The sequence below is a fragment of the Lemur catta genome, chromosome 6 (assembly GCF_020740605.2).
Source record: "Lemur catta isolate mLemCat1 chromosome 6, mLemCat1.pri, whole genome shotgun sequence".
In the NCBI taxonomy this organism is placed as follows: Eukaryota; Metazoa; Chordata; class Mammalia; order Primates; family Lemuridae; genus Lemur; species Lemur catta.
In genome coordinates this window covers 100,704-243,675 of record NC_059133.1, presented here as the reverse complement: position 1 = coordinate 243,675, position 142,972 = coordinate 100,704, and the positions used below count along the sequence as shown (strand labels likewise).

Genomic DNA, 142,972 nt, shown 5'->3' with positions numbered 1-142,972 from the left:
GTGGTAATTGGCTGGCCGCAGGGCAGACAGCTGACCCTCGACATCAGAAGGCGCCGAGTACAAGCAGTAGGCTCACAGCAGGCCAACAGCCCCCCAGGTGCCCAGGGCTGCGAGCTGGCCCAATGCCTGCCAGCTTCAAGATGCTCAGGCCCCTGGAGAGGAAGCTACGTATGCTATGGTGCCAGCCTGGCCAAGCAGGGTCCTGGCGGGAAGCAGCAGAGGTGTTGAGGAGCAAGGGGAAGTGGCCACTGGGACGTTCCAAAGTCCTGCCAAGGACACCGGCAGGAGGCAGTGGGGAGCTGTGCGGGTTGCAGGCAGGGGTGCCACGAGGCAGAGGAAGCTGGCACAGCTGGCAACTTTCAAGCTGCATCGCAAAAGGCCACCAGCAGCGGTCCCAGTGGGGACTCAGTGTCCCTGGCCTTGAGCAAGGATTCTCGGCGGTGGCTCCCCAGTGTCCCAGGCGGCCGGAAGATTGGCCCTTTGATGCGCGGGAGCTGGGCAGCCTCTGCCAGGCACCGCGACCATGCAGCCCACTGCCGAGCGAGCGAGGTCCGTGCCCTCGGGGCTCCTGTAGCTCCCGTGCAGCCCGGGCAGGGATGAGCTGCAGCCTGAGCGGGAGGTCTGGGGAGGGGGCAGGGCGGGGCGGGGCGGGCCCGCGGGTGTGGACAGCTGGGGGAAGGTCTGCTGGACGCGCGCATGCTGGGAACAGAAGTTCTCTAAAAAGGAGTCTGAAGGAAACAGACTCATTCCAGAGACCCCGCCTTCCGTGTGATAGGGTGGCCATTCCAGAGAGCACAGGGAAGGCTCAGGTCACACAGCGGAAGTTCCCGCCCAGGCTCCGGTCAGGTTCATTATAAGAATGAGGGGTTCACTGGCTTGGTCTGATTGGTCAGTGTGGTTGAGTCCTGATTGGTCAGTGAGGCTGAGTTTGGTTGGTCAATGCAGCTGAGTCCTGATTTGTCCATGCAGCTGAGTCCAGATTGGTCAATGCAGCTGCATCTGATTGGTCAGTGTGGCTACGTCCTGATTGGTCAGTGCAGCTGAGTCCTTATTGGTCAGTGAGGCTGAGCCTGATTGGCCAAGCAGCTGAGTTTGATAGGTCAGTGAGGTTACTTCTTGATTGGTCAGTGCAGCTGAGTCCTGATTGGTCAGTGTGGCTGAGTCTGATTGGTCAGACTGAGTTCAGATTGGTCAATGTCGCTGAATCTGATTGGTCGGTGTGGCTGAGTCCCGATTGGTCAGTGCAGCTGAGTCCTGATTGGTCAGTGCAGCTGGCTCTGATTGGGCAGTGTGGCTGAGTCCTGATTGGTCAATGCGGCTGAACCTGATTGGTCAGTGTGGCTGAGTCCTGATTGGTCAGTGCAGCTGAGTCTGATTGGACAGTGAGGCTGAGTCCTGATTGGTCAGTGCAGCTGAGTCTGATTGGACAGTGAGGCTGAGTCCTGATTGGCCAATGCAGCTGAGTTTGATTGGTCAGTGAGGCTACTTCCTGTTTGGTCAGTGCAGCTGAGTCCTGATAGGTCAGTGTGGAAGAGTCTGATTGGTCAGTGAGACTGAGTCCTGATTGGTCAATGTGGCTGAATCTGATTGGTCGATGTGGCTGAGTCATGATTGGTCAGTGCAGCTGAGTCCGGATTGGACAGTGCAGCTGACTCTGATTGGTCATTGAGGCTCAGTCCTGATTGGTCAGAGCAGCTGACTATGATTGGTCAGTGAGGCTGAGTTGTGATTGGTCAGTGAGGCTTAGTCCCGATTGGTCAATGTGGCTAAGTCTGATTGGTCAATTCGGCTGTGTCTGATTGGTCAGTGAGCTACTTCCTGATTGGTCAGTGCAGCTGAGTCCTGATTGGTCAGTGTGGCTGAGTCTGATTGGTCAGTGAAACTGAGTCCTGATTGGTCAATGTGGCTGAATCTGATTGGTTGGTGTGACTGAGTCCTGATTGGTCCATGTGGCTGAGTCCTGATTGGTCAGTGTGGCTGAGTCCTGATTGGTCAATGTGGCTGAGTCCTGATTGGTCAGTGCGGCTGAACCTGATTGGTCAATGCAGCTGACTCCTGATTGGTCAGTTCAGCTGAATCTGATTGGTCAGTGCAGCTGAGTTTGATTGGTGTGGCTGAGTCCTGATTTGTCAGTGCAGAGTCCTGATTGGTCACTGTGGCTGTGTTTGATTGGTCAATGCAGCTGAGTCCTGATTTGTCCATGCAGCTGAGTCCTGATTGGCCAATGCAGCTGCCTCTGATTGGTCAGTGTGGCTTACTTGTAATTGCTCAATGCAGCTGAGTCTGATTGGTCAGTGTGGCTGAGTCCTATTTGTCAATGCAGCTGAGTCTGATTGGTTAACGTAGTTGAGTGTCATTGGTCAGTGTGGCTGAGTCTGATTGGTCAGTGGAGCAGAGTTCTAATTGCTTAATGCAGGTTAGCTCCAGACGTGCTAAAGCTGATCTGAGGCTCAGGTTTCTGGGGAACTCCGGGTGCGGGTGCGACCTGCAGTCAGCAACGGCCTCGGGCTCCATGTTAAATTCAGACCCGGCGACTGCTCGGGATCCGTCTTGAAGGGTGGGCTTTCAGGTACACATTTGTCCGCATTCTGCCTCTGAGCCGGAGCCGTCCGGGGCAGTGGCTGCAGCCGGCCCGGTCCCCCTAGTCCACGCGGGACCCCAGCGGCAGCGCAGGGGCCGGGCAGCGCCACGAGCCGTGTGCCTGGGAAGCGCCCAAGCGCCTGTGAAATCCCGATCGGTTCCGGGTCGCGTGGGCTGCAGGTCTGGCTGCGGAGAGTCGGCCGGCGGCGTCTGGGGCCTTCCGCAGACGCCTGTGAGAATGGCTGAGGCAGGGTGGGGAGGACGCCCAGCCCAGCCCGGATGCGAGGAGGCTCCTTAGGGCCCGAGGGATGGGGCACGGACGGGACCTGGAAACAGCTGAGAACGGGAAATTGAGTGCAGTGCCTCGGGCCGGGCCGGGAGGCTTTGTGAAGACGCGTCTGTCAGAGCGTCGCCGCTGCAAGATCTTAGGTTTCTCCCGTGACCCAGGTGCGTCGGGGGTGCGGGCAGCGGTGGCGACGCCACCTGCGCAGCGGGGCTGGTCTGACGCACGCAGCGGCTGGGCTGTGACGACCCGCGAGGGCATCTGGGGACCGCCGCTGCGCCCCGGTGCCTTCGGCGGCTCTGTTCACCGCACGGGAAAGGTTTCTGACCACACGGTCATCCCAAGCAGAACCTCGTCCAACGCAGGACGGCAGAAACCTTCCCCATCTTGCTCCTTCACTGGGGTCGACTCCTGGGGTGAATCGCCTCCTCGGAAGTGTACACAACTGTCATCTTCACAACCTGAGGGTCATCGTCGGTGTTGGATTTTGCCCAGGCTCCCGCGTGGCTCTTCCGGAGCAGGGTGGGTAGTGGTGGCGAGGCTAAATGAATGGATGGGAATTTGGGTAAAAGCCATTGTGTGGCAAAGTCTCGTGGTGAAAATAACTCAAGCATTATTTCCCCTAGTTGGGAGAAGGACGTATGGGCCTGGTAGGTTTTTAAGAAGTCCCTGTCCAGGAGATGTATGGGGGCTGATGGGACAAGCAAAAGGCCACGGCTGTCACGAGGGGTCCTAGTTGCAGGACAGGTAGAGATTTAGGAATGGTCCTAGATTCGTTGGCCACTCCAACCATCTAGATGAACTCAGAACCCCAGGGAGGGCACAGAGACAGTGTGCCAGGGCTGAGGATAGACAGCGTAGCCCCAGGGTCACCCACATCTCCAATCGTCATATCTAACTCCTCTCCGATATTAATATTTAATTCTCTTAGTTAGTTAATCTGGGTAGGGGTCGTGTTCCATGAATGTCCCTGGAGTATCCCTGCTTTGCTGGTGGGAGAGGTCCTGGGGACTTTAGCAGGATTTAGCTGTAGCCAAACATTGGAGGAATTCAGGGGATTTCGGATCCATTCCAGGCCACAGGTAGATAACAAGGACTGGAACACAGTGCACAGGGCTTCAGTCTACTAGCAGGTGTGCTTTAGTTTTACTTAGAAGCATGATTTTCTCTGTCCACGTTGATCATATAGGAATTTCAGATTCATTATACAAATGAGGGATTCACTGGTTTGGTCTGATTGGTCAGTGTGGCTTACTTCTAATTGCTCAATGCAGCTGTGTCTGATTGGTTAGTGTGGCTGAGTCCTGATTGGTCAATGCAGCTGAGTCTGATGGGACAGTGAGGCTCAGTCCTGACTGGTCAGTGCAGCTGAGTTTGATTGGTCAGTGAGGCTACTTCCTGATTGGTCAGTGCAGCTGAGTCCTGATAGGTCGGTGCAGCTGAGTCTGATTGGTCAGTGAGACTGAGTCCTGATTGGTCAATGTGGCTGAGTCCTGATTGGTCAGTGCGGCTGAGTCCTCATTGGTCAGTGTGGCTGAGTCCTCATTGGTCAGTGTGCCTGAACCTGATTGGTCCATGTGGCTGAATCTCATTGGTTGGTGTGGCTGAGTCATGATTGGTAAGTGCAGCTGAGTCTGATTGGTCAGTGCGGCTGAACCTGATTGGTCAATGCAGCTGAGTCCCGATTGTTCAGTGCAGTTGCGTCCTGATTGGTCAATGTTGCTGAGTCTGATTGGTCAGTGCGGCTCAGTCCTGATTGGTCAGGACTGCCAAAGATGCTAAAGATGTTAAAAGGTTTGAAGTACTTCACTAAACAGAGTCATAGGTCACTAACAGACTCAGATAACTTTTGTTTCTTTGAAATAAGAAGTCAAAAGTATATGAGTCTAAACTCTTATTCAATTAATGTTCAATTACTGTTTTAGAATTCTCTTATTTGGTTAATATCTATATATTCAATGAATATTCATGATTTAACTTCACTTAGTAAAACCCTAAGGGTATATTTACTTAAAATATTTGAGAAACCTCCCCAAGTAAACATATTACAAAATGTAACCATTATCAAAAATTTATTTCCAAAGGTTTTTCATAGCCACATCTACCCAATTTATTCATTCTTAACAATTATGCTTGGAAAATTTCATGAGACATCAGAAAAATATAGACATCATCCCAGGCTAAATTTTCATGCCAAGAAAGCATCATAAAAGTAAGAACCTTAAATATATGCATATTTAGCTGAAGACCTAGCCGTTCCCATCAAACCAATATTAGACCAGTCTCATCTGCCAAAAGATTACTAAGTCCTGTCCATTTGAAAAGCATCTGGGCTTATTTGCGTACCCTAGACGATATACAAAGAGACCTTTGTAGACAGTCCCATTTGTTTAAGCTGTCATTTCTCCCCATCCAATTATCTTGATATCCTTGTTTAAAATTGATTGAGCATAAATGAAAGGTTTAAGTCTGGACCTCTATTCTGTTCCACTTGTCTGTAGGTCCATCTTTATGTCAGCATCACACTGTCTTTATTGCCATAGCTTTGTAGTAAAATTGAATGTCTGGTTGTGTAAGTTCTTCAATTTTGTTCTCTTTCAAAATTGTTTTGGCTGGCATATTGTCTAGATGCTCTGAATTTCCATACACATGTTAGGATCAGCTTGTCATTTCCACTAAAAAAAGGCGCTGCCAGGGTTCAGTGAGGATCCTGGTTAGTCTGTAGATCAGTTTAGGGGAAAACTGCTTCTAACAATATTTTTTTGAAATCTGTGAATACTGTAGCTCTTTCCATTTAATAGACTGTCGTCAACTTCTCTTAGCCATGGTTTACACCTTTCATGATTGGTCGGTGCAGCTGAGTCTGGATTGATCAGTGCAGCTGAGTCCGGATTGGTCAGTGATGCTGCGTCCCGATTGGTCAATGAAGCTGGGTCTTGATTGGTCAGTGCAGTTGTGTCCAGATTGGTCAGTGCGGCTGAATTCTGATTGGTCAGTGCAGCTGAGTCCTGATTGGTCAGCGCAGTTGTGTCCTGATTGGACAGTGTAGCTGAGTTCTGATTGGTCAGTGCAGCTGAGTCCTGATTGGTCAGTGCAGCTGAGTCTTGATTGGTCAATACAGCTGAGTCCTGATTGGTCAGTGCAGTTGTGTTCTGATTGGTCAGTGCGGGTGAGTTCTGATTGGTCAGTACAGCTGAGTCCTGATTGGTCAGGGCAGTTGTGTTCTGATTGGTCAGTGCAGTTGTGTCCTGATTGGTCAGTGCGGCTGAGTTCTGATTGGTCAGTGCAGCTGAGAGCTGATTGGTCAATAAGACTGAGTTCTGATTGGTCAGTGCAGCTGTGTCCTGATTGGTCAATACGGCTGAGTGTGATTGGTGAGTTCAGCTGAGTCCTGATTGGTCGGTGCAGAAGTGTCCTGATTGGTCAGTGCTGCTGAGTTCTGATTGGTCAGTGCAGCTGAGTCCCCCTGATTGGTCAGTGCAGCTGAGTCCTGACTGGTCAGTGCAGCTGAGTCCTGATTGGTCAGTGCAATTGTGTCCTGATTGGTCAGTGTGGCCGAATTCTGATTGGTCAGTGCAGCTGAGACCTGATTGGTCGGTGCAGTTGTGTCCTGATTGGTCAGTGAGGCTGAGTTCTGATTGGTCAGTGGAGGTGAGTCCTGATTGGTCAGTAAGGCTGAGTTCTGATTGGTCAGTGCTCCCGCATCCTGATTGGTCGATACGGTTGAGTCTGATTGGTCAGTGCAGCTGAGTTCTGATTGGTCAGTGCAGCTGAGTTCTGATTGGTCAGTGGAGTTGTCTCCTGATTGGTCAGTGTGGCTGAGTTCTGATTGGTCAGTGTAGCTGAGGCCTGATTGGTCATTACAGCTGAGTCTTATTTTTCAGTGCAGCCGAGTCCTGATTGGTCGGTGCAGCTGAGTCTGATTGGACAGTGCAGTTGTGTCCCGATTGGTCAGTGCAGCTGGGGAAACATGCTGTCCCAGCCAGGCAGGGACCTGACCAGAGCCACAGCCGTGTCCTGCGACCCTGTCCCTTCTCTCCCAGGGCAGGGCCTGCCCCAAGGCTAAAACCCGGGTCCGAGATGTGGGTGACGTTGAGGTCTGCTGAGGGACTTGGGAAGCCTCGCTCTGCAGAGGGAAACCTTCATCCTTTGTCGAGAGAAGAGAAGATTCTACCTGTTGGGCTGGCCTGAACCGCACAGGTGTGTGTGCTGAGTCATAGCGGGGAGGGGGCTGCTCCTGCCGTTGCGGGGTTGGCTCAGATGGAGACGCCGTGCCAGCCCGACGGGGCCCACCCTGCTTACGGGGGACTGGGGGAGACACCGGGTTGCATCCCTGACCGGGCGTGCACTGGGCAGACAGGCTGGAGACGGTCCCCAGGAAGGAGCCTACGTCCCCGCCCTCCCACCAGCCAGTGCAGTGTGGCAGCGGCTGCCCTCATCCTGGGGTAGGTTTGGGAATCTGCCCTGAGCCACGGACCTAGTGGGGTGGGGGCTGGGCAGACAGCAGCGCACCCGTCTGCACCCGGCCAGGCGCTGGGGTGGGGCCTGGCGCGCGCTGGGCCTGGGAGGAGCACCTGGTGCCCGGCAGGGGCCACCACACCCACCTCCTCCGCCTTCCACGGCCCGCCAGGCCACAGGGCCACCTGAAGCCTTAAACGGGGAGGAGGGAAAGGCCCCGCCTCCCACTTTCCAGCGCTGCCTGGGCTTTCCCAGGTGGGCCTGGCGCCCCCAGCTGCACGTCCGGCTCTGGGACCCTCTGCCCGCGGCCCGGGGCGGGGCGCCTTGGCAGGAGCTCCCGAGACCCCGCACCCCTTCCAGGGGGCCGTGGGGCCCAGCGCACCCCCAGCCCTGGCAGGGAAAGGCCGCGGGGCTGAAGGCTCCGCTCCCGGGGACCCCTCAGGCCTTCTCCCCATGTTTCGCCGGAGGCCCGACCTCCTGGTTCCGCCTCCCGTCCCATCCCCCACCTGCCTGTCCACCCCCTCCCCTCCCATCCCCCACCTGCCCCTCCACACGCCAGACCCCCGCCTCCCCGGCGCCCCCCCTTCCCTGCCCCTCTCAGTCCTCTCCCCATCCCGGTCCTCCCGCCCCGCCCCGCCCTTGCCCGCTGTCCGGCTGCGCCCCCGTGTGGCCGCGGGGGGAAGAGCGGAGCCGCGGCGCCGGGCTGGGGGGGTGGGGACGGACGGGAGGGGCGTGGCCAGGCTGAGGGGGCGGGGGCGGGGGCGGGGCCGGGCTGACGGGAGAGGAGTGGCGGCGGGGCCGGTGCGGACAGGGGAGGGGAGAGGGGTCGGGGCCGGCGCACCCCGCGGTCCCGAGCGGGCCAAGCCTGACACTCCCCGCGAGCAGCATCGTGACGGGCGTCGTAATGAGTCGCTGAACGTGGCTGGCGGAAACAGATCATGCAGCGCGTGCTCGTGGTCCGCGGGGACAGCGCTAACACGCACTAGCTATTCTGGTCGTCCTCGTGGGGAAACTGAGGCACACAAACCAGTGAAAAGGCCAAAGCGGGCCTGGGACTCAAACCCTGGACAGCACAAACCAGAGCTGTGCCCGAGGCCTCACCCAGCCCTCGCCTGACCCTCGTCTGGCCTGAATGTCAGCTTAGACCCACCTAAATGTGACAGAGCAGTAACTACTCTTGACGACTGAACTGACGGACGCTTTGAATGTCAAAGTCTCAGGTAAGAGTAAAGGCAGACACGTTTTTAAATGCAATTACTATTAGTTTAGCCAAGGTTGAGGGGACTCAAAGTGGTGAGCAAGTTCCTGATTTTAGGTAAATTTCCTAGTGATGGGGGCTCAGCCTGCTCAGGGTCAGCCAAGTCCACCCAGAGCTTGAGACTGAGCCCGGGCTTTGGGTGGCTTGCACGGGTCTGGCGAGAGCTTCGATCACAGCTTCTGTCGCTGCTGGGGACAAGAGCCAGTGCAGCCCTAACTGCCCACGTGTGTGCCCGTTGCAGGGCTGGAGTCAGGGCCAGGTTGGTGCCCCTGTGCCCTGCGGATGGGATCCGTGCTGGCCCTGCGGTCCTTCAGGTGGGGAGGCAGGCACTGGCCTGGGACAGTGCCCTTCCCTCCCGGGAACATGCAGCCCTCCGTGGTTGGCCGAGGCTGCTCCATTTGCAGCCGTTCGGTGAGGGGGCAGAGGCCAAATAAGTCCTTGCGGGGAGCGGGGTGGGCAGAGCTTTGGCCTGATCCCTGCCCCAGGCTGGCTGGAGGTCCCTTGCCTAAGAGAACTGAGGGTCACACCCCCTGGGCCAGAGGCCTGGCTGCAGAGGAGGTGCAGGGATTTCCTTCCCCGGGCTGCTTGGGGCCCGGAGACTTTGCACCTCTGTGCAGGAGACCAACAGGGGCTGGGACTCGGGCGCCCGCAGCCTGCTTCCCTGGTCTTGGAGCAGCGTCTCCATCTGTTATGGCAACTGTCCCAGTTTGCCCGGGACCTTTGCTGCTAAACTGGGGGCTTTCCCCTCTTCCCCCAAGTTCTGCAACACGCTTAGAAGCAGCTACTTACTCGCCTCCGACACTTGACCACAGATGTAACTGTAGGTGACAATTTTAGTATTTTGCCACTATTTGCCAGTCCTGTGGGCAATGAGCACCCAGGACCTCGGGAAGCAGGGTGTGAATGCCCTGCAGGTCGGAGCAGAGAACCTATTCCGGACACCCAGAGATGATTCAGAGAGCCTGTGCCTGGGGTCCTGCCCCAGGAGCAGCCCTGGGTCTGTCCAGGTGCAGTCAGGGAGCGCAGTGAGGGCTGTGGATGTGGGGTTGGCAGAGGACTTCCGCCCACAGGGTGGGGCAACTGCAGCCTTTACAGAAGGCTGGGGTTGCTGGGGTCACCAAGTACTAACCAGGCCTGACCCTGCTTAGTGTCCGAGATCAGCCAAGACCGGGCGCAATCAGGGTGGTACCGCCGTAGACAAGGAAGAAAAGGTGGTGCAGAGCTGGGGAGAGTGAGGGCACCCTGGGGCCCACATCTGAGAGCAAAAGGACATCACCGCTCTTCTGCCCGAGGTGGCCTTGGTGGGGGCAAGTGGAAAATGACTTTTTCACGCCCAGTTCTAACCCAAGCTCGTTTCCAGACCCAGAGCCCACCCAGGGAAGGGGGACCAGGGTCCCGCAGCAGTTTCTGCAAGGAGAGCGCGGGGTGACTGGCAGACCCCGCCCCTGGCTCACCTGCGGACCCCCGTGGGCCCTGGGCGAGTCTCTCTGCAGGAGAGCGGTGGGAGGGGTGCAGCTCTGCCGTGGGGGCTCCTCTCACGGGTAGTTTTTAAAATAGCAAATGGGCCATGAGCACGGGCACCCACGCCGCCTCCCCACGCCTGAAGGACCTGCCACCCCTTCTCAAGGCCCTGGCAGCCTCCTGGTGGGGGTGACACAGTCTTAATAATGTATCGGGGTGTTGGGGGGGGCAGGGGATGGAGGTATGACTACATGATGAGTACCAGGCGCACTGTCTGGAGAATGAGAACGGACGCGCTTGGGACTCTGACTCGGGGGCATGGGCGGGACATGGACAGTGTATATGACCTAAACTTATGTACCCCCATGATGAGCTGAAATAAAAAAAAGAAAAAGAGAGAGAGAAAAAAAATAATAATGTATCGGGGTGTTGACAGCCTGCTGTCTGGTCCCCCAAGTAAAAGGAGTTTGGAAATGAGATGCCTTCCCCCGATTGTCTGACCCTGTCGTCCTGGAGACTTATGGCAGACCGTGTCCCGCAGTCCCAGGAGTCCCCATCATGTGCTCGGTGACGTTGGAAGGATGACTCGCCTGTTCACCTCTGGCGTCATGTGTCTGCTCCTTTCCTGCGCAGCCTCGGTGACATAGGGACGAAGGTCAGGGTATGGCAGGACCCTCCCGAGGCCTCCCCAGAGCCCGGCTGGCTGCTGATGCCTCAGCCAGGTGCGCAGAGGCCACCCTGGCCGGCGGCACTGCGGGTCCCTTCCCCTCCCGGGGAGCAGGGGGGCGCCCTCCACACCATGATGGGGGTCCGGGCAGACGGGAGCGAGGGCTGGACAGAGCCCCTGGACGGTGCAGTTGTGTCCTGATTAGTCAGTGCAGCTGAGTTCTGATTGGTCAGTGCAGCTGAGTCCTGACAGGTCAGTGCAGTTGTGCCCTGATTGGTCAGTGAGGCTGATTTCTGATTGGTCAGTGAAGATGTGTCCTGATTGGTCAGTGTGGCTGAGTTCTGATTGGTCAGTGCAGCTGAGTCCTGATTGGTCAATACAGCTGCGTACTGATTGGTCAGGGCAGTTGTGTCCTGATTGGTCAGTGCGGCTGAATTCTGATTGGTCAGTGCAGCTGAGTCCTGATTGGTCAGTGCAGCTGAGTCCTGATTGGTCAGTGCAATTGTGTCCTGATTGGTCAGTGTGTCCGAATTCTGATTGGTCAGTGCAGCTGAGTCCTGATTGGTCGGTGCAGTTGTGTCCTGATTGGTCAGTGAGGCTGAGTTCTGATTGGTCAGTGCAGGTGAGTCCTGATTGGTCAGCGCTGCTGAGTCCTGATTGGTCAGTGGAGTTGTGTCCTGATTGGTCAGTGTGGCTGAATTCTGATTGGTCAGTGAAGCTGAGTCCTGATTGGTCGGTGCAGAAGTGTCCTGATTGGTCAGTGCAGCCGAGTTCTGATTGGTCAGTGCAGCTGAGTCCTGATTGGTCAGTAAGATTGAGTCCTGATTGGTCAGTGCTCCTGCATCCTGATTGGTTGATACGGTTGAGTCTGATTGGTCAGTGCAGCTGAGTTCTGATTGGTCAGTGCAGCTGAGTTCTGATTGGTCAGTGCTGCTGCGTCCTGATTGGTCTGTGGAGTTGTGTCCTGATTGGTCAGTGTGGCTGAGTTCTGATTGGTCAGTGTAGCTGAGGCCTGATTGGTCATTACAGCTGAGTCTTATTTTTCAGTGCAGCCGAGTCCTGATTGGTCGGTGCAGCTGAGTCTGATTCGACAGTGCAGTTGTCTCCCGATTGGTCAGTGCGGCTGAGTTCTGACTGGTCAGTGCAGCTGGGGAAACATGCTGTCCCAGCCAGGCAGGGACCTGACCAGAGCCACAGCCGTGTCCTGCGACCCTGTCCCTTCTCTCCCAGGGCAGGGCCTGCCCCAAGGCTAAAACCCGGGTCCGAGATGTGGGTGACCTTGAGGTCTGCTGAGGGACTTGGGAAGCCTCGCTCTGCAGAGGGAAACCTTCATCCTTTGTCGAGAGAAGAGAAGATTCTACCTGTTGGGCTGGCCTGAACCGCACAGGTGTGTGTGCTGAGTCATAGCGCGGAGGGGGCTGCTCCTGCCGTTGCGGGGTTGGCTCAGATGGAGACGCCGTGCCAGCCCGACGGGGCCCACCCTGCTTACGGGGGACTGGGGGAGACACCGGGTTGCATCCCTGACCGGGCGTGCACTGGGCAGACAGGCTGGAGACGGTCCCCAGGAAAGAGTCTACGTCCCCGCCCTCCCACCAGCCAGTGCAGTGTGGCAGCAGCTGCCCTCATCCTGGGGTAGGTTTGGGAATCTGCCCTGAGCCACGGACCTAGTGGGGTGGGGGCTGGGCAGACAGCAGCGCACCCGTCTGCACCCGGCCAGGCGCTGGGGTGGGGCCTGGCTCGCGCTGGGCCTGGGAGGAGCACCTGGTGCCCGGCAGGGGCCACCACACCCACCTCCTCCGCCTTCCACGGCCCGCCAGGCCACAGGGCCACCTGAAGCCTTAAACGGGGAGGAGGGAAAGGCCCCGCCTCCCACTTTCCAGCGCTGCCTGGGCTTTCCCAGGTGGGCCTGGCGCCCCCAGCTGCACGTCCGGCTCTGGGACCCTCTGCCCGCGGCCCGGGGCGGGGCGCCTTGGCAGGAGCTCCCGAGACACCGCACCTCTTCCAGGGGGCCGTGGGGCCCAGCGCACCCCCAGCCCTGGCAGGGAAAGGCCGCGGGGCTGAAGGCTCCGCTCCCGGGGACCCCTCAGGCCTTCTCCCCATGTTTCGCCGGAGGCCCGACCTCCTGGGCCCGCCTCCCGTCCCATCCCCCACCTGCCCGTCCACCCCCTCCCCTCCCATCCCCCACCTGCCCCTCCACACGCCAGACCCCCGCCTCCCCGGCGCCCCCCCTTCCCTGCCCCTCTCAGTCCTCTCCCCATCCCGGTCCTCCCGCCCCGCCCCGCCCTTGCCCGCTGTCCGGCTGCGCCCCCGTGTGGCCGCGGGGGGAAGAGCGGAGCCGCGGCGCCGGGCTGGGGGGGTGGGGACGGACGGGAGGGGCGGGGCCGGGCTGAGGGGGCGGGGGCGGGGGCGGGGCCGGGCTGACGGGAGAGGAGTGGCGGCGGGGCCGGGGCGGACAGGGGAGGGGAGAGGGGTCGGGGCCGGCGCACCCCGCGGTCCCGGGCGGGCCAAGCCTGACACTCCCCGCGAGCAGCATCGTGACGGGCGTCGTAATGAGTCGCTGAACGTGGCTGGTGGAAACAGATCATGCAGCGGGTGCTCGTGGTCCGCGGGGACAGCGCTAACACGCACTAGCTATTCTGGTCGTCCTCGTGGGGAAACTGAGGCACACAAACCAGTGAAAAGGCCAAAGCGGGCCTGGGACTCAAACCCTGGACAGCACAAACCAGAGCTGTGCCCGAGGCCTCACCCAGCCCTCGCCTGACCCTCGTCTGGCCTGAATGTCAGCTTAGACCCACCTAAATGTGACAGAGCAGTAACTACTCTTGACGACTGAACTGACGGACGCTTTGAATGTCAAAGTCTCAGGTAAGAGTAAAGGCAGACACGTTTTTAAATGCAATTACTATTAGTTTAGCCAAGGTTGAGGGGACTCAAAGTGGTGAGCAAGTTCCTGATTTTAGGTAAATTTCCTAGTGATGGGGCTCAGCCTGCTCAGGGTCAGCCAAGTCCACCCAGAGCTTGAGACTGAGCCCGGGCTTTGGGTGGCTTGCACGGGTCTGGCGAGAGCTTCGATCACAGCTTCTGTCGCTGCTGGGGACAAGAGCCAGTGCAGCCCTAACTGCCCACGTGTGTGCCCGTTGCAGGGCTGGAGTCAGGGCCAGGTTGGTGCCCCTGTACCCTGCGGATGGGATCCGTGCTGGCCCTGCGGTCCTTCAGGTGGGGAGGCAGGCACTGGCCTGGGACAGTGCCCTTCCCTCCCGGGAACATGCAGCCCTCCGTGGTTGGCCGAGGCTGCTCCATTTGCAGCCGTTCGGTGAGGGGGCAGAGGCCAAATAAGTCCTTGCGGGGAGCGGGGTGGGCAGAGCTTTGGCCTGATCCCTGCCCCAGGCTGGCTGGAGGTCCCTTGCCTAAGAGAACTGAGGGTCACACCCCCTGGGCCAGAGGCCTGGCTGCAGAGGAGGGGCAGGGATTTCCTTCCCCGGGCTGCTTGGGGCCCGGAGACTTTGCACCTCTGTGCAGGAGACCAACAGGGGCTGGGACTCGGGCGCCCGCAGCCTGCTTCCCTGGTCTTGGAGCAGCGTCTCCATCTGTTATGGCAACTGTCCCAGTTTGCCCGGGACCTTTGCTGCTAAACTGGGGGCTTTCCCCTCTTCCCCCAAGTTCTGCAACACGCTTAGAAGCAGCTACTTACTCGCCTCCGACACTTGACCACAGATGTAACTGTAGGTGACAATTTTAGTATTTTGCCACTATTTGCCAGTCCTGTGGGCAATGAGCACCCAGGACCTCGGGAAGCAGGGTGTGAATGCCCTGCAGGTCGGAGCAGAGAACCTATTCCGGACACCCAGAGATGATTCAGAGAGCCTGTGCCTGGGGTCCTGCCCCAGGAGCAGCCCTGGGTCTGTCCAGGTGCAGTCAGGGAGCGCAGTGAGGGCTGTGGATGTGGGGTTGGCAGAGGACTTCCGCCCACAGGGTGGGGCAACTGCAGCCTTTACAGAAGGCTGGGGTTGCTGGGGTGACCAAGTACTAACCAGGCCTGACCCTGCTTAGCGTCCGAGATCAGCCAAGACCAGGCGCGTTCAGGGTGGTACCGCCGTAGACAAGGAAGAAAAGGTGGTGCAGAGCTGGGGAGAGTGAGGGCACCCTGGGGCCCACATCTGAGAGCAAAAGGACGTCACCGCTCTTCTGCCCGAGGTGGCCTTGGTGGGGGCAAGTGGAAAATGACTTTTTCACGCCCAGTTCTAACCCAAGCTCGTTTCCAGACCCAGAGCCCACCCAGGGAAGGGGGACCAGGGTCCCGCAGCAGTTTCTGCAAGGAGAGCGCGGGGTGACTGGCAGACCCCGCCCCTGGCTCACCTGCGGACCCCCGTGGGCCCTGGGCGAGTCTCTCTGCAGGAGAGCGGTGGGAGGGGTGCAGCTCTGCCGTGGGGGCTCCTCTCACGGGTAGTTTTTAAAATAGCAAATGGGCCATGAGCACGGGCACCCACGCCGCCTCCCCACGCCTGAAGGACCTGCCACCCCTTCTCAAGGCCCTGGCAGCCTCCTGGTGGGGGTGACACAGTCTTCATAATGTATCGGGGTGTTGGGGGGGGAGGGGATGGAGGTATGACTACATGATGAGTACCAGGCGCACTGTCTGGAGAATGAGAACGGACGCGCTTGGGACTCTGACTCGGGGGCATGGGCGGGACATGGACAGTGTATATGACCTAAACTTATGTACTCCCATGATGAGCTGAAATAAAAAAAAGAAAAAGAGAGAGAAAAAAAATAATAATGTATCGGGGTGTTGACAGCCTGCTGTCTGGTCCCCCAAGTAAAAGGAGTTTGGAAATGAGATGCCTTCCCCCGATTGTCTGACCCTGTCATCCTGGAGACTTATGGCAGACCGTGTCCCGCAGTCCCAGGAGTCCCCATCATGTGCTCGGTGACGTTGGAAGGATGACTCGCCTGTTCACCTCTGGCGTCATGTGTCTGCTCCTTTCCTGCGCAGCCTCGGTGACATAGGGACGAAGGTCAGGGTATGGCAGGACCCTCCCGAGGCCTCCCCAGAGCCCGGCTGGCTGCTGATGCCTCAGCCAGGTGCGCAGAGGCCACCCTGGCCGGCGGCACTGTGGGTCCCTTCCCCTCCCGGGGAGCAGGGGGGCGCCCTCCACACCATGATGGGGGTCCGGGCAGACGGGAGCGAGGGCTGGACAGAGCCCCTGGACGGTGCAGTTGTGTCCTGATTAGTCAGTGCCGCTGAGTTCTGATTTGTGAGTGCAGCTGAGTCCTGACAGGTCAGTGCAGTTGTGCCCTGATTGGTCAGTGAGGCTGATTTCTGATTGGTCAGTGAAGCTGTGTCCTGATTGGTCAGTGTGGCTGAGTTCTGATTGGTCAGTGCAGCTGAGTCCTGATTGGTCAATACAGCTGCGTACTGATTGGTCAGGGCAGTTGTGTCCTGATTGGTCCGTGCGGCTGAATTCTGCTTGGTCAGTGAAGCTGAGTCCTGATTGGTCGGTGCAGAAGTGTCCTGATTGGTCAGTGCAGCCGAGTTCTGATTGGTCAGTGCAGCTGAGTCCTGATTGGCCAGTACAGCTGAGTTCTGATTGGTCAGTGCAGCTGAGTCCTGATTGGTCAGTGCAGCTGAGTCCTGATTGGTCAGTGCAATTGGGTCCTGATTGGTCAGTGTGGCCGAATTCTGATTGGTCAGTGCAGCTGAGTCCTGATTGGTCGGTGCAGTTGTGTCCTGATTGGTCAGTGAGGCTGAGTTCTGATTGGTCAGTGCAGGTGAGTCCTGATTGGTCAGCGCTGCTGAGTCCTGATTGGTCAGTGGAGTTGTGTCCTGATTGGTCAGTGTGGCTGAATTCTGATTGGTCAGTGAAGCTGAGTCCTGATTGGTCTGTGCAGAAGTGTCCTGATTGGTCAGTGCAGCCGAGTTCTGATTGGTCAGTGCAGCTGAGTCCTGATTGGTCAGTGCAGCTGAGTCCTGATTGGTCAGTGCAATGGTGTCCTGATTGGTCAGTGTGGCTGAATTCTGATTGGTCAGTGCAGCTGAGTCCTGATTGGTCAGTGCAATTGTGTCCTGATTGGTCAGTGTGGCTGAATTCTGATTGGTCAGTGCAGCTGAGTCCTGATTGGTCGGTGCAGTTGTGTCCTGATTGGTCAGTGAGGCTAAGTTCTGATTGGTCAGTGCAGGTGAGTCCTGATTGGTCAGCGCTGCTGAGTCCTGATTGGTCAGTAAGGCTGAGTTCTGATTGGTCAGTGCTCCTGCATCCTGATTGGTCGATACGGTTGAGTCTGATTGGTCAGTGCAGCTGCGTTCTGATTGGTCAGTGCAGCTGAGTTCTGATTGGTCAGTGCTGCTGCGTCCTGATTGGTCAGTGGAGTTGTGTCCTGATTGGTCAGTGTGGCTGAGTTCTGATTGGTCAGTGTAGCTGAGGCCTGATTGGTCATTACAGCTGAGTCTTATTTTTCAGTGCAGCCGAGTCCTGATTGGTCGGTGCAGCTGAGTCTGATTGGACAGTGCAGTTGTGTCCCGATTGGTCAGTGCGGCTTAGTTCTGACTGGTCAGTGCAGCTGGGGAAACATGCTGTCCCAGCCAGGCAGGGACCTGACCAGAGCCACAGCCGTGTCCTGCGACCCTGTCCCTTCTCTCCCAGGGCAGGGCCTGCCCCAAGGCTAAAACCCGGGTCCGAGATGTGGGTGACCTTGAGGTCTGCTGAGGGACTTGGGAAGCCTCGCTCTGCAGAGGGAAACCTTCATCCTTTGTCGAGAGAAGAGAAGATTCTACCTGTTGGGCTGGCCTGAACCGCACAGGTGTGTGTGCTGAGTCATAGCGCGGAGGGGGCTGCTCCTGCCGTTGCGGGGTTGGCTCAGATGGAGATGCCGTGCCAGCCCGATGGGGCCCACCCTGCTTACGGGGCACTGGGGGAGACACCGGGTTGCATCCCTCACCGGGCGTGCCCTGGGCAGACAGGCTGGAGACGGTCCCCAGGAAAGAGCCTACGTCCCCGCCCTCCCACCAGCCAGTGCAGTGTGGCAGCGGCTGCCCTCATCCTGGGGTAGGTTTGGGAATCTGCCCTGAGCCACGGACCTAGTGGGGTGGGGGCTGGGCAGACAGCAGCGCACCCGTCTGCACCCGGCCAGGCGCTGGGGTGGGGCCTGGCGCGCGCTGGGCCTGGGAGGAGCACCTGGTGCCCGGCAGGGGCCACCACACCCACCTCCTCCGCCTTCCACGGCCCGCCAGGCCACAGGGCCACCTGAAGCCTTAAACACGGAGGAGGGAAAGGCCCCGCCTCCCACTTTCCAGCGCTGCCTGGGCTTTCCCAGGTGGGCCTGGCGCCCCCAGCTGCGCGTCCGGCTCTGGGACCCTCTGCCCGCGGCCCGGGGCGGGGCGCCTTGGCAGGAGCTCCCGAGACCCCGCACCCCTTCCAGGGGGCCGTGGGGCCCAGCGCACCCCCAGCCCTGGCAGGGAAAGGCCGCGGGGCTGAAGGCTCCGCTCCCGGGGACCCCTCAGGCCTTCTCCCCATGTTTCGCCGGAGGCCCGACCTCCTGGGCCCGCCTCCCGCCCCATCCCCCACCTGCCCGTCCACCCCCTCCCCTCCCATCCCCCACCTGCCCCTCCACACGCCAGACCCCCGCCTCCCCGGCGCCCCCCCTTCCCTGCCCCTCTCAGTCCTCTCCCCATCCCGTCCTCCCGCCCCGCCCCGCCCCGCCCTTGCCCGCTGTCCGGCTGCGCCCCCGTGTGGCCGCGGGGGGACGAGCGGAGCCGCGGCGCCGGGCTGGGGGGGTGGGGACGGACGGGAGGGGCGGGGCCGGGCTGAGGGGGCGGGGGCGGGGCCGGGCGGACAGGGGAGGGGAGAGGGGTCGGGGCCAGCGCACCCCGCGGTCCCGAGCGGGCCAAGCCTGACACTCCCGGCGAGCAGCATCGTGACGGGCGTCGTAATGAGTCGCTGAACGTGGCTGGCGGAAACAGATCATGCAGCGCGTGCTCGTGGTCCGCGGGGACAGCGCTAACACGCACTAGCTATTCTGGTCGTCCTCGTGGGGAAACTGAGGCACACAAACCAGTGAAAAGGCCAAAGCGGGCCTGGGACTCAAACCCTGGACAGCACAAACCAGAGCTGTGCCCGAGGCCTCACCCAGCCCTCGCCTGACCCTCGTCTGGCCTGAATGTCAGCTTAGACCCACCTAAATGTGACACAGCAGTAACTACACTTGACGACTGAACTGACGGACGCTTTGAATGTCAAAGTCTCAGGTAAGAGTAAAGGCAGACACGTTTTTAAATGCAATTACCATTAGTTTAGCCAAGGTTGAGGGGACTCAAAGTGGTGAGCAAGTTCCTGATTTTAGGTAAATTTCCTAGTGACGGGGCTCAGCCTGCTCAGGGTCAGCCAAGTCCACCCAGAGCTTGAGACTGAGCCCGGGCTTTGGGTGGCTTGCACGGGTCTGGCGAGAGCTTCGATCACAGCTTCTGTCGCTGCTGGGGACAAGAGCCAGTGCAGCCCTAACTGCCCACGTGTGTGCCCGTTGCAGGGCTGGAGTCAGGGCCAGGTTGGTGCCCCTGTACCCTGCGGATGGGATCCGTGCTGGCCCTGCGGTCCTTCAGGTGGGGAGGCAGGCACTGGCCTGGGACAGTGCCCTTCCCTCCCGGGAACATGCAGCCCTCCGTGGTTGGCCGAGGCTGCTCCATTTGCAGCCGTTCGGTGAGGGGGCAGAGGCCAAATAAGTCCTTGCGGGGAGCGGGGTGGGCAGAGCTTTGGCCTGATCCCTGCCCCAGGCTGGCTGGAGGTCCCTTGCCTAAGAGAACTGAGGGTCACACCCCCTGGGCCAGAGGCCTGGCTGCAGAGGAGGGGCAGGGATTTCCTTCCCCGGGCTGCTTGGGGCCCGGAGACTTTGCACCTCTGTGCAGGAGACCAACAGGGGCTGGGACTCGGGCGCCCGCAGCCTGCTTCCCTGGTCTTGGAGCAGCGTCTCCATCTGTTATGGCAACTGTCCCAGTTTGCCCGGGACCTTTGCTGCTAAACTGGGGGCTTTCCCCTCTTCCCCCAAGTTCTGCAACACGCTTAGAAGCAGCTACTTACTCGCCTCCGACACTTGACCACAGATGTAACTGTAGGTGACAATTTTAGTATTTTGCCACTATTTGCCAGTCCTGTGGGCAATGAGCACCCAGGACCTCGGGAAGCAGGGTGTGAATGCCCTGCAGGTCGGAGCAGAGAACCTATTCCGGACACCCAGAGATGATTCAGAGAGCCTGTGCCTGGGGTCCTGCCCCAGGAGCAGCCCTGGGTCTGTCCAGGTGCAGTCAGGGAGCGCAGTGAGGGCTGTGGATGTGGGGTTGGCAGAGGACTTCCGCCCACAGGGTGGGGCAACTGCAGCCTTTACAGAAGGCTGGGGTTGCTGGGGTCACCAAGTACTAACCAGGCCTGACCCTGCTTAGCGTCCGAGATCAGCCAAGACCAGGCGCGTTCAGGGTGGTACCGCCGTAGACAAGGAAGAAAAGGTGGTGCAGAGCTGGGGAGAGTGAGGGCACCCTGGGGCCCACATCTGAGAGCAAAAGGATGTCACCGCTCTTCTGCCCGAGGTGGCCTTGGTGGGGGCAAGTGGAAAATGACTTTTTCACGCCCAGTTCTAACCCAAGCTCGTTTCCAGACCCAGAGCCCACCCAGGGAAGGGGGACCAGGGTCCCGCAGCAGTTTCTGCAAGGAGAGCGCGGGGTGACTGGCAGACCCCGCCCCTGGCTCACCTGCGGACCCCCGTGGGCCCTGGGCGAGTCTCTCTGCAGGAGAGCGGTGGGAGGGGTGCAGCTCTGCCGTGGGGGCTCCTCTCACGGGTAGTTTTTAAAATAGCAAATGGGCCATGAGCACGGGCACCCACGCCGCCTCCCCACGCCTGAAGGACCTGCCACCCCTTCTCAAGGCCCTGGCAGCCTCCTGGTGGGGGTGACACAGTCTTCATAATGTATCGGGGTGTTGGGGGGGGAGGGGATGGAGGTATGACTACATGATGAGTACCAGGCGCACTGTCTGGAGAATGAGAACGGACGCGCTTGGGACTCTGACTCGGGGGCATGGGCGGGACATGGACAGTGTATATGACCTAAACTTATGTACTCCCATGATGAGCTGAAATAAAAAAAAGAAAAAGAGAGAGAAAAAAAATAATAATGTATCGGGGTGTTGACAGCCTGCTGTCTGGTCCCCCAAGTAAAAGGAGTTTGGAAATGAGATGCCTTCCCCCGATTGTCTGACCCTGTCATCCTGGAGACTTATGGCAGACCGTGTCCCGCAGTCCCAGGAGTCCCCATCATGTGCTCGGTGACGTTGGAAGGATGACTCGCCTGTTCACCTCTGGCGTCATGTGTCTGCTCCTTTCCTGCGCAGCCTCGGTGACATAGGGACGAAGGTCAGGGTATGGCAGGACCCTCCCGAGGCCTCCCCAGAGCCCGGCTGGCTGCTGATGCCTCAGCCAGGTGCGCAGAGGCCACCCTGGCCGGCGGCACTGCGGGTCCCTTCCCCTCCCGGGGAGCAGGGGGGCGCCCTCCACACCATGATGGGGGTCCGGGCAGACGGGAGCGAGGGCTGGACAGAGCCCCTGGACGGTGCAGTTGTGTCCTGATTAGTCAGTGCCGCTGAGTTCTGATTTGTGAGTGCAGCTGAGTCCTGACAGGTCAGTGCAGTTGTGCCCTGATTGGTCAGTGAGGCTGATTTCTGATTGGTCAGTGAAGCTGTGTCCTGATTGGTCAGTGTGGCTGAGTTCTGATTGGTCAGTGCAGCTGAGTCCTGATTGGTCAATACAGCTGCGTACTGATTGGTCAGGGCAGTTGTGTCCTGATTGGTCCGTGCGGCTGAATTCTGCTTGGTCAGTGAAGCTGAGTCCTGATTGGTCGGTGCAGAAGTGTCCTGATTGGTCCGTGCGGCTGAGTTCTGCTTGGTCAGTGAAGCTGAGTCCTGATTGGTCGGTGCAGAAGTGTCCTGATTGGTCAGTGCAGCCGAGTTCTGATTGGTCAGTGCAGCTGAGTCCTGATTGGTCAGTGCAATTGGGTCCTGATTGGTCAGTGTGGCCGAATTCTGATTGGTCAGTGCAGCTGAGTCCTGATTGGTCGGTGCAGTTGTGTCCTGATTGGTCAGTGAGGCTGAGTTCTGATTGGTCAGTGCAGGTGAGTCCTGATTGGTCAGCGCTGCTGAGTCCTGATTGGTCAGTGGAGTTGTGTCCTGATTGGTCAGTGTGGCTGAATTCTGATTGGTCAGTGAAGCTGAGTCCTGATTGGTCTGTGCAGAAGTGTCCTGATTGGTCAGTGCAGCCGAGTTCTGATTGGTCAGTGCAGCTGAGTCCTGATTGGTCAGTGCAGCTGAGTCCTGATTGGTCAGTGCAATGGTGTCCTGATTGGTCAGTGTGGCTGAATTCTGATTGGTCAGTGCAGCTGAGTCCTGATTGGTCAGTGCAATTGTGTCCTGATTGGTCAGTGTGGCTGAATTCTGATTGGTCAGTGCAGCTGAGTCCTGATTGGTCGGTGCAGTTGTGTCCTGATTGGTCAGTGAGGCTAAGTTCTGATTGGTCAGTGCAGGTGAGTCCTGATTGGTCAGCGCTGCTGAGTCCTGATTGGTCAGTAAGGCTGAGTTCTGATTGGTCAGTGCTCCTGCATCCTGATTGGTCGATACGGTTGAGTCTGATTGGTCAGTGCAGCTGCGTTCTGATTGGTCAGTGCAGCTGAGTTCTGATTGGTCAGTGCTGCTGCGTCCTGATTGGTCAGTGGAGTTGTGTCCTGATTGGTCAGTGTGGCTGAGTTCTGATTGGTCAGTGTAGCTGAGGCCTGATTGGTCATTACAGCTGAGTCTTATTTTTCAGTGCAGCCGAGTCCTGATTGGTCGGTGCAGCTGAGTCTGATTGGACCGTGCAGTTGTGTCCCGATTGGTCAGTGCGGCTTAGTTCTGACTGGTCAGTGCAGCTGGGGAAACATGCTGTCCCAGCCAGGCAGGGACCTGACCAGAGCCACAGCCGTGTCCTGCGACCCTGTCCCTTCTCTCCCAGGGCAGGGCCTGCCCCAAGGCTAAAACCCGGGTCCGAGATGTGGGTGACCTTGAGGTCTGCTGAGGGACTTGGGAAGCCTCGCTCTGCAGAGGGAAACCTTCATCCTTTGTCGAGAGAAGAGAAGATTCTACCTGTTGGGCTGGCCTGAACCGCACAGGTGTGTGTGCTGAGTCATAGCGCGGAGGGGGCTGCTCCTGCCGTTGCGGGGTTGGCTCAGATGGAGATGCCGTGCCAGCCCGATGGGGCCCACCCTGCTTACGGGGCACTGGGGGAGACACCGGGTTGCATCCCTCACCGGGCGTGCCCTGGGCAGACAGGCTGGAGACGGTCCCCAGGAAAGAGCCTACGTCCCCGCCCTCCCACCAGCCAGTGCAGTGTGGCAGCGGCTGCCCTCATCCTGGGGTAGGTTTGGGAATCTGCCCTGAGCCACGGACCTAGTGGGGTGGGGGCTGGGCAGACAGCAGCGCACCCGTCTGCACCCGGCCAGGCGCTGGGGTGGGGCCTGGCGCGCGCTGGGCCTGGGAGGAGCACCTGGTGCCCGGCAGGGGCCACCACACCCACCTCCTCCGCCTTCCACGGCCCGCCAGGCCACAGGGCCACCTGAAGCCTTAAACACGGAGGAGGGAAAGGCCCCGCCTCCCACTTTCCAGCGCTGCCTGGGCTTTCCCAGGTGGGCCTGGCGCCCCCAGCTGCGCGTCCGGCTCTGGGACCCTCTGCCCGCGGCCCGGGGCGGGGCGCCTTGGCAGGAGCTCCCGAGACCCCGCACCCCTTCCAGGGGGCCGTGGGGCCCAGCGCACCCCCAGCCCTGGCAGGGAAAGGCCGCGGGGCTGAAGGCTCCGCTCCCGGGGACCCCTCAGGCCTTCTCCCCATGTTTCGCCGGAGGCCCGACCTCCTGGGCCCGCCTCCCGCCCCATCCCCCACCTGCCCGTCCACCCCCTCCCCTCCCATCCCCCACCTGCCCCTCCACACGCCAGACCCCCGCCTCCCCGGCGCCCCCCCTTCCCTGCCCCTCTCAGTCCTCTCCCCATCCCGTCCTCCCGCCCCGCCCCGCCCCGCCCTTGCCCGCTGTCCGGCTGCGCCCCCGTGTGGCCGCGGGGGGACGAGCGGAGCCGCGGCGCCGGGCTGGGGGGGTTGGGGCGGACGGGAGGGGCGGGGCCGGGCTGAAGGGGCGGGGGCGGGGCCGGGCGGACAGGGGAGGGGAGAGGGGTCGGGGCCGGCGCACCCCGCGGTCCCGAGCGGGCCAAGCCTGACACTCCCCGCGAGCAGCATCGTGACGGGCGTCGTAATGAGTCGCTGAACGTGGCTGGCGGAAACAGATCATGCAGCGCGTGCTCGTGGTCCGCGGGGACAGCGCTAACACGCACTAGCTATTCTGGTCGTCCTCGTGGGGAAACTGAGGCACACAAACCAGTGAAAAGGCCAAAGCGGGCCTGGGACTCAAACCCTGGACAGCACAAACCAGAGCTGTGCCCGAGGCCTCACCCAGCCCTCGCCTGACCCTCGTCTGGCCTGAATGTCAGCTTAGACCCACCTAAATGTGACACAGCAGTAACTACTCTTGACGACTGAACTGACGGACGCTTTGAATGTCAAAGTCTCAGGTAAGAGTAAAGGCAGACACGTTTTTAAATGCAATTACTATTAGTTTAGCCAAGGTTGAGGGGACTCAAAGTGGTGAGCAAGTTCCTGATTTTAGGTAAATTTCCTAGTGATGGGGGCTCAGCCTGCTCAGGGTCAGCCAAGTCCACCCAGAGCTTGAGACTGAGCCCGGGCTTTGGGTGGCTTGCACGGGTCTGGCGAGAGCTTCGATCACAGCTTCTGTCGCTGCTGGGGAAAAGAGCCAGTGCAGCCCTAACTGCCCACGTGTGTGCCCGTTGCAGGGCTGGAGTCAGGGCCAGGTTGGTGCCCCTGTGCCCTGCGGATGGGATCCGTGCTGGCCCTGCGGTCCTTCAGGTGGGGAGGCAGGCACTGGCCTGGGACAGTGCCCTTCCCTCCCGGGAACATGCAGCCCTCCGTGGTTGGCCGAGGCTGCTCCATTTGCAGCCGTTCGGTGAGGGGGCAGAGGCCAAATAAGTCCTTGCGGGGAGCGGGGTGGGCAGAGCTTTGGCCTGATCCCTGCCCCAGGCTGGCTGGAGGTCCCTTGCCTAAGAGAACTGAGGGTCACACCCCCTGGGCCAGAGGCCTGGCTGCAGAGGAGGGGCAGGGATTTCCTTCCCCGGGCTGCTTGGGGCCCGGAGACTTTGCACCTCTGTGCAGGAGACCAACAGGGGCTGGGACTCGGGCGCCCGCAGCCTGCTTCCCTGGTCTTGGAGCAGCGTCTCCATCTGTTATGGCAACTGTCCCAGTTTGCCCGGGACCTTTGCTGCTAAACTGGGGGCTTTCCCTTCTTCCCCCAAGTTCTGCAACACGTTTAGAAGCAGCTACTTACTCGCCTCCGACACTTGACCACAGATGTAACTGTAGGTGACAATTTTAGTATTTTGCCACTATTTGCCAGTCCTGTGGGCAATGAGCACCCAGGACCTCGGGAAGCAGGGTGTGAATGCCCTGCAGGTCGGAGCAGAGAACCTATTCCGGACACCCAGAGATGATTCAGAGAGCCTGTGCCTGGGGTCCTGCCCCAGGAGCAGCCCTGGGTCTGTCCAGGTGCAGTCAGGGAGCGCAGTGAGGGCTGTGGATGTGGGGTTGGCAGAGGACTTCCGCCCACAGGGTGGGGCAACTGCAGCCTTTACAGAAGGCTGGGGTTGCTGGGGTGACCAAGTACTAACCAGGCCTGACCCTGCTTAGCGTCCGAGATCAGCCAAGACCAGGCGCGTTCAGGGTGGTACCGCCGTAGACAAGGAAGAAAAGGTGGTGCAGAGCTGGGGAGAGTGAGGGCACCCTGGGGCCCACATCTGAGAGCAAAAGGACGTCACCGCTCTTCTGCCCGAGGTGGCCTTGGTGGGGGCAAGTGGAAAATGACTTTTTCACGCCCAGTTCTAACCCAAGCTCGTTTCCAGACCCAGAGCCCACCCAGGGAAGGGGGACCAGGGTCCCGCAGCAGTTTCTGCAAGGAGAGCGCGGGGTGACTGGCAGACCCCGCCCCTGGCTCACCTGCGGACCCCCGTGGGCCCTGGGCGAGTCTCTCTGCAGGAGAGCGGTGGGAGGGGTGCAGCTCTGCCGTGGGGGCTCCTCTCACGGGTAGTTTTTAAAATAGCAAATGGGCCATGAGCACGGGCACCCACGCCGCCTCCCCACGCCTGAAGGACCTGCCACCCCTTCTCAAGGCCCTGGCAGCCTCCTGGTGGGGGTGACACAGTCTTCATAATGTATCGGGGTGTTGGGGGGGGAGGGGATGGAGGTATGACTACATGATGAGTACCAGGCGCACTGTCTGGAGAATGAGAACGGACGCGCTTGGGACTCTGACTCGGGGGCATGGGCGGGACATGGACAGTGTATATGACCTAAACTTATGTACTCCCATGATGAGCTGAAATAAAAAAAAGAAAAAGAGAGAGAGAAAAAAAATAATAATGTATCGGGGTGTTGACAGCCTGCTGTCTGGTCCCCCAAGTAAAAGGAGTTTGGAAATGAGATGCCTTCCCCCGATTGTCTGACCCTGTCGTCCTGGAGACTTATGGCAGACCGTGTCCCGCAGTCCCAGGAGTCCCCATCATGTGCTTGGTGACGTTGGAAGGATGACTCGCCTGTTCACCTCTGGCGTCATGTGTCTGCTCCTTTCCTGCGCAGCCTCGGTGACATAGGGACGAAGGTCAGGGTATGGCAGGACCCTCCCGAGGCCTCCCCAGAGCCCGGCTGGCTGCTGATGCCTCAGCCAGGTGCGCAGAGGCCACCCTGGCCGGCGGCACTGCGGGTCCCTTCCCCTCCCGGGGAGCAGGGGGGCGCCCTCCACACCATGATGGGGGTCCGGGCAGACGGGAGCGAGGGCTGGACAGAGCCCCTGGACGGTGCAGTTGTGTCCTGATTAGTCAGTGCAGCTGAGTTCTGATTGGTCAGTGCAGCTGAGTCCTGACAGGTCAGTGCAGTTGTGCCCTGATTGGTCAGTGAGGCTGATTTCTGATTGGTCAGTGAAGCTGTGTCCTGATTGGTCAGTGTGGCTGAGTTCTGATTGGTCAGTGCAGCTGAGTCCTGATTGGTCAATACAGCTGCGTACTGATTGGTCAGGGCAGTTGTGTCCTGATTGGTCAGTGCGGCTGAATTCTGATTGGTCAGTGCAGCTGAGTCCTGATTGGTCAGTGCAGCTGAGTCCTGATTGGTCAGTGCAATTGTGTCCTGATTGGTCAGTGTGGCCGAATTCTGATTGGTCAGTGCAGCTGAGTCCTGATTGGTCGGTGCAGTTGTGTCCTGATTGGTCAGTGAGGCTGAGTTCTGATTGGTCAGTGCAGGTGAGTCCTGATTGGTCAGCGCTGCTGAGTCCTGATTGGTCAGTGGAGTTGTGTCCTGATTGGTCAGTGTGGCTGAATTCTGATTGGTCAGTGAAGCTGAGTCCTGATTGGTCGGTGCAGAAGTGTCCTGATTGGTCAGTGCAGCCGAGTTCTGATTGGTCAGTGCAGCTGAGTCCTGATTGGTCAGTAAGATTGAGTCCTGATTGGTCAGTGCTCCTGCATCCTGATTGGTCGATACGGTTGAGTCTGATTGGTCAGTGCAGCTGAGTTCTGATTGGTCAGTGCAGCTGAGTTCTGATTGGTCAGTGCTGCTGCGTCCTGATTGGTCAGTGGAGTTGTGTCCTGATTGGTCAGTGTGGCTGAGTTCTGATTGGTCAGTGTAGCTGAGGCCTGATTGGTCATTACAGCTGAGTCTTATTTTTCAGTGCAGCCGAGTCCTGATTGGTCGGTGCAGCTGAGTCTGATTCGACAGTGCAGTTGTCTCCCGATTGGTCAGTGCGGCTGAGTTCTGATTGGTCAGTGCAGCTGGGGAAACATGCTGTCCCAGCCAGGCAGGGACCTGACCAGAGCCACAGCCGTGTCCTGCGACCCTGTCCCTTCTCTCCCAGGGCAGGGCCTGCCCCAAGGCTAAAACCCGGGTCCGAGATGTGGGTGACCTTGAGGTCTGCTGAGGGACTTGGGAAGCCTCGCTCTGCAGAGGGAAACCTTCATCCTTTGTCGAGAGAAGAGAAGATTCTACCTGTTGGGCTGGCCTGAACTGCACAGGTGTGTGTGCTGAGTCATAGCGGGGAGGGGGCTGCTCCTGCCGTTGCGGGGTTGGCTCAGATGGAGACGCCGTGCCAGCCCGACGGGGCCCACCCTGCTTACGGGGGACTGGGGGAGACACCGGGTTGCATCCCTGACCGGGCGTGCACTGGGCAGACAGGCTGGAGACGGTCCCCAGGAAAGAGTCTACGTCCCCGCCCTCCCACCAGCCAGTGCAGTGTGGCAGCAGCTGCCCTCATCCTGGGGTAGGTTTGGGAATCTGCCCTGAGCCACGGACCTAGTGGGGTGGGGGCTGGGCAGACAGCAGCGCACCCGTCTGCACCCGGCCAGGCGCTGGGGTGGGGCCCGGCGCGCGCTGGGCCTGGGAGGAGCACCTGGTGCCCGGCAGGGGCCACCACACCCACCTCCTCCGCCTTCCACGGCCCGCCAGGCCACAGGGCCACCTGAAGCCTTAAACGGGGAGGAGGGAAAGGCCCCGCCTCCCACTTTCCAGCGCTGCCTGGGCTTTCCCAGGTGGGCCTGGCGCCCCCAGCTGCACGTCCGGCTCTGGGACCCTCTGCCCGCGGCCCGGGGCGGGGCGCCTTGGCAGGAGCTCCCGAGACACCGCACCCCTTCCAGGGGGCCGTGGGGCCCAGCGCACCCCCAGCCCTGGCAGGGAAAGGCCGCGGGGCTGAAGGCTCCGCTCCCGGGGACCCCTCAGGCCTTCTCCCCATGTTTCGCCGGAGGCCCGACCTCCTGGGCCCGCCTCCCGTCCCATCCCCCACCTGCCCGTCCACCCCCTCCCCTCCCATCCCCCACCTGCCCCTCCACACGCCAGACCCCCGCCTCCCCGGCGCCCCCCCTTCCCTGCCCCTCTCAGTCCTCTCCCCATCCCGGTCCTCCCGCCCCGCCCCGCCCTTGCCCGCTGTCCGGCTGCGCCCCCGTGTGGCCGCGGGGGGAAGAGCGGAGCCGCGGCGCCGGGCTGGGGGGGTGGGGACGGACGGGAGGGGCGGGGCCGGGCTGAGGGGGCGGGGGCGGGGGCGGGGCCGGGCTGACGGGAGAGGAGTGGCGGCGGGGCCGGGGCGGACAGGGGAGGGGAGAGGGGTCGGGGCCGGCGCACCCCGCGGTCCCGAGCGGGCCAAGCCTGACACTCCCCGCGAGCAGCATCGTGACGGGCGTCGTAATGAGTCGCTGAACGTGGCTGGTGGAAACAGATCATGCAGCGGGTGCTCGTGGTCCGCGGGGACAGCGCTAACACGCACTAGCTATTCTGGTCGTCCTCGTGGGGAAACTGAGGCACACAAACCAGTGAAAAGGCCAAAGTGGGCCTGGGACTCAAACCCTGGACAGCACAAACCAGAGCTGTGCCCGAGGCCTCACCCAGCCCTCGCCTGACCCTCGTCTGGCCTGAATGTCAGCTTAGACCCACCTAAATGTGACACAGCAGTAACTACACTTGACGACTGAACTGACGGACGCTTTGAATGTCAAAGTCTCAGGTAAGAGTAAAGGCAGACACGTTTTTAAATGCAATTACCATTAGTTTAGCCAAGGTTGAGGGGACTCAAAGTGGTGAGCAAGTTCCTGATTTTAGGTAAATTTCCTAGTGACGGGGCTCAGCCTGCTCAGGGTCAGCCAAGTCCACCCAGAGCTTGAGACTGAGCCCGGGCTTTGGGTGGCTTGCACGGGTCTGGCGAGAGCTTCGATCACAGCTTCTGTCGCTGCTGGGGACAAGAGCCAGTGCAGCCCTAACTGCCCACGTGTGTGCCCGTTGCAGGGCTGGAGTCAGGGCCAGGTTGGTGCCCCTGTACCCTGCGGATGGGATCCGTGCTGGCCCTGCGGTCCTTCAGGTGGGGAGGCAGGCACTGGCCTGGGACAGTGCCCTTCCCTCCCGGGAACATGCAGCCCTCCGTGGTTGGCCGAGGCTGCTCCATTTGCAGCCGTTCGGTGAGGGGGCAGAGGCCAAATAAGTCCTTGCGGGGAGCGGGGTGGGCAGAGCTTTGGCCTGATCCCTGCCCCAGGCTGGCTGGAGGTCCCTTGCCTAAGAGAACTGAGGGTCACACCCCCTGGGCCAGAGGCCTGGCTGCAGAGGAGGTGCAGGGATTTCCTTCCCCGGGCTGCTTGGGGCCCGGAGACTTTGCACCTCTGTGCAGGAGACCAACAGGGGCTGGGACTCGGGCGCCCGCAGCCTGCTTCCCTGGTCTTGGAGCAGCGTCTCCATCTGTTATGGCAACTGTCCCAGTTTGCCCGGGACCTTTGCTGCTAAACTGGGGGCTTTCCCCTCTTCCCCCAAGTTCTGCAACACGCTTAGAAGCAGCTACTTACTCGCCTCCGACACTTGACCACAGATGTAACTGTAGGTGACAATTTTAGTATTTTGCCACTATTTGCCAGTCCTGTGGGCAATGAGCACCCAGGACCTCGGGAAGCAGGGTGTGAATGCCCTGCAGGTCGGAGCAGAGAACCTATTCCGGACACCCAGAGATGATTCAGAGAGCCTGTGCCTGGGGTCCTGCCCCAGGAGCAGCCCTGGGTCTGTCCAGGTGCAGTCAGGGAGCGCAGTGAGGGCTGTGGATGTGGGGTTGGCAGAGGACTTCCGCCCACAGGGTGGGGCAACTGCAGCCTTTACAGAAGGCTGGGGTTGCTGGGGTCACCAAGTACTAACCAGGCCTGACCCTGCTTAGCGTCCGAGATCAGCCAAGACCAGGCGCGTTCAGGGTGGTACCGCCGTAGACAAGGAAGAAAAGGTGGTGCAGAGCTGGGGAGAGTGAGGGCACCCTGGGGCCCACATCTGAGAGCAAAAGGACGTCACCGCTCTTCTGCCCGAGGTGGCCTTGGTGGGGGCAAGTGGAAAATGACTTTTTCACGCCCAGTTCTAACCCAAGCTCGTTTCCAGACCCAGAGCCCACCCAGGGAAGGGGGACCAGGGTCCCGCAGCAGTTTCTGCAAGGAGAGCGCGGGGTGACTGGCAGACCCCGCCCCTGGCTCACCTGCGGACCCCCGTGGGCCCTGGGCGAGTCTCTCTGCAGGAGAGCGGTGGGAGGGGTGCAGCTCTGCCGTGGGGGCTCCTCTCACGGGTAGTTTTTAAAATAGCAAATGGGCCATGAGCACGGGCACCCACGCCGCCTCCCCACGCCTGAAGGACCTGCCACCCCTTCTCAAGGCCCTGGCAGCCTCCTGGTGGGGGTGACACAGTCTTAATAATGTATCGGGGTGTTGGGGGGGGAGGGGATGGAGGTATGACTACATGATGAGTACCAGGCGCACTGTCTGGAGAATGAGAACGGACGCGCTTGGGACTCTGACTCGGGGGCATGGGCGGGACATGGACAGTGTATATGACCTAAACTTATGTACCCCCATGATGAGCTGAAATAAAAAAAAGAAAAAGAGAGAGAGAAAAAAAATAATAATGTATCGGGGTGTTGACAGCCTGCTGTCTGGTCCCCCAAGTAAAAGGAGTTTGGAAATAAGATGCCTTCCCCCGATTGTCTGACCCTGTCATCCTGGAGACTTATGGCAGACCGTGTCCCGCAGTCCCAGGAGTCCCCATCATGTGCTCGGTGACGTTGGAAGGATGACTCGCCTGTTCACCTCTGGCGTCATGTGTCTGCTCCTTTCCTGCGCAGCCTCGGTGACATAGGGACGAAGGTCAGGGTATGGCAGGACCCTCCCGAGGCCTCCCCAGAGCCCGGCTGGCTGCTGATGCCTCAGCCAGGTGCGCAGAGGCCACCCTGGCCGGCGGCACTGCGGGTCCCTTCCCCTCCCGGGGAGCAGGGGGGCGCCCTCCACACCATGATGGGGGTCCGGGCAGACGGGAGCGAGGGCTGGACAGAGCCCCTGGACGGTGCAGTTGTGTCCTGATTAGTCAGTGCAGCTGAGTTCTGATTGGTCAGTGCAGCTGAGTCCTGACAGGTCAGTGCAGTTGTGCCCTGATTGGTCAGTGAGGCTGATTTCTGATTGGTCAGTGAAGCTGTGTCCTGATTGGTCAGTGTGGCTGAGTTCTGATTGGTCAGTGCAGCTGAGTCCTGATTGGTCAATACAGCTGCGTACTGATTGGTCAGGGCAGTTGTGTCCTGATTGGTCAGTGCGGCTGAATTCTGATTGGTCAGTGCAGCTGAGTCCTGATTGGTCAGTGCAGCTGAGTCCTGATTGGTCAGTGCAATTGTGTCCTGATTGGTCAGTGTGGCCGAATTCTGATTGGTCAGTGCAGCTGAGTCCTGATTGGTCGGTGCAGTTGTGTCCTGATTGGTCAGTGAGGCTGAGTTCTGATTGGTCAGTGCAGGTGAGTCCTGATTGGTCAGCGCTGCTGAGTCCTGATTGGTCAGTGGAGTTGTGTCCTGATTGGTCAGTGTGGCTGAATTCTGATTGGTCAGTGAAGCTGAGTCCTGATTGGTCGGTGCAGAAGTGTCCTGATTGGTCAGTGCAGCCGAGTTCTGATTGGTCAGTGCAGCTGAGTCCTGATTGGTCAGTAAGATTGAGTCCTGATTGGTCAGTGCTCCTGCATCCTGATTGGTCGATACGGTTGAGTCTGATTGGTCAGTGCAGCTGAGTTCTGATTGGTCAGTGCAGCTGAGTTCTGATTGGTCAGTGCTGCTGCGTCCTGATTGGTCAGTGGAGTTGTGTCCTGATTGGTCAGTGTGGCTGAGTTCTGATTGGTCAGTGTAGCTGAGGCCTGATTGGTCATTACAGCTGAGTCTTATTTTTCAGTGCAGCCGAGTCCTGATTGGTCGGTGCAGCTGAGTCTGATTCGACAGTGCAGTTGTCTCCCGATTGGTCAGTGCGGCTGAGTTCTGATTGGTCAGTGCAGCTGGGGAAACATGCTGTCCCAGCCAGGCAGGGACCTGACCAGAGCCACAGCCGTGTCCTGCGACCCTGTCCCTTCTCTCCCAGGGCAGGGCCTGCCCCAAGGCTAAAACCCGGGTCCGAGATGTGGGTGACCTTGAGGTCTGCTGAGGGACTTGGGAAGCCTCGCTCTGCAGAGGGAAACCTTCATCCTTTGTCGAGAGAAGAGAAGATTCTACCTGTTGGGCTGGCCTGAACCGCACAGGTGTGTGTGCTGAGTCATAGCGGGGAGGGGGCTGCTCCTGCCGTTGCGGGGTTGGCTCAGATGGAGACGCCGTGCCAGCCCGACGGGGCCCACCCTGCTTACGGGGGACTGGGGGAGACACCGGGTTGCATCCCTGACCGGGCGTGCACTGGGCAGACAGGCTGGAGACGGTCCCCAGGAAAGAGTCTACGTCCCCGCCCTCCCACCAGCCAGTGCAGTGTGGCAGCAGCTGCCCTCATCCTGGGGTAGGTTTGGGAATCTGCCCTGAGCCACGGACCTAGTGGGGTGGGGGCTGGGCAGACAGCAGCGCACCCGTCTGCACCCGGCCAGGCGCTGGGGTGGGGCCTGGCGCGCGCTGGGCCTGGGAGGAGCACCTGGTGCCCGGCAGGGGCCACCACACCCACCTCCTCCGCCTTCCACGGCCCGCCAGGCCACAGGGCCACCTGAAGCCTTAAACGGGGAGGAGGGAAAGGCCCCGCCTCCCACTTTCCAGCGCTGCCTGGGCTTTCCCAGGTGGGCCTGGCGCCCCCAGCTGCACGTCCGGCTCTGGGACCCTCTGCCCGCGGCCCGGGGCGGGGCGCCTTGGCAGGAGCTCCCGAGACACCGCACCCCTTCCAGGGGGCCGTGGGGCCCAGCGCACCCCCAGCCCTGGCAGGGAAAGGCCGCGGGGCTGAAGGCTCCGCTCCCGGGGACCCCTCAGGCCTTCTCCCCATGTTTCGCCGGAGGCCCGACCTCCTGGGCCCGCCTCCCGTCCCATCCCCCACCTGCCCGTCCACCCCCTCCCCTCCCATCCCCCACCTGCCCCTCCACACGCCAGACCCCCGCCTCCCCGGCGCCCCCCCTTCCCTGCCCCTCTCAGTCCTCTCCCCATCCCGGTCCTCCCGCCCCGCCCCGCCCTTGCCCGCTGTCCGGCTGCGCCCCCGTGTGGCCGCGGGGGGAAGAGCGGAGCCGCGGCGCCGGGCTGGGGGGGTGGGGACGGACGGGAGGGGCGGGGCCGGGCTGAGGGGGCGGGGGCGGGGGCGGGGCCGGGCTGACGGGAGAGGAGTGGCGGCGGGGCCGGGGCGGACAGGGGAGGGGAGAGGGGTCGGGGCCGGCGCACCCCGCGGTCCCGAGCGGGCCAAGCCTGACACTCCCCGCGAGCAGCATCGTGACGGGCGTCGTAATGAGTCGCTGAACGTGGCTGGTGGAAACAGATCATGCAGCGGGTGCTCGTGGTCCGCGGGGACAGCGCTAACACGCACTAGCTATTCTGGTCGTCCTCGTGGGGAAACTGAGGCACACAAACCAGTGAAAAGGCCAAAGTGGGCCTGGGACTCAAACCCTGGACAGCACAAACCAGAGCTGTGCCCGAGGCCTCACCCAGCCCTCGCCTGACCCTCGTCTGGCCTGAATGTCAGCTTAGACCCACCTAAATGTGACACAGCAGTAACTACACTTGACGACTGAACTGACGGACGCTTTGAATGTCAAAGTCTCAGGTAAGAGTAAAGGCAGACACGTTTTTAAATGCAATTACCATTAGTTTAGCCAAGGTTGAGGGGACTCAAAGTGGTGAGCAAGTTCCTGATTTTAGGTAAATTTCCTAGTGACGGGGCTCAGCCTGCTCAGGGTCAGCCAAGTCCACCCAGAGCTTGAGACTGAGCCCGGGCTTTGGGTGGCTTGCACGGGTCTGGCGAGAGCTTCGATCACAGCTTCTGTCGCTGCTGGGGACAAGAGCCAGTGCAGCCCTAACTGCCCACGTGTGTGCCCGTTGCAGGGCTGGAGTCAGGGCCAGGTTGGTGCCCCTGTACCCTGCGGATGGGATCCGTGCTGGCCCTGCGGTCCTTCAGGTGGGGAGGCAGGCACTGGCCTGGGACAGTGCCCTTCCCTCCCGGGAACATGCAGCCCTCCGTGGTTGGCCGAGGCTGCTCCATTTGCAGCCGTTCGGTGAGGGGGCAGAGGCCAAATAAGTCCTTGCGGGGAGCGGGGTGGGCAGAGCTTTGGCCTGATCCCTGCCCCAGGCTGGCTGGAGGTCCCTTGCCTAAGAGAACTGAGGGTCACACCCCCTGGGCCAGAGGCCTGGCTGCAGAGGAGGTGCAGGGATTTCCTTCCCCGGGCTGCTTGGGGCCCGGAGACTTTGCACCTCTGTGCAGGAGACCAACAGGGGCTGGGACTCGGGCGCCCGCAGCCTGCTTCCCTGGTCTTGGAGCAGCGTCTCCATCTGTTATGGCAACTGTCCCAGTTTGCCCGGGACCTTTGCTGCTAAACTGGGGGCTTTCCCCTCTTCCCCCAAGTTCTGCAACACGCTTAGAAGCAGCTACTTACTCGCCTCCGACACTTGACCACAGATGTAACTGTAGGTGACAATTTTAGTATTTTGCCACTATTTGCCAGTCCTGTGGGCAATGAGCACCCAGGACCTCGGGAAGCAGGGTGTGAATGCCCTGCAGGTCGGAGCAGAGAACCTATTCCGGACACCCAGAGATGATTCAGAGAGCCTGTGCCTGGGGTCCTGCCCCAGGAGCAGCCCTGGGTCTGTCCAGGTGCAGTCAGGGAGCGCAGTGAGGGCTGTGGATGTGGGGTTGGCAGAGGACTTCCGCCCACAGGGTGGGGCAACTGCAGCCTTTACAGAAGGCTGGGGTTGCTGGGGTCACCAAGTACTAACCAGGCCTGACCCTGCTTAGCGTCCGAGATCAGCCAAGACCAGGCGCGTTCAGGGTGGTACCGCCGTAGACAAGGAAGAAAAGGTGGTGCAGAGCTGGGGAGAGTGAGGGCACCCTGGGGCCCACATCTGAGAGCAAAAGGACGTCACCGCTCTTCTGCCCGAGGTGGCCTTGGTGGGGGCAAGTGGAAAATGACTTTTTCACGCCCAGTTCTAACCCAAGCTCGTTTCCAGACCCAGAGCCCACCCAGGGAAGGGGGACCAGGGTCCCGCAGCAGTTTCTGCAAGGAGAGCGCGGGGTGACTGGCAGACCCCGCCCCTGGCTCACCTGCGGACCCCCGTGGGCCCTGGGCGAGTCTCTCTGCAGGAGAGCGGTGGGAGGGGTGCAGCTCTGCCGTGGGGGCTCCTCTCACGGGTAGTTTTTAAAATAGCAAATGGGCCATGAGCACGGGCACCCACGCCGCCTCCCCACGCCTGAAGGACCTGCCACCCCTTCTCAAGGCCCTGGCAGCCTCCTGGTGGGGGTGACACAGTCTTCATAATGTATCGGGGTGTTGGGGGGGGAGGGGATGGAGGTATGACTACATGATGAGTACCAGGCGCACTGTCTGGAGAATGAGAACGGACGCGCTTGGGACTCTGACTCGGGGGCATGGGCGGGACATGGACAGTGTATATGACCTAAACTTATGTACTCCCATGATGAGCTGAAATAAAAAAAAGAAAAAGAGAGAGAAAAAAAATAATAATGTATCGGGGTGTTGACAGCCTGCTGTCTGGTCCCCCAAGTAAAAGGAGTTTGGAAATGAGATGCCTTCCCCCGATTGTCTGACCCTGTCATCCTGGAGACTTATGGCAGACCGTGTCCCGCAGTCCCAGGAGTCCCCATCATGTGCTCGGTGACGTTGGAAGGATGACTCGCCTGTTCACCTCTGGCGTCATGTGTCTGCTCCTTTCCTGCGCAGCCTCGGTGACATAGGGACGAAGGTCAGGGTATGGCAGGACCCTCCCGAGGCCTCCCCAGAGCCCGGCTGGCTGCTGATGCCTCAGCCAGGTGCGCAGAGGCCACCCTGGCCGGCGGCACTGCGGGTCCCTTCCCCTCCCGGGGAGCAGGGGGGCGCCCTCCACACCATGATGGGGGTCCGGGCAGACGGGAGCGAGGGCTGGACAGAGCCCCTGGACGGTGCAGTTGTGTCCTGATTAGTCAGTGCCGCTGAGTTCTGATTGGTCAGTGCAGCTGAGTCCTGACAGGTCAGTGCAGTTGTGCCCTGATTGGTCAGTGAGGCTGATTTCTGATTGGTCAGTGAAGCTGTGTCCTGATTGGTCAGTGTGGCTGAGTTCTGATTGGTCAGTGCAGCTGAGTCCTGATTGGTCAATACAGCTGCGTACTGATTGGTCAGGGCAGTTGTGTCCTGATTGGTCCGTGCGGCTGAATTCTGATTGGTCAGTGCAGCTGAGTCCTGATTGGTCAGTGCAGCTGAGTCCTGATTGGTCAGTGCAATTGTGTCCTGATTGGTCAGTGTGGCCGAATTCTGATTGGTCAGTGCAGCTGAGTCCTGATTGGTCGGTGCAGTTGTGTCCTGATTGGTCAGTGAGGCTGAGTTCTGATTGGTCAGTGCAGGTGAGTCCTGATTGGTCAGCGCTGCTGAGTCCTGATTGGTCAGTGGAGTTGTGTCCTGATTGGTCAGTGTGGCTGAATTCTGATTGGTCAGTGAAGCTGAGTCCTGATTGGTCGGTGCAGAAGTGTCCTGATTGGTCAGTGCAGCCGAGTTCTGATTGGTCAGTGCAGCTGAGTCCTGATTGGTCAGTACAGCTGAGTTCTGATTGGTCAGTGCAGCTGAGTCCTGATTGGTCAGTGCAGCTGAGTCCTGATTGGTCAGTGCAATTGGGTCCTGATTGGTCAGTGTGGCCGAATTCTGATTGGTCAGTGCAGCTGAGTCCTGATTGGTCGGTGCAGTTGTGTCCTGATTGGTCAGTGAGGCTGAGTTCTGATTGGTCAGTGCAGGAGAGTCCTGATTGGTCAGTGGAGTTGTGTCCTGATTGGTCAGTGTGGCTGAATTCTGATTGGTCAGTGAAGCTGAGTCCTGATTGGTCTGTGCAGAAGTGTCCTGATTGGTCAGTGCAGCCGAGTTCTGATTGGTCAGTGCAGCTGAGTCCTGATAGGTCAGTGCAGCTGAGTCCTGATTGGTCAGTGCAATGGTGTCCTGATTGGTCAGTGTGGCTGAATTCTGATTGGTCAGTGCAGCTGAGTCCTGATTGGTCAGTGCAATTGTGTCCTGATTGGTCAGTGTGGCTGAATTCTGATTGGTCAGTGCAGCTGAGTCCTGATTGGTCGGTTCAGTTGTGTCCTGATTGGTCAGTGAGGCTAAGTTCTGATTGGTCAGTGCAGGTGAGTCCTGATTGGTCAGCGCTGCTGAGTCCTGATTGGTCAGTAAGGCTGAGTTCTGATTGGTCAGTGCTCCTGCATCCTGATTCGTCGATACGGTAGAGTCTGATTGGTCAGTGCAGCTGCGTTCTGATTGGTCAGTGCAGCTGAGTTCTGATTGGTCAGTGCTGCTGCGTCCTGATTGGTCAGTGGAGTTGTGTCCTGATTGGTCAGTGTGGCTGAGTTCTGATTGGTCAGTGTAGCTGAGGCCTGATTGGTCATTACAGCTGAGTCTTATTTTTCAGTGCAGCCGAGTCCTGATTGGTCGGTGCAGCTGAGTCTGATTGGACAGTGCAGTTGTGTCCCGATTGGTCAGTGCGGCTTAGTTCTGACTGGTCAGTGCAGCTGGGGAAACATGCTGTCCCAGCCAGGCAGGGACCTGACCAGAGCCACAGCCGTGTCCTGCGACCCTGTCCCTTCTCTCCCAGGGCAGGGCCTGCCCCAAGGCTAAAACCCGGGTCCGAGATGTGGGTGACCTTGAGGTCTGCTGAGGGACTTGGGAAGCCTCGCTCTGCAGAGGGAAACCTTCATCCTTTGTCGAGAGAAGAGAAGATTCTACCTGTTGGGCTGGCCTGAACCGCACAGGTGTGTGTGCTGAGTCATAGCGCGGAGGGGGCTGCTCCTGCCGTTGCGGGGTTGGCTCAGATGGAGATGCCGTGCCAGCCCGATGGGGCCCACCCTGCTTACGGGGCACTGGGGGAGACACCGGGTTGCATCCCTCACCGGGCGTGCCCTGGGCAGACAGGCTGGAGACGGTCCCCAGGAAAGAGCCTACGTCCCCGCCCTCCCACCAGCCAGTGCAGTGTGGCAGCGGCTGCCCTCATCCTGGGGTAGGTTTGGGAATCTGCCCTGAGCCACGGACCTAGTGGGGTGGGGGCTGGGCAGACAGCAGCGCACCCGTCTGCACCCGGCCAGGCGCTGGGGTGGGGCCTGGCGCGCGCTGGGCCTGGGAGGAGCACCTGGTGCCCGGCAGGGGCCACCACACCCACCTCCTCCGCCTTCCACGGCCCGCCAGGCCACAGGGCCACCTGAAGCCTTAAACGGGGAGGAGGGAAAGGCCCCGCCTCCCACTTTCCAGCGCTGCCTGGGCTTTCCCAGGTGGGCCTGGCGCCCCCAGCTGCGCGTCCGGCTCTGGGACCCTCTGCCCGCGGCCCGGGGCGGGGCGCCTTGGCAGGAGCTCCCGAGACCCCGCACCCCTTCCAGGGGGCCGTGGGGCCCAGCGCACCCCCAGCCCTGGCAGGGAAAGGCCGCGGGGCTGAAGGCTCCGCTCCCGGGGACCCCTCAGGCCTTCTCCCCATGTTTCGCCGGAGGCCCGACCTCCTGGGCCCGCCTCCCGCCCCATCCCCCACCTGCCCGTCCACCCCCTCCCCTCCCATCCCCCACCTGCCCCTCCACACGCCAGACCCCCGCCTCCCCGGCGCCCCCCCTTCCCTGCCCCTCTCAGTCCTCTCCCCATCCCGTCCTCCCGCCCCGCCCCGCCCCGCCCTTGCCCGCTGTCCGGCTGCGCCCCCGTGTGGCCGCGGGGGGAAGAGCGGAGCCGCGGCGCCGGGCTGGGGGGGTGGGGACGGACGGGAGGGGCGGGGCCGGGCTGAGGGGGCGGGGGCGGGGGCGGGCGGACAGGGGAGGGGAGAGGGGTCGGGGCCGGCGCACCCCGCGGTCCCGAGCGGGCCAAGCCTGACACTCCCCGCGAGCAGCATCGTGACGGGCGTCGTAATGAGTCGCTGAACGTGGCTGGCGGAAACAGATCATGCAGCGCGTGCTCGTGGTCCGCGGGGACAGCGCTAACACGCACTAGCTATTCTGGTCGTCCTCGTGGGGAAACTGAGGCACACAAACCAGTGAAAAGGCCAAAGCGGGCCTGGGACTCAAACCCTGGACAGCACAAACCAGAGCTGTGCCCGAGGCCTCACCCAGCCCTCGCCTGACCCTCGTCTGGCCTGAATGTCAGCTTAGACCCACCTAAATGTGACAGAGCAGTAACTACTCTTGACGACTGAACTGACGGACGCTTTGAATGTCAAAGTCTCAGGTAAGAGTAAAGGCAGACACGTTTTTAAATGCAATTACTATTAGTTTAGCCAAGGTTGAGGGGACTCAAAGTGGTGAGCAAGTTCCTGATTTTAGGTAAATTTCCTAGTGACGGGGCTCAGCCTGCTCAGGGTCAGCCAAGTCCACCCAGAGCTTGAGACTGAGCCCGGGCTTTGGGTGGCTTGCACGGGTCTGGCGAGAGCTTCGATCACAGCTTCGGTCGCTGCTGGGGACAAGAGCCAGTGCAGCCCTAACTGCCCACGTGTGTGCCCGTTGCAGGGCTGGAGTCAGGGCCAGGTTGGTGCCCCTGTGCCCTGCGGATGGGATCCGTGCTGGCCCTGCGGTCCTTCAGGTGGGGAGGCAGGCACTGGCCTGGGACAGTGCCCTTCCCTCCCGGGAACATGCAGCCCTCCGTGGTTGGCCGAGGCTGCTCCATTTGCAGCCGTTCGGTGAGGGGGCAGAGGCCAAATAAGTCCTTGCGGGGAGCGGGGTGGGCAGAGCTTTGGCCTGATCCCTGCCCCAGGCTGGCTGGAGGTCCCTTGCCTAAGAGAACTGAGGGTCACACCCCCTGGGCCAGAGGCCTGGCTGCAGAGGAGGGGCAGGGATTTCCTTCCCCGGGCTGCTTGGGGCCCGGAGACTTTGCACCTCTGTGCAGGAGACCAACAGGGGCTGGGACTCGGGCGCCCGCAGCCTGCTTCCCTGGTCTTGGAGCAGCGTCTCCATCTGTTATGGCAACTGTCCCAGTTTGCCCGGGACCTTTGCTGCTAAACTGGGGGCTTTCCCCTCTTCCCCCAAGTTCTGCAACACGCTTAGAAGCAGCTACTTACTCGCCTCCGACACTTGACCACAGATGTAACTGTAGGTGACAATTTTAGTATTTTGCCACTATTTGCCAGTCCTGTGGGCAATGAGCACCCAGGACCTCGGGAAGCAGGGTGTGAATGCCCTGCAGGTCGGAGCAGAGAACCTATTCCGGACACCCAGAGATGATTCAGAGAGCCTGTGCCTGGGGTCCTGCCCCAGGAGCAGCCCTGGGTCTGTCCAGGTGCAGTCAGGGAGCGCAGTGAGGGCTGTGGATGTGGGGTTGGCAGAGGACTTCCGCCCACAGGGTGGGGCAACTGCAGCCTTTACAGAAGGCTGGGGTTGCTGGGGTCACCAAGTACTAACCAGGCCTGACCCTGCTTAGCGTCCGAGATCAGCCAAGACCAGGCGCGTTCAGGGTGGTACCGCCGTAGACAAGGAAGAAAAGGTGGTGCAGAGCTGGGGAGAGTGAGGGCACCCTGGGGCCCACATCTGAGAGCAAAAGGACGTCACCGCTCTTCTGCCCGAGGTGGCCTTGGTGGGGGCAAGTGGAAAATGACGTTTTCACGCCCAGTTCTAACCCAAGCTCGTTTCCAGACCCAGAGCCCACCCAGGGAAGGGGGACCAGGGTCCCGCAGCAGTTCCTGCAAGGAGAGCGCGGGGTGACTGGCAGACCCGGCCCCTGGCTCACCTGCGGACCCCCGTGGGCCCTGGGCGAGTCTCTCTGCAGGAGAGCGGTGGGAGGGGTGCAGCTCTGCTGTGGGGGCTCCTCTCACGGGTAGTTTTTAAAATAGCAAATGGGCCATGAGCAGGGGCACCCACGCCGCCTCCCCACGCCTGAAGGACCTGCCACCCCTTCTGAAGGCCCTGGCAGCGTCCTGGTGGGGGTGACACATTCTTAATCATGTATCGGGGTGTTGACAGCCTGCTCTCTGGTCCCCCAAGTAAAAGGAGTTTGGAAATAAGATGCCTTCCCCCGACTGTCTGACCCTGTCACCCTCGACACTTATGGAAGACCGTGTCCTGCAGTCCCAGGAGTCCCCATCATGTGCTCTGTGACATTGGAAGGATGACTCGCCTGTTCACCTCTGGCGTCATGTGTCTGCTCCTTTCCTGCGCAGCCTCGGTGACGTAGGAACGAAGGTCAGGGTATGGCAGGACCCTCCCGAGGCCTCCCCAGAGCCGGCCTGGGTGCTGATGCCCCAGCCACCTGTGCAGAGGCCACCTTAGAGGGTGGCACTGCGGGTCCCTTCCCCTCCCAGGGGGCAGGCGGGCGCCCTCCACACCATGATGGGGGTCCGGGCAGACGGGAGCGAGGGCTGGACAGAGTACCTGGACAGTGTAGTGGAGTCCTGATTGGTCAGTGCCGTTGTGTCCTGATTGGTCTGTGTGGCTGAGTTCTGATTGGTCAGTGCAGCTGAGTCTTGACAGGTCAGTGCAGTTGTGCCCTGATTGGTCACTGTGGCTGTGTTCGGATTAGTCAGTGCAGCTGAGTCCTGATTGGTCAGTGCAGCTAAGTTGTGATTGGTCAATACAGCTGAGTTCTGATTGGTCGGTGCAGCTGAGTCCTGATTGGTCAATACAGCTGTGTCCTGATTGGTCAGTGCAGTTGTGTCCTGATTGGTCAGTGCGGCTGAGTTCTGATTGGTCAGTGCAGCTGGGTCCTGATTGGTCCATATGGCTGAGTCCCGATTGGTCAGTGCGGCTGAATGCTGATTTGTCAGTGCAGCTGAGTCCTGATTGGTCAATACGGCTGAGTCTGATTGGTCAGTGCAGCTGGGTCCTGATTGGTCAGTGCCGTTGTGTCCTGATTGGTCAGTGCGGCTGAGTTCTGATTGGTCAGTGCAGCTGAGTCCTGATTGGTCAATACGGCTGAGTCTGATTGGTCAGTGCTGCTGCATCCTGATTGGTCAATATGGTTGAGTCTGACTGGTCAGAGCAGTTGAGTTCTGATTGGTCAGTGCAGCTGAGTCCTGATTGGTCAGTGCAGCTGAGTCCTGATTGGTCAGTGGAGTTGTGTCCTGATTGGTCAGTGTGGCTGAGTTCTGATTGGTCAGTGTAGCTGAGGCCTGATTGGTCAATACAGCTGAGTCTGATTTGTCAGTGCAGCTGAGTCCGGATTGGTCAGTGCAGCTGAGTGTGATTGGACCGTGCAGTTGTGTCCCCTTTGGTCAGTGCAGCTGGGGAAACTTACTGTCCCAGCCAGGCAGGGACCTGACCAGAGCCACAGCCGTGTCCTGCCACCCTGTCCCTTCTCTCCCGGGGCAGGGCCCGCCCCAAGGCTCAGACCCCGGGTCCGAGATGTGGGTGACCTTGAGGTCTGCTGAGGGACTTGGGAAGCCTCGCTCTGCAGAGGGAAACCTTCATCCTTTGTCGAGAGAAGAGAAGATTCTACGTGTTGGGCTGGCCTGAACCGCACAGGTGTGTGTGCTGAGTCATAGCGGGGAGGGGGCTGCTCCTGCCCTTGCGGGGCTGGCTCAGACGGAGACGCCGTGCCAGCCCGACGGGGCCCACCCTGCTTACGGGGCACTGGGGGAGACACCGGGTTGCATCCCTCACCCGGCGTGCACGGGGCAGACATGCTGGAGATGGTCCCCAGGAAAGAGCCTACGTCCCCGCCCTCTGACCAGCCAGTGCAGTGTGGCAGCAGCTGCCCTCATCCTGGGGTAGGTTTGGGAATCTGCCCTGAGCCACGGACCTAGCGGGGTGGGGGCTGGGCAGACAGCAGCGCACCCGTGTGCACCCGGCCAGGCGCTGGGGTGGGGCCTGGCGCGCGCTGGGCCTGGGAGGAGCACCTGGTGCCCGGCAGGGGCCACCACATCCGCCTCCTCCGCCTTCCACGGCCGCCAGGCCACAGGGCCACCTGAAGCCTTAAACGCGGAGGAGGGAAAGGCCCCGCCTCCCACTTTCCAGCGCTGCCTGGGCTTTCCCAGGTGGGCCCGGCGCCCCCAGCTGCACGGCCGGCTCTGGGACCCTCTGCCCGCGGCCCGGGGGGGGCAGCCTTGGCAGGAGCTCCCGAGAGCCCGCACCCCTTCCAGGGGGCCGTGGGGCCCAGCGCTCCCCTAGCCCTGGCAGGGAAATGTCGCGGGGCTGAAGGGTCCGCTCCCGGTGACCCCTCAGGCCTTCTCCCCATGTTTCGCCCGAGGCCCGCCTCCCGCCCCATCCTCCACCTGCCCGTCCACCCCCCACCCCTCCCATCCCCCACCTGCCCCTCCACACGCCAGACCCCCGCCTCCCCGGCGCCCCCTTCCCTGCCCCTCTCCGTCCTCTCCCCATCCCGGTCCTCCCGCCCCGCCCCGCCCTCGCCCGCTGTCCGGCTGCGCCCCTGTGTGGCCGCGGGGGGACGAGCGGAGCCGTGGCGTGGGGCTGGGGGCTGGGCGCGGACGGGAGGGGCGGGGCCGGGGCGGACAGGGGAGAGGAGTGGGGTCGGGGTCGGGGCCGGGGCATCCCCCGGTCCCGGGCGGGCCAAGCCTGACACTCCCCGCGAACAGCATCGTGACGGTCGTTGTAATGAGTCGCTGAACGTGGCTGGCGGAAACAGATCGTGCAGCGCGTGCTCGTGGTCCGCGGGACAGCGCTAACACGCACTAGCTATTCTGGGCGTCCTCGTGGGGAAACTGAGACACACAAACCAGTGAAAAGGCCAAAGCGGGCCTGGGACTCAAACCCTGGACAGCACAAACCAGAGCTGGGCCTGAGCCCTCACCCAGCCCTCGCCAGACCCTCGTCTGGCCTGAATGTCAGCTTAGACCCAACTAAATGTGACACAGCAGTAACTACTCTTGACGACTGAACTGACAGACGCTTTGAATGTCAAAGTCTCAGGTGAGAGTAAAGGCAGACACGTTTTTCAATGCAATTCCTATTAGTTTAGCCAACGTCGAGGGGACTCAAAGTGGTGAGCAAGTTCTTGATTTTAGGTAAATTTCCTAGTAACGGGGGCTCGGCCTGCTCAGGGTCAGCCAAGTCCACCCAGAGCTTGAGACTGAGCCCGGGCTTTGGGTGCCTTGGACGGGTCTGGCGAGAGCTTCGATCACAGCTTCTGTCGCTGCTGGGGACAAAAGCCAGTGCAGCCCTAAATGGCCACGTGTGTGGCCGTTGCAGGGCCGGAGTCAGGGCCAGGTTGGTACCCCTGTACCCTGGGGATGGGATCCATGCTGGCCCTGCGGTCCTTCAGGTGGGGAGGCAGGCCCTGGCCTGGGACAGTGCCCTCCCCTCCCGGGAACATGCAGCCCTCCCTCGTTGGTAGAGGGTGCTCCATCTGCAGCGTTCGGTGAGGCGACAGAGGCCAAATAAGTCCTTGCGGGGAGCGGGGTGGGCAGAGCTGTGGCCTGATCCCTGCCCCAGGCTGGCTGGAGGTCCCTTGCTTAAGAGAACTGAGGGTCACACCCCCTGGGCCAGAGGCCTGGCTGCAGAGGAGGTGCAGGGATTTCTTTCCCCGGGCTGCTTGGGGCCCGGAGACTTTGCACCTCTGTGCAGGAGACCAACAGGGGCTGGGACTCGGGCGCTCCCAGCCTGCTTCCCTGGTCTTGGAGCAGTGTCTCCATCTGGTATGGCAACTGTCCCAGTTTGCCCGGGACCTTTGGTGCTAAACTGAGGGCTTTCCCCTTTTCCCCCAAGTTGTGCAACACGCTTAGAAGCAGGTACTTACTCACCTCCGACACTTGACTACAGATGTACCTGTAGGTGACAATTTCAGTATTTTGCCACTATTTGCCAGTCCTGTGGGCAAGGAGCACCCAGCACCTCGGGAAGCAGGGTGTGAATGCCCTGCAGGTTGGAGCAGAGAACCTATTCCAGACACCCAGAGATGATTCAGAGAGCCTGTGCCTGGGGTCCTGCCCCAAGACCGGCCCTGGGTCTGTCCAGGTGCAGTCAGGGAGCGCAGCGAGTGCTGTGGATGTGGGATTGGCACAGGACTTCCGCCCACAGGGCGGGGCAACTGCAGGCTTTACAGAAGGCCGGGGTTGGTGGGGTCACCATGTACTAACCAGGCCTGACCCTGCTTAGCATCCGAGCTCAGCCAAGACCGGGCGCAATCAGGGTGGTACCGCCGTAGACAAGGAAGAAAAGGTGGTGCAGAGCTGGGGAGAGTGAGGGCACCCTGGAGCCCACATCTGAGAACAAAAGGACGTCACCGCTTTTCTGCCCGAGGTGGCCTTCGTGGGGGCAAGTGGAAAATGACTTTTTCCTGCCCAGTTCTAACCCAAGCTGGTTTCCAGACCCAGAGCCCACCCAGGGAAGGGGGAGCAGGGTCCCGCAGCAGTTTCTGCAAGGAGAGCGCGGGGTGACTGGCAGACCCGGCCCCTGGCTCACCTGCGGACCCCCGTGGGCCCTGGGCGAGTCTCTGTGCAGGAGAGCGGTGGGAGGGGTGCAGCTCTGCTGTGGGGGCTCCTCTCGCGGGTAGTTTTTACAATAGCAAATGGGCCATGAGCACGGGCACCCACGCCGCCTCCCCACGCCTGAAGGACCTGCCACCCCTTCTGAAGGCCCTGGCAGCCTCCTGGTGGGGGTGACAGAGTCTTAAGAATGTATCGGGGTGTTGACAGCCTGCTCTCTGGTCCCCCAAGTAAAAGGAGTTTGGAAATAAGATGCCTTCCCCCGATTGTCTGACCCTGTCACCCTGGACACTTATGGCAGACCGTGTCCTGCAGTCCCAGGAGTCCCCATCATGTGCTCTGTGACATTGGAAGGATGACTCGCCTGTTCACCTCTGGCGTCATGTGTCTGCTCCTTTCCTGTGCGGCCTCGGTGACATAGGAACGAAGGTCAGGGTGTGGCAGGCCCCTCCCGAGGCCTCCCCAGGGCCACCTGGGTGCTGATGCCTCAGCCAGGTGCACAGAGGCCACCCTGGCCGGCGACATTGCGGGTCCCTTCCCCTCCCGGTGGGTAGGGGGGCTCCCTCCACACCATGATGGGGGTCCGGGCAGACGGGAGCGAGGGCTGGACAGAGCACCTGGACAGTGCAGCTGAGTCCTGATTGGTCAGTGCAGTTGTGTCCTGATTAGTCAGTGTGGCTGAGTTCTGATTGGTCAGTGCAGGGGAGTCTTGATTGGCCAGTGCAGCTGAGTCCTCATTGGTCAGTGCAGTTGTGTCCTGATTGGTCGGTGCGACTGAATTCTGATTGGTCAGTGCAGCTGAATCCTGATTGGTCAGTGCAGTTGTGTCCTGATTGGTCAGTGAGGCTGAGTTCTGATTGGTCAGTGCAGGTGAGTCCTGATTGGTCAGTAAAGCTGAGTTCTGTTAGTCAGTGCTGCTGCGTCCTGACTGGTCAATATGGTTGAGTCTGATTGGTCAGTGCTGCTGAGTTCTGGTTGGTCAGTGCAGCTGAGTCCTTATTGGTCCGTGCAGTTGTGTCCTGATTGGTCAGTGTGACTGAATTCTGATTGGTCAGTGCTGTTGTGTCCTTATTGGGCAGTGAGGCTGAGTTCTGATTGGTCAGTGCAGGTGAGTCCTGATTGGTCAGTAAGGCTGAGTTCTGATTGGTCAGTGCTGCTGCGTCCTGATTGGTTAATACGGTTGAGTCTGATTGGTCAGTGCAGCTGTGTTCTGATTGGTCAGTGCAGCTGAGTCCTGATTGGTCAATGTGGCTGAATTCTGTTTGGTCAGTGCAGCTGAGTCCGGATTGGTCAGTGCAGCTGAGTCTTGATGGGTCAGTGAGGCGGTGTCTTGGTTGGTCACTGAGGCTTAGTCCTGATTGGTCATTGAGGCTGAGTCCTCATTGGTCAGTGCGGCTTAGTCTGATTCATCAGTGTCGCTGAGTCTGATTGGTCAGTTGGTCTGAGTGCTGATTGGTCAGTGAGGCTGAGTCATGATTTGTCAATGAGGCTGAAGCACAATTGGTCCATGCGCCTGTGTCCTGATTGGTCAGTGTAGTGGAGTCCTGATTGGTCAGTGCAGCCTAGTCCTGATTGGTCAATGCGGCTGAGTCTGATTGGTTGGTGCGTCTGAGTCTGATTCGTCAGTGAGGCTGAGTCCTGATTGGTCAGTGCAGCTGACTACGATTGGTCAGTGAGACTGCATCCTGATTGGTAAATGCGGCTGTATCTGGCCGTTGCGACTAAGTCCTGACTGGTCAGTGCAGCTGGGTCCTGATTGGTCGGTGCAGCTGTATCGTGATTGGTCAGTGCGGCGGAGTCCTGATTCGTCAGTGTGCCTGTGTCTTGATTGGTCAGTGCGGCTGAGGTCTGATTAGTCAGTGCAGCTGAGGCCTGATTGGCCAACGCAGTTGAGTCTGATTGGAGTGCAGCTGAGTCCTCATTGGTCAATGTGGCTGAGTCTGGCTCTCGAGCCGGCCCTGGGCAATCACGCAGGATGCCTGAGCCCGCTCAGAGATCGGCCTTCAGGGCAAAGTGAGGAGTTAGGACCGAGCGCAGGTGCAAGTCCTGCCCTCGTGAGGATTGCCTTCTGGCGGGAGCACAGGTGCAAACGCACAGGTAAGCGATGTCACGCTGTGGGTGAGCAAGTGCCCTCCCGCAGTGCCACAGGCCTGGACACTGCTGCCCTCGTCCCCACTGGGCTCAGACACCTGAACTGGCCTTGCCCACCAGCTCACGGGCCTTCCCTGCTCAGAATAGGCCCCATGGAACCCACAGCCCAAAATGAATCTCCCTGGACCTTCCTGGCCACTCGCCTGCCTGAAACAAAACCTGTAGAAATGTGATCCAACACATCACAGGCAGAGGGACAGCTGCCATGGCAGCATCAGAGCAGAGACACCAACAGAAGGACTGGAAATTGGGGTGCCAGTGAGGTGACAGCAACCTGGGCAAGGAGCCTGTGAGCAGGGTCAGGTCCTGTCCCTAGGACCACGTTCCTGTCACCAGCACCAAGGGCCTGTCACTATGACCAGGGGCCTTTCACTAGGACCAGGGACCTGTCACCATGATCAAGGGCCTATCACTAGGACCAGGTTCCTGTCATTAGATCTGAGTTCCTGTCACTAGGACAAAGTCTTGTCACTAGGACCAGGTCTGTCACTAGGACCACGTCCCTGTCCCTAGGACCAGGGGCCTGTCACCAGGGCCAGGTTCCTGTCACCAGCACCAGGGTATGTCACTATGACCAGGGGCCTTTCACTAGGATGAGGGACCTGTCACTAGGACAAAGTCTTGTCACTAGAACCAGGGACCTGTCACTAGGACCAGGTCTCTGTCACTAGGACCAGGTCTCTGTTACTAGGATCATGTCCCTGTCACTAGGACCAAGTCCTTGTCACTAGGACAAGGTTTCTGTCAGTAGGACCACGTTCCTGTCCCTAGGGCCATGTTCCTGTCCCTAGGACCAGAGGCCTGTCACCAGGACCAGGTTCCTGTCACTAGGACAAAGTCTTGTCACTAGGACCAGGTTGTCCCATGGGGATAACCCATCACTGCAGATGAAGACACTCTGTGACCTTGGCATCATGACCTTTACCCCTAAATCTTCATAACTCAGGTTCTCAGCTCGCCCTGCGTGTCTCTGCCTGGCAGCAACCAGCACCCTGTGTGTGGGTGTCCTGGCCTGGGCCCCTCTCACCGACCTCTTCCATCTGCGGGCAAAGCGTCAAGCACCTCGAGGGTGCCATAGCCCAGGGAGCTGTGCGGGCCAAGCTGTGTTGCCAGACCATTGAGAAACGGCTGGGCAGCTGCTGTGCTTGGCAGGAGCTTGTGTCTCCCGGCTGGTGACAGCCCCAGGCCCTGCAGGTGGGCAGGGCTTCCTAAAGCGGGTCTTCCTGAGCCACTGCTGGGCGCCCCCCCTCTGGGGGCTGCCGGCTCCTACGCCCATCCGTGGTTCTCCCCTCAATGCTCCAGCCTCCGCAGGGCTGGCTTGGGGGCTGTGGTGCCGCTGGGACCCTTCCAATCTCTATCCCAAGCCCTGTCCAGGGTACTGCCCTCCACCCAGAGGGGCAGTGGCCTGCAGCCCTCCCGGAGTCCCTGGAGCCTTCCTGGGCCACCCCACATCGTGTCCTCACCTCGGAGCATACCTTGAGCCCGTGCTGCTCACCATGACCAGGTGTGGCTGCAGACCGAGGGAGGACCTGCTGAGACAGACCCCACTCCTGGGCAGGCAACACCGGGCATCTTGCCACCGCTGCAGGCAGGGACGGCCCGTGCGTCCTGGAGACGGAGGCGTCCCAAGGATCGGACGAGGCCTGGCTCTGCATAGACCGTGGGTTCGCCCAGGCCCTGGGGACAGAGCCCCTCCAGCCATCGCCCTCGGACTCAGAGCCGAGTGAAGGACATGCCTGTGGAGGCCCTGCACCTGGCAGGATGCCACTGGACCCTCAGAGGCAGCCTGCCCAGCCCAGAGTGGGCAGAAGGAAAAGGAGGAAAGGGAAGGAGCTCCGGCTCCTCCGGGTCTCCAGGGAGGCAAGTCCTGCCAGGGCCCCAGACAGCCTCTCCAGAACATGCCCTGGGCTCCATGATGGCCTGGTCCCTGGAAGCTGACAGGGGACAGGGGAGAGGAGACAGGGACAGGAGGGGAACAGCCCCCAGCTATGTCCAAAGCCAGCTGCAGCACCCGAGAGGGAGGCCGGGCCCTGGGGCAAGGGGAGGCACCTGCCTGCCACGCTTGGGCCACGGCTGCTCGGGGCTCTTGAGATCCCTGGTGGTCACAGTGAGGCCTGGGGACAGTGAAATGGAAAGACCACGGCAGTCTGGAGTTGGGGGAGGGAGGCTCCCTACTGCCCTTGGTGGGAGCAAGTGGCCGGCACCCCTGAAGAACTCACCTCCCTGTGCTGCGTCCCTGAGCCCAGCACTTCCCGGGTCCCCAGGGCCGGAGTGAACAGGCCCAGGGGAACAAAGGCCGTTCAGAGGCTGTGGATGCCCCAGACGGCACCAAGCTCCCACACTGGGTGTTCTCAGCTCTTCTGTCACAGTCCAGTCGAGCGCAGGGGCCCTGGGGCGGTTGTCCGTGTTTCCAGTCACAGCAGGGCAACCCTCCGCCTCTCCTCGGGACACTCCAAGTGAGTGGCCACTTGTCGTGGCTGCGGCCACTGCCCCAGACAGGGAGAGCTTCCCAGGGCGGCACAGAGCGGCACTGGCTGTCTGTGCCTCCCCCGCACACCCAGCAGGAGCCACGGAAGCTCGAGCCGCTGTGAGCCACAGCGCTGTCCCCGCACCCTGCGGGCAGAGGCCACCCAGGGGCCAGGCACTGCTGGGCTGCTGAGCTCTAGCCCAGCCCAGGTGCCCGGCCTCAGGCTACTCACTGGCCCAGAAGGTCGCTGGGATGAGGTCTCTGACTCCAGTGCCGCCCCAGCCCAGCGAGGGTGCCGGGAGTGCCTGCCCTTCCTTCAGGCAACCTGGAGGCTGGAAAGGACGAAGCCTGGCAGGTCTCCTTCACTGTTCCCGAGGAAGTGAGAGGAAAAGGGCGGAGCTGGTGTCCGGAGCAGGTGTCCCCAGGACATCTGCATGCTCCCAATGACAGCCCTCGCCAGGGAGCACACCCTGCGACCCCACTGCTTGCCAGAACCAGGTGATGCGCGGGAGCCAGGCAGCCTCTGCCGGGCACCGCGACCATGTAGCCCACTGCCGAGCGAGCGAGGTCCGTGCCCTCGGGGCTCCAGTAGCTCCCGTGCAGCCCCGGCAGGGATGAGCTGCAGCCTGAGCGGGAGGTCTGGGGAGGGTGCATGGCGGGGCCGGGCCGGCTGCGGGTATGGACAGCTGGGGGAAGGTCTGCTGGACGCGCGCCATGCCGGGAACAGAAGTTCTCTAAAAAGGAGTCTGAAGGAAAGAGACTCATTCCAGAGACCCCGCCTTCCGTGTGATAGGGTGGCCATTCCAGAGAGCACAGGGAAGGCTCAGGTCACACAGTGGAAGTTCCCGCCCAGGCTCCGGTCAGGTTCATTATACAAATGAGGGATTCACTGGCTTGGTCCTATTGGTCAGTGAGGCTAAGTCCTGATTGGTCAATGCGGCTGAGTCTGATTGGTCAGTGCAGCTGAGTCTGATTGGTCAGTGAGGCTGAGTCCTGATTGGTCAGTGCAGATGAGTCCTGATTGGTCAGTGAGGCTGAGTCCAGATTGGTCAGTGAGGCTGAATAGTGATTGGTCAGTGAGGCTGAGTCGTGACTGGTCCGTGATGCTGAGTCCTGGTTGGTCAGTGCGGCCGAGTCCTGATTGGTCAGTGCAGATGAGTCCTGATTGGTCACTGAGACTGAGTCCTGATTGGTCAGTGGGGCTGAGTCCTGATTGGTCAGTCAGGCTGACTCCTGATTGGTTAATAGGGTTGAGTCTGATTGGTCAATGTGGCTGAGTCTGATTGGTCAGTGAGGCTGAGTCCTGATTGGTCAATGCAGCTGTGTCCTGATTGGTCAGTGATGCGGAGTCCTGATTGGTCAGTGCAGCTGAGTCCTTATTGGTCAGGGAGGCTGAGTCCTGATTGGTCAATGCAGCTCTGTCCTGATTGGTCAGTGAGACTGAGTCCTGATTGGTCAATGCGCCTGTATCTGATTTGTCGGTGCGACTGAGTCCTGACTGGTCAGTGTACTTGGGTCCTGATTGGTCGGTGCGGCAGAGTCCTGATTCGTCAGCGCATCTGACTTCTGATTGGTCAGTGCAGCTGATTCCTGATTGGTCAGTGCAGCTGACTGTGGTTGGTCAGGGAGGCTGAGTCCTGATTGGTCAATGAGGCTGTCTCCTTATTGGTCAATGCGGCTGAGTCTGCTTGGTCAATGAGGCTGAGTCCCGATTGGTCAGGGAAGTTGAGTCCTGATTGGTCAATGTGGCTGAGTCTGATTGGTCAGTGAGACTGAGTCCTGATTGGTCAATGTGGCTGAATCCTGATTGGTCGGTGCAACTTAGTCCTGACTGGTCAGTGCAGCTGCGTCCTGATTGGTCAGTGTGGCTGTGTCCTGATTGGTCAGTGAGGCTGAGTCCTGATTGGTCAATGTGGCTCAGTGTGAATTGTCAATGCGGCTGAGTCTGATTGGTCAGTTAGACTGAGCCCTGATTGGTCAATGCGGCTCAATCTCATTGGTCGGTGCAGCTGAGTCTTGTTTGATCAGTGCAGCTGAGTCCTGAGTGGTCAGTGCCGCTGTGTCCTGATTCGTCAGTGCATCTGACTCTGATATGTCAGTGAGGGTGAGTACTGATTGGTCAGTGAGGCTGAGTCCTAATTGGTCAATGTGGTTGAGTCTGATTGGTCAGTGAGGCTTAGTCCTTATTGGTCAGTGAGGCTGAGTCCTGATTGGTCAATGCGGCTGAGTCTGCTTGGTCAGTGAGGCTGAGTCTGATTGCTCAATTCTGCTGAGTCTGTTTGGAGTGCGGCTGAGTCCTGATTGGTCAGGGAAGCTGAGTCCTGATTGATCAGTGCGGGTGAGTCTGATTGGAGTGCAGCTGAGTCCTGATTGGTCAATGAGGCTGAGTCTGATTGGTCAGTGAGGCTGAGTCCTGATTGTTCAGTGTGGCTGAGTCTGGTTGGTCAGTGAGACTGAGTCTGATTGGTCAATTCCGCCGAGTGTGATTGGAGTGCGGCTGAGTCCTGATTCATCAATACAGCTGAGTTTGATTGGTCAATGCAGCTGAGACTTGATTTGTCCATGCAGCTGAGTCCTTATTGGTCAATGCAGCTGCATCTGATTGGTCAGTCCGGCTGAGTCCTGTTTGGTCAATGGAGCTGAGTCTGATTGGTTAATGCCGTTGAGTGTGATTGTTCGATGTGGCTGAGACTGATTGATCAGTGCATCTCAGTTCTAATTGCTTAATGCATGTGAGCTCCAGACTTGCTAAAGCTGAGTCTGATTGGTCAGTGCAGCTGAGTCCTGATTGGTTAGTGTGGCTGAGTCTGATTGGTCTGTGGGACTGATTCCTGATTGGTCAATGCGGCTGAGTCTGATTGGAGTGTGGCTGAGTCCTGATTGGTCAATGCGGCTGAATCTGAATGGGTGGTGCAGCTGAGTCCTGATTGGCCAGTGAGGCCGAGTCTGATTGGTCAGTGAGGCTGAGTCCTGATTGGTCAATGGGAATTGGTCAATGCTTTCCAAGAAGCCCAGCTGCATCCCAGAGCGAAACTCAAGAGTATTTGTAGCCTCATAAGAACACTTGGCACCCAACAAGGTAAAATCCACAAGGTCTGGCATCCAACGAAATGTCCGAGCAAGCAGAAAACTATGACCCCCATACTAAGGAGCAGTCAATAAATTGAAAGCAAACCAGAACTGATACAGATGTCAGCAGAGAACAAGGGCATTAAAACAGCTGTCATAACTGTATCAACGTGTTCAAAGAAAAGGTATAGAAGATGTAAATAAAGAAGACCCAAATGAAACTTACATAAATGAAAACTACCTTGTCTGAGCTGAAAAATACTTGGGAAGCAGGAGGGATGGCCTGGCCACTGCACAGCCTCCAGCTCTCCCAGGTTGGGGTTTGCCCTTGCCGTGTCCTCACAAGGACAACGCTTGGATTTACTTCCTCTTTCACAGAATCACGAAGCAGGCAGCGTCTGCACTGTGGGGAGGGCACTGTGGGGGGGCACGGCTGGGGCTCCGGGTCAGGTTCCCGGCTGGGGCTCTGCCCTGCCCTGGGCTCCTGCATGGCCGGTGCTGAATCGTCCCGATGCGGGCCTGGTCTGGCCCTGCCTGTCCCCGGGGCTTGGACAGCTCCAGTGCCAGGGGCTTCTCCCAGCCGTGTGCTGACCACACAGCAGCTTCTGGTGCCTGTCGGCTCCCGCCTGGGCCGCGGACTGGGAGGACGCAGCAGGGACCCGCACCCACGTCTGAGCAGCCTGTGGGGGAACTCCTGGATCACTTGGTGAGCTTCTCACCAGGTGTGCGCAAACTCCTCTGGCGCCTGAGCAGGTGAACCTCTCCCTGGCCTTTGAAAGTAACAGCACAGCAAACCCACAGCTCAGCTGAGAGGCCGCTTTCTGGTCTGGAGGCGTCAGGCACAGGCAGCACCGGGGGCTCGTGGGAAAGCCGAGTGTGACGGGCCGGCAGGGGCTGCTGAGAGGCGGTGGTCTCCTCTGCGCTCCTTGCAGTGCGGGTAACGTCTGCCCGATGGCGGCCAGTGGGGGGGGGCGGATGCCCTGGCCTGGCCATGAGGTGGCAGATGGCGCCAGGGTGGGGGGCAGAGGGCGTTGCCGCTGGGGCCTCAGCTGCTGGACCACCGGGTCCCTGCCCTGGAGCTGTCCCCTGTGGCCGAGTGACCAGGGGCGAGCAGGGCCCTCCTTGGCTTCTGACTCAGTCTCTCTCTCTGCATGGGGTGGGGGGGAGCAGTGGCCGGACGATGCTCCGCTCTCGCGCTCTGCACACGGCAGGTGCCGGCATTCCCTTCCCAGAGGGCCACAGCGACAGCGTCCCTGGAGGAGGCGGCCACAGCTCAGCCGGCGTTGCCCTCCGGCCCCGCGGGGGTGGGGACTCACCGTGAAGCCCTGAGTCCCCCTGGGCTCTGGGGAGGTCCTGTTCTCTTGACCCATGGGAAGGGCTGAGGTGCCCAGGCAGAGCTGCCGCCCCTGCCTTGACCCGCCACTGCCGAGTCTGTGTCGGCCCCGTCGTGGGGGACCCGGCGGAGCCGTCACCGAGGTTAGCGTTTGCCCGCGTGGGTGAGACGGTCCCTCCCTCTGGGACTCTGCGAGTTGGTTTGAAAACGCAGGATCGTTGGATGGGGACAGGGCATCGTTCTTGTCATCCTCGTTGTTTTGTGCAGATTCACCTTTCCAGCTGGTTAATGTTTTTTTGCTTGAAGAATTTCTTTTAGTTTTTTTTTGGTAATGAGAATCTGGTGGTGATAATTTCTTTCATTTTTTGGTCTGAAAAAGTTATTTTATTTTCTGTTTTGATGGTATGTCAGATATACCATCTGTTTGCTCCTGTCCTCTGGCATCACGCCCTGTGTGAGAGGATGCGGCTGCCAGTGAGTGAGGCCTTCCCATGCCCAGACCTGAGGTCCCGAGGGTGAGTGCGACCTTCCGGTCCCAGCCCTGGGGACACTGCCTTGCTGTCCCCAGCCGCCTGTTAAGGGGCGGCCAGTCCTCAGAGACCTGGGAGGGGCTCCGTGTGGACATTTGGAAATGGGGAACCACAGTTTCCACCACACTGGGGTCCCTTACGCCCAGGACGTGGTGGCCACTGGTGTGACTTCCACCCGGTGGCCTCTCTACCCTAATGGGGTATCAGACTCTGAGCTGGACGTGGGTCTGGCTCAGCCTCTGGGAGGAAGTTCGTTGTCATCTCTGTTTCACTGGCAGGGTGTGCAGGTGGTTGTTCATAAACGTAGTTTCCTTACAGTAATTTCCTCCTTCCAGGGAACGTGCAGTCGCAGCGCAAAGTCCTCTGTGTCCTGCCTTCAGAGTCTCCAGCGTCATTGCTGTGTGAAGTCTGCGACTGCACGGTAGGTACTCTCGTGTGTTTCACTGTGTGTTTCACAATAGCCACACGCTCCCCGGTCATCACGGTTAACCCCAAATCAGGAAACACACCTTTCTCCCTGACAGTCCAATCCACCAGGCCCACTTCACTGCCTTCCTCAACTGGGAGAAAAATGTGTCTTTCCCTTCAGTTCCAGTTTCTTTTTCTGCAACTGTTTCTGAGTCTGGCCCTCAGTTTCCCAGCCTTGGCAGATCTAAAGAGCAGAGATGACTCCAAGGCTGGTCTGGGCAGCGCTTCCTCCTGAGCAGACGCAGACCGCACATTCCGGGCAGGAACACCCTGTGTTTATGCCGTGCTCTCAGTGCAGCCCCCCAGGGGGAGCGCAGATCCCCCCCCACTGGTGGTCTCAACCTGACAAAGGCAAACAGCGCTTTACAGACTCAAGTCTCGTCATGTCGCTCTCCTGATTTATAACTTTGCCAGTGGTTTCCCACTGGCCTTGGAGAAACAACGCAGGACTGGCCACGGCCTCCAGACCCTGAGCGGTCCTGCCTGCTCCCCTCTCCCACACAGTCAACCCCAGCTGCCTGCAGTCTACTCTGCTCTCACTTTCAGGGACACAGCCGGTTTTTGGTGTCTCAGGGTTTTTATTCAGGTTCCCTCAACGCATCCACCCAGTGGACACCCTTAGCAAATTTTCCAAGCGTTTGCCCAGCTAGAGCCTTAAAGTCACAGCAGTCTGTGGTATCTAACAGTAGAAAAGTTGATAATGTGATTTTTCAAAAGATAAAAAAATTCACTATTTAGTGTATCGTTTGTGAGACTCAGCTTTGATTTATATATAGACCAAGGAAATAGTAGCCAAAAACAGTTTATATTTTAGATAACTAGTAAAGAAAAATTAAATCTCACTGCCAAATGAAAGGCAAATGGCCTAATTGATCATGGAAATTTCATAAGAATTTACTGAACCCCATGTTACCTTGCTGTGTTCTCTAGCCATGTGTGTGCCCACGTGTGTCCACCAGTTGCGAGGTATCTCAGGTTTGCACACTTATGTTTACATCACCAATCAATATGACAAAGTCCTAGTCCATCCTATGACAATGTATATAAATATTGGAAAGCACCTTTTAAAATTTCACCATTTTTACCACTTGTGAATATATAATGTAATGGAGTGTCATACATTGGCCGTGTTGTGCAACCATGTATTTATTAATAGTTCCAGATGTTTTTTTTCTTCCTCTGAAGGAAACTCAGAGCCCATTACAAAGTCACTTTCCTTTCCCTGTCCCCCAAGTCCCTGGCAAGCACTAATCTATTTTTCATCGCCGTGGATTTGCCTGCTCTGGACATTTCATACAAATGGACTCATATAATATGTGGCCTTTTGTGTCTGATTTCCTTCACTTAGTACATTTTCGAGGTTCATCCATGTTGCGATATTCATCAGTACTTCATTCCTTTTTTCTGTATGATTAAATACATATAGCATTCACCATTTTCACCATTTTCACCATGTTTAAGTGGTGACCGTGTGCTTCTGAATGGGAGATTCAAAGCCAGTCTTTGTTAAACTAGGGAGTGTACTCTTAGACAAAGACCAAAACCATTGTCTACTTTTGTATGTTGCCAGCTTATTTTGAATTTGTATCTTTTTTTATACCAGCAGCACTACTAAGAAGATGTTATTCACTTCTAAAATGGATGAATTATCATTATTCTGTGTGAGGAGACTATCTTCTGTAGGGTTTATGGCTCTTGCCATAAGTCTTCAATGTACAAAGACCTCTATAATATATCTTACAATAAGGGGTACTTCTTTGTGACAATATCTTTATTCTTTGAATGTTAATTTGATTAACATTCATTTTATTTGAGTACATACTATGATTTTTGATACCTTGTAATGGCACTGGTTCTGAAAGTAATCAAATGTTTTGGGTGAATTTGAGGAGTTTACATGATACTTATGGTTTCCTCAGTTTAATGTTTATTTTACCATTATTTTGTCACTGGGATAAAGAATAAGGGTGTTTCGGCTCAGTTTCATGCAAAGATTTCACTTTTAAACATTATTTTGCCTAAAATTAGCATTATGATGCTTTCTAAAGAAATGTTTGGTAGACCGTATTTCACAGCAAAATTTCTAAATCTGTACAGGAATTATCACAAAAGTGGACAAGGATTGGCAATTCTTTGTAAAGAATTTCTGAATTATATATAACTCTCTTCTAACATTTAATAAAAGTTTATTTTAACCTAAAAAAAAACACTTTAAGTGTGATCGTCATTACATATATAACATGCCTCTGTGGGTTGTCATCTTACTTCTTAGTGGTGTGTTTAGATTCCCAAAAGTTTTTAATTTTGAGGAAATTTTTTCTTTATTTGCTGTGCTTATGGTGTCAGATCTAAGAAGCCATTGTTAAACCCAATGGTATGAAGGTTTATCTCCGTGTTTTCTTCTAGAGTTTATATTTTTATCTCTTACACTTAGGGCTTTGGAGCATTTTTAGTTAAATTTTTCTGTGTGATGTGATGTAAGGGTATAGTTTCCTTCCTGTGCATGTGGATAGTTCTCTAACGTCACTTGTTGAATTTAGTGACCTCGGACCTTGTTTACAATCAATTGACCGTAAAGGTATGGAATTATTTCTGGACTGTCAGTTCAGTTCCATTGATTTATATGTGTACCCTCATGCAAGTATCATCCTGTTTTGATTGCTGTTGCTTTGCAGTAAGGTTTAAGATTTAAAATTGAGAAGTGTGAGCCTCCAAGTGTGTCTTTCTGTTTCAAGAAGATTTTGGTTATTTGTGTTCCCTTAAAATTCCATCTGAATGTTAGGATCAGTTTGCCCATTTCTGCCAAAAGGCCGTTTTGGGTTTTTGTAGGAATTGCATTGAATTTGAGATCACTTTGTGTAGTATGGCCATCTTCAAACACATTCAGTCTCCAGTCCATGAGCATGGACTGTCTTTACAGTTATTTAGAAATTCTTTAATTTTCTCAGTAGGATTTTGTAATTTTTGACATACAGGTTTGCACCTTGGTTAAGTTTTTTCCTAACTGGATTATTGTTGTTGATGTTATTCAAATGGAATTTATTTCTTAATTTTAGTTCCCCGTTGTTGATTACTAGTGTAAAGAAATAAAATAGATTTCTGTGCATTGATATGTTGTTCTGTGACTAAGCTGTATTTGTTTGCTAGCTCAAATAATTTTTTTTAATTCCTTAGGATTTTCTATACTTAAGATCATGTGATTTGGAATCTGTGAATAGTTTTACTTTCCTTTCACATATGGATGCCTTTTATTTCCTGTTCTTATGTAAATGTTCTGGACAGAACTTTTAGTACAATGTTATTTTTTATTTCAAAATGCTAATTAAGATGGTACAAGTGATTTTGTTACATGGATGTCTTGTATGATGCTGAAGTCAGGGGTTTCAGTGTGTCCATCGCCAGAATAGTGTTCATTGTGGGAAGCTTTTATCTTACAACAACTCTCCCTCTCTCCTCCCTTATAGGTTTTTCATGTCCTTTATATCACTTTGTGCCCATGTATACCCATCTAGTAGATCCCACTTGTTAGTGAGAACATATGGTTTTTGGTTTTTCATTCCTGAGATAGTTCACTTAGGATAATGGTTTCTAGTTCCCTCCACATTGCTGCAAATGACATTACTTCAGTCCTTTTTTTTTTTTTTTTTTTTAGAGATAGGGTCTTGCTCTGTTTCCTGGGATAGAAGGCAATGGCATGATCATAACTCACTGCAACCTCACACTCTGGGGCTGAAGTGATCCTCCTGTCTCAGCCTCCTGAGTAGCTGGGACTACGGGGACATGACACCATGCCTGCCTTATTTTTCTTTTTTCTTTCTTTCTTTTTTTTTTTTAGAGACTGGGTCTCACTCTTGCTCTGGCTGGTGTTTCCCTCCTTTTTATGGCTGAATAGTACTTCATGATTTATATACATACATGTATATACACACACACACACACACACACACACATACACACACACATATATACACACATTTTTGTCCCCTCATGAATTGAAGGGCACTTACGTTGATTCCACATCTTTGCAATTGTGAATTGTTCTGCTATAAATATTCGAGTGCAGGATAAAATGACTTCATTTCCCTTGAGTAGATACCTAGGAGTGGCATTGCTGGATCCAATGGTAGGTCTACATTTGTTTCTTTGAGGACTCTCCATTATGTTTTCCATAGAGTTTCTACTAATTTCAGTCCCACCAGTGTATCAGCGTTCCTTTCTCTCTGCATTTGTGGCAGCATCTATTGTTTTTTGACTTTTTTTTTTTTTTGAGACAGAGTCTCGCTTTGTTGCCCAGGCTAGAGTGAGTGCCGTGGCGTCAGCCTAGCTCACAGCAACCTCAAACTCCTGGGCTTAAGCGATCCTCCTGCCTCAGCCTCCTGAGTAGCTGGGAGTACAGGCATGTGCTACCATGCCCGGCTCATTTTTTCTATATATATATTTTAGTTGGTCAGATAATTTCTTTCTATTTTTAGTAGAGACAGGGTCTCGCTCTTGCTCAGGGTGGTCTTGAACTCCTGAGCTCAAGCAATCCACCCGCCTCGGCCTCCCAGAGTGCTAGGATTACAGGCATGAGCCACCGCGCCCGGCCCTGTTTTTTGACTTTTTAATAATGGCTATTCTGATTGGGGTAATGTGGTACGTTATTGTAATTTTAATTTGCATTTCTCTGATGATTAGTGATGTTGAGCAGTTTTTCATATGTTTCTTGGTCATTTGTCTATCTTCTTTCCAAGAATGTCTGTTTCAGTCTTTTGCCCATTCTCGGATGAGGGTGTTCATTTTGTTCTTGCTTATTTGTTTGAGTTCTTTGTAGATTCTGGATATGAGTCTTTTGTCAGATGTATAGTTTATGAGTATTTCTCCCATCGTGTAGGTTGTCTGTTCAGGGTGTTGGTTATTTCCTTTGCTGTGTACAAATTTTCTAATTTAATTAAGTCCCATTTATTTATTTTTGTTTTTGCTATTTGTCTTTGGGGTCTTGGTCATAAATTCTTTGACTTGGCTGAAGTCTCAAAAGTTTTTCCTACTTTTTTTCTAGAATTTTTATGGTTTCATGCTTCTCATTTAAGTCTTTAATCCATCTTGAATTGAGTTTTGTATGTAGTGAGAGAGGGATCCTGTTTCCTTCTTCTGCGTATGGATATCCAATTTTCCCAGCACTATTCATTAAATAGGGCTTCCTTTCCTCAGTGTATGTTTTCTGCTTTGTCAAAAATCAGTTGGTGCTAGGTAGATGGTTTTATGTCTGGGTTCTCTATTTTGTTTCCTTGGATTAGTCTCAGTTTTTTACACCAGTACCATGGTGTTTGGGTTCCTGTAGCCTTGTAGTATAATTTGATGTCACATAATGTCATACCTCCGGATTTGTTGTTCAGTATAATGTTGCATGCAGAGGTGAAAGAGAGCATCTTTGCTTTGTCCCTGATCTTAGCGGTAAAAGCTCTCAGTCCCCAGTATTGAGATAATGTTCACGGTGTGTTTTCCATAAATGCTTTTTATCATACTAATAAAATTGCATTCTATACCTAGCTTGTTTGGTTTTTAGATAAAAAAATGGCGTTGTATTTTGTTTAAAGCTCCTTCTGTAAGAATGGATATGATGATGTGATATTTTTCCTTCATTATGCTAATATGGTGTAGTACATAGGAGATAATAGAAAAAAACTTTGGGTAGATCGCTCGAGGTCAGGAGTTCGAGACCAGCCTGAGCTGGTCTCTACTAAAAATAGAAAGAGATTATCTGGCCAACTAAAAAATATATATAGAAAAAATTAGCCGGGCATGGTGGCGCATGCCTGTAGTCCCAGCTACTCAGGAGGCTGAGGCAGGAGGATCGCTTAAGCCCAGGAGTGTGAGGTTGCTGTGAGCTAGGCTGACGCCACGGCACTCACTGTAGCCTGGGCAACAAAGCGACACACTGTTTCAAAAAAAAAAAAACGCAGCTGGATGTGTTTGGCCTGAAGCCAGTGAATGACAAAACGATTCTGACTGATACATTGAAAAAAACAGTGGTCGGAGGGTTTCAGGACCTTGAGGTCTCACCTGCCACCGACAGACACCTCGCCCCCCGCCAGCCCGGCACCCCGCTTCCTCGTCAGGGCACGGCCGCGGCCCACACCGTGCGCAGACGCCATCCGCAGTCGCCTGCAGGCCGGGCGGGGAAGAGGCTCCCGCGCGCTCCCGCCCAGGCTCCACCCCCTGCTGCCTGCGGGCGGCGTCGCGGAGGTGGGGGAGCCGCCGCAGCCCAACGCGAGGCGGGGCCCGGCCGGGGCGGGTCCTGGCCGGGGCGGGGCCGTCATGGCGGCCGCGGCGGTTGCGTCACGAAGGCCCGCCCCCCCGCCAGTCTCGGAACGTGCGTCGCCTCTGGCTGCGCCCGCGCACGAGTCTGGATGGGGCGGAGGGAGCCGGGAAGCGGAAGCGGTGAGCGCGCCTGGAGCGCAGCTGCGGGCTTGGGGGCGACAGGAGCCTCGGAGCCGTCTGGAGAGCGGGGCTGCTGGAGCGGGCGGCAGAGGCAAAGGCGATGGTGAGTGCAGCGCCGGCCCCGCGCCTCGCCCTCTCGGGCCCTTGCGCGGCGGCCTGAAGCCCCGAACCCTGGTCCCCGAGGGCTCCGCGGTGAGCGCGGCCCGGCCCTGCCAGCCGCGCGCTGCGGGCTGCGGGCTGCGCCTGCGGCTCCGTTTCCAGGTTTGGGCGAGGTCTCTTCCCCGAGGACCGCCCTTTGGGTTTCGTCCATTCTCTCTGAGGAATGGACGCGAGCGCAGCTCGGAATTCAGGCAGGCGGGCACTGAGGCGGCCGATCGCCCGCCGCGGTGACACGGGAATGCGGACCCCTCCCCCACTTGGCGGGTCTGGCGGTCGCGAGGGTGGCGCGAGGGGCGGGCGGGGACGCCCGGGGTCTCCAGGTGTGGGTTGGCGGGGCGGGGACCCGGGCTCTGGAGCCCTGACTGTCGCCCGAGGCGCCCGGCGCGTCCCGCCTGCGGGTCCCGCCGCGGAGCTCGCTGGGCTCGGAGCGAAAGTCCCGCCGCCTCGTCGGAGGAGCGCGGGCGACTCCCTCAGGTGGTTTCACCGGCTGTGGCTGCGGGTTGTGACTTTGGTCCCGGGCGTGGTGGGTAGTGGCTCGTCCTGCCGCTTTAACAGCTGAAAAAGCGCCCCAATCCACTGACTTAAATATGTGCAATAAACAGTGTTGAGATTCCTTATTACCTTGCAATTATTTTAAATGATGAGGCTTCGTAGAGGAATTTGGTGGTGGTGTGCAGCTTAAAAAATTTAAACGTTAAAGGGCTTGGAATACAGTAGATGCTCCTTAAAATATTTGTTGAACGAATGAATCTGGAAACATCAGACAAAGCGGGTCTCACGTGTAGTAAAATTTAGGCACATACCCTTTTGCCTAAGATTAAGGAAAAAACGTTGGCAAAAAACATGTAGTTTTGTTTATATGCTTGTTTTTGATTTTTACCCAATATATGCATACTTTGGAAAATCAGTTGTTACTCTCAGTGCTACTAACATAGAAAATAAGTTTGAAATGTGAATTTTTTATTTTGAGAAAAGTTGGTATACATTATCTATTTCTTAAAAACAGGCTTTATATCTCATTTTCTTTAAAAATAATGGAGAACATAAAGAGGCGCTGGGATTGTATTTTGAGGCCCGGCTTTATTTTTCATTGTGAGTAAAGTTGTTTATGTGTTCTTGAGGGACTGCTATGGTCTTGAGTTTCTTTTTCTACAAGAGAGAACTGTAAATTGAAGGAGAGAAAAAAAAAAAACCTAATGTTGCACTAATACAATTAAACATTACCATTTACTCAACAGATATTCATTAAACATCTATTATGTGCTGAGATCTGTGTTGAGTGCTGTTTCTGGGGATGAACAAAACTCACAATAATCCTTTTTTAAAACGAGCATAAAGTTCTTATAATCGATGTTGCAAGTGGAGGCTGTCTTAAACGCCTAGTGCCTGCTTTAGGTTGGGAAAGATGGCAGGTGAACTGCAGGAACTGTAAATTCCTAACAGTCTATTTAAAAGTTAATAAGTAACTTAAAAGGGCTAAGATCATTGGGTTACACTTTCCTATTGTCTGTTTAGTAAAATCTATCTACATTTTAAAAAGAAGGGAGGAAGAGATTTAACAAACTGGTGTTTTTATTATCTCTGTCTTACAAGAAGATTTTAGGATAGCATATTTATTGAAAGGTCTTGTACTTCTGGTTCTGTGTTCTGTAAATAATCTTTGCAACAACAATATTTTCTGTGTTTAAAAATCAGTGATGATAAACATTGGATTCCTTTTCCATAAGGAACATTTTTAATTAAAGCACCATTTCAGGAATTTTATTTTGTCCTTTTCTTTACTATTTACAAACACAGGATTAACTTGATAATGCTGAAATTAGGATTATTAGTAATAATTTGTGGTTCCATATATGGACTTCATCTATAGTTTTACAACTGATAGAACTGCTTATTAAAAAGACGATGAAATTTTTAGTATTGCATTTATTCTAAGGTTGCATTGCCTATTATTATTTTATTTATATATGTTTAAAAACAATATTTGGCCTCTTCAGAAGTCTGAGTTAATGCCCTCCAAAGCCAATCTTGATCTTTACAAAATAATGTAGATTACTATTTTTTTTGCAGTTAGCTTTTGAATTTTGGTGGACCCTTTTGACTTGTCAATGCTTATAATAGTTGCTGGATCATTTCTGTCAGCGTATAGATAATATATGCAGCATATAGATACTGCTATCTCCCATCTTTAAAAAACCTTGTTCACATCTTTCTTTAGTTACTACTCTCCAGAAAAGTTGACATTTGTGGTCTTCAGTACTCCCTCTCTCTCTTGGATCCACTACAGTGAGGTTTTTTTTCTCTTCCATTCTACCATAGCAGCTCTTTTTTGAGGTTACTAGTGACCTCTTTGGTGAATTCTAATGTCAGTGAATATAGCAGCAATAACAGCATTTGATGTGGTTGATAATGTTCTCTTGTTTGAAACCTTCTTCCCTTTGCTTCTGTGATATTACTGCTTATTTTCAGTTTCTTTTGCTGGTTCCTTTTCATCACTCCAACTTCTAAAAAATGAGGCAGTGTTCCAGGTATATATATTTAGACCTCTTCTGTATTTATATTTAGTCCCTTTTGATCTCATCTAGCTAGAATTATATATTTCTAACTAAAAATTTTATCTTTAGTCTGAATTTCTTTCCTAATCTCCAGACTTGTATGTTCGTCTGTGTACTCAACATTTTCAGCTAGATGTCTAATTTAACTAGACATCTAGATCCCAAAGTTAACATGTCACAACTGAACAACTCGTCGCCTCCTTCTTCTCTCTCACCCCCTCCAATAATAGTTTCCATTCCATTCTTCCTCATCTTTTAAATGTCCACTCCCTCTTGCAGTATCTCTGGCCCCAAACCTCATAGACATCTTGACTGCTTTCCTTCTGATACTCCCATGTCTAATTCAAATAATTATCATGAAAGTACATTCTTTGTGTACTTTAAATGCTGCCATAACTATAAATGGAACCACAATTTGCTGCCACCCCTGTAAGCAACCATAATCTCTTGCTTGTGTTATTTTCATAGTCACTAGTCTCCCCACTGCTTCTGTACTTTCCTATTCTCAACCCAGCAACCAGGGTGATCCTTTTAACATGAAAGTCTGATTATTTTACTCTTGTGTTCAAACCGTTCAGTGGCTTTCTATATCCTTGAGAGTAAAAGCCAGAATATTTGCTGTGCCTATGAGAGCCTCTGTTGATCTATACCTCCTGCCTTTCTGGTTTTGTGTCCTACATAATCAGGTTTCTCCCTGGCTTCCTCTACTCTGGCCCCCAGGCATCCTCCAGGTTTCTTGAACCTGCCAAGCGCAGGCTTGCTTTCATGCCCTCAGGGATAGAGCATTGTTTTATTCACTGCAGAGTCCCCAGGACCATGGCCTCTTGATGGGCACTCACAGTTCCTGAATGAATGGCTGCTTGTCTTGTTACTCATGATTCTGGTTACAGCCTATATGCATGTTTCCGTAACAAAAGTATTTGAACTTCACCTAAAACTATATAGTCCTGTAAGAATTAAGTAGAAACAAATTTAGATACAAGAATATAAAGTAAGTTTCAAGTCAATTTTTGTGTATGGGAAGTGAAAATACACAGTGAAATGATAAGGAACAGAGGAGATGGGAAAGGAATGAAGAGAGCTAAGGCAAATGAAATAAAGAAGAGGAAAACCTGGTTTGGAAATAGGGTGACAACATGTAAAAAATGTATTTTGGGCTTGCCCCATATTTCTTTTAAGTTACATTTCTTGAGTTCTGAGTGTTGGTGATTTTCATGGACTAGACACTTCAAGTTGGACTATATGATACCCTTCTTTTTATCAGGGATGTAGGCTCAGGTGAGATCAGAAGCCAAAACTTCATTGTTCTTCTGTGTTTTGCTCAACTCTTTTTGTTAAAGAAAAGGAGAAATTACTGAGAAAGCCTAATGGTATTCTTAGCAGTTTTTATTTTTTTTGTAGAAACCTCCAATAGAAGTCTCATAGTTTTAGGGAAAGATTTTCAGTGTACACAAATGTATTGGTATGCCTGTCCTCTTGGTACTGTACCGCCTATTTAGTCCCCCCTTAAAAAAGGAGAGGAATATAAGTACATTTATTGTTTTGCACGGTAAACTAGCAGCTAGCTACAATAATCACAAGTTTATTGAGTAGCATTAAATGCATATACTTATTTGTGCTCTTAAATGAAAAAAAAGAAAAATGTCTTTTCACCTTTTTCCCTGAGCTGTAGGTCTCATTTCCTGTTGGTTGATTAAAAAAAAAAAAATCTTTTAGATAAATTGTTGAAATGAGTAGCTCAGTAGTTCCTGAATGAATAAATAATTTTATGTGCAAGTATAAATTCTCCTTAAACCAGTCTCCACAGTTTCCTATTTTTGTGTAATATGCAAAAATTTGTCTTTATTGACTTGGGGGACTTTTATGCGGCCATAACGTGGACTTGGTTTTCATGGCTATAGGGAGTGTGGGTGTGTATGTGTGTATTTCTTTACAGTTTTTGTAATATGAACATGTAATTTAGACTGATATGCTGATGTTTTACTTTAACTCCTGAGCACTAATTTGAACAAAAATCGGATTTGGTGTTATATTTTTCTTTCACTTTAAAATAAACATGACCTTTATAATTCTTAAAAAGTCTATTTACATACCAAATAAAATGATTTTGGATGATACACTAGAAGTGTTTGCCTATGGTTTTGAAATAATCCTAGCCTGAACAACATAGTGAATTTATTTTATAGACTAATTAGGTCATCTTCATTAGAATTCAACATTGATGTACTTGAATTCATATGTTAGCATTTCACGTATGAAGTAACCATCTTGGGTTAATAAGATCCTTATTTCTGAGCTGGTGTGTAGTCCTACCACTAAGTTTATTTCAGCTGTAGTCACAGTTTTTTTTTTGTTTTTTTTTTTAAAGAGACATAGTTTTGCTCTGTTGCCCAGGCTGGAGTGTAGTGGTGTGATCATAACTCCTGGGATTGTTGTAGCTAGCTACTAATTTGCCATGCAGAACAATAAATGTACTTATATTCCTCTCCTTTTTTAAGGGGGGACTAAATAGGCAGTACAGTACCAAGAGGACAGGTATACCAATACATTTTTGTACACTGAAAATCCCTCCCTAAAACTATGAGACTTCTATTGGAGGTTTTTACATTGGCAATCTCCTGCCATTGCCTCTTGAGTAGCTGGGACTACAGGCGTGTACCACCGTGCCCAGCTGAGCAGAATTTTTTTTTTTTTTTTTTAGAGATGGGGTCTTGCTGTGTTGCCCAGGCTGGTCTTGAATTCCTGGGCTCAGGAGATCTTCCTGCCTCTGACAACCTCTCAGACAATCTCACCTTTGCTCATTACACTCTATCCAAGTTAGTCTGTTCAATTTCTCAAACATGCCATGCTTGGTCTTGCCTTAGGACTTTTACACTAGTCGTTTCCTTTGTCTGAATGGTCTTTCCCAGATCTGGAGCCTGGCCCCTTAACTTTAAGGTCTCAGCTTAAATATCACCTAAGTCACCACTCAGTTTAAAATAGCTTCCTCATTACTGTTTTAATTTCTTCATGGCATTTCTCAGTCCTTGAAATTATGTATTTTTATATATATTTCTTATGAGAGCAGGGACCTCCTTTGTCTTGTTCCCTGCTGTCCACAATGCCCAGAACGCTACCTGGCACCAAACAGGTGTGCAGTAAAGTGCTGAATGGATGAAACCGGGTACCAGTCTCAGCTGTTCTGTTATGAATGATTTTAGTGTACTAGTATTTTAAACTGTCAACAGCACATTTCTTCTGACCTGGGGAAGACAGAAACTGGATCAATCAGACAAAAGCTTGGTTTTAGAAAAGGGTGAGACAGTCTGGGACCTGCTCTGGTCCTCAGCGTGTCCCGTGGAGCCAGTGGTGCTGGCGTCGGTGGGTGCCTGTGCCTCTCGCTCCGAGTCTGCGCCCGGTGCCTCATCTGCAGCTTGGACTGGCCGTGGGGGGACAGTTACAACACGGGAGTGGGCAAAATCTGCAGATCAGGGCTCTTTCTTTCAAAAGAGGTGGTGGTTCAGTATTTATCAGGAGACCACTGGGTGGGCCCATGTGAAATTGCTGGTTTTTGCTTGAATATTGGCAATTTCTTATGTTTTAACCCAGTAGCGTTAGTTGATTTGGTTTAAAGATAATTTCTTCATAGGAGTTAGTGAAATTACCTCAGTGCTTTACCTTCTTTCTTTTTCAAAATTATGTTCCCTTCACATCTGATGATTACTTGAGATTCATTTAATGCATAAAATTAGCTATTTATATGTTTGTATGTTATTTAACTGTATATCTAATAGCTTAGCTTATTCCAAAGCAGGCACGAAAGATCTTCAGATTCCTCTGAGAATGTTCTTGGTTTTGCTACTGAGCAGTAAATAAGCCTTTTGAAAGGTGTTCCTTTTCTAGTCAAGAAAGCAGATCCGATTCAGTTAGTGATACGGCATTATCTACCCTTTTTTTCCCCCCCCAGAATGATTTACATAAATATGTCTGAGTTCAGTTCTTTGGTTTTTTTTTTTTCTGGCTTTTTTCTTCTTTTGCCCATTATTACTCTTGAAGCGCTTGCTTACATTTTCTGATCATTTACTTTTGCTACTCCATGATTTCTTCTACAAATAAATGTCACTAAATCAATGAAATGATTTTGTCTTGTTTCTCGAGTGTTTTCCTGTTATCTTTCCTGTGGTTACCTGGACATTCCAGCCCATTTCCAACCCTCCCCCCAGCTCTCCAGTAAAGAGACATGAAATTACAGGCATCATTTTCTTATCTGAGGAAGTTTATTGTTTAAAAATTGAACTTTGTTGGCTCAGGGGAATTTATTGGTATTTCTTGAGCAACATTTGCTTTATGTTAATTCTGAATAAGTGGATTTGAACTGGTGGTATTGAATTGTTATAAAATATGACACCCACATTTCCTATCCTTTAACTCAAATTGTTCTCTTATGTGCATATGAAAAAAAGTGTTTAATATAGAGCATCAGAAAGTACATATAAGGTAAAGAAGAAACCTTTACGCCTACCACCGCAAGATAACCAACCGCTAGTAATATTTTGCTGAGTGTTCTTCCAGATAAATCAGTGAATATATGCTTTTTCACAAAAGTAGGATCTTATTATACATACTATTCTATAACATTTTGCCTTAGCAAATGTTATGATCATATAAGCATTGCTTTTTATTACTTCAGTTTGAAAGGGTCTTATTGGAAAGTGAAAATTTTGTTTGACAAGGGTAAAGCTGTCAGTAAAGTTGTGATTAAAAACAATGGTGTTTATAGAGAGCAGAATGTGGCAGAGTCAACTGGAGACAAGAATTACTTAAGCAGTAATTTTTTTCTTAGGAGCTCTCTCACCATTGTACAATAGCCTGATTGTTTTATGCTAGCTAACAAAAACCGTTCCTGACTCTATGTAAAGTAGAATTATTTTAAATAGCCGTGTGGTGAAATATGGGCCTGTAAATATGTTCATATTTTTTAGACTGCCCAAGTCCTACTGATGTCTTAATATTAAAAACTTCTAGAAGAAAAATGTATTTTTTTGACATCCTTCATCTATGTGTAGTATGACAGTTTTATTAGATATTGCTACCCTTTCTATGTGTCAGAGTGAGGGAGTTTTTAGAAAAAGAAAATTTAGCATGTAAGAATTCTTATGTTAATGTTTGATTTGACTTTTGTTTTATGACTGTGAAAATTCTTGTGGAAGAATTGCTGATGTGTATTGGTGTATTGCATTCTTGGAAATTACCAGTCCCAATCTTGTCAAGTAATTGTTTAGGTCTTAAGGTAGCAATTTTTTTTTTTTCTTGAGACAGAGTCTTACTCTGTTGCCTGGGCTAGAGTGCCGTGGTGTCAACCTTGCTCACAGCAACCTCAGACTCCTGGGCTCAGGCAATCCTCCTGCCTCAGCCTCCTGAGTAGCTGGGACTACAGGCATGCACCACCATGCTCGGCTAATTTTTCTATATATATTTTTAGCTGTCCGTATAAGTTCTTTCTATGTTTAGTAGAGACAGGGTCTTGCTCTTGCTCAGGCTGGTCTCGAACTCCTGAGCTCAAACGATCCGTGCGCCTCAGCCTCCCAGAGTGCTAGGATTACAGGCATGAGCCACCGTGCCCGGCCAGCAATTTTTTTTTTGAGACAGCTCTTACTCAGTTGCTGGGGCTAGAGTGCTGGTGGAGTCCTCATATCTCTCTGCAACCTCCTACTTGTTGGCTCAAGTGATCCTCCTGCCGCAGCCTCCCAAGTAGTTGGGACTACAGGCATGCACCACCATGCCCGGCTAATTTTTTCTGTTTGTGGTAGAGAAGAGGTCTCACTCTTGCTCAAGCTGGTCTTGAACTCCTGAGCTGAAGGGATCCTCCCCCTTCGGCCTCCCAGAGTGCTAGGCTTACAGGCGCCAGCCACTGTGCTGGGCCTAAAGTAGCAATTTTTAAAGCCAATCAAATATCCTTTAAGGGTTTTATAATTTAAATGTTTTTTCCTTTGCCACAGGAAAGGTACCTGTTACCTAGTGTAGAAGTAGGCTGTTGATGTTTTGCCTTGTTTTTAGCTATGTCATTTTCTGTGTTGTATTACTGCTTGCTCGCAAGCTCTTGTAGTCTTTTTCTGTTCAGTAGCCATTTCTCTTACCCCGCAATGCTACATCCTGGACAGTGCATGTGTTGCGGAAAGCACTTCTCACATGGTAAAGAAAAATAAAAAGCAGTGCAGTCAATATGGACTTTTTTACTGAGAAATGATGTATTTCTTGTTTAGAGACTGGCAGTGTAGTCACTAAAAAATGTTTTTCATCCACATTATATGTTTGTGAATGGATATGCAGGTGTCTCTGTTTGTTGGAAGGTAAAGTGAATCTTGAGATAAATTCGAGAAAAGTGTTTAGAATTATTCCATACACTTTGCTGTTTTAAAAAAGTGTTATTTTTTAAAAAGTTTCATTCCACAGTGAGTTTTTAGCCTCCTCTTTTTACATTTATTTTGTTTTTGTAAACTGTTCTAAAGAAGCTTAGAAACTAGTCACACAGTAAGTGGCAGAACTCACATTTGAAGTCTTTTCTGATTTTTCAGAGTCAGTAAGCTTGGGAAGTGCTGTACAGTGGCAGAAAGAATATGGACTTTGGAGTTAGACACACCTCAGTTTGGTCCCTAACTCTGGCACATATTTGCTGCATGGCAAGTTCTTACCCGTGGTGATTTTTATTTTTCTTTTCATTTAAGTGAGGGTAATAGGCTTATTAAGATTAAATGAAGTAATACACATAAAGCACTTGGCTTGTAGAAGATGCCGATAAATGTTTCATTTCCTTTCTGCTACATCTTATGGTTTTAAAATATCTTGGGAGCCACTTGGACATTTCACTTGAAAGTGATTTGCAGCCAGGAAACTGGAAATAGACATAACCCAGGTGGACTCATATTGTAGTGACCCTCTTAATTTCCCTGTCTGAGAAGCAGAGTGGTTCTTATAACTGTTCAAAATATTTGACTTCAAGTCAGGTTTTATTGTTAAAAGCTGAAATGGAACCCATTGGGATGAGTTAATTATTGCTGACCAAAATGGCAAGAAAGTAACTATTTCTACATTTCCTGAGAAATTGAAGCATTTGTGCTGTATGCATAAAGATGGTAAATTTTAAAGGCTAAGAACTGACCCTTTGAAAAGAAATATATGATGAAAATAGGAGAAGAAAGTGTTTAACCAATAATAAATTTTTTTTTATCAGATTTAAGAGATGGTGCTGATTCAGACGTGCGCACAGTGACACAGGTGCTAAATGCAGTGCTGGAGGGAGTACAAATCTGTGGAACCTGTTGCAGAAGCACTTTGGCAATGTCACAGAGCAGAACTTAGTACTTCTGCGAGTACATCCTAAGTAACCAATTTTTCTATTTTGAGGGAGTGAGGGGAGAAATAATTTTTTTACTGTAACAGCCTTATTGAGATTATTCACATAACATAAACACCTTTTTAAAGTACATAAGTCAGAGTTATACAGCCCTTGCCACTATCTAATTTTACAATATTTTCATCACCCCCCCCCCCCCAAAAAAAGAAATTAGTAGTCGTTCCCCGTTCTTCCCTCTCCTCAGTCCCTGGCAACCACTAACATATTTCATCTTTCTAGATTCGCCTCTTTGGACATGTGATATAAATGGAATTATATGCTGTGTGGCCAACTGGCTTTTTTTCATTTTGCATAATGTTTCAAGTGTGATCTGGACAGTGTATATCAATAGTACATCATTCTCTTTTATGGCTAAATATTATTCCATTGTAGGATATACAACATTTGACTTATGTATTCACTAATGAATAGATAGTGAGTGAGTGAACCCAAACAACTATGATGAACAACGCTGCTATGAAAATTCATGTACGGGTTTTTTTGTGTGGATATGTTTTTTTTTTTTTTGAGACAGTGTCTTACTCTGTTGCCCAGCCTAGAGTGAGTGCCGTGGTGTCAGCCTACCTCACAGCAACCTCAAACTCCTGGGCTCAAGCAATCCTTCTGCCTCAGCCTCCCAAATAGCTGGGACTACAGGCATGTGCCACCATGCCCGGCTAATTTTTTTCTATATAGATTTTTAGCTGTCCAAGTCATTTCTTTCTGTTTTTAGTAGAGACGGGGTCTTTCTCTTCCTCAGGCTGCTCTCAAACTCCTGAGCTCAAACAATCTGCCCTCCTTGGCCTCCCAGAGTGCTAGGATTACAGGCGTGAGCCACCGCGCCCGGCCATCAAATCTCAATTTACTGAATCTTTTTTGATTTCAGACCAGGTTCCCTTCACAATATTGACTATGAGATTGCAGTCTAAGAATTTTCAATTTTTTTTGTCAATCAAGAAAAAAATTATCTATAATCCTCGTATTTGTGGTTTCCAAAATCATACTAACTCAAGTTATTTGTCTCTTTTTTGTATGTGCTCTTAACATTATCACAAGCTATATAATACCTGCTGTTGATATTTGTCTGATTGAAAGGTTTTCTTGGTGCGCTATTTCCCCAGCAAAGGAATGTGTGTAAAGAGGTCTCTGAAACCACTAGCTCTAGCCAGTGCTGACACTAAGGAGTTAAGATCCTGTGTACATCCAGTGTTCTCATAGCACTTCTCTGAACCAAGGACAAATGACAGACTTTTTTAGTCGTGATGTACAGTCAGCCCATGGGTTCTGTATTCATGGATTCAACCAACTTTCTTGTCATTATTTGCTAAACAATGCAGCATAACAATTATTTACATAGAATTTACATTGTATTAGGTAGTATAAATAATCTAGAGATGATTTAAAGTATACAGGAAGATGGGTGTGGATTATATGCAAATACTATGCGATTTTATATAAGGGATTTGAGCATCCTCAGATCTTGGTATCTGCAGGGAGTCCTAGAACCAGTCCCCCAGGGATACCAAGGGACAGGTGTAACTGATTACTCCTTTTAGATGTAATTTATTCATTAGAGACTTAATATTAACTAATCCAACCCATTTATTTTTTAAGATATGATTAAGGCCCAGAAATCTTAGCACTGTACTCCAGGCTTTTGGTCTTTAGTCTGGTCTTGCTGATATTTGCTGATAACTTTATAATAAGCTTTGTGATAGTAAAAAGAAACCATGAAATATTTAGCAATTTTTCATTTTCTCTTAAACTTCTCAATACAATAATGATCATTTCTGTGGTATATTGTGTTTTTCTACAAGCAGAAATGAATGCCGAACCCTTACGAAGAGATAAAGGTTATTTGGTACATATTGGTGGTCTCTGTCCTTCGGTATCTGAGGTATGCCAAGATTTCTTTTTTGAACTTCATTTTTAAGTTTGTTAATTGTTCATATTATGATCATTTGTTGTGTTTCTACTTTTCACACAGTTATTTCTCTTTTTTTATGCTGATTGAAGGTTTCATTTCCAGAAATACCAAGTTTCTGAAATTTCAATTTATGATTCTTCTACTAATTACAGGTGTGTTTCCCAAATTCAGTCAAATGTGCATTACTGTGTGCCTGCTGTTCACTAGAGGTTCTGTAGCAGACATCAGCCACAGTGGTGATAAAGTCAAAGGCCATTCCCACAGGAGTGTCCCAGGCTAGTATAGGGGGACACGTAGACAAATAGTTGCAGTCATTATAGACAAATAGCTGCAGTCATTAGTTTGTGCTGTTCTTAATCAGATCTTTCTTTGATTATACTTTGTAGCTTGTCATTAGAGTGCCTTAGTTAAGGAGAATGGGCTCCAGAAATAGATAACTTTGGCTCAATTCCCAGGTCTGTTAGCAACTTTATGAATAAATTTGGGCAATTTACTTAATCTTTTTGTACCTCAGCCTCCTCTTTGTCTATAAAGTGAGGTTAATAGTACTGTCATAGCGTTGTTGTGAAACTATGAGTTAAGTATGTAAAGCACTAGGAGTAAAGCCTAGCACATAGTAGATGCGCAGAAAATTGTATTCTATTATTTCTAATTTTAATTGCTTTTTAGATGACACTTTTATACTTTTTAGGTAGATAGCTACATCATCTATATATAATCTCTTCCAATATATACATTGGTACTTTCTATTTTGTGACATTCTCAGATCATTCAAATCACAGTGGTGATGGAAATACCTTTACTATCTTCTGATAAAAAGTGCTGGCTGTTCATTTCAAATATGAAAATCTTTATCAATTAAGAGAATCCTGTTTGTAGTTGGGGTTGAAATTTGTTAAAAAATAGGTGTTTAATTTTATTTAATGGAGTCACCTAAGAGTATGTGCTTTTTAAATTTTACTCATTAATGTGGTATTAATACATTTCATTATAGTAAAGTAGTATTATAATTCTAGTATTACCTGATGTGAAAGATTCTTTCAATATCTTGTTGAATCCTTAAAACAAACTGTGGGTTTTTTTTTCTTAATTATTATACATACTGTGTGGAAATTTAGGAAATACAATTAAATGCAAAAATACAAGGAGGTTATAAAAAATTATCCATAGTCGCATCATTTGAAAACAACCACTTTTTAGATTTGGTACGTATCCTGCCACTGTCTAGGTCTGTGCTTTTATAGGAATAGCTCTTGCTTGACTGCCTCAATTATATGGCTAAAATTCTGATTAGATATTCCAGCTCTTTTTTTGGTCTACATATTTCCCCACAACAAGGCCATAAAGATATTCTCTTAAATATTCTGGTAAATGTTTTAAATTTTGACTTTCACATTGCAGGCCTTTGGGTCATCTGGAGGTTATGTTTGAACATAGGAATTAATTTTAATTTTTTTAGTATAAATAGTCCCCAGATAGCTAGTCTCTGCAACTTTATCATACATCAGCTTTGCAAATGTTTTATGTTAAATTTTAATATAAAATTAATAGGAGATAATTCATGAGAAATGCTTACTATCTTTTATTTGTCATCTTTAATTTGGTTTTTATTTAGTTATCCTAAATAAACATTCTTCCTGATTTCAAGCTAAGTATATCAACCATTTTTTTTTTTGGGAGACAGAGTCTCACTCTGTTGCCCGGGCTAGAGTGCCCTGGAATCAGTCTAGCTCACAGCAACCTCAAACTCCTGGGCTTAAGCAATCCTACTGCCTCAGCCTTCCGAGTAGCTGGGATTACAGGCGTGCGCCACCATGCCTGGCTAATTTTTTCTACATATATTTTTAGTTGGGCAGATAATTTCTTTCTATTTTTAGTAGAAACAGGTCTCACTCTTGCTCAGGCTGGTCTCGAACTCCTGACCTTGAACGATCCACCCACCTTGGCCTCCCAGAGTGCTAGGATTACAGGCATGAGCCACCCTGCCCAGCTTAGTATATCATCCTTTATAAGAGCATTTATTATTTTGAAAACTATATTTGAGCCAGTGGTTACAAAATTAAGTTTGAGGTAATTTAAAGTCATTAATGAAAAATCTTTTGGTTTTCTGCTTTTGTATTTTAGATATGCATCTCTTGCTTTCCAAAAAAAAAAAAAAAAAACAGTGATGTAAAGATGGCTGTGAAAGGAATGATGCCAAAAAGGTGGGGGACTGCTGCTTTACAGTCTTTTTTTAATTCTTTATTCTTGAATAGTGCTACTCTATAAGTGACTAATTATTATACTTTCATCACTTTTTGTAGCTAATGTTATCTCATAATTGTTGAAACCATAAAATGCAGTCATTTTATTTTTTTATGCCCTCATCTTTACCTCACTGAAATTTTAAACACGATGTGGAAAATGATGGAAGTTTGCTTTGTTCACTCTTTCCACTTCTCAGCAAAATGCCTGGGATCCCGTAGGCATCCACAGACCTTTCTTTTCAATGTACATGTAGTAAAATGCACATTTTGGTGTCCATGACTTTAGATAAAGGCATACGGGCAAGTAACCTCCACCATAATCAAGATACAGAACAGTTTCCTCATTCCAGAAAATTCTCTCATGCTCTGATATATTTCCTATTCTTAAAATTTTACCTATTTCAGAATGTCATGTCAATGAAACCATACTATGTATCCCCAGTAGTCTGGCTTCTTTTACTTAGCTTAATGCACTTGACGTTGATCCATGCTGTTGTGTGTGTAAGTACTTCATTCCTGTTCAAGTATTCCTCATTTTTATTCAGTTATTTTCTTACTGACTTTTGAATTCTTTATCAGATAGATATGTGATTTGCAAATAATTCTTCTCAGCTTGTGCCTTGTCTTTTCATCTTAACAGTGTCTTTCTTAGCAGGGGTTTTTAATTTTCATAAAGTATAAACTATCAATTTTGCTTTTGTAACTTTTTAGTGTTGTAGCTAAGAGCTCTTAGCATAATTCAAGGTCACAAAGGTTTTGAGTTAATTTTTATAAATTGTTTGAGGTTGAATTGTGGTGGTTTTGATTCTTTGTATTTGTTTCTATTTTGCGTATGGAATTGTGCCAGTGTCATTTGTTGAGAAGACTGTCTAATGTCCATTGAATTACCTTTGCACCTTGGCCAAATATCAGTTGCCCCATTTGTGTGGATCTATTTCTAGACTGTGACAGTTCCATTTAACTCTATCTATTTTTCCACCCATACTACATGGCCTTGATTACTGTAGCTTTATAGTAACTCTTGAAATCAGGTGGAATGAGTCCTCTAACTTTATTATTTTTTAAAATTGTGGCTGTTCTAGTCTGTTTTGTCTTGCTATATAAATTTTATAATTCAACTTGTCTATCTACAACAAAAATCTTACTTGGATTTTTACTGGAGTTACTTTGAATTTACAGATCAGCACAAATCCCTTTTTAATAAATGGATGAAAGAAAAATATTTGTTGAATAAATGAATCTAAATTTTTCCCTTAGTAAGATTAAAGGGATCTCTTTCAACTTTGTCTGTTTTCCAATCCTTTCCTAATTCCTGGAGTTATCACATTCCTTTTCTATAGCATTACCGTTTCCATTCACAGACCTTTGTCTCTACTCTCAGTCAGGCATAGCCCTTCTTTATCCCGACAGGATTTTCACTTGACTTTGCATTCCTTTGACGTTACTATCCTTATCTGTCTTGTGTTCTTATTGCCAGACTTCTCAATGAAGTGATTTATATCCAATGTCTCAATTTCTTTGGTTGCTTCTGTCGTTTGTCCTAATAATCTGTCCTCAGTCTTTACAATTTCACTTGAACTCCTCTTTCCATTGTCACTGGTGACGTTTTCAATGGTCTTTCCCCATCTGCCTTCGTGACTCCTTGGCCTCTTTAAATTAGCCATTTCTTTGTGGAAACTCTTTTCGTCTCATCTCAGTGACACTTCACATGTAGGGTGAATTTTTTGTTTCCTTCCACAGTAAGAAGGAAGGAAACAAAGTACAATTAGGTTACATGGGGACCTAAACAGAAGGTTTGGGAACTGTGGCTTCTCCTCTCCCTTCTCATGTACCAATTAATATGGTTTCTTGCCTCTGCATCTCTGTGTGTTCATTCTCCTCCTCCTCTCTGCACATGACAGTTTTCTGCCCGCATTTGGCTTTGTGTTACTGAATTCTGACTCTACAGTATTTTCAGTTTGACAGATTAATTTGCTTGAGGAACACCAAAGGAGCACCCCGAACGCGGCGCCGGGTACCGGCATGGCCCCTTTGGGCCCTCCGACTCGGAGCTTCTTTGGTAGGACTGGTGGGTCGTCCCGAGCGCCATTTTTGGTTGATGTTCTTGGTTTACTCTGAGCCGGTTCTTTTCCTAGGAATTGTTGTTTGGGATCCTAACTTAGATTTGGAGGTGCATCCTAAAGGGTCTTCTCCCTTGTCTTTTTATCCTAAAATTAATCTCAATTGGCTTTGCTGTGCATTTTTGAAAGAGGAAACTGAACTGTCTTGTTGGTAGATAAATGAGAGACTGAGTTCCTCAGCTCCGAAGAGAAGGGGCAACCTTACTCCTCCCAGTGTGGGAGACCCGGCGACCGGGGTCCCAGGTGGGAGTTGCCTGGGGCGATTCCCTGAGGCACGAGTGGCCCCATAGGGAACCCCCACACACGTTAATTAAAAGAAGGCTCTTCCAGGAAACGCATATAAGAGCTGATCACTCGGCGTTTGGAGCCCTCTCGGAGGTGCTAGACCTCCGAGAGAGAAACCTGAGACACCTAAGAGGGTGGGAGCGACTCACTCAGTGGTGAGACCTTGAGGAGCCCCACCCACAAGCAGCACACTCTGATCCAGGACACCAAACCCCGTGTTACAGTTCGGTTGCTTCTTTTAAAGAAAAAATGGGACATCCTTTAAAATGGAGGAAAGACAAGGGAGAATGACCCCCATGGGGCACCGCAGTTGGTGTGTGGTGCCTCTACTTACAAGTAGTTCTGGAAATGAAAAGAGTGGAAGGCATGCCAGGTGTTGCTAGGGCTCCAGCTGGTTATAGCTAATGCTTGTGCACAAGTTTTTACGAAAGGGCAAATTACATCCAGGAAAATTCAGAGCCGAAACGGTCGACCTACCGCGCTATAGAGTTGAAGTGTCTTGAGCTATTTCTCTCTCTTCTTTTCTGGCTACTCTAAACCCTGCTAAGTTTTTCTGTTGATGTCCAGATAACTCATTTTTTACGGCATTTACAATGGAAAGGCTACGTGGAGATCCTGATGCCAGTTATTGGTCAAAGGGGTATGAAAATATTTCCGTTTTGGTCTTTTAACCCTAAAGGCAGATAGAGTTTACCTCCACTGATTCAGTGTGTATAGAGAGGAACACAGGAGGTGTTTCTAAACGCACTGTCATGTAATGTTAACCGGAGTGTCAGGGACTCAGAGTTGTCCTGGAAGTTGTGGTTAGAAGAGCTTAGTTGAAAGCTTTGGTTTTCCCTTGGTCTTGTCCATTTTTGTCCCACTCTTTACAAGCGATCCGGTTATGTGTACATTATGTGGCTGTGGCAAAGTTTGTGCCTGGGAAAAACATTTGTAAATTATTAATTTTTGTGTAGTAATTTATGTTAAGATGAAAAGTGAATGATGATTATAATCCAGAGAATCTCAAAACAGTCTTACTCTTTATGAATATTGCATGTACTCAAGTGTACAGCCCCCCCCCCAAATTGTTCTGAGAACATTTAGATTCTTTTCCAGACAGCTTAGTCTTGATCCTCACGGAAAAAGCATGCTACTTCTTTGTATCATTGTTTGAGGTGCTGAGGAGTGGCGCTGAGAGTTTTTTTTTTTTTTTCTTCTGTCTCTCTATCTCTCTCTCTGTCTAAGTGTACACTCAGGTGATCTTATGTTGATATGGGATTCAGAGAACTTAAAACCATGGCTTCAGTAGCAAAAATGTTCTTGCCTTGTCTGCCTGCCTCTTGTACCAATCCCTCCCTGAAGCCGGCCATAAAAACCAGAATCCCTCTACCCAAGGCAGGCTGTACAGCTCAGAACCCCTTTTTTTCTGAAAGCTAGCCTTAAAACCCAAACTTAGTCTATGTAAAATGGCCATGAAGTAATTATCTGACCTACTTTGTTCTTACTTTGTTTTACCGTAAAACCCCGTGCCAGAAAGGGCCTTGCTGCCCTGTGGCCCAGAAGGGAGGAAGGCACACTCGAGAGAGTCCGAGCAGAATCTCAATGTAAAAGCCTTGCTGGTTCTGCCACTCGGCCTGTTAGAATGAGCGCACCCCCTTTTGGGCCAGTCATTTCTACTGCCCTGTCCATGCTTTCAACATAAATAATGGACAGTTTCCGCTGCACCTTTGAGTGTTTGTTCTGAAGGTGTGCATGCATAAGTTGTAATCATTTCTCCTAGTAATGTCCACGGCAGTAAATTCTCAACAGGGCTTCATGGGAACCTTTTGGGGGCCTTTGCTCCCAGAGTTTGGGGACCAGAAACACTTTGATCCCTGTGATGTCAATAAATTCTGTTTTGGGACGTGACATCTTGGAAGGATCTAACGAACTAATGGGATGTTCTAAAACGTCAACTACATTTATAACATTTAAAAGTGATGTCATATTTGTTTACTAAGTCTTACTGCAGTACTTACTTGCTTTTCTCGGTAAGATTTATGAGTTTAAGAATGAAAAGCCAATAACATAAAGTATATTTTAATCCCTGTTCCGTGTTACAGATCTAATTTACAGGGTACAAAAATGGCAAACAGAAAAGTAACTTAAACGAGTAGGTGGAATCTAAGTAAACCGCTAAGGTAAATGAATAGATAAGATAAAGTAGGTAAATACAAATGAATAAAATTTTCCTATAATTGAAAATCTTAAAGTCATTATGTTAATTTAAAAGAGAGAATTATAAAACGTTTCGCTCGTTTGTAAGGTAAAATACTACAACATTGGTTCTTAAACATAAGTTTAAAGCTTATACCTTGTTATCTTTGTATTTAGGAATGCCAATAAAATGGGCGACTAACAAACACTTCAAAGTTACTTTAACTTCCTAGGTTTTTCTAAGAGTTGACGTGATTGTCCGTATATGTGTGTAAGTAAAACTTGTAGATGAAAGAAAAATAATTCCATACAAAATTTTTTAATGAAAATATCATAAGATATAAGTATTTTGTGAAAAGATGATTTTGTCTAATTCACTGATCTTTGAAACTAAACTTCAGTATGTCAATGGTCATTAGAAATTAAGTGGATATAAAAGTTAAAGCTCATAAAAGTTTGGCCATAGATGCTGTCTCTCTGACATATCTTGGCCAAAAGTGGGGACTTGCGAACTAAAATAAAATTTTGAGGCTCACCCCCCCCACACACACACCGCCACTGCCTATAACCTGCGAGCCCCTGCCCGCTTCGAGAGGGCCCACCTCTTCAGGCGAAACCAATGTGTGCCTCTTACGTATTGATTTATGACTTTACCTATGACCCCTGTCTCCCTGAAATGCATAAAACCAAGCTATAACATACCAGCCACAGCGAGTCCACTTCCTCAAGGCCTCTTGGGCGTGGCTTGGAGTCATGAGCCTCAAATTTGGCTCAGATTAAATCTTCAAATTATGTTATGGAGTTCGGTTTCTTTTCCGTTGACGAGATTGACGCCCGGGCGTGGGGCTCGGGGAAGACTCAGGACCACCGAAGGAGCAGGCCGAACGCGGCGCCTGGTACTGGCACGGCCCCTTTGGGCCCTCCGACTCCGAGCTTCTCCTTTGGTGGGACTGGTGGGTTGTCCCGAGCGCCATTTTTGGTTGATGGTCTTGGTTTACTCTGAGCCGGTTCTTTTCCTAGGAATTGTTGTTTGGGATCCTAACTTAGATTTGGAGGTGCATCCTAAAGGGTCTTCTCGCTTGTCTTTTTATCCTAAAATTAATCTCAATTGGCTTTGCTGTGCATTTTTGAAAGAGGAAACTGAACTGTCTTGTTGGTAGATAAATGAGAGACTGAGTTCCTCAGCTCCGAAGAGAAGGGGCAACCTTACTCCTCCCAGCCTTGGGAGCCCCGGGCGACCGGGGTCCCAGGTGGGAGTTGCCTGGGGCGATTCCCCAAGGCACGAGTGGCCCCATAGGGAACCCCCCCCCACACATGTTAATTAAAAGAAGGCTCTTCCAGGAAACGCATATAAGAGCTGATCACTCGGCGTTTGGAGCCCTCTCGGAGGTGCTAGACCTCCGAGAGAGAAACCTGAGACACCTAAGAGGGTGGGAGCCACTCAGTGGTGAGACCTTGAGGAGCCCCACCCACAAGCAGCACACTCTGATCCACGACACCAAACCCCGTGTAACAGTTCAGTTGCTTCTTTTAAAGAAAAAATGGGACATCCTTTAAAATGGAGGATAGACAAGGGAGAATGACCCCCATGGGGCACCGCAGTTGGTGTGTGGTGCCTCTACTTGCAAGTAGTTCCGGAAATGAAAAGAGTGGAAGGCATGCCAGGTGTTGCTAGGGCTCCAGCTGGTTACAGCTAATGCTTGTGCACAAGTTTTTACGAAAGGGCAAATTACATCCAGGAAAATTCAGAGCCGAAACGGTCGACCTACCACGCTATAGAGTTGAAGTGTCTCGAGCTATTTCTCTCTCTCCTTTTCTGGCTACTCTAAACCCTGCTAACTTTTTCTGTTGATGTCCAGATAACTCACTGTTTACGGCATTTACAATGGAAAGGCTACCTGGAGATCCTGATGCCAGTTATTGGTCAAAGGGGTAGGAAAATATTTCGGTTTTGGTCTTTTAACCGTAAAGGCAGATAGAGTTTACCTCCACTGATTCAGTGTGTATAGAGAGGTACACAGAAGGTGTTTCTAAACACACTGTCATGTAATGTTAACCAGAGTGTCAGGGACTCAGAGTTGTCCTGGAAGTTGTGGTTAGAAGAGCTTAAGTTGAAAGCTTCGGTTTTCCCTTGCTCTCCGCCATTTTTGTCCCACCCTTTACAAGCGAGCCGGTTATGTGTACATTATGTGGCTGTAACAAAGTTTGTGCCTAGGGAAAAACTTTCTAAATTATTAATTTTTGTGTAGTCATTTAAGATGAAAAGTGAATGATGTTTACAATCCAGAGGATCAAAAAACAGTCTTACTCTTTATAATATTGCGTGTACTCAAGTGTATACCCCCCCCAAACAAAAAATTGTTCTGAGACCATTTAGATTGTTTTCCAGACAGCTTAATCTTGATCCTCACAGAGAAAGCATGCTGCTGCTTTTCATCATTGTTTGAGGTGCTGAGGACTGGCGCTGAGAGGTTATGTTTTGTTTTTTTCCCTCTCTCTCTGTCTCTCTCTCTCTCAGTCTACACTCAGGTTATCTTATGTTGATATGGTATTCAGAAAACTTAAAACCATGGCTTCAGTAGCAAAAACGTTCTGACCTTGCCTCGTCTGCCTGCCTCTTGTACCAACCCCTCCCTGAAGCCGGCCATAAAAACCAGAATCCCTCTACCCAAGGCAGGTCATACAGCCCAGAACCCCTTTTTTTCTGAAAGTTAGCCTTAAAACCCAAACTTAGTCTGTGTAAAATGGCCATAAAGTAATTATCTGACCTGCTTTGTTCTTACTTTGTTTTACCCTAAAACCCCATGCCAGAAAGGGCCTTGCCGCCCTACAGCCCGGAAGGGAGGAAGGCACACTGGAGAGAGGCCAAGCAGAATCTCAGTGTAAAAGCCTTGCTGGTTCTGCCACTCGGCCTGTTAGAATGAGCGCACCCCCTTTTGGGCCAGTCATTTCTACTGCACTCTCCATGGTTTCAACATAAATAGTGGACAGTTTTCCCTGCACCTTTGAGTGTTTGTTCTGAAGGTGTGCATGCATAAGTTTTAATCATTTCTCCTAGTTTATCTTCACGGCAGTAAATTCTCAACAGGTCTTCACGGGGACCTTTTGGGGGCCTTTGCTCCCAGACTTTGGGAACCAGAGACACTTTGATCCCTGTGATATCAATAAATTCTGTTTTGGGACATGATGTTTTGGAAGGATCTAACAAAATGATGGGATGTTCTAAAAAGTCTACTACGTTCATAACATTTAAAGGTTATGTCTTATTTGTTTACTAAGTCTTACTGAAGTACTTATTTGCTTTTCTCAGTAAGGTTTATGAGTTTAAGATTGAAAAGCCAAGGCCGGGCGCGGTGGCTCATGCCTGTAATCCTCGCCCTCTGGGAGGCCGAGGTGGGTGGATCGCTCGAGGTCAGGAGTTCCAGACCAGCCTGAGCGAGACCCCGTCTCTACTAAAAATAGAAATAAATTATCTGGACAACTAAAAATATATATAGAAAAAATTAGCTGGGCATGGTGGCACATGGCTGTAGTCCCAGCTACTCGGGGGGCTGAGGCAGTAGGATCACTTAAGCCCAGGAGTTTGAGGTTGCTGTGAGCTAGGCTGATGCCATGACACTCACTCTAGCCCAGGCAACAAAGTGAGACTCTGTCTCAAAAAAAAAAAAAGATTGAAAAGCCAGTAACTTAAACTATATTTTAATCCCTGTTCCGTGTTACAGATCTAATTTACAGGTACAAAAATGGCAAACAAATGTAACTTAAACGAATAGCTGGAATCTAAGTAAACTGCTAAGGTAAATGAATAGATAAGATAAAGTAGGTAAATACAAATGAATAAAATTTTCCTATAATTGAAAATCTTAAAGTCATTATGTTAATTTAAAAGAGATAATCATAAAATGTTTGGCTCGTTTGTAAGGTAAAATACTACAACATTGGTTCTTAAACATAAGTTTAAAGCTTATGCCTTGTTTTCTTTGTATTTAGGAATGCCAATGAAATGGGCGACTAACGCTTCAAAGTTACTTTAACTTCCTAGGTTTTTCTAAGAGTTGAGGTGATCATCTGTATTTGTGTGTAATTAAAACTTGTAGACAAAAGGAAAATAATTCCATACAAAACTTTTTAATGAAAATACTATAAGTATTTTGTGAAAAGATGATTTTGTCTAATTCACTGATCTTTGAAACTAAACTTCAGTATGTCAATGGTCATTAAAAATTAAGTGGATGTGAAAGTTAAAGGTCATAAAAGTTTGGGCATAGATGCCGTCTCTCTGACATATCTTGGCCAAAGGGGGGCACTTGCGAACTAAAATAAAATTTTGAGGCTCACCCTCCCCCAACACTGCCGCCGCTGCCTATAACCTGCAAGCCCCTGCTTCCAGATGGCCCACCTCTGCAGGCCAAAGGGATGTGTACCTGCCACGTATTGATTTATGACTTTACCTAGAGGCCTCTTGGGCGTGGTTCAAGGTCATGAGTCTCAAATTTGGCTCAGATTAAATCTCTTTCAAATTATGTTACGGAGTTTGGTTTCTTTTCCATTGACAAGATTGATGCCCGGGCGTGGGGCTCGGGGAAGACTCAGGACCACCGAAGGAGCAGGCTGAACACGGCGCCAGGTACCAGCATGGCCCCTTTGGGCCCTCTGACTCTGAGCTTCTCCTTTGGTGGGACTGGTGGGTCGTCCCGAGCGCCGTTTTTGGTTGATGGTCTTGGTTTACTGTGAGCCGGTTCTTTTCCTAGGAATTGTTGTTTGGGATCCTAACTTAGATTTGGAGGTGCATCCTAAAGGGTCTTCTCCCTTGTCTTTTTATCCTAAAATTAATCTCAATTGGCTTTGCTGTGCATTTTTGAAAGAGGAAACTGAACTGTCTTGTTGGTAGATAAATGAGAGACTGAGTTCCTCAGCTCCGAAGAGAAGGGGCAACCTTACTCCTCCCAGCCTTGGGAGCCCCGGGCGACTGGGGTCCCGGGTGGGAGTTGCCTGGGGCGATTCCCTGAGGCACGAGTGGCCCCATAGGGAACCCCCCCACACACATGTTAATTAAAAGAAGGCTCTTCCAGGAAACGCATATAAGAGCTGATCACTCGGCGTTTGGAGCCCTCTCGGAGGTGCTAGACCTCCGAGAGAGAAACCTGAGACACCTAAGAGGGTGGGAGCCACTCAGTGGTGAGACCTTGAGGAGCCCCACCCACAAGCAGCACACTCTGATCCACGACACCAAACCCCGTGTAACAGTTCGGTTGCTTCTTTTAAAGAAAAAATGGGACATCCTTTAAAATGGAGGAAAGACAAGGGAGAATGACCCCCATGGGGCACCGCAGTTGGTGTGTGGTGCCTCAACTTGCAAGTAGTTCTGGAAATGAAAAGAGTGGAAGGCATGCCAGGTGTTGCTAGGGCTCCAGCTGGTTACAGCTAATGCTTGTGCACAAATTTTTACGAAAGGGCAAATTACATCCAGAAAAATTCGGAGCCGAAACGGTCGACATACTGCGCTATAGAGTTGAACTGTCTGGAGCTATTTCTCTCTCTTCTCTTCTGGGTACTCCAAACCCTGCTAACTTTTTCTGTTGATGTCCAGATAACTCACTGTTTATGGCATTTACAATGGAAAGGCCACCTGAAGATCCTGATGCCAGTTATTGGTCAAAGGGGTATAAAAACATTTCGGTTTTGGTCTTTTAACCCTAAAGGCAGATAGAGTTTACCTCCACTGATTCAGCGTGTATAGAGAGGTACACAGAAGGTGTTTCTAAACGCACTGTCATGTAATGTTAACCGGAGTGTCAGGGACTCAGAGTTGTCCTGGAAGTTGTGGTTAGAAGAGCTTAAGTTGAAAGCTTCAGTTTTCCCTTGGTCTTGTCCATTTTTGTCCCACTCTTTACAAGCGATCTGGTTATGTGTACATTATGTGGCTGTAACAAAGTTTGTGCCTGGGGAAACGTTTGTAAATTATTAATTTTTGTGTAGTAATTTATTTTAAGATGAAAAGTGAATGATGATTACAATCCAGAGAATCTGAAAACAGTCTTACTCTTTATGAATATTTCATGTACTCAAGTGTACAGTCCACCCCCCCCCAAAAAAATTGTTCTGAAACCATTTAGATTGTTTTCTAGACAGCTTAATCTTGATCCTCACGGAAAAAGCATGCTACTTCTTTGTAGCATTGTTTGAGGTGCTGAGGACTGGCACTGAGATTTTTTTTTTCTCTCTCTCTGTCTCTTCCTCTCAGTCTACACTCAGGTGATCTTATGTTGATATGGGATTCAGAAAACTCAACTTAAAATGAATGCTTCAGGAACAAAAATGTTCTGACCTTGCCTCATCTGCTTGCGTCTTATACCAATCCCTCCTTGAAGCCGGCCATAAAAACCAGAATCCCTGTACCCAAGGCAGGTCGTACAACCCAGAACCCCTTTTTTGTGAAAGTGTTAAAGCTGGTTCCCCCCGTCCCCAGGAACAGAAAGACAGAGTCACTGAGGCTGCAAAAAGGCAAAGGAGTTTTATTGACTAGCTTGAGCTGGGGTCCAAGCCCGGAGCACCAACGCAGTGGTCTCTTTCCATGGGCAGGGATCCCGCACAGCGGGGGGTGAATTTCTTTTATACATTTCAGCAGATTACATGCACGGGGTATGCCATCCCCCCTCCCTCCCTTAATTCATTTGCTCCTTCAAAAGTGGCTGATTGTCTTGGCTCCTGATTGGTTGGTTTTCAAGCTGTGGGACTGCCTTTTGATTGGTTGGTTTTTAAGTTGCAGGACAGGCTTCTGATTACGCCTTGCCCTTCTTATCTGGTTAATTGGTTGGAAGGCCCAGGGACTCTCCAGCCCTTTATCAGGAAGTAACTTGTGGTTATCTCCGCCCGGCCTGTCAAGTCCATCTCGGCTTCACTTAAGCTAGGTCAGCAAGCCATATTTACAGAAGCAATTAGCATCCGTTAGAATCAAGGAGAGCACACTTTTTTTTTTTTTAAACAACTCCTGTTCTTCAAAAGCTAGACTTAAAACCCAAACTTAGTCTATGTAAAATGGCCATGAAGTAATTATCTGACCTGCTTTGTTCTTTGTTTTACTGTAAAACCCCGTGCCAGAAAGGGCCTTGCTGCCCTGCGGCCCAGAAGGGAGGAAGGCACACTCGAGAGAGGGCAAGCAGAATCTCAATGTAAAAGCCTTGCTGGTTCTGCCACTCGGCCTGTTAGAATGAGCACACCCCCTTTTGGGCCAGTCATTTCTACTGCCCTGTCCATGCTTTCCACATAAATAGTGGACAGTTTCCCCTGCACCTTTGAGTGTTCGTTCTGAAGATATCCATACATAAGTGTTAATCCTTTCTCCTAGTAACCTTCACGGCAGTAAATTCTCAACAGGTCTTCACGGGGACCTTTTGGGGGCATTTGCTCCCAGACTTAGGGGACCAGAGACACTTTTATCCCTAAATTCTATTTCAGGACGTTACGTTTTGGAAGGATCTAATGGGATGTTCTAAAACGTCTACTACGTTTATAGCATTTAAAAGTGATGTCATATTTGTTTACTAAGTCTTACTGAGAGACTTACTTGCTTTTCTCGGTAAGATTTATGAGTTTAAGATTGAAAAGCCAGTAACTTAAACTATATTTTAATCCCTGTTCCATGTTACAGATCTAATTTACAGGGTACAAAAATGGCAAACAGAAAAGTAATTTAAATCAATAGCTGGAATCTACGTAAACTGCTAAGGTAAATGAATAGATAAGATAAAGTAGGTAAATATAAATCAATAACATTTTCCTATAATTGAAAATCTTAAAGTCATTATGTTAATTTAAAAGAGATAATCATAAAATATTTGGATCATTTATAAGGTAAAATACTACAACATTGGTTCTTAAACATAAGTTTAAAGCTTATACCTTGTTATTTTTGTATTTAGGAATGCCAATAAAATGGGCGACTAACAGTTCAAAGTTACTTTAACTTTCTAGGTTTTTCTAAGAGTTGATGTGATCATCTGTGTATGTATGTAATTAAAACTTGTGGATGAAAGGAAAATAATTCCATACAAAATTTTTTAATGAAAATATCATAAGATATAAGTATTTTGTGAAAGATGATTTTGTCTAATTCATTGATCTTTGAAACTAAACTTCAATATGTCAATGGTCATTAAAAGTTAAGTGGATGTGAAAGTTAAAGGTCATAAAAGTTTGGCCATAGATGCCATCTCTCTGACATATCTTGGCCAAAAGGGGGGGACTTGCCAACTAAAATAAAATTTTGAGGCTCACCCCCCCCACACACCGTTGCCGCCGCCTATAACCTGTGAGCTCCATTTTCCTAAAGAACCAGATGGAGGGAAAATAGGAAACGACTAACATTCTATGAGAATATGATTATTGGGATTTAGTTTTGACTAGAATGTCTGTCCCTCTAGGAGACCAACATTTAGCTTGTTGCATATTATGGAGCAATGTTTTTAATAAATGTACTGCAAACCACGTGTAATCCAACTCAATGAAAAAAACCAACTGAAATCTCAAGCTATTTTGAAACAGGAAGGAGAAAATTTGCAAATATAAGGTTTTCCCAACTAAAGCAGAGAAGGCAAAACATATGAACCCTTTGGAAGGTATTAAAGAGGCTGTCACAATCTGACTGCAAAGCAAGGTCATTGTCAGTCCTCAAATGCCCTTGGTCTCTGCCTCCAAAAGAAAAAGAAAAATCATTTTTTTTCTAAGTTACAATAGTCAAGCCTGTAAATAAATATTTTTAAATTTCCGAAGCTGTATCTCCCCACTAAAAGATGCTCAAAATTAAAAAAAATATAAATCAAAATATTTTTTTAGCTACTTTCGTCAAAAAGCTAAATATTTTGTAAGGTCTCAGTATGCATGTCCGCCCTGTCTTTATCACGCTGTAACACACCATCTCTTGGGTTTTGCCATAACAGTAGGTAACAAGGCTTCCAGGCTCTCTTCAACGCCTCCAAGCTCCCCTTTCTCCAAACACAAAAGGAAGACGAAAACTACAAATCCCCATCTGCCCACCCTGCAGTTCCTGGGAAGAGACAGTCCTCAAATTGTTCCTGCCTAGACCCCTGAAGCCTGGAGAAGGAGATGGGGACAGGTGTGGCAGCGGGCGAGGAAGGACGTCCAATGAGGGGACAGACGGGAGAAGGGACATGGAGAGGAGGGGTCAGCGGAGATAAAACAGTGAGGGGGATGAGAAGGAAGAGCAAAAAAACTGGGAGAAAGGAGTGAGGATCACAGAAGAGAGAGAAAGATAAAATGGAAGAGAAAAAGAAGAAAGGGTCAGGGTTAAAGGACGGGGAGACGGTGGCAAAGAGAATGTGGAAAGGCTGTCACTGGGAAGAAGGGAGGTTAAGGCGGTGCCACCTACAGGGCTTTACCCCAGCAGGTGAATGGGCTGCACGGGGAAGGGGGAACTGGAAACCGAGCGGGTGGTAGCAAGGGGCTCTGGGCAAAGACAGGAGCCTGAGGGGGACACCTGAGCCAGGGAGCAACAGGCACGCGGGGGACGCGGGGGACGCGGCGGCGGCTGTGGCTTGGGTGGGCCCCGCTCCCTCACTGTGGCTGAGCCGGCCTGATCCTCGGGCGCAGCTTCTGCCCCGGGTGCGCCGGTGGCTGGACCGGAGCCCGCCCCCAGGCTGATCCAGCGCTGGGGCTCCGGGCTCGGCCCCAGCCTTGGCCTCTTTCCCTCAGAAGTCGGAAGTGCCGCGACCACAGCCGGCAGTGGAGCGCAGACTCCACCTCGCTAGAGCCGCGCCTGCGCGTTCCTGTTTCTGTTGCTGGGTCCTGGGGTCTGTGTCACTGAGCAGCCGGCAGAGGGCAGGCTTCTAATTGTTGAAAGCTCTGGAGTGTCTGAGCGTGTCCAAGGGGGTTGTTGGGGACCTGTCACCTGGGTGCTGCTGGGTGAAGCCTGGGGGACTCCAGGGGACTGCCACAGTGGGTATGGGGAGCAGCCCTGCTCCGATGGCCAAGAAGCTGAGGAGTCTGATCTAAGATCAGGAGGGAACACTGGGCACCGACTCCCAGCCAAGGCATCTTCCATCCCATCCCTCCATCCCCCTCGCCTGTGAGAAACTGGAACCCGCATATATTGCTGCTGAGAGTGAAAAATGGTGCAGCTATTGTTGAAACACTTTGGTGGTTCCTCAAAAGGTTAAGCATAGAATTACCATATGACCCAGCAAGTCCACTTACAGGTGTGTAACCAAAAGAATTCAGAACAGAGATTCAAACTTACATTTGCATACTAATGTTCATAGCAACTGTATTCACGCTAACCAAAAGGCAGAAACAACCCCAATGTCCATCAACAGATGATAAATGGATAAAGAAAATGTGGCAAGTACACAAAGAGGAATATTACTCAGCCATGAAAAGGAATGGAGTTATATGACACCTGCTACAGCATGGGTGAATCTTGGAAACATCATGATAAATGAAATAAGCCAGGCACAAAAGGACAAATACCATATGATTCCACTTCTGTGAAATATCTAGAATAGGCAGATTCATACAGACAAAGTATGTTAGAGGTTACCCGGGGCTGAGGGCAGGGGAAATGGGAGTTATCGCCTAATGGTTACAGAGCTTCCAGTTGGTATGATGAGAAAATTGGAAATATATAATGATGATGGTTGCACAGCATTGTGAATTTACTTAACGCCAGTGAACTACACTTACAAATGGTTACAGTGGCAAATTGTGTATATCAGAAGAAAAATAGGTTTAAAGTGAAATACTTTTTAAGATACATAAAAGCTGAAAGAATCAATCAGCAACACACTCTTAAAATGCAAGAAATGTTAGACGTACTTTAGGCAGGAGAAAAATGATACCAGATGAGATTATGTTTAGAGATCTGCCCATGGTAACCAAATGGGTAGTATGTGACTTGTTTTCTTTTTAAAACGTCTTTAAAAGATAATTGACTCTTTAAACAAAAATAACAATAATGAAATTGGGGTGTATAACACATGTGTAAGTAACATATATGACAATACCATAGAGACCCGAGGGGAAACGATGGAAGTGTGGAGCATTCTGTATGGCTCTTACGCAGCACAGAAAGTGGTGTCATATCACTGGAAGGTAGAAACCAACGGTATTGTTTCGTATCCTATGCTGCACAGGACAGGTGCCCCCACAGAGAACTATCCAACCCAAAATGTAAGGTTGAGAAACCATGCCCTAAAGCTAAATAACTAAAACAGTAAAACAAAAAGTTATAGCTAATGGGCCACAAAGGAAATAAGAATGAAAAAATACTCAATGCAAATGAAGTCATAAAAGAAAACAGAGCAAAGAGCTGATGAGATGAAGAGAAAATATACAGGACGTCTTTGGTGAATGGAACATGGTGGAAATGACATGGTATCAGCTTCCAGGCCCAGGACTCATGAAACCAGCAGCTTCCACTGTCTGTCTCTTGGAACATTTGCTCTGGAGGAATCCATCGCTCACATTGCCACCTGGGCTCCACCTCTTGTCATACCACTGGTGGCATTAGATTGTCATAGCATTTAAAAAGAAATATTTACAGGTAAATCTGACAAAACTACAAAAGACCTGTACTACAAAAACTGTAAACATTGCAGAGTAAAAATAAAGGAGACCTTAGCAAAGGGAGAGATACTCTTTCTTCGCAGGTCAGAAAAACACTCAGACATCAGTTCGGACCAAATTGATCTGCAGATTCAGCACAAGCCCAGTCAACATCTAAGTGTTCTCTGTTATAGAAATTGTCAAGCTGATTCTAATATTCATGTGGACATGCAAATGACATAGAATAAGTCCTCCAGAAAAAAAAAAGAACAAAATTCAAGGACTAATACCACTCAATTTCAAGATTAATAAAGCTATGGTAATCAAGACAGTGGTATAAAGACAAATAGATCAATAGAACGAAATAGAGAGTTCAGAAACAGACTCATGGCCAGGTGCAGTGGCTCACTCCTGCAATCCCGGCACTCTGGGAGGCCAAGGAGGGAGGATCACTCGGGGTCAGGAGTTTGAGACCAGCCTAAGCAAGAGTGAGACCCCGTCTCTACTAAAAATAGAAAAAAAAAATTAGCCAGGTGTGGTGGTGACACCCGCAGTCCCAGCTACTCAGGAGGCTGAGGCAGGAGGATCACTCAAGCCCAGGAGCTAGAGGCTGCAGGGAGCTAGGCGGACACCATGTCACTCTAGCCCAGCGACTTGAACAAGCCTCTGTCTCAAAAAAAAAAAAAGGAAAATAGACTCACTCAAGCATGGAAAACAGATGTGTTACAGATGAGCAAAGGCCATGCAGTGGAAAAAGGATTGTCTTTTCAATAAAGTGTGCAGGAAAATGTGGCTACTCGTGTATCAAAAAAAAAAATTTAACTCATTCCACATCTCATACATATACGAAAAGTAACTTAAAATGGGCCATAAATATAAATGTAAAACTATAAACTTCCAGAAGAAAATAGAAAATGTTTGTGATCTTGGGCTAGGCAAAGACGTCTTAAATATAACACCTGAAGCATGGTTTTCTGAAAGAGCACGCAGAATTTTATCAAGATTTTATTTTATTTTATTTTATTTTTTTTGAGACAGAGTCTCACTTTGTTGCCCGGGCTAGAGTGAGTGCCGTGGCATCAGCCTAGCTCACAGCAACCTCAGACTCCTGGGCTTAAGCGATCCTACTGCCTCAGCCTCCCGAGTAGCTGGGACTACAGGCATGAGCCACCATGCCCGGCTAATTTTTTTGTATATATATTTTTAGTTGGCCAGATAATTTCTTTCTATTTTTAGTAGAGACGGGGGTCTCACTCTTGCTCAGGCTGGTCTCGAACTCCTGACCTCGAGTGATCCACCCGCCTCGGCCTCCCAGAGCTAGGATTACAGGCGTGAGCCACCGCACCCAGCCTAAGATTTTAAACTTATATTCTTCCAAAGACACTGTTAGAGTGAAAATACCAACCATAGACTGGCAGGAAATATTTGCCTGTACCTGATAAAGGACTTATATCCAGAATATGTAAATAGGTCTCAAACTCAGTAATAAAAAATAAATAACCCAATAACAAAATAAGCAAAAAATCTGGCTAGATACTTCACCAAAGAAGATGCTCAGAAGACAAGTAAGTATGCTCAATGTCATTAGTTGTGGGGGAACTGCGACTTGCACCACAGTGAGAATTGCTGCGCACCTGCCCGAGTGGCTGAAAGAAAGAGACTGGCGGGCCACGCAGGGCTGACTTCACGGGCCTGTGACCTGTGCAGTGACACAGAACCCCTGCACAGAGGGCCCTGCGCCTTGTTTCATGCCCTCCTGTTTTCATCTTGAAATCCTTAATGATCTTAGAACAGGGAGCCCGGCGTTTTCATTTTGCCCAAGACCCAGCAAATTATATAGCCAGTCTCAACTCCACATGTTAGCAAGGATGGGGGAAAGTGGGGCTCTCATACACCGCTGGTAGGAATGTAAAATGGAACCACCACTTTGGAAAACAGTTGGGCAATGTCTTAAGTGTTTACCTCCCGTAGGACCCAGCATTCCCACGCTTAGGTGTATACCCAAGAGAAATAAAAATATATGTGAAAGATTATGTAGATTTTATGGGGATTAACTAACCAATAAAATCCCTTTTCTTTCCATTATATCTTTCATGAATAGTGAAGGCATTACAAATACTTTCTCTTTAAAAAGTTTCTCTATTATGATTGTCCCAAAGGTTACACTGCAAATAATTACATTAGATTTTGACCTCTTATTTATGCAGTGACATTAATTAAAAGTAGAAAAGTAAAACATTTATTTATCTTAAAGCCAGTAGAGACTTAACTATCCCTTCCATAACAGGCAGAGTTTTCATTTGGGAGAAATAAACCGTTTTTACTGTGACACATACACTACTTACATTATTAACATTGGTTCCATTTTATAAAAAATATTTTTAATTCTAAGTTGTGATTTCAGTAATGATGAATTGTACATTTTATAGCTTGCTCTAATCTTTTTACACAATTAAATTGGACCTATCCCCAAGTTTTACCAACTTTTTAAAAACTTACCAGTCTATAACAATGACACAACTGATGAAAATGACATATCTGTGTAACAATGCAAAACTCACCATAGGTTCAAGAATAATGTACTTGTTTCATATCTGAAGATTAAACATATTGTAAATTTGGAGGGGGAGGTGTCTTTTTCTTTTTTTGGAGACAAGGTCTCGCTCTGTTACCTGGGATACAGTACAGTGTTACTACCACAGCTCACTGCAACTTCAAACTCCTAGGCTCAAGTGATCCTTCTGCCTCAGGCACTCCAGTAGCTGGGACTACAGGCACATGCCACCACACCTGGCTTTTCTCCCCTCCTCCCATTTTAGTAGAGATGGGGTCTCGCTCTTGCTCAGACTGGTCTTGAACTCCTGGCCTCAACCAGTCCTCCCTCCTTGGCCTCCCAAAGTGTTAGGATTATAGGCACGAGCCACTGCACCAGGCCTAAAATATACTGTAAGTTGTACAGTCCATTTCCTTGGTAGTTGGGAAAAAGAGCACAGGCAACAGCAGAGGACTGTCCTGGGACACTCTTCATCACACAACCAGTGACAGTTTAGTCAAAATCGCACCCGAAAGCCCAACCTTGACTACTCAAGACACAGGGCTATGCTCTGCCATCAATTAGAAAATGGTTACCTTTCTGAAAACCCTCAGGATAAATTTCCTTCTGGTTTTAGCATTGTGAATAAAAGCTACGGTTCACCTGGGCAACAAATTTGCTTTATGACCATCACTAAAATGTTGAGCTTGCCCTTTATACCAAAAGCCAAATTTGTGACACATCCTTAACAAGCTGTAGGAATTCATGGAAGACTTTCTCGTATTAGGTTTCCTCCTGGCTCTATTTTAGATCCTAAACTTCATTTCTCTTTTCCTCATCCTTCTCATCCCCTTCTAATATATATAGCCTTACTCTGTATCTTCTTTTCTAATTGTCCTCAAAATATTTTTGGAACAAAAGCTCTAATAAAATATACCGTGTATACTGATTGCTACACATGAGGACAATGTGCACACACGCACACACATGGATTAAAAGCCAACCGAATTTTATTTTTCCTTCAGGATGATGGGGACCCTGCTTCCTGCACTGTGTGGCTTGCGTCTTGCACCGACAGCACTGGTGACAGCGCCAGTCTCACTCTTGGCCAGTGGCAAACATTCCCATCTCTTTTGTTTCTCCATTCCTCAGCAGTTGAGAATAGGAATTAATCAATGTCTCATAATGAAATGGGATGTTTCAAAATGTTACATTAAAGCTCAATTCCACCATTGAAAATATTTGTTATATGTTTTTCTTCTTATATACATTTACTAGCCCTAAACCAAATCTAACTGTATTTTGTACAACACTTAGTACACAATCTATTTTAACAGAACTCTAAGACAAACTTTCAATGATTAGCAAACTTTATGATGTATAACCTACTAATTTTATTGAATGGATTTTCTTTCAAAATAAATTATGTAATTAAAAATTAGAAAATTACATCTTTCTAAATCATATACATTTTTAAAACTTCTATTTTCATTTTAAACTCAATTATAAAATATTATCATAATAATGTACATTGTACCTGAAAAGCCCTAACCTCACCATGATATAACTCATCCATGTAACCCAAAATACTTGCACCCCCTAAATCTATTGAAATAAAAAAAAAAACCTAAAAAAAAGGTCACAATAAAATTATATGCTTTGTCCATTTGTCAGAGAAAAATAATTAATGGTAAATACTAGGCCTTCTTTTTCAATTCTGTATGAAATTTCTCTTGATAACACTTGATAGAATTCTACTCACAACAACACTCAGCCAAATACACTTCTTTCTATAGTGCCAAGTGTTCAAAAACACACAGCATTCAAATAATGTAGTTTCCATGTAATTAGGATATCATTTTCAGTTTGATAATCTGGCATAGAAAAGTCTTCAGTGGAAGAAAAGAGAAATACCTAAAAAGAAACAGTTGACTTAAATGATGATGATTACTACTGAATGAACCGGTTCCCTAAAACATAGTGGAATAGGCTGTCAATGCCTGAATGTGACTGAGATGTGCACATCTGGGAACAGAAGGAAAGCTCTGCTGGCAACACAACAGTGATCCGACCAGGCAGGATAATCAATCCTTTCATTACATATCCCACCTCCTGACCCCTGTTTATCATCCACGTTCCCCAACAGGCTTCTGTGCCATCCACTTACTCCTTCTTTAAAATTTTTCATTTAGAAATTACTCATACAAGGAAGTATTTTAAAATATGTGCAGTTTGAAGAATAAAAGAAACACCAGAGAAACCACCACCTCGCCTCAGAAAGAGCAGAAGCTCCTTGGATAGGCCCCCTCCTGCTGGCTCCTGCCCCCACCACCAGTGTCCTTAATTCTGTGTTAACCATCTCCGTGTTTTTGTCTTCATACCGTTGGGTCCTGTGTATGTGCATCCCTTAAAAACACGTTGCTCTGTGCTGCCGGTTTTTGAGCTTTACAGAAATGGAGTCATTCTCCAAGTATTCTTTTGTAATTTGATTCCTTTCTTTCACATTATATTTTTGCAATTAATCCATATTGATGTGTGAGGCAACAGTTTATTTTTATTGTAGTGTAATAGCCTGTTATATAAACATATGACTATCCTTTCTGCAGCTAATGATCCTTTGTTGTTTCTATATTCTGCTGCTGGTGTTACAGTTGCTCTGGCCTAAATATTTTTCACAAATTGAACGTTATATTTTATAGTTCATGCTTTAATTTTAACCACATTTATCAACTTTGCTCTTTATTCATTCTTACATTTCAGAACTTTCATTTGGGATCATTTTTTTTCCTACCTAATGTAAACCATTAAGAATTTCTTTTCTCTCAGACTTTGTCTAAAAAAGCCTTTATTTCAATTTCTTACTTGAAAGGTAAGTAATTCTAGGCTGAGAGTTAATATCTCTCAAGACATATTGAAGCTATTGTTCCAGTCATTTGAATTCCAGTGCTACAGTTAAGAAGTCAGTCATGAGTCTAACTACCACACCTTTATAAATGATGTCTTTTCAAAAATCTATTGTCTGTATTTAAGGTTTTCTCTTTCCCTCTAGTAAATTCTGCAGTTTTCACTATAATATAGCTAAATGTGGATATCCTTTTGATTTGTTCTGCACTGGGCTTCCTGGATTTAGTACTAGTATCTTTTACCCAATATCTCTATAAATAGTGATTCTTCCTCATTTCCTCTATCATCTCCTTCTAGAACCATAGATATGTAGATCTGTCAGTGAACTCGTATCCAGCACATATGAAGAACTCTATAACACTTCAGTAAGAATGCTGAAATAAACCAACTCACTAGGAAATGGGCAAAGGAACTGAACAGACACTTTGTGAAAGAAGATATCATTGGTCAATAGGCACATTAAAAGGTGCTTACATCAGGAAAATGCAAACTTAAACTTTGTGAGATGCCACTAACAAACCCACTGGAATGACACAAATTTTATAAGATGGACAATACCAGGTGTGGAAAACTTGGAATTCTCATATACTGCTGGTGGAAATGTAAACTCTTCACTTTGGATAACAGTTGTGCTGTTTCTAATAAAGTTAAACATACATTTATCATAGGGCCTAGTGATTCCACTCTTAGATATTTATCCCAATACACGCCTACACCTGTATATAAAAGCACACTCTATCTTATGTCATAATAACCCCCAAATGTCCCTTCAGCAGATAAATGGATTTAAAAAATCATGGTGTATATATATATATATATGCACACAATGGACTACTACTCAGCAATGAAAAAGAATGAACCACCAACATCCTTAAGCAGATGAATCTCAAAACATGTTGATAAAAAAAGCCGATCATGGAAAGTAATATACTGTATAATTCCACTTATATAAAATTCCAAAGCAGGCAAAGCTCATCACTGTGACAGAAAGCCAATCAGTGATGGAGTGGGGCTGGAGGGCAGGGTGGGCTGGCCACCCAGGAGCACAGAGAACCTGTATCTTGAATGAGATGGTGGAGACACACAGGCACCGATTTACAGACAAAGTAAGAAAAACGACTTCCTCGAGAAAACAGCCAGTTAATAGTAGAGCAATATTAGCATTAGTCTTGGTCTATTAACATTTTCAAGCTTTCTCTCAGAAGGACAAACTGGCTGCAGGAAAAGAGCTCACGTGCACCCAGCATGTAACAAACACTGCTGGAGACAGCTGGGTGAGGGCCACATGCCAGCCACATGCGACAGAGACCCCGACCTCACAGAGACCACACACCGGTGGGAAGAGGTTTCACGGCAGAGGGCAAAGAACACTATGGCACTGCCAACAAGCAATTTAACCATATGGTCGGCTACAGGGGCCCCTAAAGTATCTCCCACAAGAGTTTTTAAGGCTTTTATGTTTAAAGTATAAAGAACAAGGTAGACTCACAACAAACAATAAAGTAAGGTAGATCCTTACCTAACACATAAAAAGATAACTACAGATGGTTTAAAGACCTAACTATGAAAGGTAAAACTATAAAGTTAGTAAAGGAAAATGTAGGGAATATTCTTGTTGCCTTAAGGACTTCTTAAATAAAATTTCAAAAGCATAAAACAGTAGGCAAACTAGACTGAATTTGATCACATCCAAATTAGAATTTTCTGTTCAGTAAACTATGGAAAAAATTAACAAACAGATGACAGAGAAAAGATTTACAAACCATAAAACCTATGAAGGAATTATTGTCCAGTGTAACAAGAGCTTCTGCAAGTCAACAGGAAAAGACAGCAATCCCAGTGGGAAATGGGCAGAAGGCAGTAACAGGCACCCGCAGCAAAGGAAGCCCAGAACCATATAAGAACACCAAGAGCTGCCTAAACCAAATACAGAAATGCAAATTAAAACATCCCTCTGAATGACAAAATTTGGGCAAGTGAACGTCAAGTATATGCAGATGTACAGGAAAACAAAACTCAATGTGCACGGCGCTACCAAACTTGTAGACTGAGGCATCCTTTCTTAAGAGCTTAGTCAAATTAAGTACCCATATTCACATGGCATCACCACGGAGGAATTCTTTCTGGACGTACATTGCAGTGAGTGGCCGTGAAGAGCTGGGGCAATGCACAGTCATCTGGGCTGGAGGGAAGCCAGAGACACTCGCCTGCGTGTCCATGGTAGGGAAATAATTCAAAGCACGAGGCAAGGGTGTGATGCGAGGGGACACAGAGCATGGTGAAAACACCCAGGTTATCCTAGCATGCGATGGTGACAGCACGGTGATGAAAAAGGCAGAGGACACTCACCTCAGGGTTGTAGACAAAGCCAGATGAGGTAATGCACGTAAAGTGCCCAGTCCCTTGCCCTTAGTCCTACGAAAGTAATTTCTGCTCCTTGGTATAGGTTACCCCTCTGAGCTTTCACCCCACTATTTATTTGTGCAGCTGGAGCACGGAGCTTTGTTACGAGAACTTAATAGAAGATGCAGTGGCCACGTGAGTGCCCGGGGGGAGGCGAGGCCTCTGGAGTCTGCGGGTCCCCTGTGCACAGCAGCCGCTGTATGGCAGGACAAGCCCTCATCCCGCCCGCATCTCCAGCTGCGCACCTAGAGAATCATTAAAGCCAGTGCCATGTGGCTGTGTTGCGGGTAAATAAGATAATGCAAACCTCATAACAAGTGCTCGTTCACCTCGCTTCTCCTCCCTCCCAGGTATGGGGAGGCACCGTCTTACCAGGGGGAGCCCCGTGCCACCATCACATGTTGCGGTGGCCACGCGACAACATGGAGGATGACTCAGCCATGCTGAGACAACACATACATATACAGAAAATGACTAGAAAGAACAACATCAAAATGAGTACCTTAGTTGAATTTGGGTAGAGAAATTATAGGTGGTTATTTTTCTGTTTTTGTATTTTCCGAGTATCCTATTATATGGTTATGTTACTTTTAGAAATGTAATATTTCATGGCAAACAAGTATTTTACTTTAAAATTGCATTGAACAAAAAGTGTTAAACTTCAAAACCTAAACAGCATCTTTATAGATTCTCTATCAAATGGAGTTAATTTTAAAATTCTAGAATATATTCTGAAGCACTAGGTTCTTCTTAATTCTAACACTTAACCTGGGAGAAGTAATTTACTCTGAGAGCTGCATTCTTCACCTATGAAGTGGGGCTAGTTTTAACTCACAGTTGTGAGGATGAAATGAGATAATATGTAAGTACCATGGAGATGGATCATGTTTTGAAAACTTCAAAGTTTGCAAAGATATAAATATAAACCCCTTAAATACCAGAAGAAAAAATTTTAAATGTTTAGTAGCTTGAACTCCAACATTAGATAGACCTATATTCAAATTTTAGCTCTGCCACCGACAACCTGGATGACTTTGGGCAACTACTTCACCTTCTCACTACAGTACCTTCTCAGCAGTGTGGGGGTAATGACCACATGCCTGTGTTGCTGTGAAAATTAAATAAGTAACTTATGTATAGCACAGTGCTTGTCACAAAATAATGGCTCATTTAATGTTACCAATTATTATAATCCTCCTTAAAACCACTTCTGCAGTTAATGAAACTGAATATTATTATTAACGTCTCAATCACTGTTTCACATTAAGATACAAAAATAGAAAAGACATTCCCTACCCTTAAGGTTCTCACAGTCAATAAAAGAAATGGAAATATATTTCAAAGATCATAGGAGACTACAATAACTAATAAAATCAAATTTTATATCTATTACTATGAGAATAAAGACAAAGGGGAACAGGATTGGTTACAATGAGGAATGTATCAAAATCTCAAAGGAGATGATATTTTAGTTGGATCTTGAAAGACTGGGTATGATTTTGTCCATTAATGAAGGAAAAATACAAAATTAAAAATCCAAGCCAGGCATGATGGCACATGCTTGTAATCCCAGCTACTCAGGAGGGTAAGGTGGGAGGATCATTTGAATCCAAGAGTTCGAGTCCAGGCTGGGCAACCTAGCGAGATCCCATCTCTTAAAAAAAAAAATCTATAGAGTGCTCAGGCCATTGAGACTTGTCTCATCAGATGGAACACTGAGAGGGGAAAGGCTGGCTGTAAAAAGAAGAAATATTATGATCTAATTGTGAAGAGCTTTATAAAAATGCCCTGCCCCATTATTTGGACTTTATGCACAATAGGGAAATCAAAAGAGGATTAAAGAACACAATCAGACCTAAAATTTAGAAAAATAACTGGTAAAATTAGGTTGACTTAACAGTGCCAGGAAAGACTTCCCAGGGATGACATTTGGAAGAAGAGTCTGGGAAGGTCATCCCAGGTGGCGTGTGGGAGACACAGACCTGAGGACCTGCCAAGCGCATCTCCTGCTTCTGGAGCATAGCAGAGTGGGGGCAGCGGAGGTGATGTGGAAGACACGGGCCAAGACAGCGACACCTTTGCCCAGGAATGTGGGCTTCAAGGGCAAGAGAGAAAGGCCTGCGATGGTAGAGCGATCTGAGAAGATGACGTTGTGGAAAAACAGGGGCTGGAGGAACAGGCAGGAAATCACAAGAGTGAAAACTCAGCCCAGAAGAGGGAAGAGCAGATGGACTCAAGAGACATTTGAGGGGACCATTCAGTCTAGCCTGGGAGGGAAAAAAAATGAGTATGTTCTATTTTTTACCATTTTTCTATTCAAAAAGCACTCACTATTCCCCTCTACCTATGGATTAAAATGTCAATGCTAGCATTCAAGGCCTTCCTAGTCTGACCTCTCTGCCTTTTTATCCACTTTCCTTACACCCCACGGTCCCTCTACTTGGACTGTCCTCTCTGCCATGTCAAACCCCATCTGACGATTGAGGCCTGACTAATTCCATGCCACCCACAAGGCCTTCCGAGCTCTCCTGGTGCCTCTCCCCTCAAACAAAGCCTCCAGTGTTGTAAATTAATAAACCCTCATCATGTGGTAACGACCCTCTCCTATTACTAGGTACTACTGTATGATTCTTTAACAGCTGTTTACATTTCTATGTGCCTTGTCTGTATGTTTCCTTTATAGAACTGCAAAGAAATGTCAAGCACATGACCGCAGCTAGACAATCCAAGGCAAGATGAATGTCAGAAGATTTTGGCTTCCTGGAAAAAACTCACCATGGACTTTGGTTATTCAGAATTAGCTACTTCTTCTGTAAGGCTATCAGGTAAAATAAAATAGTAATGATAAGAGTGGTAAAGTATACCTGCCAATCCACTTTCACAATAAGATATGTAAGAAGAATAAATCAATATAGGTTGAAAGGAGAATACAATGAGTAATTCCATGAAGAATCCTTGGAATTACATAAGCAGCATAATAACAAGTAGTTTTTCAAACTAACTTATTTACAAAGAAGTAATTTAGGAGTGGCCATTCTCCTCCTCTCTAATAATTTTAAGAGAGAGAGACATAGCAAACTTTAACTTAAATAAACAGTTTCTGGAAATTGGGCTTCAACAAGTGAAATTATAATACATAAAAAAAGAAATAATATGTACCTAGTTGCAACTTCAAAGTCAAGCTACACACGAAGAGGACTTACAGTTTGGGCTTATATATATCTGTAGCAACAGGAAGAACTCCAGGAGAACTCAGAAATTTCAATGCCAAACATGTCACAAGAGGTCAGAGGTCACATTTTCTAACTTGGGTTTTACCCTAAAGTAAGCAATACATGTAATTAATTGATGCCCTAATTCTGAAACATTAACTTGAATGGGACTAGTCTACCAATCCGCTGTTAGTCTAATCATGCTAGTCACAATGTGATCACCTCTAAAAACACAAAGTCAAAGTTACTCAAGACAGAAAGGAAACACCTAGGTTGACTATTTTGATTGCTTTTTCCCAGTAGTCAATAAAAAATAAGTTAACCTCCCCAATCACACTGCCTAGCTAATAATGCCAGCAGAGACTAGTAAAAAATCCATATCTGTTTCAAAAGCATGTCTTTAAACTATAACTATTACTTAAAATAATTATAAACTTCTAATGCCATGTTATAATTACCCAAATTAGATGTGCATAATTTGTTTGGTTTAAAGAAAAGCAAGTGATATATGTAACTTGATTTTATTGGACATTAAACTATACATGGCATTTAGAGAAATAACATGACAATGAGTTATGAATCATATTAGGAATCTGCATGACTGAAGGCTTAAATTTCACTTGTTACTGATTCTTTGTTCTTTGATTCTTCACCCTTTACATCTTGATTGGAAATCTGTAAAACAAGGGCATCATCTGAAGCATAAAAATATTTTATAAATATTTAATAGAAATGTTAAGTAACTGAGTATTTCAAAGCTTTAATGACACCTATCCAAATTACGTAAAAGTGATGAATTCATGTGACAACTATAGTGTTTACAGACATTTAAACTGAAAAGAGGACTACTATTATCATGCGTATCTTCATACAACCCTCAACTGACTACTGTATTTCCTTTTTTAATAATAAAATGACTCAATTGTTTCAATTTTACGATGATTAAACATTAGAAGACATCCTTCCATTTCTAGAAATGTAAAACGTTTTTACTGAGAGGCCAAAATTCATGCTTATTTAGTTCCCAAATGAAGTCATCTATAGAATTTATGTTATCATTAATTTATAAACATGAGCTGTAAATCAGAGGGACAGCTTCACCATTAATCAAAACATCAGACTTAATCCCAGATATGTATTTTGAGCTCAGATTGATCTTTTTAGTAAAAATACTTTCCATAGCAAAATAATAAAACTTGTGAAAGAAGTTTCCCTTAGGTATATATTTTTAAAGATTTGAATTATTGAATAAATCTCAGCAGTGATTCTGTAACTTACAGCACCTTTCCTACTTTCTTGGATACAGCACTAGCAGTTCTTTTAAAAAAGGAAAATTAAAAGAAAATAGTAAAAAGGACTCAGAACACTCTTTCCTGGGGAGGTATCATGGACAGGTACTGCTATGAACTCTGAATGTTGGATATCATCATACTTAGGTGGAATAAACATCTAGAATGAACACAGATACATTCTCCTATTTTTTTATTGAGATAAGAAGATTATTATTAGTTCCAATTAGCCGGGCATGGTGGCGCATGTCTGTAGTCCCAGCTACTCGGGAGGCTGAGGCAGTAGGATTGCTTAAGCCCAGGAGTTTGAGGTTGCTGTGAGCTAGGCTGATACCACGGCACTCACTCTAGCCCAGGCAACACAGTGAGACTCTGTCTTAAAAAAAAAAAAACAAAAAGATTATTATTAGTTCCTAAGAGTTCAATCAATTATGAGGATCTGAGGCTTAACTACTTTAAAAGGCCACAAATTCTACTCATGGAATTTCCTTTTAAAATTGCAATGTAAGTCTTACAACATTCAGGATCCTGTATTTGATGATGAGATTGCTGTGGATTTTGAGGTGTCCAGTGTTATATACAAACATGAAGAACATGCCTTGAGTTTGTTTCTGCTAAAAGGGATTTTTTTTTTTATTGCTTTTAGCTCTGCTTTTGAACTTCAGAAAATATCCAGTGCCTTTAGCAACAAATTTTTTTTTTTTTAAAGATAAATCACAAGATTGTTGTCAGCTGGGAAGATGGTGGAGGTAACAGTTTTAAACTCGCCCCTGAACCTCCTAGACAGAGTTACTGGAAGAGAAGCAAACAAAACAAAGCAAAAGGCCCTGGGACAACATATACAGTACCAAAAAAATTAAGTGATAAGGAGTCCTGTGAATCCCAAAATTTGAGCAGTCAGGACAAATCTGCAAGAGCTACTGATCTGCAATCAGTACTGACAGCTATGGAGGACAAGGAGGGACACAGTGGGGAATCTAGGGGAGCTGAGTACAGGAGGACCAACCTTGCAGCTGCAATGGACAGGGTGAGACATCCTCACGTGAGACGATTCACAGTAACGCACGGATCCATTGTAAAGTCCTCAGGAGCTGGAGCACGACAGTCCTGTGAACACCCAAAATTAGGCAAAGCTCCCTTCCAGGACAAAGCCCCACATTATAGATAAGTGTGAGGAATTAAAATATCAAATACTACTGGAGTCAGTTAAAAAGACCTTTACTATAAGAAAGGGTGGTTCAAGGAAAAATGGGGGAAAGATAGAGAAAAACCTAGGAAATCTCAAGAAATATGAGGCCATATTTTTAGCACTTCACAAAACTGGCATAAGAAGAGCATTAGAGCCATAAATCTAGTAAAAGGATTCAGACCCACTTCTACCTGCTACAAATTTGGGAAAACAGATTTTCACACCAGAATGACAACAGGAAGGACTGCAGCTCACAGGACAGAGTGACACCCTTAGATGAAGGCATGTCAGAAAGATATGCCTGCAAAACAGAAGAAAACCAGGATCCACTGTTTCAAGAAATGAGAAAAGACATTAAGAAAATGATATAATAGGAATGCTGTAAATCAGAATTAGAAAAACTCAGGAATGGGTTAAACATTTGAAGTAAATGGAAATCACTTCAGAAGTGAAGTCTAAACTAGAAGCTACACAAGAGTGATTATACAGCAGATAATATCAGATAAACATAAGTTGCAAAGAATGAAAAAATTAAAAATCAAAAAGAAAAAAGATGAAAAGAATTCAATTGAAAATTACAAACAGAAGACAGGAAAAGAAGACTGAACACACTAAGACAGGCCTCAAATAATATAAACTAAATATATATAATAGTAATATAATCTTAACTATATATAATATAATTTTGTTTCTTATTCTCAGATAGCTGTGTATATAATGTTGCATAAAATATTGACTAATTATATGATATTCTAAAATTTTATTGTTCATGATATCCACAATTCTCACCATGTCAGAGAGGAGGTAAGATTTTAGATAGAAGAGATACATAAAACCCAGTAGCCATAAATTTCAATGGAAAATATCAGTATGAATTAATGAGGTGTTTTTATCTTTTAAAAGTATATTGATTTCCTAACTCTGTCCATTCCAAGGCCTAGAGAGACAACACAGTAGCAACTCGGAGTGGCCAGAAAGTACTCTTGAAATACAATTTCAAACTAAAAGAAACCGGAGCCCTTGGAAGAAAGCAGTGGTTTAGGATGTGTACAAAATGGGCCTTAAACCCTGTCACCCGAGAAAGCAGGAACAAACTTTGGGATCCAACACAGAGGCCCCCACTGGTCAAAGATGGGAAAACCTCAGCATCAGAAAGGATTTTGTCAAAAAATGACAACTAAAAGAAAAAACCTAGCTGGTTACCACTGAAGGATGCTATTTTGAAAACTGGTAAGTACATAAAGAGAAGGAATTAAACACTTCTCCTACTTTTCCCATGTGAACCATACCACAGCATAACCAAATAGCAGATAATGGGAAGCCTATGTCCTTACAGAGGCATTCCAGTTAGCAAAGGAAAGAAAATTAGATTACCACCATTTTGCAATTCTTAATGAATTACTGGATCTAGCATCAATAGCTACATATATCACAAAACGAGATAACTGACATGTGTGCCTCCTGAAAACACAACTTTCCGCAGCCTGTGCAACAGCCTCGACCCACCCCACAGCCTCTGGACCAACCATCAATTTCCGGGAAATACAGAGGACTGAGGAGCAGGTCAAACTGGACCACAGAGCTGCGATCCTCAAAAGCCAGACTATGAGAAACCAAATGACCCAGTTTCCCCAATCAATAAATCCCAAATGAAAGCCACAACAAAAAAGATGGATGAGAAATCCACAGATCAAAACAGAAACAAGCAGAATGAAGCCATTATACCAAAGTAAATGATAATGTTTAGGATGCAGGATAGCCTAAGAGGGAGTCACACCAACTCCCATAACTTTGAATGCATGACTAAAACTATGTAGCTTTCAATTTTTTTTAAAATGGAGTCACCAGTCAAAATAAAGAGTGAAACTTAATGACTACATATGCAATCCTAACAATAATTCTTCTGCAGCCTTCTGTAACTTCAGCCATTTCTAAAGTTTAAAAGACACCTCTATGTTGAGACTTACCTGTAAATAAGCAAAACAACCTGACCTAAAATGAATCCAAGGCTTGAGAGTACAGAATAGGCATATCAGGCTTTACAGCAAAAGATCAGAGTGCCTGTCCTCGTCCCACGCCACTTCCTAACTGACCTCAGGCAAGCGCAACAGGCAAGAAAGTTGACGTTAACCAAGAAGCAAAGGCACTGGGTCAGGCAGTTCTCTGCACAGTCCCCCCTGGAGCCAACTGTCCAGCAGGGAAATAGTTACGACTGTGACTGATGTTGGGGAAAAAAGCACAGAACGCTGAGACGTGAGCCACTGCGATGGGGGGAAATATGACACAGCTCTCAGAGGGGACGAGGCAGAGGACACACGGGGAACCCCTCCTGAGCACTTAACCTCCGATTTTCTTCCTTTCTTTTCATCTATCTTTAGATGACACTAATAAAACTAAGACTATTTACTAGGTAAAATAAATTTATTGATATTTAATTAGGAACTATGGACCTCACAACATGAAGGAAAATAAGCCTTGGCATCATTTAAGGCTATACCGATGAAGCAAGGAGAGAAAGGAACACTTAACGACAAGCCGCGATACAAAAGGAGAAGGTGTGTGCAATCCTGTTTAACAACCTTCGCATCTTTTGTCACAGTTTAACTTGCGCACACACGTACACACATAAGTGTTGCGATAATCCAACAGACGTCTGCACCCGGCACTGTGGGGTTAATTCTCTGACTCCCACACAGCAGGTGGTCACAATCTAACAGCAACATTCACTAGGAGAGTCTGACAGCTTCCTAGGGAACATCCCTAGAGCTTCTAGAAGGATGCTACACGTGAGATCTAGAAAGATGCTACACGTGAGAAAAATGAATAGTCTGAAAAACTGAAATGTTTCAGTCAAGCTTACATGATTTTAATTTTTAAAAACAAATCCAAAGAACAGTATTTTATTTCAGCGGTCTTCTATGAGCAATTTGATATACAAAAACTGTTTTCTTAAAAGTCTCAACCATAAGAAAATACTTTTTATTCTTTGAGATTTCTTTAAATGTTTTTATTATCAACATCACCTCTCTGTAATTTGTATTTAGCTACCACACCTCAAATTATTTGCTTTAATTAAAACTATAATAATTAAAACAATGTACTATTTATTTTATTCTTACTTTTCATACAGTATTATTTTGTTCCTTCCACTAACCTACAGGAGCTAAGAGTTGAACATGGTCAGTGTCAAAGTATTCTGAGGGTGAGTGTAGAGTCAGAGCCACACAGAGCCTGAACACTTTCTCCATCTTCTGTTCCTTCCCTTGCAGGTAATTTTATGATCTTCTTCACCAGAATACAGGGAAGGGACAAAAATATATGGAATTCAATTTTGTTACTTATTAACAAAAGCCAACAAAAAGTGTTTAAGTGAGCTTTTGTAAATTATCTGTTTCCATTTTTACAAATAGCATTTAAAGAATATGGAGAAATAGGTATAAAGAAATTTTATCTAAATTAACAGCAACAACAAAAAAACCAACCTCCAAACATTTAAAAAGATAAATTTGACTTTTTTTTTTTGGAGACAGAGTCTCACTCTGCTGCCCGGGCTAGAGTGCCATGGCATCAGCCTAGCTCACAGCAACCTCAAACTCCTGGGCTCAAACAATCCTCCTGCCTCAGCCTCCCGAGTAGCTGGGACTACAGGCATGCGCCGCCGTGTCCAGCTAATTTTTTCTATATATATATTTAGCTGTCCATATAATTTCTTTCTATTTTTAGTAGAGACAGGTCTTGCTCTTGCTGAGGCTGGTCTCAAACTCCTGAGCTCAAACAATCTGCCCACCTCGGCCTCCCAGAGTGCTAGGATAAATTTGGCTTTATTCCTTTAAAAATACCCAGAGAAACAAAATAAAACCAAGTTCTTATTTTAAGACATCCTTATAATTAGTATATAACAAGTAAATAGAAGAGTCATGAATTAGTTTGATTTTTTTTTTTTTTGTATCCTGAATCTTTGTGTACCAATATAAATAGCATTACAAACTGGGGTGGGGAGGAAATTTCTTTTTAAAAACTGAGTGGTTTGGCCAGGCGCAGTGGCTCATGCCTGTAATCCCAGCACTCTGGGAGGCCAAGGCGAGTGGATTGTTTGAGCTCAGGAGTTCGAGACCAGCCTGAGCAAGAGCGAGACCCGTCTCTACTAAAATAGAAGGAAATCATATGGACAGCTAAAAATATATATAGAAAAATTAGCCGGGCATGGTGCTGCATGCCTGTAGTCCCAGCTACTTGGGAGGCTGAGGCAGAAGGATTGCTTTGAGCCCAGGAGTTTGAGGTTGCTGTGAGCTAGGCTGATGCCACGGCACTCTAGCCTGGGCAGCAGAGTGAGACTCTGTCTCAAAAAACAAAAAAACCAAAACCGAGTGGTTTATTTAATAATTTCTAAAATATAGAATGAAATTGTTAAAAATGCTGTCAGTGGGCTATGACCTAATACAATTTTGCTTTGTTTTCTTTTGAGGGTCTTTGAGGGGCTCTGTGGCCCCGGTTAGAGTACAGTGCCATCATCATAGCTCACTGCAGCCTCCAACTCCCGGGCTAAGGTGATATCCTCCTGCCTCAGCCTCCCAAAGTGCTAGTATTACAAGCGTGAGCACACAGCCAAGATGTTATTTACTTACTGCACATACCATGCTTGTCCTGTATTACAATGAGTAATGAACAGTATACTATTTTTAGACAGCTTCACTACATAAAAGCAAATGATTAACTAAAATCCATTTTAATAAAAGACCTAAAGTTACCAAGAGTTAAAAATTCTGATAACTGCAAAACTATTATAAATAGTACATACTGATATTTTACTTATCTAATATTTATTTTATAAACACAAGTTGCTTGTGTATGTTTCTATATTTGTTTTTCTAACAACTATATACTCCTGCAAAGAAAGTGACTTCAGTCCTTTGTAATATATGTTGATTAGCATAATAAAGTATTTTTGGACTTTTCCCCCAAGATCTCACATGAAATTTTACAAGGATTTTTTTGTTTGTTTGTTTAAATTTACTTACTTGGTAATACGGTCAATGTTGGCAATTTGCTTCTGGTTCTGTATAATCTCAATGGCTGCCCAAAGATGCTGGATAGCTTTTGTATCCGCCTGTCATCTTTTTGTTAAACGTGCCATGAGCTGTTTACTTCTTTAGCTGTAGTAATACATAAAAACATAAGGGAAAAAAAGATTACAAATTGAATTATTATTAACACAAGTGAGTAACATCATCAGTGCCTCTTGACTACTGATCATACCAAGGTAGCAGGTAGCTCTGCCAACTTTCTGCCTCATTCCCTACCATCCACCTCACCACTTTCTTCATACAAGTTACCATTTGCTTCGTTACTTCATAAAAAGTGAGAGTCTAAAAATGAAAGGGTTAAGGTTTTCCCAAGGAGAACAAATGGCTACCTTATGCCAACATGTTTTTTTAAATAAAGTTTTATTCTAATGCACAGAAATATTACAAGACAACATTTATCAATAATGCATTGTTTGTAATTTGATCAATAGAAAATGGAATTTAAATGCCCTAATTGTTTGTACTTTGGTTTATTATAATCATGGCTTAAAAAACCCAATTGTATATGCATATATTGATAAATGAAAGCATTTCAATAAAATAAAACCATGAACAGAAAATGCAAAGAGTATTAATAGTTACTTCTGGGGTAAGATGGGAAAAGCTGGCAAACAGGATACCAGAGGGCCACAAATTATTAGGAACAATCATATTCTTGAATAGATGTTAGTTTCAGGGGTATTTATTACATTATTAAGAAACAACATTGCTATTTTATTCAAATTTCAGTATTCTGGATTAACAGAAGAACATAGTCACCCGACCTCCAGATGATTTTCCACCTGTGTCTGGCAAGACTGGGGAAAACCCTGGGGCTACACTCGGGTGTCTGATGACTGAGGGTTTCACAGAAGAGGCCTCTCCTGACTCAGCTTGGAGGGACTCATCTGTTAGGAACAGCATGAGCCTAGGAAACCTTCATCACGAACCTTGTGTTAGATCATGAGCCCCAGCATTTGGGAACAACTGAAACATATCTCTAAATCTTACAGATTATAATACTGTTTAAATTCTAGGCCTTAAAAATACAGTAAACATTAAAGCTTCTGGGATTCCTAAAATCTCCTTGCCCGGACCTTTCCCGTCCCATAAGGGAAGAAAATGAGCGAGGGAAGCTCATTCTCAGCACTTCACTGTATTCCATGATTGCAACTGAGCCCTGTGAATCTCCTCTTTCCCCACCTCCACACTTCCTTTCACAGCCCCCTCAGTCCTCCCTTTCCTTGACAAACCCAAGTAAACCCCACAGTTCAACCAACTGTAGATCAAAAATATTTGAGAAAAAAATTGTATCTGTACTGGACATGTACAGACTTTCTTCTCTTGTCATTATTCCCTAAACCATGTAACAACTATTTGCATAACATTTACATTGCATTAGGTATTATAGGTATTATAAGTAATCTAGATATGATTTAAAGTAGATAAGAGGATGTGCATAGGTTATATGCAAATACTACACCATTTTATATCAGGGACTTGAGCATCCATGGATTTTGGTACCTATAGGAGGTCCTGGACCGAATCCCCCACTAAGGAACAAGGGACAAATGTATATGTATGTATGTATGTATACATGCACACACATACATACATATACACATAAACGCAAAGATGAGTATACCAGCAGCAATGAGCATACCAGACATCCAGACTTTGGTTTCTAAATACTATTCTCCTCAAAAGGAACCAGAGAAACGGCTAATTTCAGGGCTCAGGCAGGGAAAGTATTGAATAAGCCTAGAACATCATGTGCCATAAAGTATGGAAATTCCCAAAAGATCATGGAGATATGTCAAAATGACACTGGAGCTAACCAAGGGGCTCCCACTGGCTAAATCTGGGACAATTTGAACATCAAAGAAATGATATAATGAGAGCAATTGTCTATAACCCATTGAATAAAATAGGAACCTAGGAGCCCATACTGATATCAATTAATAAATAAATGGGGGGTGGATACAGAGGCAGGAAAGCTTTCCCTTACAATACAAGGTCAACTAATAAATGTAGAACGATGATGGAAGGGATGATTACCATTTGGTAACCCTTATAATAATTGTTTTGGTCAAGGAGCAAAACTGGATACTAATATAAATGGGTGAAAGTGTGATCAGGAACAGGATTTTTACATAGTCTCAAAATATCTCCAGACAATATTTATTCATTAACTTTCCATTGCAAAGTCTGGCAGATATCATCTTACCAAATGATAAAAGTAAATGTCATCAGCAATGGGACAAATCAACATCATGTGCCTTCTGATAGGATGCATTGAGAAGAACACAGCATCACTTCTGTGGTATTCCTGCCAAAAATGTATGTCCTGAGTACATTGGTGGTATAGTGGTGAGCACAGCTGCCTTTCAAAATGCATGTCCTAAATCCAGTCATGAGGAAACATCAGGCAAACACATACTGATAGACATTCTGCAAAGTAATTGGCCTGTCCTCTCCAAAATATCAAGGTCATGAAAGGAAGGAGAGACTCAGAACTGTTCAAGATAGAAGGAAACTAATGAGACATGACAGTTAAATGCAACATGTGATCCTATATTGGATCCTGGATCTATAAAAGACTTTATTGGAGAAAATCAGTAAAATTTGAATGAGGTTTGTGGATTAGAATGTGCTATTGTATTAATTTCCTGATTTTGATGGGCATAATGTGATTCATGTAGAAAAGTGTCTCTATTTTTTAGGAAACAGACATTGAAGTATTGAGGGGTCCTGTGACATCATATCTGTGACTTACTGTCAAATGGTTCCAAAAAAAATGACTTGTATCTACAGAGAAAGAGAGAGTGATAAGGCAGATATGGTAAATTTCTAACAACTGGGAAATCAGGCTGAGGGAACACAGGATATCTTTGTACTGTTCTTGAAACTGTTTTGAAGAGTTTAATTATTTCCACTTTAACAGTTTTGAAATATTTTTAATAACCCTATTGTAACATCCCCTTCAGCAATTTAATTCAAGATCAGTATAAAATAAGAGCATGAAGCTAATAAGAAATAAGTCATGCACAAAGGAAGAGAATTTATAAAGATAAATAGATAAGAGTTACTAAATATATTAAGACCTATGAATCTTGGATGCTATTTTTTAATTACATACTAAATTTTACTGTTAAAGAGCCATGGGGGGCCAGAAAAGTCCTAAGAGGTCTTTTCTTCATATATTTTTATATTAGGATCAAGAATAAAGTACAATGATCCCAAGAGGATTATGTATCAGAGAGTTCTTCTGGAGTTAACTCATATAAGGTTTTTATTTTATTTCGTCATAAAACAAGTCAAGCAAAAAAAAGCCTAGCTCTCTTTTTCTGCTGTGACAATGTGTCTGGTTGTCATCTGTGGCATATGTATCACACTCTGTAAACCTGTATCTTGCTCTTGCCCTATAATCCTATCTTTCTCTCCTCAATAAACCTCATTTCCATGCTTGCCTTACAAAAAAAAAAAAAAAAAAAAAAAGCCTAGAGAAAACATCACCAGGACTTAATTTTGGACGGGGAACGAGGGAGAGGCAAGTCTCAAGGACAAAGCTTCCATTTCTGGCTTACACGGGGTACTGAAGTAAGGACTGTGGGATGAAGACTAAGTTTGCAGAAGGCAGTGATGTGTGCGTGTGTGTGCTGAGTTCAGTTTGGGGCAGACCAAGTTCAGATGCCTTTTAGAAATCCAAGGGAAGATGCCAAGCAGCTATGTGGAGATACAGCTGGGGAGTTCAGGAGAGCACATGCTGAAGATCTGTGAGACACCCAAGAATAGTAACCAAAACCATAACTGCAGATTTGACTTCCCTAGGATAGAATATGGCAGAAAGAGACCTAGGCCCCAAGAACTAAGAGCAAATCCAGGGGAGCTATCCTATAGAAATCCAGTGAAGATAGGGTTTCAAAAAGTGCAGAGTATCACTGAAAAGTCAAAAAGCAAAAGGAACTGAAAAGTCCACTAGATTTAGCAAACTGTTGGTCACTGGTGACTTTAGCAAGAGTAATATTATTTTGTTGAAATAATATTGTTCCAAATCAGATCAGGGTGGGTGAAGGAGTGAGTGACAGGTGGCGAAACTGAAACAGAAATAAGAGCTCTTCCCAGAAGACAGACTGAACAAAGGGAGGAGGCAGATGGGAAAGGACCTGGAAAGAGATGAAAAGGCACAGGAAGGTCTATGGTTATGCAAATTTTATCCTCATTTTAATTCAAATACGTACATATGATTTTTCAAAAATCAAACAATCCCAAACCCTGTACCTCTATTGCTGCTACCCTACGGCAATCCCTGCCCTCTATTTTAGTTTTGTTTTTTGGTACTTACCTCTGTATTTATAAGCCCTACCCTTACCTACTGACGTCCTACCTCAAGTCAATTAATCTCTTCCACATACACCCACCCCCAACAAAAATGCACATACACTATCCTTCCTCTTATCTTCTCAATAAAGTCATACCCGACTTTCTAATTAAACCAGCATTCACTGTTTTTATTTATCATTTATTTATTTATTTATTTATTGACAGAGTCTCGCTTTGTTGCCCGGGCTAGAGTGAGTGCCCTGGCGTCAGCCTAGCTCACAGCAATCTCCAACTCCTGGGCTTAAGCGATCCTACTGCCTCAGCCTCCCGAGCAGCTGGGACTACAGGCATGCGCCACCATGCCCAGCTAATTTTTATATATATACTTTTAGTTGGCCAGATCATTTATTTCTATTTTTAGTAGAGATGGGGGTCTCGCTCTTGCTCAGGCCGGTCTCGAACTCCTGACCTTGAGTGATCCACCTGCCTCGGCCTCCCAGAGGGCTGGGATTACAGGCGTGAGCCACCGCGCCCGGCCCAGCATTCACTGTTTTAATTACCAGGACTACGTGCTGACACTCACAACTGCTCTGAACCCTTATCGCATCTCCAGTGCTCCAAGACCCAGTCAAGACATTTCCCCAGACACAGAGCAGGGCAACTGTGGGCTCATCTCCTCTATTTACTTCCTCTCGGGACTGCAGTCTTATACTGCCTATTGCCCAGTGCCAGAAAACAATAGCCTCGTGTATTTTACCCAGTTTCATCATGGAGGGTAGGAATGTAAGTCCATTAGCAGTTGCTCTGCCATGGCCAGAAGTAGAAGTCTAGACTGTCTCCTAGTACCCCTGTTTCTAGAAGGGCATCACCCACTTTCAAGACAGTCTAAATGAGAACTGTTCTCATTTGCCCTTGTCAGAAAACACACCTCAAGGCTTTTGCAGTATAGAAAAAGGTAGCGAGCTGGCTGCAGGTGCTAGGGAAGGACTCTGCACATGTAACTACCACAGACTGGGAGAAATCACCCCATTCTCAGCCCCTTCACTTCCCCACCCCCAGAGGGACCTGGTGCCTCTAATTCTTGAGATTTCCATGGTTTTGAGGCTCAAACTGGCATGTTCCTTGACCTTCCCTCTCAGGCACTTACCTTTCCTGCTAAATCAAAAGACACTTCCACCACTTTCTTTCCAGTTTCCAAAATGTCATCTTTTCTACACTCTAGTCTATCTCATTCTTTTTGTCTCTATATATGGATTCACACACACACACACACACACACACACACACACACACACACCCCAACACTCATTTCAATAGGGTTTCAGGAAAGAATGCACATTCAGTTAATCATGTTTCAACAAAGGATTCATTTCAAATACTAAAGGCTTCAAAATGCTTGAGATCCTATAAAAAGATTCAGTTGAGAGGATGAGGTTGACTATATAAGAGAGGAAAGACATACATAAACTTTTTTTAAAGCCAGAAGATCAAATTCAAGCCAGAGAAAACATAGTTTTTAATAAGAACAAAAAAAGTATATCACATGCAAATTAATAACTTTGGCCATATTTGAAAAAATTTATTAATATTTATAAATCTAAAGAATCCTAAGGAAAATAATTATCTTCTCCTAAATAGAAATTCAGGAATATGCCATAAAATTATTGAAATCAATATAAAAGAATAGTGAAAAGAAAGTATTCAATTTTCTCCTGCTTAATCATAAAGAGTGGAGAACTATAAAGGGCTTCTCTGTTAGCCTCAAGTATTTGATGCATAAAAATGTCCTCTGTACCTATACAACCTGCACTGTACCTGCCAGAGCACAGCACAGTTCCCATAAGAGTTAGTTTGTTTTGACACTTTCTTTACATTCTGTGGGACAGAGACCCTACACCATTCAGCATGGGATCCAAGCTTAACATGGAAAAGTCTGAATTTAATAATTCCAAAACACTGTACAACACTGTATCCTGGGGAAGCAAATAAATCTATATAAACAGAAATTTTGGGTGCAGATTGCATAATTCAAATTTTTGCTTTCTTTCTTTTTTTTTGAAACAGAGTCTCACTATGTGGCCTGGGCCAGTGTACAGTGGTGTCATCACAGCCCACTGCAACCTCAGACTACTGGCCTCCAGCGATTCTCCTGCCCCAGCCTCCTGAGTCGCTGGGACTACAGGCGTGTACCACTACACCTGGCTAATTTTTCTATTTTTTGTAGAGACAGGATCTCGCTCTTTCTCAGGATGGTCTTGAACTCCTGGCCTCAAACAATTCTCCCACCTCAGCCTCCCAGAGTGCAAAGATTACAGGTGTGAGCCAAATTTTTGCATTCTGAACATGTCAAAAACACTATCACATACAAAAATGACCTAAAGCAGTTTGCTGTCTACACATTTCTCCATAAAAATGGAAGTCTACAAAAAATCATAAATTATGGAAGAGATTTGAGTTGTAATAGCTTATCAACAATTTACTACATTAAAAAGATGAGTATATCACGTTAATCTAAAAATTTTAGAACTACATTATGAAACCTAGGCTGTTAGTTTCTCTACTTGCTATAAATTATTTTGGTTTTATCCAAAGTGGGTTATGTGTCCAAACCTAACAAATATTAAGTTACAAACTTCCTCCATTAAAAACTCTAATATTTTACACTTCTAATAGAAAGCAGCCTATAAGTATATAAAGCTAAAATTTCAAAATGTAAAAAATTCTTTATTCACAGGAAGGAAAAACTCTTTCATAAGGAAGAATGTCATTTACAAGCAAAAGGGAGTAATAATTATTAGTGACTATTCATTTCTGCAGGGACAGAAAGAACTAGAAGGAAGTTAAAAGGTGTTTTTTTTTTACATCTTGTCATGTAAAATTATGATTAAATATAACATAAATATCTCCCTATTCAGCAAAGATAAACAAGTATTCTCATAAAAATATAGCTAAGAGCTGAAAATAGTTGCTGTTAGACAACACTACTAATTTTGCATCATTTTGCACTCCACGTTGTTGGGCCAGCGAAGTTTTTTACCAGTGATCTAAATCAATACTGCAATTGGAAGTTTATGGAATTATAAGCATAATACATTGTATTTTTGCGATAACTTTCTGGTTTGTATTGATTAATGATGGTCATTTCTAAAGACTTTTCCTAAAATGTTTTTGAATACTTAAAAAATAACTATTACTATCAAAGAAAATTACTCTCAGTTGTCTATAGCAATTCATAACAAAAGCACACCTAATTTTGTTTAATGGACATTAAAGAAAATAGGAAAAGGGCCCAGTTCTATTAAAGTGCGTATTCCCGTTAGTGGGAAGTGTAAAATTTTGCTTATTTCAAAAATTAACCTAGAATCATTCATCCAATGTTTTTGAGCACCTACTATTTGCTAAGCACTGCTCTAGGTACTCAGGATATAGTGGTGAATGATTCAGAAAGGTTCCTATACTTATATGGCTTAGTGTTAATATTTGAGGCTATTGGGGGAACAGACAATAAATGTGAAAACAAAAAGATGATTTCAGATAGTGACAAGTCCTGTGAAAAAAAGAAAAGAAAAGGAAAAAAACAGCAGGCAATGGGGAGTGCCACTTTAGATTGGGTGGTCAAGGTTGCTGTGGTGGTCATCAGTGTTGTTCACTAAATACTTCTAGTTGTCCTAAGCAACAGCAGTATTGCACTTGTAAAGGAAAATCAAAACCTCAGGACCCTCCAACTCCTTATGCCAAAAGGGAAGGTCAAGCCCAGATGCTGAGTCATGCAACGCCCTCTTGCAAATGAATAGCTGTTACTAACACTGCTGGCCAGATTGCCACAGAAAGGTAAAGGGCTTCAGGCATCTACATGGACAGTTCCCACAGATCATCCATAAGGACACTGTTTGCTGGCCGCCCATCAATGAGGACATGCAAATTGTAACTTCCAGGTCTGCAGGCTAACTCTAGCTCCTAAAACTAAAGTCCACTTTGATTCCACACTAATAATGTGGATTACAAGTTTATCTTCCCAAGTGCAGAACAGAGACAAGACCATTCTTTCTTCCAGCTACCCAGGGACATCTGCATAACTGATTCTTCCTTTACTCCCTTTTCTCTTCAAACATTTACCTAATCTTGTGTAAAATGAAGATTTCCTGGCACTAACACAAGAATGTCACCATTTGCATCATGGCCCACCCTCTCCCCTTTTTTCTTTCTATATGCCCTCACTCTTTAAATACTGAGTTTCCAAATCCCTCTTCAGATAGCACAGGTGCTTCTGTGGTTTGTCCTTGAACTTTGGCTTCGTAACCCTCCACTGATTGAGATCTTTGCCTGGCCACCTATTTGGGTTGTCACACTTCCCCACAACCCTAAAAAAGTGATTTATGACACTTGGCATTTGAAGATTCATGAATCTTACTCTGATTTGCTACGCTTTTTCTATATACCACGGGCAATGGCAATGCCCCAATGGTGGCTGCTGTCAGCCTCCTACCAGAATGAGGACCATTCGAGGCAGAGCTCCCACTAACCCATGATGGATGGGTAGAATGAGCATGACCCATTTTTTGAACCACTGAGGTTTGAGGTTGCTTGTTTTGGAGCACAACCTAACCAATCCTGCCTATCATAGAAAGTTAGGGAGATCATAAATGAAGTAAAACTTAAATGATGAAAAAGAGCTAGACACACCAAGGGGAAAACACATGCAAAGACATAACTGAGAAAGGACAGTGGCGGGAGTGTGGCGAATAAGGAGAATCAGTATGAAGGAGGTGGAGAACTGTACTCAGATCAGGCCATGCAGGATTGAAGACAGACTGTGGGCAGCTTGGGCTTAATACCATTTTGATAGGTGAGCAAGGTGGGGATTTTAAGCTGGAGTGGGTGGGATGGGCATCGGGGGGCTTTTAAGGGAAAAGCTACCTAATGAATCGTGAACAGGTAAAGTCCCTTTCTACCACCAAATTCCAGTTGCCTGATCTCAGGCGCAGACAAGAGACCAAACAGCACCTTTCTGGAGAAATTAAATGATCCCAGAGAAAGAATTTTCAGACACTGACATTTGAAGGAACCTAAAGAAAAAGCCATCTGACCACCTGACATCCCAACAGTAAAACCCACACAAAGAATGTCCAACTAGCTTCCCAATGTCTCACTCATAAATACAAACAGACAGCCAGGAATCACCAGACATTTGAGACCAGCTTCTCCACAAAAGAGAGAAAGAGGCCACATGGAGCAAACAGAATAAATATAATTGATATCATGGAAAAGTAAGAAATGGAATCGCACGTATAAACCATAAATAGGATACTCTAAATAGAAATATTCAAAAAACTTTAAATATGATAAACAAATTCAGTAAAAGGGTTAGAAAATAAAATTGAGGCAATCTTACACAAAGTAGAAACAAAAGACAAGAAATACACAAATAGGAGATAAGAGAAAAAAACTTTGCGATACAATATCTGAATAACAAGAGTTACAGAATGAAAACGGGAAAAATTATTCAAGAAAAGTACCTACCAATGAAAAATAGGCATCTGCAAATGGACAAAGACCATGAAATGCCCAGCATATGAATGGAAGGAAGCGCAAAGCACATCCACCTGGAAAGTCAAACACTGGTGGTACGAAGAGGAGGTGAAAGGCTCCGCAGGGTGGGTGACAGGAGAGGTCATAAAACAAACTGGTATCAGATTTCTCAGTAGCAACCTGGAAGCTAGAAAATCATGGAGAATGCCTTTTACATTAAAAAAAAAAAAAAAAAACAAGTGGAAGATGAAGATGTGACTCAATTGCCACAATCACAGGATAAAACTTTAACACATGAGAAGTTGCTTCTTATGAATGAGCAAAGAAAGTGGTTTCTTGAAATAGAATCTACTCCTGGTGAAGATACAGTGAACATCATTTAAATGACAACAAAGGATTTAATAAATTTAATTGATAAAGCAGTAGCAGGGCTTGAGAAGACAGACTCCAGTTTTTTTTTTTGGAGACAGGGTCTTGCACTCTTTCCTGAGCTACAGTGTAGCAACATCATCATAGCTCACTGCAACCTCAAACTCCTGGGCTCAAGCCATCCTCCTGCCTTAGCCTGTTAAGTAGCTTAGACTACAGGCACATGCCACCCCACCCAGATAATTTTTCCATTTTTTATAGAGACAGGGTCTTGCTATGTGGCTGAGGCTGGTCTTAAACTCCTGACCTCAAGAGATCCTCCTGCTTCACCCTTTCCTATGACTCAAAATCCAGAAACAAAGCAAGCGAAAGGCTGAAAAATGGGACTACCACCACATACACACAAAAACACAAAAAAACCCCACAAAACCTAAAAACAAACAAGCAAAATTAAAACCTTTTACATGTCCAAAATACACCATAAACAAGGTAAAAATATGCATGACAAATGGGATAGGTAAAAGAAATTTTTGCAAATTAAATTATGAATTAAGGGTTAGTATCCTTGGTATGTTAAAAAAAAAAAAAAAAAAAAAAAAAGAAACCTCTAAAATTTCAGAAAAAGCCCCAAAAACCCAATGAAAAAAATGAGCAAAAGATACGGACAAACAGAAAACACAACATGAAAGGTCAAGTTATGGAAAGACAATTTCTCTTAGAGAAGACCAATTTCTAAACTACATCTAATATAGCATTTCTATTTAATACCTATCAGACTAGCAAAACTATAAACAGGGATTCTCATATAGCAGTGGTGGGAACAGAAAATGTCCCAATGTTTATGGAGGGGAATGTGGCAATAACCACCAAAATTACATATGCATTTTCTCTTTGACCCAGCAATCCCACTGGCAAAATCACAAAATGATATACATACATATTCATGTCTTGTGGCAGTATTTGTAATAGTAAATCCACAAGGAACTGGTGGAATACAGTGCAAGGCATCTACACAGTGGAATGCAAACAAACTAGAAAAAAGAGATCATATCATGTCAAAAGGCAACCAAAGAAAAAATTTAATGGATAAAATGGGCTACGTCAATATTAAAAACTTTTGTGCTTCAAAGGACACCATCAAGAAAGTGACAGCCACAGAATGGTCAAAAAGACCTGCAAATCCTACATCTGATAAAAGACTTCTACTCAAAACACATAAAAGGTTTTTACAATTCAATATAAAGACAACCCAACTAAAACATGGACAAACGATGTGAACAGACATTTATTCAAAGAAGATCAACAAACAGCCAATAAGCACAAGGATGCTCAACATCATTAGTCATTAGAGAAATGCAAATGAAAATCACAATGAGATGCCATTCCCAACCACCAGGGTAGCTATAGTCAGGAAATCCGGACAATAACAAGTGCTGACAAAGATGAGGAGAAACTGGTATTCTCACACATTGCTGGTAGGAATGTAAAATGGTACAGCTGCTTTCAAAAGCAGTTCAGCAGTTCCTCAAAAAGAAAACAGAGTTGACACGTGACCACAGCAATTCCACTTCTATATATATGCCCAAAAGAACTGAAAATATATGTCCACACAGAAACAGGTACATGTATATTCACAGCATTATTATTCATAATAGCCAAAAAGTGGGAAAAACTCAAATGTCCATCAACTGATGAATGGATAAACAAAATGTGTTACATCAGATGGAATATTATTGACACAATGAAACATTATTCGGCCATAAAAAGGAATGAAATAGTGATACATGCTACAACATGGATGAACCTTGAAAACGTTCTAAGTAAAAGAAACCAGACACAAAAGGCCATATATTATATGATTTCACACATATAAAATGTCCAGAATAGACAAATCCAGAGACAAATAGTAGAATAGTGAGTGCCAGGGGCTGGGGTGAGAAGAGAATGGGAGACGACTGATATTGCATCTGGGGTTTCTTTTGGGGGCAGTGAAAATGTTCTAAAATCAGATACTAGTAACAGCTGCAAAACCTTGTAAATATACTAGAAACCACTGAACTGTATATTTAAAGAAAAAAGTCACTGGAGCCAATTTACATGTCACTTTGTTCAAGTGGGGAGTCAGCAGAGGATTATTTTTGTAGCTTCTATTTAAAATTATCAATTTACAAAGAATTTTCAATGATTCCTGATTTTTCCATGTGTCTCCCCTTCCTTTGCGACTTTCCCCCACCCTCTAGGAAAGTTTTCATCATTGTTACTGTTACTATTAACTTTTAAAAGTATCTGTTATGGACATTTTTCAAGCACAAAAGCAGAGAGAATTATATAAGCCTTTTGTGCTACAGTAGTTCATTAACATGTGCCATGTATTTTAAATCTAAATTATTTTCCTGAAATTGCCAAGACTCAGGCCACAGCCTGAGGCATGGCTAATCACTCAAACCTGCCAGGATGGTGCTGGGCCAGTCATGTAACACTTTCAGGCTAACTTTGGGTGAATTCTGGCAAACTATTTCCTTCACTCACAATGACATTTCTCACATTTCCCCTTCACTATCTTTGAAGATAGGATGGGCAAGGTAACTAGTGACCATTACATCACCTAAGGAGCAGGGTTCCATAAAAAAGGAAGTGAAAGAGTGAAAACAATGCACGTCGTTAGACTGTTTCAGCTTTTGTCCTTTCTCACAATAAAGTGCCATTCTCCTAAGTGATATAATGTCTAGTTAAAGGGTAAGGCTTGATAAAGTATAAAATCCATCCCCATATACACTAAAACATACCCAGAATGTAGAGTACAAATATTTAAAATGTAAGGTAACTGAATATATTTAGTTATACTTTACTAGTGTGTTGCTCTTCCAAATGTAAATTATATTTTTAAAATAATAACCAGTTTACTGCCTTGAAGCAGTTCTCAGGCCACAGTGCAGGGACAGAGAATCCAAAAGGAGTCTGAGGACTGAGTTGCAGAGACAGAGACCAGAGACTGAAGTGGCCAATTTTCAGTTTAGCCTTTTTTCAGAGAATTCAGATTTTTCAAAGCCAATTATTTTCTATGATTAATACTTCAGATTCTTTTGCTTTCCTATTATTTACAATATTTAGGATAATTCTATGAAATGGTACCTACTTAAGAATACTGACTCACAATAGTATAGCCACCTAACATTTTCTACTCTGTTCAAGATCAAATTTTATAAAAATATTCTCTTTAAAATGTAATTCTAACAGCAGCAATTAAGAATATAATTCTTGACTGTATCTGATAATCTGAGACTGAGAAAATGATGTGTATTTAGAAAATTTGACTGAACACACTTTAAAAACACAGAACTTTGTGTGTTATCCCCGAGGCAAACTGAGAAGACAGAACACTAACACCACTGGGAATCCAGCCACCTGGGGAAGGGCCATGTCATGCAGTGGGAGAAGCAAATAAAGAATATGAACCAGACTCTGCTGAACACCCTGTCAACAGTGCCAGCCCAGGGAGGCTTCCCTGTCACTTCCCAGATGTCCCTCCTCCTTTAAAACCCATCTGCCATGCACCTTGACTTTGTGAAACTGGTGGAGAATTATGAACCTATATTAAAGAGGAATTAAAGAAACCTGTGGAAATTATCACAACTGTCTAGGTCCTAGGATCACTATGAAGCCTCAAAATGCTTGTATGAGAAATACAGTTAGTGAGGAGTGAACACAGATATTGTCCAGTAGTGGCTGAAGCCACAGTAAGTCTTGCAGCTCAAGGACTTCTTCCCAGGGCAAAGGAAGTAAGTCATAATCTTCTAGAGCTCAGCTGAAAGACTTTGAGTCTCCTCCTCTGGATGGCCATACCCGCTGAACAACCTGTAGGTGGAAATGCCACCCCCAATCTGAAGGGACAGGAAGAATCATCTGAAACCCAGACAAAGGCCAGGGAAAAGAGGGGGCTAGCCAGAGAGCAGGGCAGAGCCTGGAAAACTTTCTGAGGTTGTCTCATCATGGACTGCAGATGTGACCCCAAGATGGCTGGTCTGACTGCCCTAGGGAAAGGCTTTCAAGCTTTTCTGATTTTCGTACAGGATTATGAGGAATCCAGAGCACTGAGGGCAGAAGGGGCAGGAACACCACACTGCTGCTTTTCAGTCCAATTACTGGAATGCCCAGACATTCAAACTGGATGTCAGCCTATCTCCTGAATATTACCTACCTCAAGATATGGTACGTATTTGCCTGTGATTATAGCTATATCTGAGCCCATCAGGGAACATCAGTCAATGATACTTTTGCTATCCATCTTACCTAGCAACACAGTAGCATTTCTGAGGAAGCTGAAAAGACTTAAGGCTTTCTTCCAGGATGCACTTATTTTTCAGGTTGTGTTTTTTTCCCCCAGGTTGCTTTGATTATCGTCTTTTTTTCCCTAGGAAACTTAATTGATCTGATTCTTGAAAGAGAATTTCTGAGATTTAGAGCTAAAGGTCCCAGGGTACACCATTTTCTATAATCTATTCCAAAAAGAAATATTTAAAAAGAAAGCATGAATACCACTTAGAAAAATAAAAAATTTGAAATGTAAACATTTAAAAAAGTGTAACTTTTTTTTTTTTTTGAGACAGAGTGTCACTTTGTTGCCCAGGCTAGAGTGAGTGCCGTGGCGTCAGCCTAGCTCACAGCAACCTCAAACTCCTGGGCTTAAGCGATCCTACTGCCTCAGCCTCCCGAGTAGCTGGGACTACAGGCATGTGCCACCATGCCCAGCTAATTTTTTCTATATATATTTTTAGTTGTCCAGATAGTTTATTTCTATTTTTAGTAGAGACGGGGTCTCACTCAGGCTGGTCTCGAACTCCTGACCTCGAGCGATCCACCCGCCTCGGCCTCCCAGAGGGCTAGGATTACAGGTGTGAGCCACCGCGCCCGGCCTAAAAAAGTGTAACTTTTAAAACTTAGAGCTTAGATCCATCCCCAGAGATTCTGGTTTAATGTTTTTATAAAACAAAATTTAAAAAGCAATTTAGATGCTTACTCATGATTGAGAACCAGCATGCTAAATATTGTTTCTTCCTAATGTGACTTGTGTAGCACTGTCACCTAAAATCCCAAAGAATTCATTTAAAACAATACGGTACAAATACTACTGTAACTAAGGCTTACAATAGTACATTTTTAATCAGCATTTGTCTAAAAATACAGATGAACCAAGAGAAAGTCCAACTTTATGTTAGAGTGCTGGTCGTTTGGCTTTTAAGTCACTTGAAAGTAACTGGGACTGGCCGGGCGTGGTGGCTCACACCTGTAATCCTAGGCCTCTGGGAGGCCGAGGTGGGTGGATTGTTCAAGGTCAGGAGTTCGAGACCAGCCTGAGTGAGACCTCGTCTCTACTAAGAATAGAAATAAAAATTATCTGGAAAACTAAAAATACATATAGAAAAAAAATTAGCCTGGCATGGTGGCACATGTCTGTAGCCCCAGCTCCTCGGGAGGCTAAAGCAGTAGGTTTGCTTGAGCCCAGGAGTTTGAGGTTGCTGTGAGCTAGGCTGATGCCAGGACACTGTAGCCAGGGCAACAGAGTGAGACTCTGTCTCAAAAAAAAAAGAAAGAAAGTTGCTTTTAAAAACCCGCAGGTGGTTAATACGGTAAAATCTCAAAGTTACAAATTAGAATAAATTTTAAATCATCAGTGGTAACACCTCACAAGTAATCTTAACTCAAATACAATGTATCTTACTTCAGATTCTGTTCCACAGTACCCTGGACTTACTCTCTTCTGTTACACTTTATTGTGCTTCCTTCAGTAATTGTGTTACTCTGAACTATAAACTCTGCAATGGCTAGAACTCTCTTATCTTGTTCACCTCAGCACCTAGCAAGTGTATGGCACATAGCAGAGTTCCAATAAATAACAATGTATTAATAAATGAAGTTAAGACATTAAAATTGCATATATTCTACTTGTACAAAAATGCAATTTTTAATATGATTTTATGAAACAGATTTAATTATGAAGCAACTTGAACTATAAAAGCATTTATTTAAAATAAAACTAGCTTACCTACTATACTTATTATTCGGTTTAAAAAATAAAACTTTGTGTACAAGTTTTCAGCAACACATTTTCCAACTAATGTATAAGATAATGTGATCTGGAAATATATCACTCTCATCCCTGAAGAACATATAGATAAGAGTCTATATGACTCCTTTAAAACTCTGATGCAACAGTATTCTATTACCCTCATCATTTCTCTTTTTAATTTTACACAAAGGTAGACAAACTTTTAGCCATTTATGGAGCAAACACTCTGGACAATTGCTGATGTTACCAACTTTAAGTGAAATCTGCCACATACCCAGTACAAATGTAACTTTCCAATGACTTAATAGTGTGAATAAATTACTTCAGTGTTTGCACATAAGGGTATTTCTACTGCTATCTGACCAAACACATTTAAAAGATCTTACCCTGCACCTTAATTGTGAAAATACATTCCAAGATGCTAAATTTCCCTTAAAAGAAACCTCAGTTAAAAATCAGAATACTACTCTGAAATAGAAAATATACAAAAAAGAAAGATTAACTAAATATCTAAATAATTTGTTGAATTGAGTTAAATATCTAATTTGCTAAATTTCCCTCCTAAAATATGAAATAGATTATACAAATACTAAAAAAATTCCAAATAATATTTGTTTTATAGACTATTTCTTTCCATTTGTAACTAATTTTGATATTAAACCTTGTATAGCATTTTCACAATACAAACTAAATAACTTTTTATGAATTTCCTACAGAAAAAACGTAACAGCAGGTACCTACACACACATAAGCTCTTTCTTGAAAGCAATAATTCATTTCTGTATATGTTTTAAAAATTAAAGTTAAGCCGTGATTACTCAAAAAGACTACTTTATTGAGGATTTAGATTTAGAGTCTTATCTCCCTCCCATTATCTTCATTTCTATCATTTACCTCTTATTCCAGGGATTCTCAAACTTTCATGTGACATGGATCACATTCTCTCTCAAAACATCTGATTCACCCACTTCTCTTCTGTGTGTGTGTTTTTCTGTTTGTCATGCGATGGGAGGGGATGAGGGGTGTGCTACTAGGAGGTGAACCTTCCATAACTTAAAGAAGGACTGCTATGCTTTTAAGATGATAATACGTAAGGGTTTTAAGTGAGATAATGTATGTAAATAATTGCACAGTGGCTGACATACAGTAGATGGACAATACATGATATTAATATATATCATTATAACTCATCTGTGTTATAAAATTGTAGACACCGAAACATTTCAAAAACCAAGACTACTGGGGGGCAAAACACTGATAACCTGCAGTGCAACCTCTGCACAGAGTCTCTGCACCAAAGCAGATTCACACTTGTTTTGAAATGTGACAGTGGTACTGCAAGTAACTAACTCAAAGTTATTACGTGACAGATACAGGTAGACAGTGAACTCAAATCAGTTACTTTTTACTTCTTGTGAAAATTCCTAGTAAAAATGTTGGTAAGGGATTAAGGATGATCAAATGAAGAGGTGACAAAGATTTTCTTTATTCAAAAAGTCTGTTTCAAACAAATATAAAACATATAACCTGAAACAATTACAGACAGGGTGACAGATGTGGGGGGAAATATGAATTTAAAACTAATGGTTAAAATAAGAACTCTCACAATGTGTATTTCAGATATTTGTATTATTCGTCAAAGATTGAGTCATGATAAAAAACATTAAAATTGCTTCAGGTAAACAAGCCCTCAGGAGTGTAAGGAATGCTTATTTTCCAACATTCTGAGATAACTACTGTGCAAAAGCAGAGATTCAGATGTATGCTATGAGAGTTAAATACAAATTAATAAGACAAGGCATATCGTATGTGAATATGTCACACCATAATTTCAGATCTCATCCCTTTCCACACTAGTTTAATTACTATTTTCCTGAATTAGATTTGACTCATAAACCAATTTGAGTACCTTCTATGTATATGACAGTCCATTTTCTTCTTCCTTCTATTCTTAATATGACTTATTAAAAAATAATAAGAGCACACTGGGAAAAGCAAAGCAGAAACAAAGCAAACTAAACACAGAAACTGTCTAACTTCTATCATAGGAAACAACAGTCAAGATCAATGATGAGGGCCGGGCGTGGTGGCTCACGCCTGTAATCCTAGCACTCTGGGAGGCCGAGGCGGGTGGATCGCTCGAGGTCAGGAGTTCGAGACCAGCCTGAGCGAGACCCCGTCTCTACTAAAAATAGAAATAAAAATTATCTGGACAACTAAAAATATATATACAAAAAATTAGCTGGGCATGGTGGCGCATGCCTGTAGTCCCAGCTACTTGGGAGGCTGAGGCAGTAGGATTGCTTGAGCCCAGGAGTTTGAGGTTGCTGTGAGCTAGGCTGACACCACGGCAGTCACTCTAGCCTGGGCAACAGAACAAGACTCTGTCTCAAAAAAAAAAAAAAAAAAGATCAATGATGAATGAGGTTTTAGATTATTTATGAATTTCATTTAAATCCATGCTGTGGGCACATGAGGTTTCAAAACCTAAGGTATATGGTACTTGAGCTCCAAATACTAAAACTACCATTTCTAATAGGCAACTTTTATACTGGCAGCTTTTAAAAAATAGTGATGGGCATGCATTACACATGTTCCTTCTCCTACTAGAATGAAGAAAAAACAAATTTAGAAAGAATTCTTAAGGTTAGACTGTCACTGGGAACACAAGACAGCCTATATCAGAACACAGTACGGAAATACCTTTATTGAGATTACAGGTTGAGGATCTGTGTTTCCTAAATCAACTTGAAAATAATGTATTGTAAGAAGGAGCTCAACTTGTGTTTACCTATCTTTGCTGTGCTCATTATGAGCCAGGCACTGTTTCAAGTGCTTTAAAAATGGTACCTCATCTAATCTTCACAATAACCCTATGAGTTTGCTGCAATTACTATCCCCCTTGTTTTTCATATAAGGAAACTGAGACAAGGCATGGCAAGTTAAAGTGATTTGCCCAAGGTCACTGTGCTAGTAAAGGACAGAGGAGAGATTCAAACCTGAGCTGTTGTGTCTCAAAGTCTGTGCTCTTCATCATTTTGCCATGCTACCTCTAATGACAAAGGAAAAATAAAAAAAGCCAAATGAACAAAAAAACCCTTATCACCCTGTAAAAAAAATTAAATAGTCAATCCAAGTTAAGGTTTGCAAACAGTGAAAAGTTTTTAACTATCAAGGATAAGACTATTTTCTCCATTTTTTTTTTTTTAAGACACAGCCTCTTTGCTTAAATGTAATGATGGTCTCTGTGTAGAATTCAATTGAAGGACAAGGAAGACAAAGACAATCTGACATCAGAGCATTAGGGCTTTAAGTAAGCAAGTTAGAGCAGCATTTCATAGTTCCATTACAAATGTTAAAATTCTTAGTTCGGTCCAATTAGTGTCTCAGTTAAGGTATGCCAAAGGGTATGAATGCCCGTATTATACATTATCTGAGCAACCCTAAAAAGAAAAAAGGGGGGGGTTACAAAAGGGTAAGAGTTCAAACAAACATATGTCATTTACTGAAGCATGCAAGATGATATCTATTCAAAGCACCAACATAACCACATCCGAGGAATGTTTAGTATGAACTAAAGAGCTAAATTTTAACATTTTAATTGATTTTTCTTTGTAAAGCTGGAAGGACATGTGTGCTTATTTAAATACCTCACACATGGTAATTGCAAAAATAAGGTGCCCAATTTAGAGAATGTAAAAGGGAGATTCAGTTTTCACATCAGCAATTTCTACAGAAAACAAAGACATTGTAAAATACAGAAATCCTCATAATCACATACTTAAATAAGAAAAATATTTTGATTCTGTCATAATTACAAACTATATCTTCTGATCTGATTCTGTATCCTGTTCATCTTATAAAGATGAGTCAACCAAAAATAACGACTGTAATGTAATCTGCATCAATTAGTCAAAGACAAGTAAAATAATATGCCTGTACAGAAAATCATATTTTATCTCCTGCCTGTACAAATCAGACATTCAGAAGAATTACAAATATGACCTTGCCTACCAGAAAGCACTCAAACCTTTAAACTTTTAAAGTACAACCAACATTCTCTCTCTGATAACTTCAAACCATTAATTAGAACCAATGACCCCAAAATCTGAAAAGTTTAAACGTTCCATTATTAGTAAGCTGATACTACTCTGCTTCTCAGTTTAAAAGTAAACAAGTAAACATTAATTTTCTGCCTGTGGAACTTTGTATACACTGTATGAGACAACCGGTAGCGCTTGCATACACAGCGTGACAAGGACAGTGTGTACACACAGTACAGAACGCTAGGTACTATGTACACACTGTATATGGCATTGGGTACTGTGTAATACTCTATATGACACTCCGTACTGCATACACAGCTTAAGGACAAGGATGCCATGTACACACAGCATGACTCTGAGTACACACCACATACAACCCCGCGTAGGACGCCGTGTAAAACACCAGGTGCTGTGCACACACCGCAAAGCGCCTCCACAGCCTGGCTCTGAAGAAAACCGCGAGGGAGAACAGAGCAAAGGATAGTTCGCGGCCCGGCCTCCCCCAAGGAGCCCCCTCGTCCCAGCGCGGCCCGGCAGCTTCTCCCCAGAGCTCCGGCGGGAGGAGGGCGGCGGACCCCACGGGACAGTCCCGGAGGCCCGCGAGGACCGGTTGAGGCAGCGGCGGCCTCATCTCCGGGGTCGCCCGCAGCCCCCGGGACAGGCACGGACCCCCGCCTGGCCTCGGCCCGACCCTGCACCGCGGCTCCCACCGCCCACGGCGCCCGGAGACTGCGAAGCGTCCTCTCCTCTCCGCCGTCCACACGCCGGGCCCGCGCTGCCACCAGCCCCACCGCACACGGTCCGAGGCCTGGCCGGGCAGGCGGCGCGGGGCCCGGCGGGCGTGCTCACGCGACTCCACGGCTTCCCGGCCTGACCAGGCCCCGCGCCGTCCTCCCGGGCCTCCGCCCCGCGCCGCCGAGCTTTCCCCACCATTATCCTCCGGCTCCGCCACCGCCACGCCCGGCCCTCCCTCCGGAGCCGCCAGTTCCCGCCGCCCGGCGCCTCTGGGGCCTGAGCCGGCGCCGGGCGGGCGCGGGGGGCGCCATGTTGGCTGCGCGCCCGCACTTCCTGTGTGTCTTGGCGAGCGGCGGCCGCGGCCAGGCGGGAAGTTCGGAGCTGTCGCCGGGAAAGTTGGCGTCCCCGCGGGCCGCCCGTCCCTGCCGCCGGGACGGGCTGTGCCCGCCGGAGCCCCGCGTGCTGCTCCTACCTCCGCTCCGTCCCGGCTCCCGCGCGCTGCCCGCAGCGCTTCAGCGCGTTCCCGCGCAGCCGCAGGCGCCCTCCGTCCGCACGCGCGCCGAGGGGCAGCCGGCTCCGCGGTCCAAGCGCCACTGGTTCTGCGGCCTCAAAACCGGCCACCTGCTTCTAGCATCTTTTTAATCCATCGTCAGGAGGAATTGCAGACAGGTGCTGCACTCCCGTTCTGTGCACAGGCAAACAGCACCTGGACAAGAACAGGACCAGCCCTTGCCAATTTGGCAAGAGCACCGCAAATTTGCGTTCCAAGTAGGTTGTCTGTCAGTCAGTCAGTCTGCATCTGACATCTAACGGGAGGAGATCCCGCACACCTGTGGTTTAAGAAAGTATCAGCGATAGGCATACTTTTATAATGCTCGCATATTTTCCCTCTTGTCTTTTCTCCCAGGAGTTTGGAAGGAAGACGTTTCGGCTAAGACGTCTTGCTCTCGTCATCAGTGGGCACGTGCACCTATACTTAGTTTCAGTTACCAGCAGTCAAGTGAGGTCTGAAAATAGGCGAGTACAGTACAGTAAGATATTTTGAGAGAGACCAAAGTCACATAACTTTTGTTATAGTATTTTGTTATAACTCTTCCATTTTATTATTATTGTTGTAAATCTCTTATTGTGCCTAATCTATGAATTAAACTTTATCATAAACATGTATGTGTAGGAAAAAATCATAGTATAAGTAACGTTTGATAGTATCCTGGTTTCAGGCGTCCACAGGGGGTCTTGGAACCCCCACAGCTTAAGGGGGGACCACTATACCTGAGAATCATCAGAAAGAGACTGTTCTAGAAATTTTGGGAATCTAATCCAATTTATCAATTAGCTTTCATTGCTGGTCTCTAAGATTAAGTTAGAACTTAGAAACAGGTGGTACTTGAATAAGTCTATGATGTACATCAGTCAAACATGATCTTTCAAACCATTCACAGCCCTTTTTCTCATACATCCCAGAGTTTTTGTCTATCTCAAAGACCATTACAAAATAATTTTAACTTATTTTGATTTTAAGGATAAATATATGCCATTAAAATTTAGTAGAGAGGTTAAAGAATGTGAGAAGAAAAGCAAGCCATAACTGGTTTGAACATTGGACTTCCAACAATGAAAAGCTTTAAGTGAATTGCCTTTTTTTTTTAAGTCTGGTATTTAATTTATAAAATAGAGGACTGTATGGTTCTATATATTAATATTTCACAGAGACCACTCGAGTAAGACAGCATCATATATGTGTAGGAAAGTAGTGGCTGCATAACTGCACATTTTTCTCCTCTTATACTTTGTGGGCATCATTTCAATTTTTGTACCCACATACCATCTCTCATTCAACCTAATGTAAATTAGGTAACTTATCTATGAATTTCTAAATGGTTTTGCCTAACATTTAACCCTTGGCTCTGTTTTCCCTTTACAATGGTTCTATTTATCTCTTTTGTCCTTCAGCTGAGTGAATGTGTGTGTGGGTCAGGTGGCCAGTGGCTGGAGGTTGGGGGGAAGTCCAGAAGACCAAAAGAGTTATTTCCATGCAACCTAATTCGGATTAGGTTGAATTTATGAATTTATCTACTAGATTGTGAAGAGAGGGCAAGGGACTACGGTGGTGAGGGGAAGGAAGGGAAAGGGAGAGTAATGGGGCATGAGGTGTGGTTTTTCATCAACTAGTTTCAGAGCTGGGACCACCTAGGGAAGGACCCCCAGGCATGGCCCTCCAAATTCTTCCTTGCCCCAATGAACACTCTCTCTGTTTCATAACACCTGACCAGTATACCACTTCTCCAGATTCTGCATTGAGAAATGTTATATAAATAGAGAAAGCATGGATTAGTCAACAAACTGGAGTGGAAAATTTGTCTCTGTAAAAATTAAATATATCCTTACATTACACTACACTCTTTTTACAAAGTCCAAATCACTTAAGTAATACAACTGTAAAAACGCAAGATTTTTTTCAAAAGCTATAACAAAATATAGGCACCTGTTTGTAAGATTGAGCATGGAGAAGAATATCCAAAGCCCTAAAGCAATGGAGAAAAAAATCACACACACACAGAGAGTGATAAATTTGAGTATGTAAAACTTTATAAATCCTATATGTGAAAAACAAGTATAGTCCTACTCTAAAATATGTCCATAAGAAGTTTCTTGTAATACCCTTTCTCCTACTTTCTTTGTATAATAAAGACCAACTCAAATTTCTTAGGACTTGCTAATGAGCCACGTGGGCAACTTGAGACCAAGATGGATAATGACGAGCTAAAAGTTGTAGTGGAAACGAATGAATCTCAATGGATGCGTGAATGAGCCAGCAGCAAGGTTTGCTGTTACTGTTCCAGTGGCATTGGATCATTACTGTTCCAGTGGCATTGGATCATTTGAAACAAATCGGCAAGGTAAAGAAGCTCGATAAATGGGTTCTGCATGAATTAAATGAGTGTCAGGAGAGAAATCATCCCAAAGCTTGCTTTTCTTTACTGTCACAACATAAAGATGAGCCATTTTTACACCATATTGTTATGTGTGATGAAAAATGTATTATTTTTGACAATTGCAAGCATTTGGCACAATGGTTGGATAAAGATGCAGTGCCAAAACACAGTCCAAAACTGAATATTCATCAAAAAAAGCTAATGGTGCCTGTTTGGTGTCCAGCGCTGGTATTATCCACTACAGCTTCATGAAGCCTGGTCAGTGGATTACAGTGGATGTCTACTGCAGCCAATTGGATGAAATGATGAGGATGCTTGAAATTAAGCAGTGATATTGGTTGATAGAGACAGGCCAGTCCTCTTGCAAGACAATGCTCAACCACACATTGCACAGACAACACTGCTGTAACTACAGAGGCTGGACTTGGAGACTCTGTCATCCACCATATTCACCAGACCTTGTACCAACTGACTACCACTTCCAGGGTTTAGACCACATCTTGCGAGGAAAAATACTCAATTCTCAACAAGCTATGGAAAACACCTTTTGAGATTTCATTGCCATTCGCTCTCCAGGCTTCTTCGTTGCTGGCATAAAGAAGCTACCATTAAGATGGCAAAACTTTGTCAGTAGTTTAGGCACATACTTTGATTAATTGTACTACTTCTTGTTTAAGATATAATAAACAATACTTTTGATTAAAAAGTCAGACATTTCATATTGAATGACTTAAATATATCTGATAAGGGATTGATACTCAGAATGTGTAAAGAACTACAACTCAACAAGAAAATCACCGAAATAAAAAATGGGCAAAGGATCTGAGTAGATATTTCTCCAAAGAAGATACACAAATTGCCAATAAGCACACAAAAAGGTGTTCAATATTACTACTTATTAGGGAAAAGCAGTCAAAACCACAATGAGGACCGGGCGCCGTGGCTCACGCCTGTAATCCTAGCCCTCTGGGAGGCCGAGGCAGGTGGATCGCTCGAGGTCAGGAGTTCAAGACCAGCCTGAGCGAGACCCCATCTCTACTAAAAATAGAAATAAATTATCTGGACAACTAAAAGTATATATAGAAAAAAAATTAGCCGGGCATGGTGGCACATGCCTTTAGTCCCAGCTACTTGGGAGGCTGAGGCAGTAGGATCGCTTAAGCCCAGGAGTTTGAGGTTGCTGTGAGCTAGGCTAACGCCACAGCACTCACTCTAGCCTGGGCAACAAAATGAGACTCTGTCTCAAAAAAAAAAAAAAAAAACAAAAATCAAAACCACAATGAGAAGCCAGGCGCTGTGGCGTGCTCCTATAGTCCTAGCTACTCAGGAGGATTGCTTGAGCCCAGGAACTCAAGACCAGCGTAGATAACATACCAAGACCCCATCTCAAAACACACACACACACACATGCACACACACACACATATGCACACACACACATGCACACACACACACACACACACACACACTATGAGATACCACTTCATACGCATTAGGATGGCTATTACCCAAAAAAGAGAAGATAATAATGTTATGGAGAAACTGGAAGCTTTGTGCATTGCTGGTGGTAATGTGAGATAGCACCACTGCTGTGGAAAATAATATGGCAGTAGCTCAAAACATTAACATGGCATTAATATATAATCCAACAATTCTACTTCTGAGTATATACCCAAAAGAAGTGAAAGCAAGAACTCTAACAAGTATTTGTACTCCCATGCTGGGATCCCAGCAATGTGGGGGCAAAGTTTCCAGGCTGCCCTTCCCTGCCAATCGATCGGTGTCTGCCAGTCAATTTTTGTGCAGTGCTCTCAGCTGGGAAAAATGCCACCAGCCTGCAGGAAAGGCGAGGGGAGGGCCATCGGAGGGTGCAGCCTTCCCAGTGCTCAGGAAAAGACAGGGGCAGGTCCCAGGGCCCGCGGGGTCCTTCCTTCTCCTGGGGAGACTTTGGCGGGGGGCTGTGCTGCCAGTTCCCCAGGAACAGGCTGTGTCCCTGCCCCAGCGTGCGGGCTTCCTGGAGTGCCTCTGCATTGGGCCCACAGGGGTCTGCTGAGCCCAAGGTGTGGGGCTGGGTGTAGGGTTGGTTCCCGAAGACACTGGAAGCCCTGCCTGGCCGGACAGTGCTGGTCCCTCTGTCCTCACCCATGGGGGAGGGGAGGATGACCTCAGAGCCTGGCAGCGGGTGAATAAGCTGTGCCCCCACCCCCTGGGGGCCACGCTGGGTTCCACTCGGTGTCCCTGCAATGCCAAGACTTCCCAGCAGGACTCAGGCCTGGTGTGTCTTGGGGTCCTGGCACCCTGTCCTGCCTGGACTCTGGGCAGCCTGTGGCCCTCCAGGGCTGGAGCCATAAGGGGCCTGTGGTCCTTCAATAGGGGACAGCACAGCAGCCACAAGCCAACTCAGTCTGGGAAGGGTGACTGCGGGCCTTGAGCAGCCCTGGAGGGACCCCCACTCTCTCCTGCAGACCCATAGGCCAACAGCACCCCCAGGTCCCCGGCAGCACCTACGCAGAGAAATCCCCTGGAGCAGTAGGTGCCGGGGGGCCCTGGGGTCTGAAGTCATCCTCAGAGGCCTGGTGGGCAGCTCAGAGCCCACCTGTGAGCAGGGGTCCGCGCCAGCTGAGATTCTGCCCTGTGTCGGGAGCCCCCCACTCCTGTTGGGAGCTGGGTTCTTATGCAGATGGGGGGCAGATGGAGGGATCTCCCGGCAGGCCCCCGGGGCCTTTTCCCCTTTGTTCCCTGCACTGCAGTGTGTGTGTGTGTGTAGGGCCCTGTCACCCTCCCTGGAAACTACACCCCCTCCTCATTGTCATGTGGGGGCTGAGCCTAGAGACCAGCTGCCCCCCAAGTGGATGGGACGTGGGGACATCTACATGGGACATGCACACCAGGGGTGTGATGGTGGGGTCCCACCAAGGCACTCGCCCTCTCCTGGGAGGATCTCTGTGCCCCCCTACCCCACTCCATGGTCAGCCTGTCACCCTTGACGGTTTTCAGGGGCCAGAGACCTCTCCTGGGAGGCTATAGCCCTCACCCGCAGGGAGCCACTACTGTGGTGGGTGGGGGTGGACCTGCCCAGTGCTAAGTCCCTGGGGGCTTTAGGGGGCACCTGTGGCAGCATGAGCTCACCCCCAGCCCCCAGCCCCCAGCCCAGAAGAACCCTCAGCCCTCAAGAGCCTCTGCTGCTTCAGGGGCTCGTCCCAACAGGCCTGGGTGATCTGACGAGCTGGGCCCAGTATACGCTGTTGGGCTGATGGGCACGTGTGCACCTTGGATGCAGGCATGGGGCCAGCGGGACAATCATGGGTGTGTGCAGATGCCCATTTGGGGCAGTGATGACCAGCGAGGGGATGCCCAGGGCCGAGGGGGGGGGGTGGATGGGCTGCAGTCAGGGAGGGCTTCCCGGAGGCAGTGTCCAAAGTGCCCTATGAAGGCTGTGCTGAGGAATGACCCTACTAAGCCCCAGGCACAGGCATAGGAGATGGCCCAAGATGTGGTCCTCCAGCTAGAACAATGAGAAATAAGGCTACAGGCACCTCCCTGGGATCAGGCAGGGCCGACATGGGGAGAAAGCAGGAGAGGTGGCCCAGGCCCCTTGGGAGGGGCCTGGGGGTTCCAGGTGCATCTTGAGGAACAGTTTCCCTTTGCCTTGGGCCAGGGCTATCCTATGAGCCCAGGGCCACAGGGAAGCTGCAGCCCCCAGTCCTGGGCTAGTGGGGCCTCCCAGCTTGGCTCAGCACTAGAAGGGCCCATTTGCCAGTCTGTCTCCCCCCAGGGCTCTGATGGCAGCACTGGGTCCCAACTTGCTTCATTCCACCTGGCCCAGGACTCAGTGGCTGGGGGCCAGTCAGTGGGTGACAGGACAGAGCCCGTCCTGGGACAGCACTGACTGTCAGATGTTCTGGGGGCTGGACTTGCTTGGTGGTGGGGGCACTGTCTGGCCACCTGTCCTGGCCAGACATCATGCTGTGGGGACACTGGAATGTGTTTGTGTCTCCACCTTGGCCAGGCCTACTGCCTGGGACCTCCCCCAGTGAGACCTGTCTGCAGCCACAGAGCCTGAAGGATCAGTGTGACCCCGAGCTTCCGGCCAACGCACCCCAGACTCGGGAGGGGGTTTCTCAGAGGGCTGGTAACTATCTTCATCACTGTCCACAGTGCAGGCCTGTCCCCTGGGTCCTTCTGCCCCTGGCAGGCAAATCCACATATGCCCCTGTGGGGCACCTGTGTCTTGCATCACCTGCTGTGGCCCTCCCGATTGGCAGGGGCACCTTGACATCCTCGGTCCCCACAGGTTTTCCACGTGGCCTATGTGCTCATCAAGTTTGCAAACTTGGGCAGCAGGGCTGCTGTGACCATGGCTTCTTGAGGTCTCGGTCACCAGCCCGGCCCTCATGCCCAACCCCTGTGTGGTTCAGGACCATCTGTGTGAAGACCGAGAGGCAAAGGGGAATTCATCAGGTCACCCCCGACTTTCAGCACAGCTAGGCCCAGGGGCTGGTGGTGGCAGGAATCTCGGTGCCATCTCCTGGCTCCCTCTGCGCTGCCTTCATGTTTGACAGCTCCCTGTGGTGGTGACACAGGTCCCTGGTGGCTCCCAGCTGGCTTCCTCCCAGCTCAGCTGCCTGTGTCAGGAGAGCTGGGTCCTGGAACTCACTCACCGGCTGCCTTTGGCCACCTGCCACCCTGACGGGTCAGGTTGGCAGGATGCGGATGCTCCAGTTTGGCGGCCTGGTCACGTGTCCCCCAAAACTCCCTGGCCCGAGAGTGGAGGAGGGGCAGTTCTCTGACAGGCAGTGGGGGACTGCCCCAAGGAAGGACATGAAGACAGTCCTCCAAGGGGAGCGGGAGACACCTGCTCTCTAGACATGTCCCAGGGAGAGGGGTGCAGGGGTGTGGGTGGTGAGCTGGTGCAGCTGTGCACGTCCAGCATGGCTGGTGGGGCAGGAGCTCCTCCCTCCGCAGGGTTCAGTGACCTCTTCCCCAAGTCCTGCTGGCTGGTGGAGCCTTGGCTGGGTGACCCGTCGAGGGCACAGCATTCCCACCTCAAGATGAGGTGGCCGGGCTCAGGCTCAGGTGACCAGCCCAAGAGGCAGCCTTCCAGGTGGTAAGGCTCAGGGAAGTCAGGGAGCCCAGGGGCCCCGCCTCTGGGCCTGCGGGCTTTTCTGGTGGCCTCAGCACTCCCTTTCCAGCCCTTTCCTGCAGCCTCCAAGAGGGGCTTCCTGGAGCAGTTTGGGCTGCGGTCACATGGGATGACGACACCATCTGCACCACTGAGTACTCACGCATAGTGTCCCTGGAGAACGGCGAGGTGAGTCCGAGGACAGCGTGGTGGTGGGTTCTGCAGGTCTGCTCCTGGCGGCCACACCTGGCCTCACCGTCCACACCTTCTGCAGATCGTGGTGTTCCTGGTGAATGGGTGCCCAGGGGCCATGAACTACTCCTACTTCGCCACTGCTGCGCAACTTCACCAAAGCCACCAACATCCGCCTACGTTTCCTGCGCACCAACACACTGCTGGGTCACCTCATGGGCAAGGCCCTGCGGGACCCCACAGTCATGCACCAGGTGATCCCACCCTGTCTAGCATGTGGGGCAGCCAGGACCTGAGGCCCTGGCACTCAGGGGCCTGCAGTGCAGTATTATTACAGCACCAAGGACATCAGCATCGGCGGCTGCTGCGTCTGCCATGGCCACACGGATGTCTGCGATGCCAAGGACCCTTCGGACCGTCTCAGGAAAGGCCGTTTCAGGTGAGGCCCTACAGCTGAGGTCCCCCCAGGTGAGGCTGCTCTCAGCTGGGGCCCCGTCCGGTGAAGTCCTTTTCAGGTGAGGCCCTGTTAGCTAGGTCCCGCCAGCTGAGGCCCTGTCAGGTGAGGCCCCTTTCAGTCCTTTTCAGGTAAGGCCCCTTCAACTTTGGCCTCTTTCAGGTGAGTCACCTCTCCGATGAGGCTCCTTTAGGTGAGGCCTCTCAGTGAGGCCTGCTCAGGTGAGGTCCTCTCAGTAGCTATGTCAGCTACGTCAGTAGCACTCACAGCTGAGGCTGCTTTCACCTGAGGGGCCTCTCAGGTGAGGGGCCTCTGAGAAGAGAAGAGGCCCCTTACAGGTGAGGCCCTTTCAGCTGAGGACCCCCCCCCCCAGATGAGGCTCCTCTCAGGTGAGACCCGCTTACCTGAGAACACTTTCAGTGCAGGTCCCTGTACGGTGAGTCCCCGTTAGGTGAGGCCCTTTCAGCACAGGCCCCTTTTACATGAGGCTCCTTTCTGATGAGACCCTTAAAGGTGAGCCCCCTCCCACGTGAGACCCCTCTTAGGTGGGGCCCTTTCAGCACAGGCCCCTCCCAGGGGCCTCCCCGATTTTCTGAAAGACACAGGACAGTGAGCCCATCTGAGTTTGAATTTCCAGATCCTGGCTCCGAAGACGCTGAACTCGGAATTTAACTGGTTCCCCAGCAAGGCCAGGAGGGAGTGCTCTCCACTGTCCCCCCCCCATGAGCACCGAGGGCTGCAGGGCCGGTGCGGGCTGGCAGGGGGCGGAGCTCCCGTCATGCCCCGCGGCTTTGCATGCGGGGTTGCACGTGGCATGAGAGGACGCAATGCCGCCATGTTAGCCTCGCCCAGCTGGCGCCGGTTCCCTGCTGCCTGCCGGCCTGGCCTCAGACCAGAGCCAGTGCGACCTCCTTGTCCTCACTCGGACGTGAGGCCCCGAGGGTGAGTTCAACCTTCCTGTCCGAGCCCCACGGGCACTGCCTTCCTGTCCGCAGCCACCTGCTGAGGGGCGGCCAGTCCTCAGAGACCCGGAGGGGCTCCGTGTGGACATTTGGAAACGGGGAACCCACAGTATCCACCGCACTGGGGTCCCCACACCCAGTACGCGGTGGCCACAGGTGTGACGTCCACGCGGTGGCCTCTCCACCCTAATGGGGTATCAAACTCTGAGCTGGACGTGGGTCTGGCTCAGCCTCTGTGAGGGACTTCGTTGTCATCTCTGTTTCACTGGCAGGGTGTTCAGGTGGTTGTTCATAAATGTAGTTTCCTTATGGGAATTTCATCCTTTCAGGGAACGTGCCGTCAAAGCACAAAGTCCTCTGTGTCCTGCCTTCAGAGTCTCCAGCGTCATTGCTGTGTGAGGTCTGCTACATCAAGGTAAGTACTCCCATGTGTTTTACCGTGTTTTTAGCAGCAGCCACAAGCTCCCAAGTCATCACCGTTAACCCTGAATCAGGAAATCCACCTTTCTCCCTGACAGTCCAATCCACCAGGCCCACTTCACCGCCTTCCCCAACTGGGAGAAAAATGTGTCTTTCCCTTCGGTTCCAGTTTTCTTTTTCTGGAACTGTTTCTGAGACTGTCCCTCAGTTTCCCAGCCTTGGCAGATCTAAAGAGCAGAGATAA

The 142,972-nt window shown here is 48.6% G+C and overlaps 4 long non-coding RNA genes across 8 annotated transcripts; 3 read left to right on the top strand and 1 right to left on the bottom strand.

The window, feature by feature from the left end:
* The first annotated feature begins 72,508 nt into the window (after positions 1 to 72,508).
* On the top strand, positions 72,509 to 103,668 carry LOC123640733. Of its 4 annotated transcripts, none has more exons than XR_006736035.1 (4): positions 72,509 to 72,653; positions 74,486 to 74,562; positions 76,717 to 76,796; positions 103,504 to 103,668. It is a non-coding gene; the product is annotated as an uncharacterized LOC123640733 (long non-coding RNA). The 4 variants fall into 4 exon arrangements; XR_006736037.1 differs by lacking the exon at positions 103,504 to 103,668 and adding an exon at positions 96,539 to 96,752 and having other exon boundaries at positions 72,509 to 72,642; XR_006736034.1 differs by lacking the exon at positions 103,504 to 103,668 and adding an exon at positions 96,539 to 96,752.
* An 866-nt stretch (positions 103,669 to 104,534) lies between these two features.
* LOC123640732 lies at positions 104,535 to 133,223 on the bottom strand. 2 transcript variants are annotated; one of them, XR_006736033.1, is made up of 4 exons: positions 133,115 to 133,223; positions 111,529 to 111,663; positions 106,328 to 106,428; positions 104,535 to 104,707 (listed from the first exon to the last, which is right to left on the bottom strand). It is a non-coding gene; the product is annotated as an uncharacterized LOC123640732 (long non-coding RNA). The 2 variants fall into 2 exon arrangements; XR_006736032.1 differs by lacking the exon at positions 106,328 to 106,428 and having other exon boundaries at positions 133,115 to 133,218.
* On the top strand, positions 106,950 to 109,603 carry LOC123640734. The gene is made up of 2 exons (XR_006736038.1): positions 106,950 to 107,740; positions 108,950 to 109,603. It is a non-coding gene; the product is annotated as an uncharacterized LOC123640734 (long non-coding RNA).
* LOC123640735 lies at positions 109,703 to 112,897 on the top strand. Its single transcript, XR_006736039.1, has 2 exons — positions 109,703 to 109,779; positions 112,324 to 112,897. It is a non-coding gene; the product is annotated as an uncharacterized LOC123640735 (long non-coding RNA).
* Positions 133,224 to 142,972: the final 9,749 nt, after the last annotated feature.